Source organism: Pungitius pungitius, chromosome 5 (assembly GCF_949316345.1).
Source record: "Pungitius pungitius chromosome 5, fPunPun2.1, whole genome shotgun sequence".
Classification (NCBI taxonomy): domain Eukaryota; kingdom Metazoa; phylum Chordata; class Actinopteri; order Perciformes; family Gasterosteidae; genus Pungitius; species Pungitius pungitius.
Window position 1 is genome coordinate 4,906,503 of NC_084904.1, and position 101,589 is coordinate 5,008,091.

General features: G+C 44.2%; 3 protein-coding genes across 7 annotated transcripts; all 3 read right to left on the reverse strand.

The window, feature by feature from the left end:
• Positions 1–20,236: 20,236 nt before the first annotated feature.
• On the reverse strand, positions 20,237–40,790 carry zgc:162952 (PKc_LIMK_like_unk domain-containing protein). 3 transcript variants are annotated; one of them, XM_037483542.2, is made up of 10 exons: positions 37,293–37,904; positions 36,456–36,528; positions 29,065–29,258; positions 28,574–28,695; positions 27,446–27,494; positions 27,055–27,204; positions 23,209–23,382; positions 22,768–22,851; positions 21,901–21,987; positions 20,237–21,639 (listed from the first exon to the last, which is right to left on the reverse strand). In XM_037483542.2, exons 2-10 carry the CDS (start codon positions 36,484–36,486, stop codon positions 21,535–21,537), a joined length of 996 nt encoding a protein of 331 aa, XP_037339439.1. In that variant the 5' UTR covers positions 36,487–36,528; positions 37,293–37,904; the 3' UTR covers positions 20,237–21,534. The 3 variants fall into 3 exon arrangements, with proteins under 3 accessions (XP_037339439.1, XP_037339441.1, XP_037339440.1); XM_037483544.2 differs by lacking the exons at positions 36,456–36,528; positions 37,293–37,904 and adding an exon at positions 40,696–40,790; XM_037483543.2 differs by lacking the exon at positions 36,456–36,528.
• Positions 38,183–41,694, reverse strand: b3galt8 (beta-1,3-galactosyltransferase 8). Its single transcript, XM_037483541.2, has one exon. The coding sequence runs from the start codon at positions 41,568–41,570 to the stop codon at positions 40,599–40,601; it is 972 nt and encodes a 323-aa protein (XP_037339438.2). The 5' UTR covers positions 41,571–41,694; the 3' UTR covers positions 38,183–40,598.
• A 3,594-nt stretch (positions 41,695–45,288) lies between these two features.
• tncb (tenascin Cb) lies at positions 45,289–83,960 on the reverse strand. Of its 3 annotated transcripts, XM_037483540.2 has the most exons (23): positions 83,581–83,960; positions 72,378–72,916; positions 70,508–71,728; positions 69,684–69,947; positions 69,478–69,593; positions 68,813–68,966; positions 65,545–65,814; positions 65,078–65,263; positions 63,240–63,329; positions 62,381–62,644; positions 58,301–58,576; positions 54,879–55,151; positions 53,752–53,874; positions 52,699–52,842; positions 52,346–52,465; positions 51,942–52,085; positions 50,648–50,778; positions 50,420–50,552; positions 49,279–49,430; positions 49,002–49,098; positions 48,268–48,429; positions 47,642–47,805; positions 45,289–46,683 (listed from the first exon to the last, which is right to left on the reverse strand). In XM_037483540.2, the coding sequence occupies exons 2-23, from the start codon at positions 72,862–72,864 to the stop codon at positions 46,573–46,575; spliced, it is 5,082 nt and encodes a 1,693-aa protein (XP_037339437.2). In that variant the 5' UTR covers positions 72,865–72,916; positions 83,581–83,960; the 3' UTR covers positions 45,289–46,572. The 3 variants fall into 3 exon arrangements, with proteins under 3 accessions (XP_037339437.2, XP_037339435.2, XP_037339436.2); XM_037483538.2 differs by lacking the exon at positions 54,879–55,151 and having other exon boundaries at positions 83,581–83,958; XM_037483539.2 differs by lacking the exons at positions 54,879–55,151; positions 58,301–58,576 and having other exon boundaries at positions 83,581–83,956.
• Positions 83,961–101,589: the final 17,629 nt, after the last annotated feature.

Here is a 101,589-nt window from a genome sequence, read left to right on the forward strand (position 1 = left end):
AACCAAAAGCAGGTTTTAAAGAGTTAAATGACACCTCAAAATTACAAGTGGTCCTCGGTGATGGACACAAATCCGATGTTGCTGTGATATGTTTTAACCCCAAATAGAGGGGAGGTGACTGATCGAAACACACCCACTGAACACACACACACACACACACACAATTGTTTTTATAAATATAGTTTCTAGTGTTCATCTATATTCCTAATTATTATGTACTATAAATAGCCATTATAAATTGAACTGACAAAACTAAATAAGTGGTATTATTGTCAGTGGCATATCTGCACAATGTCACATCCCTGCATGTTTCAGGATTATTTTCCTCAAATAAGTTGACGGTTCATAATAACTGGTTTGGCGGTGGGAACTTACCACGTACGTACTGTAGCTTTTATCTCTGCTCCATAATCACATCTAAATATAGTCATCATAATGAAGGCCTGTCGCCAGGAGGATACGGCATTGTACGATTCCTGCAAACCAACAGAGAACGTTGCATAACAGCAAATTACACATCAAGGGAATGTTTTTTGAAAGTGGCGAGTCCAAATTTGGTTCAAATTTGGCCAAAAATGTTACGTCATACAACGTTTCGACACCATGTTCTATCAGAACTTGGGAGAACTGGTTTGGCTTTGCTCTTCACAAATGCTGTCACACAGAATTTAGATATTATAATAATATTAATTATAGTATAATAATATAATAATATATTAATTATATATAATTATAGTCAGGCACTTTGAAACATAATTAACCTGGAAACTTATCTTCAATAGTAATGTTTTTCTGTGGCCAGAAATTGATGTTATTGAATAACATAACTCATTTTGCCCTCAGTTTCATGAAGATGATCCTCAAACTTCTTCAGGTGGAATCACAAAATGGGTCATCAGCATCGTGTGATACACTCTGGTTACATATGAGTTATATATATGCAAGATATCTATAGATGTTATTAACTATAATCATGCAGCGTCTATCTGCCTGCATGAGCTTTAGAATTTCCTCTTCTTTCCTTTTTCCTTGAAAGGGAGTTCTGTCCCTTGGAGGTCGAGGCGAGACAGCATGTTGTCTTGATCAATTTTATTATTAATAGGGTGTCATTTTCTGTCCGCAGTAGGATCTTTAAATATCTCACTTCTGTATCATAATCTGCTGCGACCTGCCCTGACTTCTCCCACTGTCACACCACCAGGTGTGAACAGATCTGTCATAGAAATGACTCACCTGTATCTGAGCAGTTTGACAGGAAGGTTTCACAGGGCCATTGACACGTTTTTCTTTGACAGCTTTTTATAATTTCCTGCAGAGAGTTGACCTCAACTCCACAAGCTGGTACCACAGGTGCCTCATGTTGTAGCTCCCGCTTCCTTTGATATACAGGCTTTTAGTGTTAGCCAGGCAAGCTTTTTAATCAATCCACAGAAATAATATCAATGTGCACGTCATTGTTGTGCATGTATTTTATAAATGAATAGTTTCAGTGCTGCACATGGATGAGACATTGGACTCAGTAACAGGAAACGGACTAGGAGACGTTCCATCAATATATTTTGTGACCTGTAAAGTTCCTTTTTGTCTGACAGGATAACCTGCTTTGGTAACCACGGTAACCGCAGAAACCACTAGTTTATAGTTTCTGAGCTCCCTGCATATATGTATATATATCAAGACTAGAGCATTTGACCTTTAACCAAACAAACAATGAATCATCTTGGAGTCTCCACTCCGCTCTCTGAGGCTAATATGCGTCTTGTTGGCTCAATGGGGATCGCAATATACCAATTATCACGGAATATATAAAACTTTATACAATTAGCGTTTTTTCCTGTAGTAGTTCAAGTTTTATTTGTGTTGCTGGTGAGAACATTCCAAGTCTCAATCTATCTTCAACAGGAGCACAGTTCAAAGTTTGGGCACAGGTTTGGTTATAGGTACAGTAATAAGCAATATTTTGTAATGGCAAAATATAATGATGCCATGTTTTATTAGATCAATGTCTAAATCCAATCATGACTTTAATTCTGAGGTACATCCAAGACACCAGCTGTGTGGGAACTATCCGAGCAGAAGAATCCTCTCCTCTATGATCCCATTTGTCTTTGCATAACACCGCAGGAAGGAGAAGGTGTGAATTTCTTCGGATCTAGTCCTAAATCTGTTGTAAACACCGATAGTTTTCTATAGTTCTGTGACCTCCTTGCCTGTTGTAAACTCTTTAGCATCGATGGATGATCATCGATGTATACATTTATCCGTGTTCCTTTCAAACATTAAGAAGAATCCTGCCACTGCCTGTCCATGTATAGCTGTTGCAGACCTCTTCTTCCTTGCAAGAAATAAACGGTAAATGCAACTTTGATTCACAAGAGACTTTACAACTGATTCCCGATTGCATGAAAAAATCTTCCACAACATCTTCTCTTCCTGCAGCGGAGACCAAGATTGGCTTCTTCCTCTATTAATTGTTTTGAGAGCAGTCCTTTCATTGGTCAGTACAAAGGTGGTTACAAGTCAGGAGGTCAGGTCATGTCACATCTGATATTATAGGGATTGGTTGGTGATGATGGTTTGAATCAACTACATGCATTTCCAAGCAAATTTCAAGGGTTTGGACATTTTGATGAGGATTGACATTTTATCACTGTGAAGCAGCTTTAAATTGAGCTTTTGAAGAGAAGATTGGACTAACTTCATTAGTTGTCCTGAAAATGTCCCTGTGTCCCTGGAGTTGTCCTGTGATCACATGGTGATGGATCCGCTCCAGGGGATTGGTCATTGAATGACTTAATAATCACAGTACAGAGACAGTTGACCCTTCAACCTGCTCCTCCCGCTCTCCATCCTCGACTTCCTAATTCACAACATCATGGACAAAATAAAGAAGCTTCTATTTGACATCTACAAATGTTCTCGTGTAGTAGAAAACTTCTGCTATGACAACTGGATGAGTCCAGCCTGAAAAACACACTCGAAAGTGACGTCCCACCTTGTTAACACCTAAAAGTGGGACCTTGCAGGGTGCTTGTACGTGCAGTATGTGAGCATCCACAGGCCCCAGCCACAGCTGATTGACAAGCTTCCAGTCACCCCCCCCCCCCCCCCCCCCACCGTCCTCTTCCTGCTGGAGCCACTTTATCATCCCACCCTGCCTGCACTTCATCACTGTTCGCTCACATTTCTGCTGCTGGGGTCCCCGCGCTGGAATCGAGCCATCCTCAGCGAGCGGTCAGCCGATGACAAACGGCTCTGTCGCGAGGCCCCGGCAACAATCTCTGATCCATCTTCAGCAGTCGGCTGTTGGCGTGCCAGTAAGTCCTCAGTTTCGCGGGCGCACTCCAGTGACAGAAAAACAAAACTTAATGTACGACCCCTGTTGCAACTACAGAGAGCGGAAAGAGAGCTTTCCCAGAATGCAGATGAGGCACCTGGGGGAGGTGGGGGGGCCATCCGAAGAGTGCAACCTCCAGGATTGGCCGTGCCTCGGTCCTTCCCCCTCCGGGACACAAGCGAACAGCTCAACAAGCGAACAGCTCGGGCCCTGCTGCCTTCAGTCAATGCTGCACTCACTCTGCAGCTTCCCTCATCTCTTTGTGTCGGCGCGTGCCGTGCAGTGGGTCTTTGGTTCGCTGCCTTCACATCTGACGTACATGCAGGATGTTTTTGAGACGTCTTAATGAAGCTTCATGAGACACTTTAACCCGAGGGGACTGCTGAAAATGCCCCCTCACCTGACACAGATGTCCTTCCAAACACATCTCTCCTCCCAAATCAATTTGTGCCTCATTCTTTGATCCGAGGTCACCTTTGATGATCTCCTCTCTGATGACTACAGAGTCTCACAGATGTCACACACACACACACAACCTCCTTTTTTTACCCTCATGCTTGAGTTGAGGAGAAGGACACAAACACAAAAGTACCCATCCGATCTAACGTCACAGCACATCCCAAGCAGCCACTGACGGCACAAATCACAATATGTTGTCTTTACCTCTGGCTATTGATCAAAAACGCTCTGTCTCCCTGCTCCTTCATGCTCTATTTCACACGCAGCCTTTGCGACCAAAGCGCGCGGCCCTTCGTTGTGAATCTGGGGAGACGCCACGCCCGATCCCGCCGCATCCCTCTGGCCTGCTTTTTCATATTCTGCTTATCCGTCACAGTGTCAGTGTTGCTAATGTGTTAAAAGAGAGCGAGCACACGGGCAGAGGTGCAGAGGTGCAAACGCCACCGTACGTGGAGATTAAAGTGTAATCTGCGTTAAAAACAACCATTATTGTGTTTTTGTGCTGATAGTTTTTCGGTAGGTTTGGTTTTTTGGATTCATAGTGGAGGACATGAGGCGTCTGTGCCAACAACAATGCATCTTGGCACATTCATTTTCTTTAAAGAAGGAGTGATTTATACAGTATATAAATGCAAGTATACCCAGGGTTTGAAAATATGTTACTGTTCATGAATTAAATAAGTTACATTTTCCCTGTGTTAACAGAAAAAGAGTTAATTTTGACCTTATTATTCAATCTTTGTTATTGCATGCAAAGATCTGTCTCTTAATAGACGATCTTTGTTTTTTTTCCGTCGACTGTGTTTCGGTAAAGTGGGAGTGAGCTTAAAAGATGTGATAATAATAATAAGTAATCGTAATAAAAGTTTAAATTTAATGTTGGAGTATGATCCATTGAACACCTGTATTTTCGTGAAAGAAGATAGGAACTTTGAGCATTTGATTTCCTGGTGAGTTGAGTGAAGTTCAATGCTTTTACCGTTGCACCTTTGTTGGCAAGAATGTTGTACTATGTGTTGTACTAAAACCAGTCACGAAGGGAATCTGAAAGGGTTACAAAAGTACATTTATGAATATGTAATGATTATAATTGAATGCCCATAGTTGCTTATTGTTGTTAATGACTTGTTATATTGTGTGTGATGTTTAAGCCATCTGGGTTGCAGGCCTAGTTTGATTCTATTGAATTTTGGATAGCTTCATCACCAGAACCGGAAGTGCCGTCCATCCACCGTTCTGTCTGCCAACGGCTCACTCCATCCTCATCCATCTACCTTCAACAAGAGAAGCTCCATATCAAACGTCACAGTTCACCTGGAGTCCATTCCACTGGACATTGGTTGCGCACAGAGGGGTGGTGGGACATTTTAGTAATCAATAATCCTTAATTATCCTTCTTTTATACATTTTTTCCAATTAAACTCGTTCCTGAGATCTCATACGTTTTTTTATTTTTCATATTTCCTGCTTGGGCACGTTTTGATGTGTGGAATCATCCATTTGCTGCAGTATTGCCTGTCTAGCTGTGGTCTAAAGAAACCTGTTGTGATAAGCAAAATCCGGGATGGACATTTCTTCTCTGTGCTGAGGTCAGACAATTGAAATATTTATATTTATTTATCTCCTCATCGAACCTGAATTGAATTTGAAAATTCCCCTATAATGAAGTACATTCTGCACTGTCTCTAAGCGACAGCTGCAGGGAGCACAAGCAACCTGTGTGTCCATCAAAAGCTCATCTTAAATCACCATTCTATTGTTTGATCAAAAGTAAGAATTCTTCTCATTTAATTGTCTAATATAAGACTTAGATATAGAAGACCCGTTTTAAAACACAGCACTGTGATGGAAACATTGAAGGCAAATGACTTCTTTTAAAACGTCTGGTTGTTACTCAGAAACCCAGCAGGATACGTGCTGGCTGTAATTATTTGGTAACTGCTCCGTCTCCATAAAAGCAACTGTGTATGAACTGGCCTGTAGAGGAGGGTCGGCATAGAAACAGAGGAGGAGAGACTACAGTCACAACTCCATCTCCTCCCCTCATGCCCGACATACTGTGAGAGGTGGACATTTCGCAGGGTAATGAAGATGCATCCTAAATTTAGAAACAACAAAAATTATCAATATCAACAATATATATATATATATATATATAAATGCAAATCAACATCTTGCACATAATTTAACCAATAAATATCCATCCATACATCGATTCAAATACTATTTTAAGAAATGGTACTATTTGTCTGTGTGGTTCCCTTCAAAAGTGAGCAACACGAGTCAATAGAATAGTTCACTTATTTTCCAAATAAACTTATGTCTTCGCAGGAAACTTCTCATTGAGTTTTGGGCAACAAGACTATTTGGTCGAGGAAAATACAGTGGTTTGGGTTAAAACGAGCACTGAAGTGCATCAACTACATTCATGCAAGTTATGTGAGAAATAAATCAGCTTTTAAGTTCTATATACTTCCTCGGATGACATACAAACTCGTTTCTTGGGGTATTTATGAATCGTGTATGGCCGTGAATGCTGGATGAGACCGGCCTGATGTCACACAGCTGGGCTCAGAAGAGAGATTCTTTTTTTGTCCCGGAACTCATTATGTGACCAGTGGACTCGTCACATGTAAATCCAAATGTCAAGGAGGCAGTGCAACATCAACATACACACCTACACACACGCGCACACATGGAAACACAAAAAAAGAATTATTTGCTTTGCAAACCCGTGAAAACACCCAACTGGGACAAGGACTTGACCTTCTTGCTGCTAACTGGGACAGACGTCATGAATACTAAATCTGTCCGTATGTCTTACAATCAAAGAGGAGAGAAATGCACATACACACACACACAAACCAAACATGGACAGTTATCAACTAGTGAAGGAAACTGTTGTATTATAATTAGGGCCACATTAACTCTCTATAACGTTACATTTACCGGGGGCCTCACTGCTCAGAAGCACTATCTAATACCAAGACCATTGGCTTTATTTGTCACCGCAGTGTGACAGTGATTTTAATCTGCATCAGGAACCATTAAACCAGGCAGGTGTGTGACGCTTCTGTCCCAGAAGCCACAGCTGGACAGATTGTTGGTTGGGTAAACACTTCCACACTGTGGACAGTCTGGGTAACTTCTCAGTGTCTAACGGGTGTTGTTGTACTGGCTTTCAGAGTAATTATATCCGTAGGCCTAACGGTTGTTAAAATCATTTTTATTCCACTGTATTGATGGCGGGATGGCTGTAGGATGTACATGTTAAACACATTATGCACAACCAGCTCCTTTGAAACGGTCCATTCTTCTGGCCCTGGCTGACCTGTGATCCTGCTCACTGGACCAAAGAACAGAGTGTCCATGTAACTCATCCTCATCGAGCCTGTTCTTTGTATTCGGCTCTTCGTGGAGACAAAAGGAGATTAAGGAGTGTGTTGGGCAAAAGACTCAAAAGAGCCTAATCTTTCAGGATCTTTTGATGTGCCTTCGTGTCAGGTAGTGGCTTTGAAACAGACGTGAAGGCTGAGGAAACCTCAAGGTGTTTCAAAGCGGCTCAAAGGAACGCCTCACTTGTGTTGGTGTTTTCTTTATGTTTGAACGCTGGTTATGCTGGAAAAGCCTGCGTTCAAGTAGTATAGTATAGTATAGTTCGTCAAAAAATTTACTATGGCGTAAAGTACTAATTTCTTCAAATTACAGAACGTCATGAATATGTTACAGAAAGTAAAAAAGGTAGACAAAAGGGTAATTAGGGTAAGTAAAATGTCATGAAACAATGAAAATGTATTAATGTATAATGTTTGCATTTAAATGTAATGTATAAGTTATAGTATATTAAAATTAACCATGCTACTGCATGCCAAGGAAATCACAGTAAAGCATGTCATAAAAATGTTGCAGTACAATATATGATAGATTCATACTAGGGCCGGGACTCGATTAAAAATATTAATCTAATTAATTAGAGGCTTTGTAATTAATTAATCGAAATGAATTGCATTTTAATCGCATAAATATTTGACCTGAGAACAGTGAGAAGTAATTTTTTTCACATGGATTTTTATTTTTGTTCAACCAATTCCAGCAGACAAGTGTAGAAATAGCATATTTAGAAATATAGTACTTTCAGAAATTCAGGTAGCCTATAGGTAAGTAGACCTTCAGTAAACTATGTTTTTTTAAGTAGACCAATACTTTCAAGTACATTCAGAGCATTGGTTATTTTTTCAGACGTGGACTTAGTTACCCTGGTCCTTAAACCAGTCATCTGGTTTAATCGCAATTAACGCGCTAAAGTCCCGGCCCTAATTATAAATTAAACAAACAGTGACACTGTGAATCATTGTGAGTTCTGGTGTCTCTAGTGGAATCAAAGCTGACCTTCCTGATCCACATTTGGGATTTGATTCTCTCTCCTCAAGGTGCCTGTGTCAAACGTGTTTATTTCTTCCGGGATTTATTCTCCACTCAGCTGAGGAGGACCCTCAGACTGGTTTAGCTCTATAGGGGAGTCGGTATGGATCCTCTCAATTCACACGCGGGCATCAGCACACATGTATAAAAAAAAGTGAAATAAGGATCACAGCATAAAAGTAGTGAAATCAACTAGGGCTTTATTAGAAATGCCATTATATGACTTTACTTGACCTGCAATTCTATTATAACGGTATGGAACGGTTGTGGATTCCAGCCTGAGAATCTATGAGAATTGAGGTTGGATTCAAAAGCATCAACAGGTGTGTGGTGGAACAGTGCAGGGAGATAGCAGGAAGGCTGAAGTGTGGAGGATCCTCAGTTCAAACCTGCTCTCTCAGAAGGAGGGTTTGGTTGCAGTCAGGGCTTCAAACTGTCAAACAGTTTTGAGGTTTAGTAAACAATCCCAAGGTCTAATATGAGAAATGGCAGAGGTGTGGACTCGAGTCATGTGACTTGGACTCGAGTCAGACTCGATCATGAATTTGATGACTTGAGACTCGACTCGACAAAACGTACAAAGACTTGCAACTCGACTTGGACTTGAACACCGATGACTCGTGACTTGACTTGGACTCGAGCCTTTTGACTCGAGAAGACTTGCTACTTCCCATGAAAACTGGGGGAAAACATTTTCACACGGCCGCGCCGCTCTGTTTATCTGCATCTGTCGAAAAAATGTGCGCCACCTGTATGCAGAGAGCGCGCTGCCTGCACGACATCCAATCACTGCAGTCCATTTGACCGTATCAACGAGACAGCTCGTTCATGGTTACAAAAATCGGGATTTTTTAACCCGGATTCAGACTCCGATGGAAATCCTCGCCAACATTATGTCAACGTCCGTTTTAAAGTAGTGTAATGAGCTGAGTTAAAGTTATTAGTTAATCAGTTATGCAGATGTTGCATGTGTTCACGTTATGCTCTGTTACCAGCTGTAGTTACGCGAGACAACCCGAGTTTTGGGGGGCTGTGTATGCGGAAGTGTTCGTTCGGCGTGGTGACGGCCAACAGTGACCGAAGTTGAGTTGTTTTATATAAATAAATGCAGCGGAGTTGCAAGCCAGTCACCGCCTCCTTATTTACGCTGCAGCATTGGGGTGAGCGTTACAGCACTATAACACAGTCACAATCGATCCACCATTACCCTTCCCTTCGTAGTCTAGGTCTGTGAGGCAGCGCACCATCACCCAGGGTTCCCCGTCCCCACTATAATAAAATGACTCGAAATGACTCGATACTAAAATGGTACGACTTGTGACTTGACTTGAGACTTGTTGGCTTTGACTTGTGACTCGACTTGGGACTTGCTTCGTCTCTGACTCGACTTGACTCGTGACTCGAGGGCAATGACTTGAGACTTGCTTGTGACTTGCCTAACAGTGACTTGTTCCCACCTCTGAGAAATGGACACGATAAGGCATGTGCTTAAATAGCACAAGGGAACAACTGCAGGGCTGCACGCTCCAACCTGCTGTCTGAGGTTGTGGGTTCATGCCCCTTCATGCAGACATCACTTCTACTTTGAAAGAGGTTTGAGTAGCAGTCTCAAGGTTAAATACGAGAAACAAAAATGTAATTTGTGCATGGTGAGGTAGTGCAGCACAAGAGCTGAGGAGCTACTCTCCTGGCCTTACCTTGTAGGTTGTGGGTTCAAGCCCAGTCTTGGGTTTGAGCCTTTGGCTTTACTTCAGGTTTGAGTAGCAATCTCAAGGTTAAATACAAGAAACAAAGGGTTGGTTAGTGTGTGGTGAAGTAGCACAGTGGAAGAGCTCCTGCCACAAGCCTGCACTGCACTTGAAGGTTGTGGGTTCAAGCCCAGATGTGGAAATAGTATTTATAAGAGTTTTAAAGTTTACCTCACATGCTCAAGGTTAAATAGGAGAATCAAAGTTGCCAAAATGTGACCAGGACTGGTAGTGTAGGGGTGAGTGCAGGGTGCCAAAAGCCTCTGTGCGCACCGCCAGTGGGTTCAAATCCCACCCGCCAAGTCTTGAGTGCACTACCTTGGAGGTAGTAGTGGGGGCATTGTCCCCACTGTTTGTTTCAGAGAAGTGAACCATAGAGGTTATGCAGAAACACAAGGCGTGTTCACTTGGGTTATGATGGCATTGTCAAGAATGATGAAGAATCTTTTGAATAATAATGAATTGACTAAAGTTGATGTTAATTGCTAATTAAGCTTTTATCACTTATTAGCCATGCTACATAGGGTTCCACCTTTTTGACGGGAGAGAAGGCCGGATGAGTCAGTAAAGATGAGCAGATGTGTCTCATTCAGTGGTCACACTGACATGAAACTTATTACAGCCTCTGAGGGCATTTTTCAAGACAATCACATGTTTGTCTACTTCAGGGCATCCTGTGGACAACCTTAAACTGACAGTCTGGCACAGGGTGTAGATTTGTTTACCCTTTTTAGTGCATCCACCCTCCAATTCTCTGTTACATTCAAATTCAACTCACTTGTGCCTTTACCAATGCAGGAAGGATGAATAGCATGGTTGATCCTCCAAGATGCACCAATCCGTCTCTGGGGCAATATCCCATTATGATTTTTTATAAATGTCAGTTACCCAAAACTAAAAAAGGATTTAGGAAGAGCCACCATGTCCCTTGAGGGTTGAACCCAGATAAAGTTTAAAGTACAGAAATTTGTGGCATCTGGCATTAGTGACAGGGGCGTGTAGGTTGCTCCATCTAAGATCATTCCAGTCATGTCATGTCAAAAGTCAAAATATGTAAGGTCAATATATATATATATAATATAATATATATATTATTAGGGCCAGGACTCGATTAAAAATATTCTAATTCTAATATATCTAATTAATTAGAGGCTTTGTAATTAATTAATCAAAATTAATTGCATAAATATTTGACCTGAGAACAGTGAGAAGTAATTTTTTTCACATGGATTTTTATTTTTGTTCAACCAATTCCACCAGACAAGTGTAGAAATAGCATATTTAGAAATATAGTAGGCTACTTTCAGAAATTCAGGTAGCCTATAGGTAAGTAGACCTTCTGTAAACTGTTTTTTTAAGTAGACCAATACTTTCAAGTACATCGGTTATTTTTTCAGACGTGGACTTAGTTACCCTGGTCCTTGTACTCTGGTCGGGCTAGCCACGCTAGCTGCTAATTGTTTTGCGTTGAGGTGATACTTGAGGTTCGATGCGAATTCCTTGTTGCACAGCTTGCACACAACCATGCTCTGATCGACGCTTCCATCCGTGTGTTTATTATAATAAGATTTCCCATTCACGGGGTCAACCGACACGGTCTCGTCAGCTTCTTCGTTCATGTTACGCCCTCCTCTAAAGTGAGGATAACGTAACACGCCGTCACACGTGAGCTGGTCACAGGGAGGGTGAGGTGAAATAAAACAGTGGCCGCACAAGCAGGAGAAACAAAACACCGTACCGTTCAAACCAGGTTTATTTGACCTATAATACGGTAGTGGGGCAAAGGGGCTGAGCGAAACCAAAGCAACGGAATTAACCACTGAAAAAGACCCCTAATCTAGTCTAAACACAAAATGCTAAACTCTGAAAAATACAGGGGGTGGTCCGCCTAGATCTTACCTAGTGTGTATAGACAGTGGTTTATCTACGGGTAGTATGTAAACCCCAGGGTCTCTTAACTACACACTCCCATTGTGCGGTCCCCTTTTCCTTGGGACAACTGAAGAAACAAAAAACTGAATAGTACAAACAATGGGATAAACACAGACAGAATAACAAAAATAACTTAACCTTGACCAGAACACCACTCTGCTCAAAACACAAGTTTGGGCTTTCGTTCCCAAAAGTTCTGTTTAACGACAGTCCTTCTGCTCTCTCTCTCCAACAGCTCTGCCTCTTGTCTCTCCCTCGCGACCTCCTTTTAGGCCACGGCATCCTGCAGTTGATTGGCCGAGGGTGAGGGTCATTAGTGGCTGCAGGTGGGAGCTGGCAGTGGAGATTATTGCCTGGTGGGTGTGTCAGAACACCTGTGGGAACACAAAATCAAAACATACACACACACCCCCTCCCACAAGCAGGCCGAGGCACGTAACAGTTCATGTTCACTGTGGTTTGTTGTTGTCTGAAGTCATGAACGCTAGTTGGTGCTCCAGTATAATCGGTCCTCCGAAACTCATCCAGTGAGAAACGTTCCGTGGTGCAAAAACTAAGTGTAAAAATGCGTAAAAAATGTTTAATGTGTTATTTTTTGTGTAATTAATTAATCTTAATTCCCATTGTAATTAATTAATCGTAATTAACGCGCTAAAGTCCCGGCCCTAATTCATACTAAAGGAAAACATGTCATAGTATGTGTCACAAAGAACACAAAGTCATAATATAGTATGGCTGAAAAATATAGTGTGGCATGTCCGCAAGTTTCACAGTATATTACTTTCTAGAGGTCAGAGTAAAGTTTTAACTGAGTGAAATTGATGGCACGGTATGTAAAAGAGGTTATGTAAGGAAAATTAGATGTAGGTGATAAAGATTCATACTAAAGTAAGCTGTAAAGATCGATAGTATTACTCAAATAAGAAACCAATGTACTATGTTAAAAAAGTCATGTCATACAAAGTCAACAAAATATAGCATGACATGAAAAAATGGTATAATGTGTAAACAAAACATCTTTATTATGACAAATAAAATGTATCATAGTACAATATATGAAAGTTAACATCATTGTATAGTCAGTCATGGTATAGTGATTCATAGTACAGTGAGTCATGGTATAGTGATTCATGGTATAGTGAGTCATGGTAAAGTGAGTCATGGTATAGTGAGTCATTGTATAGTGAGTTATGGTATAGTGAGTCATTGTATAGTGAGTTATAGTATAGTGAGTAATGGTATAGTAATTAATAGTATAGTGAGTTATTGTATAGTAAGTCATGGTAGAGTGAGTTGTTGTAGTGATTCATGCTATAGTGAGTCATTGTATAGTGAGTTACACTCACCGGCCACTTTATTAGGTACCCCATGCTAGTAACGGGTTGGACCCCCTTTTGCCTTCAGAACTGCCTCAATTCTTCGTGGCATAGATTCAACAAGGTGCTGGAAGCATTCCTCAGGGAGTTTGGTCCATATTGACATGATGGCATCACACAGTTGCCGCAGATTTGTCGGCTGCACATCCATGATGCGAATCTCCCGTTCCACCACATCCCAAAGATGCTCTATTGGATTGAGATCTGGTGATTGTGGAGGCCATTTGAGTACAGCGAACTCATTGTCATGTTCAAGAAACCAGTCTGAGATGATTCCAGCTTTATGACATGGCGCATTATCCTGCTGAAAGTAGCCATCAGAAGTTGGGTACATTGTGGTCATAAAGGGATGGACATGGTCAGCAACAATACTCAGGTAGGCTGTGGCGTTGCAACGATGCTCAATTGGTACCAAGGGGCCCAAAGAGTGCCAAGAAAATATTCCCCACACCATGACACCACCACCACCAGCCTGAACCGTTGATACAAGGCAGGATGGATCCATGCTTTCATGTTGTAGACGCCAAATTCTGACCCTACCATCCGAATGTCGCAGCAGAAATCGAGACTCATCAGACCAGGCAACGTTTTTCCAATTTCGATGAGCTTGTGCAAATTGTAGCCTCAGTTTCCTGTTCTTAGCTGAAAGGAGTGGCACCCGGTGTGGTCTTCTGCTGCTGTAGCCCATCTGCCTCAAAGTTGGACGTACTGTGCGTTCAGAGATGCTCTTATGCCCACCTTGGTTGTAACGGGTGGTTATTTGAGTCACTGTTGCCCTTCTATCAGCTCGAACCAGTCTGGCCATTCTCCTCTGACCTCTGGCATCAACAAGGCATTTCCGCCCACAGAACTGCCGCTCACTGGATGTTTTTTCTTTTTCGGACCATTCTCTGTAAACCCTAGAGATGGTTGTGCGTGAAAATCCCAGTAGATGAGCAGTTTCTGAAATACTCAGACCAGCCCTTCTGGCACCAACAATCATGCCACGTTCAAAGTCACTCAAATCACCTTTCTTCCCCATACTGATGCTCGGTTTGAACTGCAGGAGATTGTCTTGACAATGTCTACATGCCTAAATGCACTGAGTTGCCGCCATGTGATTGGCTGCTTAGAAATTAAGTGTTAACGAGCAGTTGGACAGGTGTACCTAATAAAGTGGCCGGTGAGTGTATAGTATAGTGAGTCATGGTATAGAGATTCATAGTATAGTGAGTCATGGCATAGTCATTCATGGTATAGTAATGCATGGTATGGTGAGTCATGGTACAGTGAGTCACAGTAGAGGGAGTCGTGGTTTAGTGATTCATTGTATAGTGATGCATGGTATGGTGAGTCATGGTAAAGTGATGCATGGTATAGTGTCACGACTACCTGGCTCGCAGTAGCAGTGACATAGGGGAGACCACACAGTTGTTTAGTTCAATCAAATTATAGTTTATTCAAAACGTCATTTCCTATGACGAAATCATAACTTTCATTAATAAAGGTGTGTAATCAGTAAATGAGAAACCAAAAGGTGTAGTGCGAATCTGCAAAGTGTAACCTAGGCGTCCTGAAAGGAAAAGCAAAGAAGAGCAAAAAGTGCTGCTGCCGTCCTGGACGACCGAGCAGCGACGCACAGCCCAGAGCCGAGTAGAGTCGAGTCGGGAGGGGTCCAGAGAGAGAGAGCCAGCGGCACTGGCAGGCGATCCTCTTAAACAGTCCCGCCCATCAGCTGCTGTCAGATGGGCCAGGATTCCACAGCTCCCCCTTCAGATTGGGAGGGGAGAGACGGCCCAACCATATTCTCTACATGAAGGGAGTGAGCACACCCAGCACGGCATAGCAGTGGCGTATCCAGAACAATTTTATAGGGGTGGCCAAGATGGGACACAAAGCTAGTGTGGGGTGGCCATGGTAGACGGCGCTGTCCCCATTTAAGCAGCAATTTAACAGAACCTATATACAATCCGTTACATATATATAAACAATTGTAACAAAACCCAAACAAAGTATATTCTATGAAGTAATGTCATGTAAACCTTTAAACTCTCATGAACAATCGATAAACAGTTGTAACATAAACCAAGCAAACCTTAACAACACAAAAACAAGACCATTAGACAATGGTTACATCAGATGAATTCTCCTGTTTTGGTGATTAGTAGCAAAGATTTTAATAAATTTGTCCATGTCAAGGGACTTTGCTCTTCTAGCCTCAATGCTGAGAACACCCAGGTTGCTCAGTCTGTCATCTGCCATTGTTGTGCGCAAATGGGTTTTGATCAGTTTAAGAGCTGAGAAGCTGCGCTCACATGCAGCACTGCTTACTGGGAGGGCTATGGCTATCTTGCAAAGACGGAAAAGCTCGTGAAAAACATCCTTATGAGGTTCAAGGAACACTGCAAGGTCAACAATACCGGACAAGTTTGGCATTCCACTTTGCTGTTTCCTTTGCAAAAGCCTCCTTGTCTGGTGGAGTTCATGACTGAGATCTTCAGAGTCACTTTCATAAATTTCTCCCAGGCGAAAGACTGCTTCCTCTTGAAGGAAACATCTGCTTTTGGGATCCAAAGCTTGTATTCCTCTCATTATATCACAATTGTCTTTGGAGAAGCGCCTGTCTAACTCTCCAAGTATGGTGTCCACAATGGGGTAGAAGATCGTCCTCCTAAAGGAATCCTTGTCACCATCGTTCCATTTGCGCCGACCCAATGTAGAGGTTATGACAGACCCACCAAGTCTGGAATTCACGTTTTGAGACCTCTTTTTATCTGCATTTTCAATGGCTATATTGCACTTTGTGGCAGTGTCCAAAATACTTTTCCACAAATTGTCAACAAATGTTTCACTTCTGTACTCCTGAAATGAGTCTTTGAGTGCACTTACTAAATCCACTGCCATGGCAAGGTCAAGTGAAGGAGATTGGAGGGTGTCAGACAGCACCTTTGCATCCCCAAGGAGCCTTCGAAAGGTTTCCAGAAGACTGACAAAGCTTAGGTCTAGCTGAGTCAGCAAACCTCGAGCATCTACAGATCTTTCCCCACTATTTTCTATGGCAATGTCATGCAGAACACGAAGTACAGCAGGTAATCGGTCCATTAGATTCCTGCAGGCCAAGTATCTACATGCCCATCTCGTGTCACTGAGCTTCTGCAACTCCCTCGGCTGACTTTCATACATTTCATTTTGCACATCCAGCCATTTCTGGTGAACATAGGATCCAGACATATACACATAAAGCTTCTGCAGTAGTGCAAAAAAGCAATCAGCCTCTGGGACTGCCTTCACGGTATCAATGAGTACCAAGTTCAGGCAATGTGCGTTACAGTGTACATAAACTGCATGTTTTGCGTCAGTCTTTATTCTGGCTGCCACTCCAGAGTGTTTCCCGCTCATTACTGATGCTCCGTCATAACCTTGTCCAACAAGATTGGATCTGTACTCAAGTCCATATCTTTCCAAACAGTGGATGATTTTGTCCTTGAGTCCTTCCGCATCTTATCGTGTGGCTTGTTGAAAGTCAAGAAAACTTTCGTGCACTGCCCCATTGTAGTAGTACCTAAGTACCAGTGAGAGCTGCTCCTTCTTTTTCAGGTCTTTGGTTTCATCAGCAATCACAGAGAACACTTCACTTTCCTTCACTTCCTGAATTATCTCCTCACGGACCATATTTGCCAAGCATTCTAGGATTTCATTTTGAATTACACTGCTTGTGTACGTGGCATTCTGCTTTCCCTTCATTTTTTTCTGTACCACTGGGTCATGCTTTGCAATCATTTCCAAGATTTCTAAAAAGTTTCCTCTGTTATCTGCCTCTTCTGTCTCACGGTGACCTCGTTGTGCAATGTTTTGTGTTGCCGTCAAAAGAAGTACTTCAGCCACTGTTTTAATATATTTTCGATTCTCTTGGACTTTCTTGTTGTATGCTTCATTAAGGGCATCACGTATGGAAGAATCTGTTAGTATTGCCTTCTTGTGCTCACCCCATGCAAACATGGCATTGACATGACCCTCTGACTTTTCATGTACTTTAAATCCACCATCTTTGTACATTGCTTTTTTCCAATGATTAAATCCCAGTTGTGATGTGAATACAGACGCTGGGGTGTTTGGTAAAGAGAAGTGTCGACATGCAAAGCAGTAAGCAGAGTTTTGGCTTTGGGAGTACTCAAGCCATGGGTGCTGTTTATACCACTCGCTGTTGAAGGACCTCTTCCTGTTGCCTTGCATGGTTCGTGGAAATACTTTAAGTTGAGGCTGTGTAGGACCTACTGCTCTGGACTGTGAAACATCTGTAAATTATAAAAAATCATGATCAGTTCTTACTTCAGTTTTTATGAAGTTTCATTCAAATTCTTAATTACAAAGTTAATTTGTGGTCAGTTTTACAACTTCCATGATATTTAAATGGAAGGCACTCATAATGTCATGTAAAGTGAAAGATAAAATGTCACAACATACCGTGAGGTCCAGGTGGGGCAGCACATACTTGTGCAACATGAGGAGCCTCTCTGTCATCGATGTCACCATCACCTACTGACATGCCCTCTGAATCACCTTGCTCCCTAGATGAAGTACCTGAAGCAGTAAAAACAATAACCATTACACCCATAGACTGTATGTGGACAGATTAGTGTCAGTGTTAAATTAAAGTAAAGTATGAGAGTACACGACAACTTCAGGTAACTGTTCATGAATGACATATCTGGACATAACAGAACTTGACATACCATGGTTAGCAGGTGGAGCTCCAGACACTGCTGGATCATCCTCTGGGTGTGGCTGGTCAGCTGTGGGGATACACAGATATCTGAGAAATTTGAGACATCAATAGGCTGGAGGTTCTGGATTATATTTATTTTTTTACACTCACACAATCATACATTAGAGGATTATGTGTGTATGTATGTATGTATTATGCACATTTTATTATTGTTCTTCTGTCTTTTAAAACTGTTTTAACTATTGTTCTCGTGTAGTGATGTTTCAGACAGTTGTAAGTGTATAACTGGAGTGACAAACAACTTGAATGTGAAGACATGGTAAATTCAAACTATCCAAGCATGACTTACCATCCTGTGAAGGAGGAACTGACTGCTCTTCATCTGACTGCTCTTCATCACTACTGTACCTAGGCTGCTGACTTGACGGAGCCTTTTCACTGCTGCTGGTAGAAGCTGTGGCTGGCTCTGACTCTTTTCTTTTTTTTTTGAAGAAGCTCTGAATATCTCTGCTTCTCTTCATAACTATTCTCTTAACCCTAACCATGGGGGGAATGTAATTCAATCACTCAATCAGTCAGTCAATTCACTTTGAAGTAATAGCAATAACTAGCAAGCGGATCATTGTCAAATTGGGTTAGAATCAGTGTGCAAAATACAGGTGTTTGTGGGGCTCTGGATCTCCTTAAATAACAGCTTTGACTCAATTAAAATGTCAAAAATAAAGGAGGTGTCAACAATGTGCCTAATTATGTGTATTTATAGGATCTACAAAAGGTTTCTTTTTACACAACTACCACTGACTTTTAATAACAAATAACATATTGCATCTCAAGCATTTGTGGCATTTGAATGCAATTTGCTCTGCCTCTGCTTATTTAAACGTCTAAAAATATGTGAACTGTGAAGATGAGCTAATTGATACAAACAAAAAGTCCTTTATCTCCAAGAGCAAAAAGTCTTTAAACCATTAAATCACAGAGCAAATAAATAAGTTACAGCTTGTTCTTGTGTTATAGCAACTTTATTCTAGACTGTCACACTATATTTCAGACACTGTTAGCTCTATTGAACACACATCTACAAACAAACACCCTCAGTTTTCAGTCCAGAAAACAGCGTTTCATATTTCATGGCGGTATCCTAATAATTAAAAAAAAATAAAATGCTAACGTTCATTAACTTGGTGTGCAGGCTGTTAAGCTAGCCAGCTAGTGCAGTGTAGTTTGACTTTTAGCTGCTACTTAGTGCTAGATAAAGTTTTCCTACACATTCAGAGGGAACAACGATATAACTAAACATTAAATTACCATACCTCTCAATCTACAGATTCCGGCGTTTTTATCGTTGTTGTGTCGTCGCTGTAGTAAACGGTGACCGTCCTCCTGTTCACGGACCAGCGGCAGATGCAGCGCGCTCATCTCGTGGGTCACGTGACCTGCGTGGCCAAACGTCCGCTGAACTGAAATCAGCTCTCACAGCCTCAGTACGACCATTACTGTGTTAGTTAAAAATGTAAAACTGGCCCTAAATCAGTTGTTCGGCTGTCATCATTGATTGACAGAATTTCTCTTGTTTCTTGTGTTGACGAACTTGACTAACTACCTATCAGATCTGGGGTGGCCACAGGGGTGGCCAATGAGCTTTCAGGGGTGGCCACGGCCACCCCAGGCCACCCCCCAGAATCGCCACTGCGGCATAGCCGGGCGTGACAATAGTGAGTCATGGTATAGTGATTCATGGTATAGTGATGCATGGTATGGTGAGTCATGGTATAGTGATTAATGGTATAGTAATTAATAGTATAGTGAGTTATTGTATAGTAAGTCATGGTAGAGTTAGTCGTTGTAGTGATTCATGGTATAGTGAGTCATAGTAGAGTGAGTCATGGTATAGGGATTCATGGTATAGTGAGTCATAGTATAGTGATTCATGGTATTCATGTGAGCTCATTTTATTGGCTTGTGTGTTTTACAATCAACTGTCACTCTAGGTTACTTATTTGTATATTTGCATAAGGTACAGAAAAAGAGATTGGTGACAAATAGAAGGGAAACGTGTGGAAGTGCTCACTCTGTATGATGCTGATTACGTGAGTCATGTTGTTAGACAGTGCTCTTTCTGCCAAATGAAATATTTTACATGAATGTAATCCATCCCTAGTAGTAGTAGTGATCAGTAACAATTTTTACATTACAGAATTTACTGTGAAAGATGCTAAAAAGGCATTTGGATGAGAAACAACAAAATACACACAGGTACTTCTATGAAACTTTAATTTTATTTAATGAGATTAGAAATTAAGAGATTAGTTAAAAACGGTTCCTTTAATGTCCAGTGATAAAATGTGAAAAGTAGAATAGAGACTTCTAAATGCAGACGAATATGTATACACTGAGAACATGAAGATCCTTAAACAATGTTCTTATTGATTGGGGAGTTATAGTTCTGTATGTAAACGCCTGCTGGGACGTATTTCAGGGTTGCCGTTTTATTTAATGTTTATGTTTTAATATTCATTTATGTGCATTATGACATTAAAACTATATCAGATTCAAGTTGTGAAATCACTTCGATAAATGTGGCTTTTGAGAAAGTTTGCATTGCAGCTGCCTGAAAACATCCCAGGCACGACAGAAACTATGAAATAGTAAATACTGGCAAACCCAAAAGAATATGGACCCTGTAAATCCTAAATTAAGTAGCAGAAAAAGCATGACGCTAGAAGTAATTATCTTAAAATACTTAACAAGGAGCTTAGAGTAACATTAGAAAAACATGTAAAAATTAGAAAGAGATGAGAGCATTAATGTCTGCATTTCACTGTTGAAAGCAACCACCTTTTTTATGATTTCATTGTCGAGACGCATATATTATCTTTAATAACCCAAAGATCCATCGTCATAACTCAGAAATAAAAGTAAATATATTCCTGAAGAACTGACTTTTCAGTGTAATTTCAGAAAAATAAAACTGTACTTACACATAATAATATTATAATGACATATAATGAATACCTTTCGGTGAGACCATGAACTCCACCTGTGATTATAAAAGGTGAACCTAAATTTATGTTTCTGAACTCTTGAAATGTCTTTGTGTATTTAACGCGTCGCATCTTTTATGAAACAATGTCCACCGTTTTAAGAGCAAATAGAAGAGGCGGGAAAGACCACGTGTGCCGTTGGTCACAAACAAACGCTCACACACACGGAGCAGAAGGACGAGAGGAGAAGACGCTTTAGGTCGAGTAGGACAAACAGACGCACCACGCCGTACATTCGGACCCTGCGACTCACACCACGAATTATCTAAACAGCAAATGTCAGAGCAAAGGACCCACGAGAGGCCATCGGACCTTCTACTGCCCCCAAGAAGACACGCCCGACGCAGTGCCTGGAGGAAGACCAGTTCAGCCGTGGTCGCGGTGTGTGCGGGGAGAGGGGGGGGGGGGGGGGGCCTCGGGACCCGGTCGGAGACCAAACACTCCCCGGGACGCTCGCCGGCCGGCCCGCCTTCGGATGGGTGCGATGGTTTTTCAGACGAGGCGGACGGGATCAGCTCGGAGTCGCTTCGGATTTGGTCGGCGGCTCGAGGCTCTCGCCGACTTCTCCCAGGTCGTCCAGCAGCTCGGTGAACGCCGGGCGCCGGAAGGACTCCACCTGGAGGAGAGGACGGTGCTCTGCTTCACATTCACAGGAAGAACCTTTCCCAAAGATAGCATTTCAGTTTTGGCATTTTTTGTGCTAGTTTTACTGATTTGATTAATAGACATTTTTTGAAATAATGAAAAGCACGTTATATGAATACATGTACAAACATTTAAATAGTTACATATACATTCCAGGCTTTATCCTTTTGTTTTCTTAGCTTTAATGTCATATGATTATTATTATTATGTGCTGGCTCTTTCATCTTCCTACCATACAGCAGCTGGCCGCTAACTCCAGGAGACGCTGCGGACAGTCATTCACCAGCTGCCTGAACTCCTCCACATCCAGCCCGTAGTCCTGAGAGACAACAAAGACGTGTCAGCGTAGCACCCCCAGGTGCTGGACCTGGACCAATGAACTTGATATTGTTTCCATGGGTTTCAATAAAATGGACTTTGTGGGGAAAAACATTGATTCATCGTCCTGCTGAGCTGAGAAGATGATCGCGATCATGTGTTCACAATGGAGCTGGAACGGGGCCTTGCAATGACTCTTAAGCTCAATTATTAACACAATAAATGCTGCTGGTTTAGCATTTCACAAACAGAAATAAAGACAACAAGGGATGTGTTGAGCATATTTATACATTTTGGAGAGAGCCATAAGCTGTTGGTCCTGGTTTCCAGTTGTTATGATGAGCTAAGCTCACTGCCTCATGGCAGCAGCTTCTTTTGAATGGACAGATGGGGCAGAGGACCCAAGGACCCCAAGATACCAAATAACTTGGATTGGCTCCGCAACAAACACCGATCAATAGCAATATCATCTGCTGCTGAAATGATTAATTAATTAATTAATGATTAAGCAGAGAGTTCAAAACTCCAGCTTCACTTAGAAGTTCTTTGATCCGGAGCTTTCCTCCAAAACTTTTGAGAATGTGCTCCACATATTCAGTCACTAGTTTTTATCATGTGACCAAAGTCCTGTACTCAGTGAGAAAGTTCCATTCATTGTGGGTTTTTTTTAAAGTTGAGGTCATTTTTTTAGGTTTAGGTTTCATTAGCGACCATTAAGATGATTTCTAATAAGCCGCTGTGAGGTCTCTTCTGTCACGAAGGGTTTCTGATGCATCTCTACCTGTGTTCTGGGTAGTATCTCGGGGTCGGCAGAGACCCGGGCCAGGATCTCACAGAGCACGATCCCGAAGGAGAAAACATCCACCTGGAAGGAGTAAGATAAGTGGGGTTGATGAACAAATTGGTTACTTTAATGAGTTGGTAACTTATTTAAAGAATAATACCCTAATAATCCTAATCCTAATACCTGTAGAAAACAATCATTCATTTCTTATTGAATTCAATGAAATCCCCAAGGCTGTTGGACATGTTGTCTATTCTTAGACTCAATACCTGTTCACATGACTATATGGGGACAAATGCTTGCACTTGTGTACATCTAACTGACTTTCCGTCAATCAATGTGACGTCCATGTCTCGAAAGTTTGCAACAAACAACGTTGACCCAACATGTATGTGTATCCAGCTAAAGTGATTGTGTGTGTGTGTGTGTGTCTGCTACCTTGCGGTCATACAGTTCTCCTCGGAGCATCTCAGGGGCCATCCAGAAGGCCGAGCCCACCAGTGACAACTTCCTGCCGGGGTCTTTGACTGGCAGCTCCACCACTTCCCTGGCCAGGCCGAAGTCAGTGACCAGGGCCTCCCGACCCCGAGACGTCACCCGGATCAGACAGTTCTTGGACGAGGACGGACAGGGGAGAAGAAAAAAAGGAAAGTCAAACAACCGCAGTGTTATGTCTTACCACCAGAGGGCGGTGTTGGGTGTGATTTATGCCGAAAGCAGTCGGCATCAGCAGCTCATTGCCTGTAATTGTCCTGATCTTTGAATTTGAACGACTGCATTGTTAGCAGGGGTTTTCCCCGGAGAGTGAACATCCCGCTGCTCTCCGGGTCTCTCCTCTCATCGGCCCGGCCCGTTCAATAGTCCTGTTCCCAGGACACTAAATAATTCACCCAGACCACATGTGGAGGAATCAGTGTGGCTGTGGCTGTGTCCCCCTGCAAAGGGCAACCTCCATCACACCGACTGGCCGGCTGTATTCAGATTTATATAATCATATCTTCCCATAGTATATATATATAATCATTATCATTATTAATAATACACAATCCTGTCGTATTCTTGTCTCGCAGTGCTTCAAAGAACAGAAGAAAATGAAAAGATTTTAATGAGAAGTTCTGAATGTCTGTGGGGGAAGATGAAGCGTGGGTCACAGACTCCACAGGCCCAGAGCTGGAGGTGTGATGAGAGACGGAGAGTGGGAGCGCTGAGGTTGCGCAACAAAAGGTGGGTGGCCCCCAAGTGTGTGTCTGAGTGTATAATGTATGTGTGGGTTGTTAATGCGTGCGTGTCATTACCATAGAAAGGGGCGCAAAATGAATGTCTTTGACTGAAAATGTTTGTGTGTCTGCAAGTATCTGTAAATCTTAGAAGGTTGTGTGCGTGTGTGTGTGTGTGTGTGTGTGTGTGTGTGTGTGTGTGTGTGTGGAAGCGGTGGTCTCTCCATCTGGCTCCCATTGCACCAGAAGCCTTTTTCCATCCAGTAGCCTGTCATTACGAGGCTCTCCTGGGAAGGCAGAACGTCCCAGTCCCACACTTCCACTCTAAATTTAGCCCCCCGCCCTCTCTGGCAGGGAAAGCAACAGTTTGGGGGGGGAACAGAAACGGGGCGCGTTAGCAGATATAGAGGGATAGGTGCTAATTAAAAAGGGGGCCCCTAGTTTTCCAGGAGCTGATCTGAGTTAACTTGCAGGGTTACTGAGGCACATGCACAATGGCTGCACTGTTTTGGGAGGCTTTTTATTGTAATTTGCCTTTGGGCGTCCGTTTGTGTATGCCAGAGGCTTTACATGTCCAGCTACTTCAGAGTGAGGGACTTAAACCTTTTCTCCCCAAAAAGTGTTTGGGAGGAATGTGACATGGTCTTTAAAGAAATTCTGTTCCTGCAGGTTCCCATTGTTGTGTTTAATGTTAAATGTTGAAGCACATGTTGATGGACTAAAACAAAGGATCATGAGAAAAGAGTCAATTTCATTACAAGCTTTCACTCACACTGCAGCTTAATCTAATATGGGATGGTTCAAATTCAAGGTTGGAAATAGCTAACAGTCACAGTGGTTCAAGTGGTTCAAGGATCAGCTTATTTTCAGCCCCAGTCCTTATTTCCCATTTCTTTGTGTGACTTTTTGAGATTGGTCTGGTATTGCAGGGGCAATGCAATGAAAGATGGACGTTTTACGCTCTCCTCCAGACTGAATTCATCAACAGAGGGTTCACCTCCACGTAGCTTTTGAAAGGGCCTTCCCTTTTAACAAAAGTGTCCAATGTTCTGAGTAAATAACCATCCGTTGGGCCAAGTTGAAAATAACAGACCTTTAAAACTTAATCAATCGATGTCCGTCAACATCATTAATTCAATTATCACCATTCACCAGGGGCCGACATCATCTGCAGCTAGAGTGTGACGTAAATCAACAAAGCCAGATGAGCAGCGTTGGAGTGACGAGCATGATGAATGATGAACCCCCGCCCCCCCCCCCCCCGCCCCGCCACAGTTCTCCCAGCAATCCACGCAGTTATGTGTGCAGAAGCAGCGGTTTAGTTAGCAACCATCCATCAACATGACAATAGAGCAACGGTCACAAAGCCTCGGGTCGCTGCGTCGCTGTCTGTCTCCTCCGGTGATGCCTGGCAACCGGAGGAGACAGACAGCGCCTACGCACACGCACACGCCTACGCACACGCACACGCCTAGGCACACGCACGCACGCAGGCGTGAGATTCAGAAATCACTGCACGATTGTTTCCGATTCTTACATCATTTTTTTCCTCGCGTCTTTTTAAGAGAAGAAAGTAAAAACAGAGGACTTCTGGAAATTGCAATACAACCCATTTTTTTTTTTTTATTTAAGTATCGGGGGATGGAAATCTGTTCATTCTTTGTGCAAGCTGCTTACTTGACAGTCAGGTGAGGTGCTCCTTACTTTAGTCATTATATTATTTTACTGTCTTTGTATAAACTCTGGCGCTCATTTGGTTTTCTTTTGGGAACAAATCCAAAGAATTTGGTAGTCAAAGAGACCACAAACAAACCAGAAAACAACATTCGTTGGGAAGAAAATGTTTCCCGGGAGGGTCGGGGTTCGCTCAAACTATGTTCTTTCAGCTTTGCTTCGGTCTTCATCGTCATGGCTCATCAACAGCCCTTCATGCTCGGCTACTGTTTTTGTGTAGCCTCCTTCAAAGTCAGAAAGACAGAATGCATGATATCCTAAAGTTCACCGTACTTGTAGGAGGGGGGGGGGGGGGGGGGCCTCGAACCAGCAAAGAACAGGCCCAGGCATGCGTCATGTAATAGCAGGAACTAATAGCCTGTGTTACCACTGACGTTAATGATGGCTCCATTCCATGCCAGTGACCCTGATACCGAAGCGGCTAAAAGGAATCCTGCCATCACCGATTCAATCAGTTACACCAGTGCTTTTTCCCACTGGGACGAAGAAATGCAGGAGAAGTGCAGGATCTCCATCGGTGCGGGACGCTGGTTTGCAATGAATTTTAGTCTAACTGTTACTTCTCTAGGTGATTTTTACGAGTGTTGGCACGGTGCTGTGGTGCTTGGTACTGTCACTGGGTTCAACCTGCCCAGCACCAGTTCACAAGGTCTCCCACAGTCCAAAGACGTGTAGGGTGGGTTGATTGGTGTTTCTAAAATTGCCTCCTTGTGAAAAGGTCTTCCACTGACTTGAAGCATTGAACTTCATTTAAGTTTTTAAATCAGCGCATAGTTTGTATTTATTCACAGGTTTGTCTCTTTTGTCAAAATGTGGTGCCCACATCACCCAAAATGCAACTAAATTGTCGGCAGTTTGGTTGGAAAATGACTGGTGGCTGAGTTGGGACGGCTGTGGTCAGAGCGGGTCACCTTTTAGCCACAGATATGTTCAAACCAAAACTGAGTCAAGTGACATAACTGAAGAACATTGATCAGACCTCCCTCTGGAGACAATTATGTCCCCCCCCCCCCCCCATGAGTGCCCTCTGATTCTCATGTCACGGCCTTGCCAGAAGACACTCGACACAACTTTGTTATGTCTTCATGAGATGAGAAAGACACAAAGAATTAAATGTCTGCCCCTTCTCTTCTCCAACCCACGGGTTCATTTTTCAGGTTTCAGAAACCAAACTTGTTCAAGTGATGCATCTTTGGGGAATTCTAGAAGTGAGAAGTTCTCTCCGTCTCTCACCAGTGGGCTCATATTGTGTCTGTTGAGCCACGAGGAGGTGAAACGTTTAATGTTCCCTGTGGGGATACTGGACCTGCGGGACAGGGACACAGGTTCTTACCTTGGAGTTAAGGTCTCTGTGGTAAATGTTCTTGTAGTGCAGGTAGATCATTCCTCTGCTTATATCACAGGCCAGGTCAACCTTCTCTCTCCAGCACAGGGGAACATCTTTCTTAGCCAGAAGCTCCTCCAGACAGCCACCATTTACGTACTGCCAAGAGCAACATATACCAGGTTATACACTCCGTCCCACAACACATGGTCAAATTATTATTATGTCAGATTATGTCAATGTGTAATTGACACACCACTTTGAAGCAATGAAACCTGGTATCACTATCAACTCCTATCAGTGTAATCAGTTGGGGTTTTTTCTAAGAACAAATCCGGCCTGTGAATCATGCCCACTCACATGACTCACTAGGGAAAGTAAAATATGGTACAGGACTCACCTCTAAGATTGGATATAGTTTGTCCTCTTTGACACAGATTCCCAGATATCTAGAAAGAGAGAAGATGTGTTTATTTCTATCTTAATTCTCTTAAAAATGCCTGAAGGCAGCAGGTTGTTTAATCAAACATTACTCAAACAAGGTGAAACCATGCATAGTTTGTATTGGAATTTTCTGAGGATCAAAAAATAAAGCAAATCCTCAGGAATATCCTTTAAGAAAATCAAATTTGATCCCTTCTATTGCCGACAATTCTTAAGTCTTCACAAATATGATTCACTACACACATGGGGCAGATGTCTTACATCCATCTGCATATTTAAAACCGAATTACTAACATCTATCCAGATGTGTGAGCTATATTTGACCAAGAAACTAAAACATTTAGCTCAGTTACAAAGCGTTGAGTGTGCGTGACTCTGTAGATTTTCAAACCTATTAATTTCATTGAGACGGGTCAACACCTGATCGCAGTTCATTATGAAAGCTGATAGTCAGAAGAACAATAAAGCTTAGGGCCCAAAGAACAATGCACACACACACGCACACACACACACACACATCTAGTGTTTGCTTTCAGCCCACGCAGCGAGAGGAGGTGTGTGTGTGTGTGTGTGTGTGTGTGTGTGTGTGTGGGCACTGAGGGCCCTGCCTGGACCACAGTCCTGTGAGCAGATACGGTTCACTCTGATAACCTTACCGTTGTGACCTTGCTAAATGCCCAAAATACGATTGCCTGAGCAAACATGACGTCGCCCCCCTGGTTTCACTCCTTATGTAACTGCTGTAGCTGACGGGCCCAACGTGGAATAGCACCAAGGTCTCATTAAGAGAGGTCTCAATACTGGCCGGGGGCACAGCACTCCCCAGCTACAACAACCAACCAGGTTGGCTTTTTAGTCTAATTCAGTATACTAACGTTAAGCAATCACACTCAAAATGTATTGACACGACGCTCTGGAACTGTATCGCTAACCAGCTAAATGCTGTGGAGCAGCAAAAAAGGCTGTGTTATGTGTGGAGAGGGTTGAGCCGGTAAGAGAGGCCAGTTTTTGCTTTAGTAGAATTGAAGCCAATGGACAGAAGACAAACGCTGCAGGAAGAAGAGGGACATGGATGGTGTGCTACCTGACAATGTTGGGGTGGGAGAGTTTCTGCAGCAGGCTGATCTCACGTACGATACTGTCTTGGTCCACGTCGTTTTTGTAAATCTTCACCACAGTCACCTTGCGACTGGTGTTGTGCATCACCTGAAGGACATTGGTGTCCATTAGCGACAGCGGACGTGCAAGAGGCAACAGCAATATACGGCGGTGAGACAGAAGTAAGATTCTAAAAGTGTGTATTGGAAATGAAGAAATAATTCAATTGGAACATTGGTCCATAATCCAAAAGCAAAATCGGTCTTCATCAGTCTCATTTGATCCCATCTTTAGGCCGTCCCGTGGCCTCTTTCTAGCTCATTTCATCATTTCACTCCAGGAGTGGAGGCACAGGGAGTTATATAAGGTCTCATCTGAGGATGAGCATCGCGCCCCCACAGTCCCCAAAGCTGGCGGGCAAATAACGGAATGGCGAGCAAGCTTCGATGGCAGCTCACACGTAGGACGGCAACGCACCTTGTAGACTTTGGAGAAGAAGCCACTCCCGATCAGCTCGGCGCTGAAGTTCTCCCAGAACTCCAGCTTGCGCACGGCAGTGCGGAGCTTCTGCCAGCGGTCCACGTGGTAATACTGGTCTGAGGACTCACCGTAGAGGGTGGGACTGGTGGGCTCCGGCGAAAGGTTGACATCACACATCCTGGAGATGTCCGCTGGGACGGGAGAAGAAAAATGGACACAGGTTAGGCTGAAGAAGCCAAAGGGGTCACATTTGTTAGGACATTTGTCTTTCAATGCTTTGAATACCAAACAAATGTTCAGATGCTCAGAGATTTGGGGCCAGAAACTGCCATTGCAAATTCAAAACTGCAGTTGCAACGTAGGAAAATAAATACATGGTCAACTGTAATTATTAGTTAGAAAATTGAATAAAAAGCGGAATTGGAAAAACGATGAGCCCTTTGGAAAAGCTCATCACAAAAGCACCACATACTCTTATACCTTGTTATGGTTTATATGAACTCACTCATATCTACGATTATTTAATGCCACACTGCTGCTAAACTGATGCCGCCAACACAGATGACTGTGTGACAACCGAAAGAGCAATTTATGCGTTTAAGAGCATGAAAGCGGATGGATGAGAGAGGGGCTCACAAAAGGTCTATTTCCACTCTCCCACTCATTGGCTGCATGGATGAAGGAAAGTGCCTACACTTTACAGAGTGAAACAAAGGTGGTGAATAATGAGCGGCTCAAAACAAGGGCACAACTGACGGATAACAAGGCTGCAGAATGAACTCAGACGTGTCCACAGCGGTCCAGAGAGCCGCCTGTCCCCAAGAGAAGGGGCCGTCTCATTTCTGACGAGGGCTCACTTAAAAGCACAGATCAGATAAAGGAGATCGATATTCAAGTCAATGGGTTGGAGGAGGTTGCATTCAATTTTCTACAGTACATGTACAAAAGATTGTGGCTTGGGTCGGGCTGGTCTCATCCAGCGTCCCTAGCGATTGAAATATTGAATAATACCAACGCATCCTTTTGAAGGAGGACTTACGAAGGCCGTAAAGCCGGGACACCTCTGTTACATCCCCAAACGAGGAGTCAATGTTGATTGACAGCTAACCCAGAGCTAATTCAGTGACGGCACATGTGTGGTTACTTCAACCCAAACGACAATCAATTCATTAACCAATTCATCTGGGTGAGATCACGACTCTTTGCTGTCCTGTCATCCTCCCAGATGGTGGAATGAGGTCTCTGATGACATCAGGACCACAGAGAGCCTCTACATCTTCCGCCGAAAACTAAAGACACACCTCTTCAGACTCTACCTCGACTAAAACACTAACAAACCGTAGCACTAACAAATCGTAGCACTTCAATTTGGACTTATAATGCCACTTTTCTGTAACATGTTTTGAAACTGCTTATTTGATGAAAATTGTACTTTCTTGTTACTTGTTCTCTTGAGTTTGATTGAATTGCACTTAAATAGATAAAAGCGTCAGCTAAATGACATGTAATGTAATGAAGAAAAGTAAGGTGAAATGAGTGACTGTTGACTTGGGACACAACCTTTCTTCCTCCCGAGTGTTTGACCCAAACATCCACTCTGACCTCCTACTAGAAGCAGATACCCGTACTTCCTCTGACTGGCTAATATTTCCCCTGATGGGTTTTAAGTGGAGCTACTTGGAAGCACGCTGTGTCTCATTACAGATGATATCGGGCGCGTAGTTGACCAGGGCGAGACCGGGTTGTGCAGGGATTCCCCAAATCACCGGAGCATCCCATAAAGGTCCATTCCAACAGGAAGACCGCGTCACTGCTCTCGGTTCCACGCAACAAGGGGTGTTCCTCACCACAATTCCAGCCACTGCTGCCACAACCTTGAGGGCCAGAGTTTGTTTTGCCACGACAGCGGTCCTCTCTTGCCACTACAGTGACGCTGGTGGAAAGCACACACTGACACGGCAACACAATAGGCATGTTTTTTTTTTTTTTGTCAATCAAGCCCGGGCGGAATCAGACCCGTCTATTCAATGAGCTCTTTTGTTCATTCAGCTTTGGACTAAAGAGTCGTCGAACGAGAGAGAGAGAAACGCTTAGAGTGCAGCTGTCACTCTCTCTGTCTGTTTGTTGTCTCAATCCTTTGTCCTTCTCTTTATCAATAGTACTTTAAAAGCTGCAGTTCCCAAAGGGGTTTTAGTCACCACTTTGGAAGCTGAAACATCATGTCGTTGTGCACATCTAGCCTTTTATGTAACGCGCTCGCAAAGAATCTGCACATCTAGAAGAAGAGCATCGTTAGCATTAATTAGAGAACCGTGTCTGCAAAAGTCCAATCTCGTTGGACCTCTGTTCATGGACTCCACTTATTCCTGAGAAATATCTTTATATGAAACTGATGCCTGAGCATTGTCAGGCAGGCTGGTGCGGGTCGAGGCAGGGAGGACTCAGACGCAGAGTGTTCCACAAAAAAAAGGTGTTCTTTAATCAATCTACTGAAAAAAGCGAGGACGGACATGCACCAACGACGGTGACACTCAACAATGACGCGACAAGGGACAACAGGCACACAGGGCTTAAATACACTAGGGAGGTGCAGGTGATTGGACACAGGTGGAAACAATCAGGCAATCACAGGACAAGGCAGGAAGTGAAGTTACCCAGGAACACAAGAGACATGAAAATTACAAAATAAGACAAGAAGCAGACCCAAACCGTGACAATCATGAAACCAAAATGCAGGTGAATGGTGCTAAAATGACTAAATAACTGGCAAGTTTACTTTGTTTACATTGGGTCAGCTGTCGCAGAGAAAGACCAAACCGAAACAGAAATTTTCAAAAAGATGAACGGTTATGTAAGAAAGAAGGTACCCGGTGAGAAAAAGCACAAAGCACACTGTAGAATTTGGTAGAACATCCCATGAACTGTTGTATGAGGATACGTGGAATTGGGAGTTCTTCTACTTCTATTCAAGATCAGATTAATGTATTTCACATCTTATGAAAGAATTATGCTGTTTTCACTGTTAGTTTCACACGTTCTGCAGTTTTTGGCACTTTCGTTGTTTCCTCCATTTCTCGAATTCACATTCCCCCCCCCCCCCCTCCTGTCTGCTTCAGCCGTTCCCTCATTCCCAGTTAGCTGCGTGCGTCCGAACCAGCACACAGGCCCCATAATGACATAATGAATGAAGATGAAGATGTAGAAACGACATGGATATCCCATCTGTCATGTCGTTCTGTGCCCTGGGAACATTCTGACTGCCTGCAGTTTGGGTTTACCGCTTGTCAGGATCTTCCTTCAGACAACATAATACAAATCTGGCGGCACACATACCGGCAGCTCCATACCATCGGGACTTAAAGCCGTGTGTGTGCCATCGACAGCGATCCCTCCGGCTGCGGCGTTGACAGCTCTGACTCAGATTTCTGGCGCGTGAGCCAAGTCGTGATTCTTCAACAGCTTTTTTGTCCCCCCCCCCCCCCTACATGGGAAGGTTACAAGCAGCACGCAGGAAATATGTCCGTTCTGCGGCAAAAAGGCCGTTATCACAACCCGCTGTGGGTTTGACCCGCGTCTGACCACAGGCCCCGCCAAGGGGATATCAGGGCCAGCCATCGCCACGCTGACGTCCTCCCAGCTGATAAGGAAGGCTGCTCATGAAGGTCTCACAGTGAAAACCGTGTCGCACCGGAGCAGGACTTTCCCTCACAAAGCTCCACTTCGATCCACAAGGATCACCTCGAAGATCCGACTTGCACGTGAGGTCAAAGGTGTTTGTACCCCTGACTGGGTCACATCCCCAAAGTGACGCCGCTAACGGCGAGTCTATCTGCTCTTCTGAGTCTTTTATAAAGAGTCAGTGACTTCAGGCCTAAAGTATGTAGGATGTGGGCAACTAGGCCTCAGCTGAGCATTTATACGCCTTAACAGCCCTCTAGTCATGGCTGAGGTTGAGCACTTAAACTGGCCAGAGCAAAAGTTGCGGTATCGCTTTATGGATTTTCCAGAGCGAGGTGAAGCGGGCCCCGCAGCACCGGCTCCTCAAGGCTTCTGATGGCAGAGAATGGAGCAGATCGCTCGACTTTACGCACCACTGGGGCTGTGCCACTTGCGTCCACAGTAAAGATGATTTGCAGGACATTAGCGGGGTGTTTACACATCATTAATATAAAGCTTTAAAGGTCTTTTAAAGTTAAGCTAAGCAGGCTGCTCATAGTTTTGATTACAATGTGTCGCCTCAATGGAAAATCAGTTCCATTTGAAATCTTTTCAACACAGAAATATTTCAACGGTACTTGATGTTCACAGCAGTGATTCACTTTTTAAAAAGGTGTTATTTTCCCATAGGGCTGCATGTAAAAAAGCCGGTGACAGAAAGTGTGAACACGCCCTAACACATCGGATGGTGAGCGCCATGAGGATGGAAACAGAAAGCTGTGTTGTGTGGTCGTGGCTGTAATGTGCTCAGCACTGGGGTACACCGCCTCATACCACGATGGACTGGTAATGGGCTTTACTGCTGCCTCTCAGACCCAGAGCTTCAAGGAAGAACACGGCACATGTGTTAAGGGACTATACAACAAATATTAGATGGGGGAGGGCGGTGCGGCATAAGTAGAGGAGGAGGGTTGTGTATTTTTCCTCTTGGCTGTAAGGAAGGCAGCGTAGGTTTAATCACCATCCTTTGACCAGCTCTTGGTTTACAGTAATAGCAGTCGATGGCTACGCTACGCTAGCGGTGCAATTAGAAAAATGTCATACCCAATTATTGTATCAGATTTCGGTGACTTGATAAATTGATGCTTTTTTAAAATGCAAGTGTGATGTGGCCTTCAGTGCTTTAAACAGGTGGCTATAAATAAACCTTTATCCTCATTATGATTGCTGTTAGATCACCAAACATCTAAAGCCTTCAACAAATTGAATTATTATGCAAGTCAAAAGGCATTTGTTTGGCACTGTCTCAAGCGTATATGTCAGAAATATGTCAGGTATTCTTCCCTCTGTTCCCCTCCATTTCTTCTGTGAAGAGAAACACTGTTTGAGAACAACGTGTCGCTTGTAGAGATGGTCGAGTGGGCTGGAAAACAGTGTTGGAGGTCGTGCAGCACAATGTATCACTGTCCCTTTTTTTTTTTTTTTTTTTTTTTTTTTTTAACAGCTTACTAACGCCACCACAAAGACTGCAACCCCGAAGGCAGCTAGTGTTTGAGGCTGGCTGTTTGCTCAAGTTCATGCTACGCAGGAAACATGTAGCCGAGACCCAAAAAGACAAGCGGCATACATTCCTGAATGCGGCATTTCAAGCACGTCAAAGTCAACATCCAATGGCAGGCACAACAGTAGCTGTAATACTGGTGGGGGCCCGAAGCCAGGTTTCAACATCCTATCTTCCATGAAGACAAATTCAAGAAGTTAACAAACCATCCACAGACGATGCCGTCAAAGTCTAGGCTAATTCACCAAATTGCCGACCTATTCCTTTAAAGATCCAATACAAGTGTGTTTGATGATAAAATGACAGGGCACAGCCCCATGGAGCTCACTGTCAGCCACCCCACCATTAAAGTGGGGGTGGTAGCGAGTTACTCCCAAACTCTCCATAGAAAAAAATAACACAAACGAAACAGCTGCACGGTGAGACATCACAAAGATGCAGATGTGACGTTTGGTGAGATTATTGTCAGCGGCCCGGGGCTGCCCGGGGCTGAAGGCTGAGAGGGCGCCGCGCTGGCTGGCGAGGACAGGGGGCGATCCCCGTCGTATCCTGCCCCGGGACATCCCGGGAGGGGGTTTGTTAGGATTCCCTCTCTGCCCCTCCATTTGTATAAATGATTAATCCAGTGCTCAATACAACAAAAACATTTGACACTCACATCAATTCATTCATTTCATATAATTTAGTATTGTATATACTATTTGTAGACGTTAGAGACAAGCCTGAGGTTTTTTTCCCATTATATGTGCATTCCCCCAGGGTTTCCATTCATTTCATATCGCGCGTGGCTCTCCGTATCAATTCGTGAGACGCAGGTGTTTGCTCTGGCCCGGGATCAGAACGGTCTCCCACCTTTTTGTGCGGCTAAAATCAAACATTTGGACAAAGTGCGAGCTGCACCTCGTGATGTTAGTCATACTGACTCCTTAGCGCCATGCTATTTAGTGAGCCCGTAGTGCGTCGAATGCAATGTGACAAATTATTCTTGTATGCTCTGCTGCTGCCGTCGAGCAAAATGCAAATGAGCATGTTTGTCTGGCTATCCTGACCCACAATCCTTTGCACAGAAGATGTATAATCAAGAAAGGGAATAGTTTCAGGTACGTTACATATGCAACGGTACATGCTTTGTACGAGGCAGCTGCAGTAAAAGTGTGCGATGTGGAATAGAGTTTAATGTCCGGATGTCCCTGCTGAGGCCTCACATCTCACTGCCTGCGTCCTCAGTGTGTTTTAGTTTGGCTGCTTATAAAAACATACTCCTGGGCTATTTACCCTGTTGGTAGTGCATCGCACCACGTAGAAGCTCTGTAGGCATCGCTGTTTGCTAGCAGTGACAAAGAGGCCCCTTCACACAAAACAAAATCCGCAGAGAACGATGAATCGCGTTCCCCTCCTGAGTGGGCGGGATTTAATTGTGCTCCGTCGCTATAGAAACACTATGAAATAGTGTTATTATAAAATAAAATTTGACTTGATATGAAAGTGTTGTTTTACATATGGTGTTAAATAAAATAAAAAAATACTTTATTCAAAATAAATGTCTCCAATTGTAGATTACATGCAAAAAAAACTAATTTAAAAATATATGATGAAATAGTATTTCAAGATCATCACTTGAGTTTTAACCTTTGACTTTGTCTCAAGCACCATTAAGTTATTCAAATATTTGATTGATTTCCAGGGTTCTACGTGCCCACCGATGCTGAATGCTGACCTCTGAACCTTTGGGAGAGGGAAAGAGACCTTCGCACTGTGCCGGATGTGTTAGACACGGTGGGCAGGTAACAGGAGCCTTCTGCTGAGGGGGGCGCTTTCTATTTCAGTACAATGACACACAGAGACAGGAGACACGACAACACCAAGGAGGGGAAAGTTGACACTCATTGCCGCCATGGATGTGAGACGCCGACAGGAAGCGAACGCAGCCGTGCAACAGATCGAGCCGGTGGTGGTGGTGGGGCGAAGGGGGGGGGGGGGGGGGGTGACAAAGTTGTGGTTTTCTCAGTTCGCTGTCAGATAACTTGAGCTCGTCACCTACTTACTTCTGAGTGAGACCCCCGTCATATACGACGCGTGGATATAAGTCATCAATATGCCCTCCTCACAATCCTTGAAATGTATGCATTCAATGTAGAAAAAGGACATTTATAAAACTCTCAATACTTACTCCATTGATTTATTAAGCTATTCATATGCATCTTGTGGACGCTGGGACAAACGCAGACGTCTGTGTGCAGAAACTGAGGAGGAACCACATACATGCGACAGGAGATGAGCAGAAGCACAGACACGGGACTTTCGACACAAACAACAACGCATACACTTAAAAACACATACCACACAGTAAAACAATCCCACTGCAGTGATCCCAAAACAGAGGGACGATCCTTCTCAGGTCAAAGTTATTTTATAAATAAAATAGTGATAGACTGTTGATTGAAAGAAACATCTTCAACATTTTGTCATCTGACCCACTGTTGATATAGTAAAAACGTTGATTAGTGCAGCTACATGTGACAGCAAATAAAATATTATTATACATACAAATAAATATTAAAATACCAATAGCAAAAGGTTTCTACTACTAAACTGACACAGAAAGTTCTTTTACAAACACAAACACAGGACTTTGACCCCATAGGCCGGTGTCGGTGTCCCGTGTGCGATGGAATGTTCATGAAGACTTATTTCAACTCACAATTTTTTTGTTTTCGCCATTTTGGGTTTAAATTTAAACATAAATAATCCCGCATGCAATGTATGGGGGGGGGATGCTTCTAGTCCCTAAATGAAGAACCACTGCTAGACGTCACATATTTCACATCGAAGTTAATAATGATCTCAATCAAGACGTTGTTTTGTTGTTGTTGTTTTACCGGGAATCTTTCCCGTCATTTCGCCTTCTGTGGACTAACATCGCTGATCAACAATTTAGTTTTTACCGGTCGTCATTTGCAAAAACTTTTAACCAACAAAGAAGAGAGGAAGCAAACAGCGTACTCACGTGAACTCAGTCCGAGCGTGGAGGTCTCCCGAATCACAACAACAACAACGAGCACGCAAAGTAGTCTTCACAGGTGTCGTCTACACTGTCGCTCAACTTCTCTGCATCATATGTCCCTTCCTCCTCGCGTGCTGTCTCTGCAGAGGTCCCCCCCCCCCCCACACACACACACTCAAAGCCATGACACGCAGCCCCCCTTCCGGCGCTTTCCACTCCGTCCTCACAGCGAGCGCGTCCCCGGCGGGCGGCGCGTCCCGTTCCCCCGCGGTGCTGGAGGTGCGCGGTGACCAAACGGGCTCCGTCAATGCAAATGCACGTGTTACGGGTTGCCTTAGGAACCGCAGCCTCTCCCCCGTGGGTGCGGAGGAACAGGCGGCCACGCGGAGGGGAGCGCGCTGGGGATGTGCGCGCCTTTGATTCCCGGGTTTATGGCTGAGGGTTTGTGCCGTCGGGTCAACAAACAAAACGTCTCACAACAATAGTGATGGTGGATGGCGCACAGAGGTGGAGGTGTGGAGAATAACGCTGTGGTCAAGAGCGGAAACTCCCACTCAGGGACCGGGTGGGAATGAATAGACTGGAGCAGAAGGCGCGCGCACAGCGGAGGAGGCGCAGTTAGTCTGAGTTCACTCTTATGTTCCCCTCATAAAGTACTCGTTTCATTTGAGGTGTGTTGCTATGAGACGGAAAGGGCCCAGTATTTCACAGAGGATTTGAATGGATGTGTATTATTTTAACCACCATCCCACCAACGTCGCCCCCCCCCCCCCCCCCCACTTCGGTAGGACCAGGTTATAAACCTAAGGGATACACTGCATATAATATAGTTGGTTTCACCACATAAACAGAATACACAGTGTTCACGTTAACCTCAAAATTGATGAGAAATAACGATAATCTTTATATATGGCTTCTACTTGGTATAAAAGCTGCAATTTGCCATAAATAAAGGTAGACATTATCAGTTTACGTTTTTTCCTGATGTTATCAACAACATAAAGAATAATGTTTTGATAGAAACAAGTCAGCCTTTTTGCTCTGATGGCCCCGCGTGTCGCTGTGAACATGCAGTCAGCGGCTTGCTGGTGTCTTCTGACGGGGTTCCATGTGCTTTTTGGATAAATACGCATGAGTGTTGTGTTCTCCTCCCTGCGATGAAGACTCACTGGTGCTGTAGCACCACGGGGAGGTGTGTTGGTGTGCGTTGTTGTTGGGGGATTGTTGCAGGCTGCCATCTGCCGGCGGTCGCACACTCAGGTGAGTCATGCTGCGGAGGCATTACTCAGCACCACTCAGGACTTATTGTGCAGTGTTTTCAGGTATTTTCAACCTTTTGTATTGATGGGAACTATACTTTTTCAACATTTAGAAGAGTTAGTTAGTATTCGGTTTGTATTTTTCATACACTATATTGTCAACTTCTAAAAAAGGATGTCATATTAAAGGTCAAAAGGCCCAGCAGTCCCACAGAGCTGACCTGCTCAGGTCATACCCCCATTCTGTGTGTGCATATAAGTGTCTGCAACTCTACAGATAATGACATAGAGTGAAGTTATAAACAAGCAAACAGGTAGGTTTTATCCCCAGGGATAACAGCACAATATTTTAAGAAGGCATTATAGTCAGTAACTGCACTATTGTTTCGTTAGTCAATTTAATTATTCTTTGTGTATATATTGTGGATTTCCTTACTGTTATTCCTTTGTGAACATAGAAATGCTGCTGTAGCAAAATGATTTCCCCTTTAATTAAATTAATAAATAATCTATCTTGTGTTGACTATTACTGCTGCACAAAATATACAATCAACTATTAACAATCTTATTCAGAAAGATTACGTTCTACCTAAGGCAGTCTTTAAAGACAGGTTACCACTTCCTATTATGATAGTTTAAATCGCAGATAACATCTATTCTCAATTCCCAATATGAATATAATATGGATTTATTAACCCGCCCAAGTACACAAAAAAAGAATTAACTTTCAAATTGTCATTCAAGCACACACGGTACTCAGAAAAGGTCTGATCAGTGAGAAACACCTGAGAACTACACATGAGCGGGGTCTACATTACAGATGCATCAATAATACTAATCCACTAATGGAAAGTGTAGCTTTGCATCAGAGCTCATGTGTCATCAGCGGGTTCACTACGGCGTGTGATGGAGACGTCTTTTATATTTAAATATGGGATGATAAATTATTATAAACATTTATCCAAGACTTTTATTTTGTCCGGATGGAAACAGCATTTATTCCAGCATGGCGAACTAAAAGCGATACCCAAAGCTTCAGCAGCAATAATAATAATAATTAGAACAGCACATCAATAGCAGCACAAAGTGAATTCAATATATATGAATGCATTGGCTTAAAGAACAATTATTAGGCAGTAAAAAGGGCAAATAACACATCAGCATTAGGCACTAAATTGATGTCCATCATCTGCTATCTCATGCTGCCACCAGCTGGTCGGCATGTGAAACAACAACAACAACAACATTAAAAAGGCCCCGAGTTATAAGACTCAGCATTTCAAAAGGCACAGCGGTCACCTAACCAACAGGTGACACTATAAAGGCTCCTCTCTGTGAAGCTCGCAGTAGCAGCGTGATGCATTCAACAGGGCTTCCAATGCGTGTATGGCTCCAAGTCATTTGAGGTGACAACCGGTAACAGCAATGTGGATTATTCACTTTATAGTCTTTGGTGTAAAGAGCAAGTCCCTGGATAAACTTTGGATAAAACATTTGAATGTAACCAGGACAGAAAAAGAACAGCTTCACTTTTGCTATCCCATAGAGTCAAAACAATTAATCAATTTGTAAAAACAGGAAAATATAAACATTTTAAGGATTATTGTGATTATAGGAACAATTCCCAGAGCTTCCGCCTCATCAGGATCTGGCTGCAGGAAGTTGGAGGTCTTTATTAATACGGATTCATTCGTGGCAGTTCTCCTTTTAGTTCATCTTTAGTTTTTTTGTATTGCTATTGCTAACTTCGGATTTCCCTTTCAAGTGGCTGTCTAGGATTCTGTCCCTTGACTATTTGAGAAGTGCATTATTTAAATGCTCCGCAAAGTGGCTTCATTAGTCATCTGATCAACAGGGAGTGTACTTAAAAGTCTGCTTTTTTTTAGCCTGAGGAGAACAATCTGAAGTGACTCACAGCCCCCCCCCCCCCTTCAAGGATTAACTAATACATTCCTTTGCTTACTGACTAATCAAAACATCTTTGCACATCTCATGGCTTACTCTTCCGCGTGTGTGTGTGTGTGTGTGTGTGTGTGTTGGGACTTTGCAGTCAGCAGCCGCTCGGGTCTCGGGTGAAGTCCCGCCACATGTGCAGCAGCTGGGACGGCTTAAACCCGTTGGCGAGCACTAGTCGCGCGAACGCGCACCTGTCGTACTGCAGCCGCCGGACTTCGAACAGGCTCCTGAAGGTCGGCAGGCCGAGGGAGTACACGGGACGCACGGCCAGCACGCGCAGACACAGCCCCACGTACACGTCCTCCAGGGGGATCGGCCTCACGAACCGGGACGCCCAGGAGATCCTGGGGGCCAGGTCGGCAGAGAAGACGTAACCTGCCCCGGACACGTACGGCGGGAAGCTGTCCTCCGGGTACACCTCCTCCGACAAGTGCCACTTGCTGTCGCGGCTCCTCCGCGGTCTGCCGTCGCTGATCACCGACCCCGTGATGAAGTCCCGCCCGGGGGAGCCCCTCAGTCTTCTAAGGAGGTAGAAGACGTTCACGAAGACGTCGGTGTCCACCTTCATGGCGTAGGAGGCGTTCGGGCAGTGCGTGGCCAGCCAGCTCATCATCATCATGGTCTTGACGGTCAGGTTCTGGTAACTGTCCTGGAAGTTCATCTGGATGATGTCAGCGCGCGCGCTGCTCTCCTCCTCTAGCAGGGCCTGAACGCGCGAGCCCCGCCCCCCCTCGGGGAGCCCCACGAAGAACAGGGTGAGGGTGTCTTCACTCGGAGCCCCCCACGTTTTTCTGACTGCTTCCCTGGCAGCGGCCTCCGCAGGGGCAACCGGGACCATTAGTACCAGGAAGGGGGGTCCGGTTCGGTCCGCGCACGCCGCCGGCCGTTTGAGAACATACTCGTATGTTTCAGGAGAAATGAGCCGATATTCCTCCGCTGGAAGGAGACTCGGCTTCGGCGGATGTTTTCCATACGTCAGACCGCTGAGTAAAATGTGCGCGGACAGGACGAGCGCGAGCGCAGCGGCGACCAGCTTCACTAACCTCCACAGAGAACGTCTCCTCATTGCCTCGAGGTCCCCTGGTAACTCCGGGCCGCTGCTAAAACGACACAAGACCAAGAAAAAAAGAAAACCCGAGGGTCCAGGAAGTCCCGCCGGGTTTGTGTAGGAAACTACCCGCGCCCCGCCCACGCGCGGATCCAGGAAATGGATATTAGGGCGGCCAATATCCATAGGAGGGTGTGTGACTGAGCCTAACCCGGCGGAGCGACAGGTCACGCGGTGTGCCAGCTGCTACGAGCCCGTCTTCTTATTGGTGGGGTTGGAGCTGTTCATTTGCAGTTATTTATTCTTAAGTAGTAGTGTTATTTAGGTTCGATTGAGTCATTTATTGAGATGATATATTCATTTAGTTTAATCATTTCTGTTTTTATATAAGATTAAATCGTTTTGGTTAACTAGCTGGCTAAAAAGTTGGCCAATGCCTTGGGCACCTGGTGGTTATTTAACCCTGTAAAGCCCAAACCATTAAATAATTGACAGAAAATTCCAATTCTTTGAAACTGGAGCCTTTATTGGTCCTTCTGAACAAATAAAAAAAAAATTCAAATATCAATTTCCATATAGGAGTTTTAATTTGTATCATATTCGATACAACGGGTCACAATGCTCAAGATTCTTGAACAAACAATACACAAACAAATCCAACAAAAACAATGCAGCAATGGAACTGGCAGGGTGGAAGTCTGGAAGACATAACATTTCAGTTATTTTTACTCATTTTGCGGTTCACAACCTTTTTATTTTGAGTTATGGTAGGCTTGAAAACAGTTTCTGTCCTTGTTCAGACAAAAAGTGGCCTACGCAGTGCTTGCATCTCTGTCGGGTTTCCCATGTTGGGAAATGATAAAGGCCATCCTTTCTCACATCAGGGGGCAGCTCTGGGGTTTTCCTCTTCCGGGGAGGGGTTGGCGTTGCTTCTGGAGAGGAGAGTGGTCTGCCACACTTTTTGACCTTTCCTGCGCTTGTGAGGGCGGAGCCAACAGAAGCCTGAAATCTTCGAAGGGGCAGGGCTTTCTGCCTGGGCTGCAGTTTCTCCATGTCTCTTCTGTAGCGGTTCCATGCATTGATTACTGCCACTGTAACGGTGTGCCACCAAATGTAGATGTACCATCTTCGTGATCTAAAGTTGAACTTGTACAGTGCAGATAGCATATCAAGAAGGTCAACCCCTCCCATGAACCTGTTGTATGTGTCAACAATGGCTGGTCTGGGAACCATTATGTAGGTTTTGGCTTTCCGATCCCAACGTTTCACATTGCCCAGTGGTTCAACACCAACAAAAGAAGAGAGCAGGTTCACAGCTTAGTTGTCATACCATCTCACAATGATGTTGTCTTCCTGATTTACTCTGAAATCCAGAGACCCCCTTCCCTTTGTCTTCAGTTCTTTTTCATCTATCAGTCTGCAGTTCTTCACCCTGTTCATTCGGACTGTCCCTATGTAGTAGTCCTTATCAGTACCACCAATGGTACTGATGTAAAGAAATTGTCAGCAAAAACTTTGTGATTTTTTCCTGCTGGAAGGGTTGAAGTCATTTTCAGGACAACATCTCCTGTAGCACCAACATCAGATTTCTCTTTGTCTGGATTTTCTCTCCCTTGGCACACGTCAAAGTCATAGAGATAGCCACTTTGGCCGGCACGTCCCCACATCTTGAACCCCCACTTGTGAGGTTTTCCTGGCATGTAGCATCGTAGATTTGATTTTCCTTTGAAAGGCACCATGATTTCATCAACAGCGTGACATTCTTCAGGAGGTACGCAAAGAAATCGTTGCCGTAGTTTCTCTAACCATGGCCTTAGTTTCCACACTTTATCCTTTTTTGTATCCTCATCCACATTGAGGTTGTCCTGAAAGTGAATCAGCGTCAGCAAATTCAGGAATCGACCCCGTGACATCACATCACACACTGGGGGGTACCTTGTCTCCATCTCCCAGTAAGCTCGTACGTTGGGCATCTGTACTAACCCCATGTGCATGTACATACCCAGAATTTTCTCAATTTCTTGGGCATTTGTGTTCACTGATTTTCCATTTTTCTGAACACTGTACAAGTTTGTTTCTTCTGCAATTTCCTGTAGCATTTCCTCAGTCACAAAATCTTTGAAATACATATATGGTGTCCAGTCAAGCCTCTCTTCAGAGTCTTCCTCAACACATTCCACAAACTCAACAGATGGAGGTTCAAACTGTGGTCTTCTCCACTGATACTCCTTCTTTTTCACTTTGCCCCTTGCAAATTGCTTTTGTGTTGTGTCTTCTTCTGGAACTTCTGGGACTTCTGGGACTTCATCATCATTTTCCTCTTCCTCATCATCACTACTATCTGGGTTTTCCCCAGTCCCTGCAGTAGGAGTCCATTCCTCATCCTCATCCTCATCTTCCCCGAGCTGCTCCATGTCACTTGAATTCCCATCCATAATCATCTTTAGAACATCTTCAACACTGAATTTTTTTGCCATCTAAAACACACATGCACACAAAAAACTGATTATTGTGTATTTTTTCTTTGAATTGGTCAGTTTTTAGTGAAAATCAGTAAGCAAAACGAGGTTGCTATCAATCATACCATTGCAACACCAAACTAGTCATCAATCATCATGATACAACAAGTTGCATATCTGATTTTTTGCTCTGAATGTACCAAATAATGTAATTTAAACATTTAATTAGTTTACTTGAAATATAAAAAGACAGTATGTTGCTTGATATTATTTATAATGCATGAAATACAATAAAATTACAATTGACTGATTTAGAGTTACATGTCCTTATACTGTACACCCGCTGTATCAAATTTGATACGTCATTTTTAACACGGTTTTACCAAAACATAGATTATGAAATATTAAGTAATTTCACATTGCACCAACCCAGTAACTGTTCCTATTGACGTTTCACACACACAAAAAAAAAATTCTTACCTTAACTTTTCCAAAATTGGCAAAGTTCTTCTTGAAAAATCACACCTGTCCACTTCCTGATTAATAGCAGTCTTGTAGAATGGCGGGAAAGGCCTCTAGTGAGCAGATTACTGCCCTCTGGTGGATTATCGTTGTAATGCATGTATATAATTGTATACATCGGGTTTTTCAAGAAAAAAATTGTCACAATGCTCATGTAGAGGGCTCAAAAACTCGTGTATCATATATGATACGTTTGGCGTTATAGGGTTAAAGGGGTAACTAGGAATGGGACCAGCATGGGCCAGAGTTTTTTAGGAGTTTAGGGATGGGATATGTTTATGGGTTTGTTTGCTTCTTGTGAGCCAAATAAACTTTAAACAAAAGAGAAAGCCTGCTTGGACAATCCGCTCTCTTGCTGCATAAAAAAAGGGAGAACCAGTGGTCCTTATTGGTCCCAAGGACAAATGGACCCTACAGGTGGATTTCATCAATATTTACTGCAGAAGGCAACATATCATTTTGGAGTTTATACGGGTTTTGTTTTTCCACACAGCTCCATGGCCAAATCGAACACGGGTACTTGCTCTTGTTTATAATAGTTTGTTTTTTACAATATCATTAAGGATGTTGTATTAAGTTTATATATATATATATTTACACAGTTATATCAATAATTAAAATGTTTGTTAATAATTGAGGGGCAAAAACCTGTTAACTAATAGAATTTCAGGACTGTCTGCAGGACAACTGAGCTTTTTTTAAGCCAGAAGGTGCACCTTGAGTCAAGACCTGAGATACTAAAACGCTGCATCATGTTCCTTTTAAACAAACTGTTTTATTGTAATACAGCTTACAGAGAAACACCTGTTGTTCACCCAGTTATAAACAAACAAAACAATAAAAACAAACTTAATTTACACAGGCATTCTTTAGAAGGTCAGTGGTTTAGTATGCCGCTGTGGACGGGGCAGGGGAGAGGGAGGCGGCTCTGGAGGCCAGAAACAGAAACTAGTTCCCTAGTTTTGACCTGTTCACACACTATTCTCATCATGTCCAATATAAATTCAATTGAAATTGGCTGGGTCATCAACACAGAACGGTCTCTTGTTCCACATCTATGTACTGTATTCACATTTTGCACACAAAAACCAAAAGTTATCACCTTGTTTCATTTTATACTAAATAACAGGTCCTGCCTCAGTTCACAAGAGAAACAAAACAAATGGAAAAAACATCAGCTGTTCTTTTCTCTATTCTTTAACACCGTGGCTGTATCATGATGACTTTATGGGCTTACATGATGAATTGAAACATTGCCATTCGCGTGGACATGGGATGGGGCGGGTAAAACACTTTTTTTTTCACTTTTCATTTCCATCTCTAATGCGTCAGATGTTGGGAGATAAGGGAACATGGGGAGGATAAAGTGACACTGAGACAAGTTAACCGCAAAGACAATAAAATGGCAAGTTAGACGGAGGTATCAGACATCTGAATAATGCCATCTGAGGGGCAACCCTTTTAAAATGTTTAAATCTGACGCGTACGTGTACAGTGCTGTACAAGGAATAGAATTTATATGATAATCCAGTTGAATTATCACCGTATTATCGGCCCTGAACCTAAACAAGACCACATTGTACTATAAACAGACTGTCCTTTCTGTAGAATCCCAAATGTGAAATAGGGAACTGTATTAATCTGTACACAACATAATGCCCAAGCTGCCCAGACGCCTCCCCGCAAATACTGCAACACAAGAGACGGGATCGGGAGGAGGGGCGATGGAGTTGTTCTCGCTCTCTTCGGTGCGCGTGGTCTTGATTTAAGTCCAGTTCGTGACATGCCCATCTGTTTTCGCACCGGCCGCACTTCCACAACCGTATTACATGGAGGGGGGGGGGTATTATGCAGTCGAGGCTGGTCTGAGGGCAATCAGGGGGCCGGGGGTTGTGTTGGTGTTTCATTTGCCTGGAGGCAGCCGGGCCCTTGGCAGAGGCTTTGGTCGCTGCAGGGTGTGTTTGGTGAGGGAGCCGAGGTGGGTCATGGGGAGTCCAGACGAAGCAGTAGCAGTGTTGTTGGTGGTGTCGGTGGATCGTCTATGACCGTTTCCTCCTCCCCTCCAGGTTTCTGAAGTTGGACGGCCTGATCTTCATCTCAGCAAACTCGATTGAGTGCTCATGGCCTTTCCAGTGGAACCAGTTCACACCCTAAAGGGGAATGGAGGGACAAAGAGTTGTGTTCCTGTCAGAACTTGACCCACACTACAGTCAAAGAAACCCAATCGTCAGCGATATTGGACACTCCTGGAAACAGCAGACCAAACACTGTCCAAACACTTTCACATTAATGTAACCACTATGGTATGGAAAAATGTTGGTATGGCAATTGAATTTGTTTTACGTGTGGTTTAACCGGATAAATACATCAACCCATGATTGGGAAATTGACCGGATTCTCTCACATGTCCCTTTCAACATATTTCCCAATTTACAAGTGCCCACTACTTGCTGCGCTTGGCAGTTGTCTGACATGAAAATGCTCCGTGAGGCAAAAAAGGATCGGAAACCATGTTACAGAGGGCAAGAAAATTAATTTCGGCCACATTGCAATCATACAAAGCTAGTGGAAAATTGGAAAGTTTTCCCTCGAATTTTATTAGCATCGTTAGCTTGGATTTTGTAGAAGGTTAAGCTCCTTTCTATCTTGCTGTAAATGCCTTTAGCAAAACAATTAACACAAAAGGTCATTGAGCAAACAGTCAGTAACTGAGCGCATAATATAAGGCTGATATGGGAGATAAACCATGGACAGACAAACGCATGATCTGTCTACATCACGGCTGGCGAAGTTAGTGAAATGAAACCAGTGGAACTTACTCAGCAATCGGTAGAACCCCATGAACGATCATCAGAATCTTCTCAAGGACTAATCCAACTAACATCAAAGAACCTGCTAAAGGATGGTGGGAGCCTGTCTAAAGACCATTAAAACGAACTCCTAAGGACGCCTGGAAAACCTTTAAATTAGCTGAACCGTCCTCAGGAGTCCTGGAACACTCATTTCAAAGACCCCCTCAGTGACCCCAGGAGGCCCATTAGGGACCCTAGTTCTTGAATCAATTTACAGTTAAGGCCATGCAGTAACTGCACTAGAGACATACTGTACCTTGCTGTGACTGTTATCTCCATATCGTCCCATGAGGTTGACACGGTGGCAGTTCTTGTACCAGAAGGCTCCCTTATAGGACTGGGCACAGTTAGTGACAGCGATGTCGTTATCATGGTCGTAAGTGGAGAAGGGGCGGCCGTGGTGGTAAGTCATAGAGTCACCTGCAAGGAGACACAACAGAAGGGGGCGGGGGAGGTGGCGGAATAAGCTTGCTTTTAATGATTAGCAATAATGAACATGATTGTATAGACTCAATCTCTAGCTTCAAGTCTTCTTCAATACAGCATGTTGTTTATTTAGTATATTATCCATTTGCAGTCATATCTTAAGGCGGGACTAAACTTTTGTGCTTAATATTTTATGATAGTAACTATATTTTAATTATCGATTAAGTACACACTTTGGCTTCAGTTTTTCTGGATCATTTTGTCATACTTAGACGCAAAAGCAAATAGTCTTTTGCTCTATTGCATGTAATTGTACATATTGTAAGCAGCCACTCAAGAGCAAACAACTAAACAAACATACCTAGCTTGCATACAAACAACAAAAGTAATTTACTGACAGTGGGAATTAGAAGAAAAGGAACACGTTTGGCTGCGGGCCACACCGGTCCACTCTACCTGCTGTTCCACTGTATCCTCCTACGTGGACCTTGTAGCGGGTCCGAGGTTCAGAAACAGAGAACTTGTCGTATTGAGCGTAGGCTGTTTCTCCCTTATCTCTCAGGTCCACTCTCAGCTCATACTGACCTCCGGTTGTGATCTTATGCATGTTGGAAAGACCTGAGGGAAAGCGATAGAAGATAGATGACAATGATAAGTCAGTGAAGGCTCTCTAGTCTCTCTATATCTAATTCTTGCAATATGTTTAATTTAAGAAGTGATGTGAAGTAAGAAGTGCCCTCGGTAGGGTTCAGATCTCCATCCGGCTTGTCTCCCTTGCCCCTGTCCAACAAAGAAGACTTGAATCCCAATAATTTCTCCCCACTGGCTCACTTTGAGTCAAGAGATAACAAAAACAGGGCTTTCTCCATCTTGGATCGTGGCTTACTTTAGCTGATCATTAACCATTCAGTATGGAATAAGGCTTAGTCTATACGGTGATCAGAATTGCTGTTTGGTACCCAAGCCGTTTTTGATCACATGTGGGCCCTCCAGGTGGGTTACTGTTACTGAGGAGTCAGCATTAAATTGATCAATTCAGGATTAATTAAGACTATGGATGCTACTGAAACACTGGATACAAAACCTGTTTATAAATCATCTTAATCACAAACAGGAAGATTAATTAATTACGTCACAATACACTTGTGTTGTGGAACACTGTATTGTGCTCTGATTTCTTTTTTAATTACCCAGCCAGAATTCGTCATTCATGTCACCGAAGCCTCCTGTGTAATTCTTCCAGTTGCGGAAAAACTCCAATTTACCACTCTGCCGTCTGAGGAAAACCTGATGAAGACAAAAGGTCACCAGTTAAAGTTGTGCGTGAAATATCTGACCGTAAACACTTTTATGAGGGTTTTCAAAACAAACACGACTCTTAGTTCAGTGTTTAAGCAACATTGATTGGCATTGCTTTTAATATCTACACATATTGGGTGTATGAGGGCCATATGACCGGAGACCTACAATCCATCCGCCTCCATCAGTGCTCATGTCGCAGTAGACCTGGATCGGCTGGCTCTCATCTCCACCCAGATAGATGGTGTACAGGTCGGATGTGGTGTCGCCGTTCAGCAGGGCCTGGGAGCAGTCCTTCGGGAATCGGTACAGCACACCGGCTAGGAACACAAACGCACAAAACACAGGATACGATTGGTAAAACCCAGACAGTGGACTAGACACAACCTGTAACCCGGTGTGGTGGTGAATGGGTTCTCCTGCTGCTTGAAGAGGCTGCAGCGCGGCCCGTTTTGAAGCCAGAGAATAAAACCTTTTGGTAGCGTGTCATGCTTGCTCGTCGTGCAGTTTTTTTCCCGACAATTCCAGAAATAGTACATTTGAATATATTGAGTATTGGAAACAGAATTACTAAAGGATTTACACGTATACAATTCTATTGATTTGTTATATTGTATACCCATAGTAGTCCTTTCCTACAGGGATAGTTTTTTTCAATTATAAACTTCACTTCATAAAAATGTCCTATTGTGACCACAAGGATAATCACAGCCTCATTGGCACCCTGAGCTTTTCTGGCCTCTGCTTCCAAAATGGCACATCCATGATAAAAAGTGTAATTATCTGTGAACTACTTTGTCTATCTGGAAAAATTCTGTAGAATTAAAGGGGAACCCCTTATGAGTGTTGTGATGTGTAAAAATACGTTTATATGTTTCTGGTGAAGAAATCAATGCATCAGGCACACAAAAAAAAACTGTTGGATTTTGAGTATCGGAGTATCCAGCCCTATAAAACACTTTTTTGTCTGATTCCATTGGATCCAACTAAACCCACACAGAAAAGATTGACAGCTCCCATAACCAGTAAAAAGCCAAAACAGGTAGAACGTAGATGGCGCTCAAGAATGAAATCTGCAATTGAAATGTAATCCTCTAACTGCCTTATCTAAACGTATTGTAGTGCAGAAACAGTGGATTAGTTTTGTATATTTCTGAGATAAATGATAAATTACTGGATTTTGTTACTTTTAAGTGATTAAATGATAAACCTAGCAACAAAGCAGGGTAATGAATGGTATCTCCCAAGAAGAAGAGATGAATTGTGAGGCACACAGCTGAAATCTGTCCGTGTGTATGAGTCCACTCACTGGTGGTGAAGACCGTAGTGACGACTCGGCTTCTCTTTGGACCAGCAATGGCCTGCAGCTTTACGGTGTACTCTGTTGAGGCGCTGAGCGGAGCCATGTTATAGGAGACAGCGGTGGGACTCAGTACCACCTCCTGCAAGACAAGCACGTTGAGTCCTTTTATTCCTAAATGCGTTTCACAGACCGACTGTCCTCCTGAGTCAGTAGGACCTCGGAGTCTTTACTCACACGGATGGTGCCGTCTGCAGCCTCGAAGCTGAGGATGTACCCCGTGATGTCGGCGCGAGGCGGCTTCCAGCTCAGCATGGCGTTCTCTGTCTGGATGTTACTGGCTGCCAGATCCTGGGGGGCGTCCACATCTAAAAACACAAAAAAACCATTAAAATCATGTCATGTTTTTTAAGTCAATCACATCTTCATTATTGAAGTCAGGTAGGTCCAGGTTTGACACTACTGTAGGTCAAAGCAGACAATGTTCCCGAGGTTGAAGAAGGCCGTATTGGCGATGTGTGAAATCCTGAGTAAGTGTCAGGAAGTCTCTCCGTGTCTTTGTTTTTAAAGAACAAGTTAGGGATCCATCATGTTTGAATTATTATTACCTCCAGTAGACAGAGGTTGGCCTCAGTTTAAAGAAGCAGTACGGTAATATACTGCTTTGAACAAGGAGATCAGCCAAACGCATTTTAGCTAATAAGACAAAGGCTGACTTTAAAGATGAACATCAGTTTTCAATTATACTTTATCTAAAGTATTTAATCTCCATTGAAGTAGGTATTTTGTGACGATGAACAGAGCGGTATGTTTGCTTGTGTGGAAACCAAACCAAAAAAGGATAATGGAGGTCATTGGTGTCCCAGTGGGTTTTAATCTGATTGGCAAAGACTCTCCAGGTGTTTGGACAGGATGGGGCAGGTTGGAAACATCATGTAGTTATCGGGGGAATCGGCTTCAATTGGGTCAAAGTTTTGGTGATCACTTAACAAAGTGTAAAGAGATCAAAGTATCCTGGTACAACCATCCGAGAAAGAGTCACTCGTGACTTAGTTAATCCGCGATATGTGTCAATAAAACAACCGTCTTCACAGGAAACATCTTCAGTTTAGGAACCAAAACTACTGAATTAGATTGTAAAATACATAGTTGAATCCTGTTTTTATAAGTTCATAAAATGATTTGTTTGGGTTCAGGCAAGAAAATCTTTAGCTAGGTTAACAAATAGATTGTGACATACTTAATTTAGGCAACACAACTTCTTAGTGGTCTGGTTTGGAAAAAGATAAATCCTTAAATAAAGACCATCTGTAAATGAAGTACACATCTCATATGTCAAAAACATCGACCTTTGGCGTCAGCATGAAATAATTTGTCCTTTTGGTTATCTCACATCCTCCTCATCATGCACATTGGTTTCACTTTGAAATATAGTTTGTAGCCACTCATTGCTTTGACTGCACTTGTCCGTTTGCAATTTAGTTAGAATCATGAAAGCTCCAGTGAACTTTGAGGAGGCAGCGATGCTCACCAGTGGTAAAGTCCGTGGTAGTGGCAGCACTCTTGGCCAAGTCCCTCACCGCGTACACCTTCACCGTGTAGTGGGTCGCCGGCGTCAGAGAGCTCATGTCAAAGTCCACCACATTTCCTGACACGCGCTCCATCACAGGAGCCACTAGTAGGACACAAGGACACAGGCCTTACAGCAGCACATCACCAGGTTACAAGGGAACAGTATGAGGCAGGATGTAAAACAGAAAGCATGTTTCTTACGTCTCTGATTAATATGACTCTTTTACTTCAAACTGAATATTCGTTCGTTATATATCATTAGTTCAGCCCCTCAATCATGCAACAACCTGTGTCAAGTTAAACCCTTTTTCTTTTTGTACAGCATGTGTGGTTATTCCTGCTGTGCATCTGTATACTGGGTACCTGAGTCTGCGCTGTAGGTGATGACGTAGCCGTCTACGGTGGCGATGGCGGGCTGCCACAGCAGCAGAGCTTCAGTGTCTGTGATGTTTATTGCATTCAGACCACGGGGCTTATCCAGAGCTGTAAACACACACACACACACACACACACACACACACACGGACGGAGCTTCTTGAGGAAGTGTGCTGGATAAAAAACTAGGCAATATGTCACGATATTGCAGATGAATTTTAGATGACTATAGACATTTATTCATTTGACCGCCTTTGACTGAAGAATAATTGTCTTAATGTGAGTACTGGGGTTTCAAGGGCGTTATTGAGCGTTAGAGGCATGTTCCATATAAGTCTTACCTGTGGTGACGCTGTCTGATCCAGGCTTACTCTCCCTTTGACCCTTGACAGCGACCACGGTGACCTCATAGGTGACCCCGGGGGTCAGGTTTGGCAGCACAGTCTGAGCCTGCGAGCCGTCCACGGTCAGCGTCTTAGCATTACCTGCACGAGGAAACACAAGGTGTTCTGGGTGAATTAGTGGAGACTTTGGAAGCTGGGCTGAGCGAGTTTTTTTTTAGAATTTAGATAATTTTACAATATGATCAGGTTTTATTTCTCCTTCCAAAAAATGGAATAGTCGTTTATAGTAAAATTAGAAATTCTGAAATGTGAACACCATAATAATTTGTGTAATGGATATTTTTTAAAGCATTTTCAGAAAATAATGTTATTGCTAATGCTATTACTGAAAATGCTGAAAAGCAGTTTTGTCTTGCAGATATGTTGGTCTTATTATTTCAGAAGTTAAGGGACTTCATCAGGAGGCTCCCAAATGCAGAACCCATGGGTGTAAATGCCTGATAGAAAGGGCAATTCAACTTTATATTCTGAAAGTGAAAGTCAAGAAATTAACTTTAAAATGGACATGATTTAATCTTTCATGATTACTGGTTGAAGGGGCATTACGTGCAGGAATAAAATAATAATGTCAACTTTAATTTTGGGCTTTCAAATTGATTTTTTTTTCTGACAATAATTTCAATTGGCTGAGGACCCCCCCCTCCTCTTTCAGTAGAAGTATCTATAACTACTCACCAGGGGGCAGAAGTAGTCCAGCATTGGAGAGAGGACTTCTCCAAGCAGATGATGAAGGATTAAACTGATTGATAGGTCACAAGTGAAAATGTCCATACAGGCCACAAAGCCACTGATGACCTGGAATATGATTCTCTTTTCTCTGCGGTCAGACCAATAGCCCCCCAGGCTAAATCTTCATGTGGCAAAGGAAATCTTCCTTCACTTATCTTTACAGTTTAGTTCTAAACCTCTCGTTCCTTGAAAGTCTTGCAACGAGTGGCCAGCTTGTCTCAGTACCAAATGAGCAGTGATTCAAACGCGAAGCCCACTGACCTCCATGAGCGGGCACGTAAGTGACCCTGTTGCTGTCCACCCGCGCCTTCGGAAGCACCCAGTGGACCGTGGCCGACGTGTCGGTGACATCGGAGAAGCGGATGGCCTTGGGCGAGCCCAGGTCTGGCACAAACGGGACAGAAGGCAGCAGGCGGGGGCAAACAGAGACACAATACAGGTTTAGTTCATATGTGCACCCCGTCCTTAGACTATTGAGGACTGGAAGTGTACCATTTACATATATTTTCTGCTTCACAGTTAACACGAAACACGAAAAGACACATATTATTTACATGTTATTGTAGCCAAGGCAGATCCAACCACAGATTAAAAGATAAAGAATAAGGCAAAAGAGAGTGTGCTTAGAATAGAGCAAGGTGGAAGAGACAAAGGGGGGGGGCCTGGGGAGGCCCGTGCTCGCAGAGTGAGACCCCTCCTGGCTAACCAGCGAGCCACAGTATCTTGCGTGACAGACCCGAGGAGATTAACTTGCCCCCATTTGATAGCAGCACAAAAGTGAAACATGTGCCACGCAACCCAAGAGTAAAGCCTCACCCCCAGGGAGGACGGAGACACAGCCATAGACACCCGCTCTATGTGACAGAGACTACTGCTCCCCCTCCCACACACACACACTTCACAAAGAGCGACTCCGACACATGGGACCAGGCAGTCAAAGACAACATTCGGGAGGACGACCGGACAGAGACGACACAATGAAAGCAGCAGAGTAAAGAGCAGAGTAAGTGTCTTGGGCATTTTCAAGGCATTTTCTTCGATGCCTTTAATGCTTTTAATACCTGCAGAGCTTGGGCAGCTTCAAATCTGATAGTCTTTAATACCCACAATCATTAAATGATGCAAAGTATTAAGTACACCACAGAATCCTCAATTCCCCACTAGAACCTTGGAAATACTACAATGATACATCAAATCCCACCAGGCCCAGACCCGGATTGGTTGGTGGTATAGGTAGAAGACAAAGAGACACTTATTAATTACCATGTTTTCATGCTGTCACCAGAAAGAGACGAGCCGAGAGGCGACGCAAACGCACATTGACCACGCTGACAAGTTTCCCTGATTTCCCTTTTTTTTTCTCCCCCCCTCACCCGTTCACCTTGTACCTGTTCTCACCCCCTCCTCTAAAGACTTGGAGCGTCTCCCCATAACCAGCCCAAAGATTTGGACTCTGTACTCGGTGTCGGCGGTGAGGCCTGTGATGGCCGCGCCGCGCTCCTCGCCGCCCAGCACCAGCTCGCTCGGCTCGCCCGAGCCCCCGGCGTCGCTGACCATCACGACAAAGGTGTCGAAGGCGTCCTCTTCAGCCGTCCAGGCCAGCCTAAAGCTCTCAGGGGTGACGTCGGAGGCCAGGAGAGCCTGCACCTCTGGTTCGGCCTCTGAGTGACAGGGGAAAGTCAGTTTCGCTGATGTGCGGAACTTGAGAGTGCTTTGACATTTGAAGGAAGACGGCGGCGAAAGTGTGTGTGCTTAGGTCTTTGTGTAAATGCCAGGTTGTGTTACGTATGTGGAAGCTCAGCAGGAGTGAAGAAAAATAAAGTACGGAAAGAGTTTCCCTGTGTATCCGGAAAAGATAACAGGAAGCCGGCCCATCCGAGCCACTGTGGCTAGTAGGCCCAAGATGAATAAACAATATATTTGTCTGAACTTGGCTCCTAAAGCATAGCACTAGCATTTGAATATGGAGGGGGTCACCGGAAGGCAGGGCATGCTCCACGAGGAATAGTAACAACTTTACAGTAAATGCCTGGTCAGACCAGAAAGGGAAACAATAACTAAATTGAATGATACAGCTTCTAGCTGAGCTAACTGCTAACCAGTCAAGCTAGCGCTATTAAGTCACAATAACTTAAGTTTCTCTTTCACTTCTTTATGTAGGGTGGTTTACTCCTTCTGGGCCTTTTGTACATATCATTTAAGTTTGATTTTTGTCACGAATGAGAAGTTTTGTGTTCGAGTTACAAGCCATCTACCGTTTTTAACTGACAGGTGGAAAACGTGTGAGCTTCATGGTTAACAGCGTCGTGAGTTATTAGGTTCATTCAAAACCATCTATTATAACAATCGACTCCTGTTTCATAGCTGTCTGCAAACCATTCCTATTGGTTGTAGCAGTTTATAAGATACAGTATATTTTTTTAGCTACCTACAAGCAAATCCATTTAACGAGTACCGTGCAATGAATTTCCTTTGGCATGTGTTGGTGTGTCCTATTTCTGCAATACATTTATGATTAGGCTTGCACTTAAAATAAATTCTGATTGTGAAATTCTTTGTGATTACTAGACAGTCATTAGCAGCATCTGATAATAGAAGTCATAGGAGAAGAGACCGAGAGACAGCAAGAGTCTACAGCTGCTGGAGAAAAAAAGCTCAGTTTCTTCGGAGAGTCCGCTGAAGCTAATTAGCTGGAGAAACTTCCGGTAGCAGCAGGGATATATACACCGACTGGACAGAGCCTTTAAAGCGGCCAGGATAGAAGCAGATATAAGTGGGCTCAGAAAAGCTTCAATTAAGCCCACAGCCACTGCTCATTAAAACACTGCGGCAAATGTGAATGTCTCAGGGGTCCTTGAACTAGCCTGAATCCCCTTCTTTTCATATTGTGAGTGAAAAACGCATGAGGCACTTGTTGTGAGACGCGGTGGAAATGAGAAGCAGAGCAGACAAATCCCCGGGAGCTGTCACTCTTTATTAGCCGCCGGGCGGCTTTAGCTGGTCAGTGGAAGAGAGGGAGGGCCGCATCCATCCGCTAACGTGCGCTAGCTTGCTACTGATGGTAACCTCCCACCAACCCTCCTACCCCCACATCCCCCCAAGACCTGAGGGAACACAATCCCAGCTCACAAAAGGGAGCCTGTTAGTGGAGGAGGTGCGCGCCGGCGCCAGCAAACCTGCGGAAAAGGCACTTCTGCGAGAAGAAGCCCACGGATCCAGTCTCGCCCGGCAACTTTAGGGGAGCAGCTGCTGCTAATATGAATCACAACTGAGTCAAGCTTTGTTTTGGGGTGCTGTTCACGTCCAATCACTCCTTTGAGTGAAGAAAACTCAAACGTCTCCTCATTCAGAGGAGGACTTTATCCCCCCCTCAGCGCTTTCCTCCAGCGGGCCGACGACCGACCGGCGTGCATGGCATAATCAAATTAGTCGCCACACGTGTTCACAAGTTGCAATGTTTTATGGATTAAGTGATGCTAATGAAAAAATGTTGAGATGGTTTCCCCAGCCAGCCATTAGCATGCAGACAATGGGCCGTGTTGAGTGCATGCCATATTCTGCGTGGCCCCAGAAGCCCCTGGCACCCTCAGCACCAGAGCCCAGGGGCAGTGGCAGCATGAGAATGAAGAGCGGTCCAGGCCCGGGGAAACTGGGGATGCATACAGAAGAGAGGCCTCACACAAAGTGACAAAAGCGCCTCAGGGTGTTTTTTTTTTTGTTCTCCGTCAGTCCTCCCATCTTTCTTACAGCTGACTGCTCCTCATCAGCGAAATGCTGAATGATGATGTCGCAATACATTCTGACAAAGAGAAAATAGTCAGCCATGTGTTTTTTGACACTGTAGTCTGGTCTGTTAGTTTTTTATAGGCGACAGTGTTAATCCTCAGAAGGTATTTTATGGAATATGTGAGAAGCTGACATTAAAAGGAGAAGGTTTCGGTTTCGCTGTTAATGACCCACTTATATGGCACACACTGTAACTCTCGGCATTGTAATCCCGGGTAATGACTGTGTTTTGTGTAGTGGGTGGGGAACCCAGCGCACCTGTTGTGCCTCAGTTAAACAGCACACTTTTATGTGTTTCTGCCGGTTCCTACGACAGACCAGGTGCTGCTCCAGACTGGACTCGTACCAACAGGCAGACGGACAGCTCAAACATGGATCAAACGCATATCAGCGCCTCGGCTAACACTGATTGAATAGGTTTTGTGTGGTTGCCGTGGGGTGTTAAGGGTGTTAGTCCATTTCACAATCCCTGCATCAAAGGCAGGCATACGTGCATGAGAGATGGCTGATAAAGGGGTTTTGTTTGGGGATCAGGATTGAGCACTCCGTTGAATGGATGGGATATTTTATTTACCCCGTGTAGAATAACTTTCAGCTCATGGGATTGTCTTCGCACACCTCTTTGTAATGTCCTTCCAATGCTGGAGGTAAAACGGTCCTGTTTATCAGAGGGGAGCTAAGTGGCCCATGTGAATGGACAAAACAACCCTCCATCCCTACAAGTGCAGGATCACCTTATTAGTCACAATGATTGGTCAAAATCCCAGTCTTTTAACAATTAAACTTCTTGTTCAGCCAATAAAAGTGTCATATTTCAATTTGAAGATTGAAGTACAAACAGAAAAGAACACCTTTCAGAGTTAATTTAACAAAACAGGGGTGAATCCTCAAACACCATTTGACAATTCGAATAAGAGCTACCCTGAAAGTCCAGTTGGAAAAACATTGGTTGATTTACTGTCTGCAGCAGAAGAAGAAGGAAGCAAAGAAGAGAGAGAAGCTCCAGTGTTGACAGCGTCGATACCTGTGATGGTGTCTGCAAAGACAGGGTCTAAGACCGCCCCCCTGTACACCCCGTACAGATTGGCCCTGTACCAAGTGGTGGAGGACAGGCCAGAGATGGGGAGGCTGCGTGCATCGCCGGGCGCCGTGTGGTTTTGCCACTCGGCCCCCGTCTCTGCATCGGTAACCTCGATCAGAAAGGCCTCGAACGCCCCATCCTCAGCCGACCAGGACAGGAGGAAGCTGTCCCACGACACGTCGCTGACAGTGACGTTGGTCACCTCAGGCTTCTCCTCCTCTGGGTGATGACAAACACATCAACACGGAGGGTTAGGACTGACACACAGAATGGAGACCAAAGGTTAGAGCGATACAGATCTTAAAGGAATCTTTTTGACTGATTGTCGGGTAACAAGGAGCAAAAAATTGTCTCCACATATCGTTCTAACCTTACACGAGACAAACACATATGGGTGTATGGGTGTAACCTGTGTGTACATTTGAACCGTTCTTGTTGACAACCATGAACATTGTGAAAGATATAAAACAAACAAGATTGAGCTTCTGCGGAACATTCAAAGAGTCGTCCTTGGCAATATCAGCTGCGGAAAGAATGGTGATGTCTCATTTGTATTTCAATCAATCCATCTGGCTGTCAGGAGAAAAAAGAGAATAGGTCTTCAAGTTGTCTGAGGTGGAAATATTACCTTATTTATATTGTGAAATATTACCTTATTTCCACCACAAAAAGCCTCATTATCAACGACCGCCTATGGCCATCTCCTCTATATTACCATACAAGTGGGAAGACTTAAGGATAGAAAGCAGCAGACGGACATGCTGAGGCAGCGTGTGTGCATTAATGGCTGTGAATAAGCCATTAACATTTGAAGGTGCAGCGTAGCCCAACCGCTATGGCAAGAGTACGCCGTCCACTTCAAAGCCCATGGGGAGGCCATGCAGAGCCACGCGGCAGCCTATAATTGGAGTCCATTCAGTGTGCAAGCATTCGGGGAATAGATTAGAAAGAGAGGTAGATAGATGCTGCAGGTAAACATCAAGGCTCCCATTATCCTCTTTTCACAGCGTGGCAGAATGGAGCGTAAATGGGGGTGCTAGACAATGGGAGTGCGATTGGGGGTGGGTGGCTCTGCTAGAATCAGCTGAGCTCATATGGCCATGGAAAATGCATTTGCTGTATGATTTTTCTGATGAGTTTCTGTGGTGCGGAGAGGATCTGAGTCAGCGTCGTGTTCACTGCTGCAAACTTTTCCCCCGAAGTTGCAACAAAGTTGCAGGAAATGGTATTTACTGCAGTTTATTTTAAGTTCCCCTTTATAGCAACCTTAAGCACATTTAATTAATGCCTTGTTACATACTATAATACTGTATTTTAATTTAGTCAAGTCACGGACAAAGTCATTAAATGTAAGGGTTGAGAAAGACACAAATAACAAGGATTTTGAAGACATATATTTCATCTTTAAGAAAACAAAAGATATTTTTGGTGAAGAAGCTTGCTGAAATAATTCTTAACTAGTAAAAATGTCGCGTAGTTGACTCTTGAAATATATTAGGACAACATCCCTTTAGTATTAGAATAAATACATTTCACCTTACTTTTACATCCACAATTCAAACCTTTACTTTAAACGGTCAGTTAACCCAAATTAGGAAATGATCTTTTTCCTCTTACATAGAGGTTTCTAGGTATTTTCAAACGTGCTGTTTCAACAATATAAGAACCACAAACAAAATTTGATCCACCTATTTGATATACTATTATTGAAACAGCTCTGGATAGAAACCACTATGGCTAAGTAGAATTTTGTAATTTTACTATTTACATTTTGGGTGAACCAACCTGAAGCCCAGCTAGAGTTTTGGTTGTCCCATGCAGTTGAGGTGGTGTGTCATGACTAAATCAAATGGTCTTCTCGTGCTGATATGAGCCATTTGATCCACACTCCTTCAGCTAAGATGAGGATCGATCCGTCCGTGCATGCAGGACAATGATCTTGTTTCATGCTTCCTTTTCTCAATTTTCTTCACTTTTGTATTTCATGTGAGATCCCACAACATGACGTCCAAAATAATGGCATCGTAAGGGAATATTGAAAAGTAAAGCATACACATATAGATCCTTTGATAATTTGTAGACAATGATAACGTTCACAGTTCTACAACAACAGTGCAATACCTTGTTGAGCTAAACAGGAACATTTATATTATATGTTTAAAATAAAGTAATTTATTTTCCAGATCCATGTACTTACTAATAAATACAAATACATGTTTAAAGCTCATGTGGATGACTGAGGCTTCCATTGTCAACAGGCAGGAGCCTCACATCTCACTAGTGTTTCACTTTTATTTTTTCAAACAGGTTTGTTAAATTGCTTTATCTGTACTAATATGGGCACTGAATGTGAAAATAAATGGTTATCATTTCCACATGTCTGTGCTCATTGTTCCTGTTGGAGAGCTCTTCCAGTCATCTGATTAATATAAATTATGATAATGCGTTTTTCCAGATTGCCGTGTTTAAACGCCACACATTCGTCCCCGTTCCTTCATTCGGTATATTCATTTTCGAGAAGCACATTTTGGCTTCAGTATTGGTATCTGAACTTCTCTTCTGAATCTAAAATGCGGATTAGAAGGCTGCCGAGACAATGTTTTAACAGGAGTCCCAGCATGTGGCCTTTTATCTGACAGACCCACAGTTCATCGTGGTCAAATAGCACAAAAACCGGAGGGGAGCAGGGCTCACGCCAACAATTATCACATGAATGAACATTGTGATGGCAGTGCATATGTCCAACCCCCCCCCCGCCCCCCCGTACCCCCAACCCACCCCACAAACACAAACACAGACACACAGTCATTTTAGCCACTCAGTCTCATGAGCCACACATGAGCACACCGACAAGTGGATGGAAAGAGTGGGCATATGCATGTGCCCAATCCCCCCCCCCCCCCCCCCCCACACACACACACACACACAAGCAGTCTGTACTCTTCTTCTTGGCAGCGTGCAATCAAAAAACAAATGCAACAAAAAGACTGTTATTCCAAAGCTCACCAACTCCTCCCTCATGGCGGATCAATTTTTGCCCGGTGCCGTGCGGTTTAATGGGCTCTCGTTGCATAACTGCAAGAAAAGTTTGGCTTGGAGGCGGCTCGACTGCCATATGAGGATTATGCCACAATCACCTCGTTTGTCTTTAAAAAAACAGGGGAAAAAAGAAAAATAATCCCACATGCTATAAATGAGCCTTAGCGGGAGGGGGAGGGGGGTGTGAGACACAGGGACTTACACTGGGAAGCCAACAAGGAATTGTATTCATTGCTTTGGTTTGGCTTCTGTGCTGATGGACAAAAAAGCGAACTTATGGTTATTCTCTAAGCCTGAGCCGTCAGCTAGAAACCTCACGCTAACAGTGGGCTACATTCAGAGGATCAGATGTATTTGTATCTGCTTCGATTTTTATTTTTATTTCCGTGAGATCTGGAATCCAGGACCTCAGAGGCGATAGTTAGTCCTGAGTTAAGTTAAAGTTTTGACTTAACTCAAGTTGTAACGTATTAGCCGACCGATCCAACAGACACAGAGCAGCATTACAACAAATTCTGAAAACATGACCAAGGTCAGTATTTATTTTCCTTCTAGGACTATTTGGTCAACCACATGGCTGAGCTGCTAAATTCTCCACTTTGCTTGCCATCTGGTGCCTGGTCCGTAGGTTACATTTGAGTTCTGCTGTGGCTGCAAACGAGACGTACCAGTGAGATTCGACCAAAAACAGCCAAGTATTCTGGGTGAAAGCTATAAAAAGACTTTGCAGTACCCAGTCGGCAGAAATAAATCTTGGCATTGTCCGTTTGTATTACAATGTATTACATTTAATGTCTAAGTCTCTGAACCCAACAACCCCTAACCCAAATTGCTCCTTAAGGCTGTACCATCGGTGTACAAATGGGTGTGAATGATTCATTATTTATGATGAGCAGGTAACACCTTGACACCAAGTCATGTCAAACACTAACTACACCCAGCTAGCTCTCAGTCAGGGGCCTGTTACTTTTTTCGGATGCTGACCTGTGGCGGCTGAAATGGTGGAGGGTGCGCTGGTCCTGTGGCCCCTCTCGGCGGTGATGCTGACGGTGTACAGCATGCCGGGAGCGAGGCCCCTCAGGATGTGGGACTCGGAGCCGCTGGGGACCACGTCGTCACCCCTGTGGCCCTCAGCGGACACATAAACCAGTCTGAAGAAGTCCAGTTTGGCCAGCGGGCGTTTCCACTCCAGCATCATGGTGGTCTCCGTCACTTCTGCAACGGTCAGGTCCTTGGGGGCGTCCAGGGCTTTTTAGGTGGACGAGTGGTTGTGATTAGAGGGTTTACCATCTGATAGATACTACAAATGTTTTTGAATCAATACATTAATAACAAAAATTATTCAACCAATGGCCACCTTGGTGCCTCTTTTCCCACAGTAGTTTGTTTTAAGTGTATGTCAAAGACTAAAAGAACTGGGCAAGTCTGCAGCTGGAGCAGCAAAGTAGTATTACTTTACATTACATGTCAATTAGCTTTTATCCAAAGCGACTTATAATAAGTGCATTTCAACCATAAGGATACAAACTCAAGTGCAATGTCATCAAATCTTCATCATTACTGTACTTTTCATAATGATTAACTAAAGATAAGGCAGAATAATAGTGGAAAAAAACGCTTTGACACAAATTTCTGATGAAATCAAAAACTGTGGAAAGAAAAGCACGGATCGGGATACGTTCCGGTAGAAAGGGTGGCCTTGTGACACTTTGGGTCCTTGTTTGATTGTTTCGTTACTGCTTTTTTTCAGGCGTTTTCTCCAAGCAGCTTGACTGCCGTCAATGGAAAGACGCCACTGAGTGGTTGAAGAAAAGGAAAAAAGGAAAATGGCATTATATCTCACCGGTCTCTGCGTTGGTGGTTGCCGGCAGACTCTCACGCTCGTCTGTCACCGCGGTGACACCCATCCCGTACTCTGTACCGGGTCTCAGGCCTACACACCGTTGGCAAAAGGAAAGATAGATAACGCTGTTATAGAAATAGAAAGCAACGTCATGTGCTCGTTTGTTTAAATCCACCGAGGTATCACCCAGTGGGCGACAGGGAGGCTCTGCAGTCAAGTGACCGGCTGTTTTGGCTAATGGCTCCAGGGCCTATGGCAAACACACCCTAAAAAATAAAAAATAAACACTCTCACGTTGCTTGGCTGCACAATGGATTGCAGACTAATTGCGTTTCACGGAGAGCCTGGGCTCGCTGCGGAACATCAGCGTTGTATTTGCATTGATGGATCTATAGGGCCCTTGTGGTGGAGCAAGAACACTACTTGCTATGATACAGGAGGCCCTTTGGTCTCCACAATTAAGCCCTCCCTCGGCCCGATCGCCTCTAATTCCTTTATTAACTCCCACAGAGGTCATCACACGCACATACTTGCAGCATGAAATTACACCTAATGCCCAGGAAACTCATTATCAATAAAATCACGAGCGTGAAGGCAATTACAGATAATAACTGTGTGAAAGAAGTGCTGATGTGTGAGTGTGTGGGACGTCGGCTGAATGGACACAGTGCTTTTATTTCCACGGGACGGGCCTCCCAAGGACAAAGAATTGGGCCAGACAAAGACACTATTAGCCCGTTTTTTGGAAGCTTTTTTTTTTGTTTTTCCGTTTCTCATGGTGTCTAATCCTGCCATGCTGCAGCACACCGCGTAGAAACAAACAGGGGAAAGAAAAAAACACACGCACACATCCGCCTCAAAGCATGCCTTTATAATGTCAGCGGTGCAGATAGATGAAAACGTCTGGGAGTAGATCTCACAGTGAAACAAGCGGCAGTGTTATTCCATTTAAAGCCTGAATGCCAGACCCCCCCTGCGGGGGTTTTCTCATAAAGTGAGCCTTTTGTAGACGGGCAAACATTTCACGACACAAAACAAAGGCAGCCCATTGTGGAAATGAGCAGGCTGGATATAACGCTGACCGTTTAACGGGGTGCACCTCAAACACTTGGCCTGAAACAATTAGGAGAATAAACACTGTATGAACTGTTTTTTCTCCCACAGACACTTTTCAGCTTTCATTTGGATACAAAGTGGTTAAGGGCTAACAGACAAAATAATTACAACACTGCAAATGTACCAAATTCTATGGCAAAATCCGGGCGACAGCGGCATGACGTCATTAGTCCACCAACGTGTGCTTTTCAGGGTTAAACCGGTCGTCGGTGTATTTGAATTGAGTCGTTACAGGGACAGAGGTTTGTGAGGCGCCGGAGGCAGGCCCACTTGGCTCTTAAAGGGGATGGAAGATAACTCTGATCGGTTTGATTCATGGTACGACTACACACACACACACACACACACCTATGATTGATCAAGAGACTAAATAAAACCCAAGGGTCACTTGCGCCCTTCCCTATGCCCAGATTATACGCCTTCTGACAAGCAGCGGGGGAGTTGGAGACGCCCTAAATGCCCCTGCACTATAGATTATTTAATTAGGGGCCCACATTGAAGATTATTCTATGATTAATGGATGACTTACTTTACATTCGCAGCCACCCCCCGTAAAGAGGGCCAAATAAAGCAGAATGTGTAAACAGATATTTAACGAAAGGCCACAATAACAAGACGTGGGAAAGCTGGTGCACCAAGGTTAAAAACAAGTGTGTGTAACTTAGAAGTAGTCATATTAACCGAGTGGTTGTTACAGTGTGTGTGGCTCTGGGATGCGGTACCGGTGATCTTGGCCTGGGTGGTGTCCTTGGGTCCGGGGGGGAAGAGCAGCTCTCCGTGCTCGCCTCCAGACAGGGGGCCGTACTTGATGCGGTAGTTTTCCACCGGCGCCCGGCTGTTCTTCCACTCCAGAGTGATGCTCTCGTCGGTCAGCTCCACGGTCTGTAGGTCCCTGGGGGCGTCCAGGTCTGCAACACAGAGACGGGCCGACCCGTAAGACGGTCGCTACGGTGGATTTTCCTCTTCCCGCTATAATTGGCTCATTGGGTCAACATTTGGTCCCTTGAGGAACACAAACCAGCAGGATATCGTCCCTCATTAACTTACAGCCATAGGTAAAGTATGCAAGGTCTGCCCCCCCCCCCCTCCCCGGTCCCTGACTTATTAAACCTATCTACATATAAACAGCTGATGTCTGCCTGCTTCTACAGATCTATTCACAAATTGAAACTGTTGATTTGAGTCTCACCCGTGAGGAAGGACTCGTACACAGGAATGCTGGTCCGCTCCCCCCTCCGAGCCAACAGGGACACCTCGTACTGGGTGTCGGGGGTGAGGCCCCCCAGGTGGTACTGGGTCTCGGTGGAGGACAGCTTAACCACGGTGCGGTCAGCAGGGTTGGAGCTGGGCCCGTAGGAGACACTGACCCCGTCCACCTCGGCCACGGGCTGGAACCAGGTCGCCAGGGCCGTGGTGTCCGTCACGTCACGCACGTCCACCTGGCTGGGGGCATCGATCACTGGGGAGGGCGGGGGGGGGAGCACGGAGACGGCTGTTAAATCCAATGCCTCCTAATACACGTCGCGTCATGTGTTTGATGAAAGATTGTTCAAATTGGAATTGGGATTTGTATATTTGCACAAAAGAGATGGTATCATTGGCCCTTCATCATTTGTATCGGAGTTCCTTTGACCGTGAAGCTCAAGGTTTCAATAAAGCAACGTTTTATACCTACAGTATATGACAACATATTATTATTGAATTTCATTATTGAACAGTGAGTAAAAAAGTTTTTTGCCGTAGTGTCTCACCTTAAACTAAGTATTACTATTATTACTATTACTAAGTATTAGCATTAAATGAGAACTACTCTCCTCTTCATTGCTCTCACTGCTTCGGCTTATTGCTCCGCATGAACATGCCGTGTAAACGTGTTAAACACTTCACACTCAGTCCTACTTTCAGCAGAGTCAAGACAATGCTGTAGTGCTACAGAAGGGTGTAGTTAAAACTGCAGATGTTACTGCCAGACCTGCATTTATTAAGTAGAAATGTTTGGGATGAAATGTTGCCATCTTACCTGTCTGCAAACCATTGGTATGCTGAAGGTTGTTTCCTTACGTTACGTTGCGTTATTGCATTACGTTGTTGGGTTATGTTGTTGAGTTAAATTGGGCTGTTGTGTTACAGTGTCACATTGCTATTTTACGTTATACTAAATTGTTTTTTGAACAACATGACTTGATTGATTGGTGGATGATGAAGGTAGGGAGAACATGGAGGGCTGGTGTGGGGAGGAGTGTTACATGCATGAATGCAGACATTTTAGCAGTGCAGGTGTGAAAGCCCATTGCACTTATGAAGCCTATTTACAGTTCAAATCCCAGTGCATTGAAGGGCGCCTTTTCATCGGCGCTGAAATTGATTTGTCACACGTAAGCAACTTTAGGAAAGTCAACCTTCTGCGTGGGGCTGATAAGGTAAAGAATCTGCATTTGAGCTTAACGCAGCTTTGTGTTCTGAGGATGCTGCGAGGGTGTCGTTCGGGTGTCACGATACCATTCTCCAGGGAGGCCACCAACCCCCCCCCCCCCCTTCCCCCCCCCGAGCCTGACGGCTCGACTGACTGGTGCCTCCCACACATGGTGGGTTGGTGGGAGGGGGAGGAGAGAGGGGAGATCGCTGCGTACAATTAGCCCCTCAGCATGCAAATCCCACAGTACGAGCTCACAAGCCGGTGTAATGGGAGACATTTAGAGAGCCTGAGTGACACAGAGAACTCTGAACCTCATAATCCAAGTAGTGCACACACGTGGGCATACACATGTGTGTGCATGAGTGCATGGTTGAACCGTGGACATAACAAAAGGGCATCCGTTTTAATATTTCTAACTCAGATAACTTCATCAGTTAATGTCGAAGTGCATAATAGCTCATTTCTTCGCCACCAAGACAATGTGCACCAATGTGGCAAAACGTAGTTGATGAATCAGAAATTCAGATTTTTAATGTCATAGAGACGGTGATCTTGTTGTTACTGCATTCAGACATGATTTTAGTTATACCACCATCTCCCTTCATCTTTTTCTGACAAGAAGTTCCCACAAATAAAAAAACAATAACTTACAACAATTTTGTATGTAAATACAAAAGTACTTACTTTTATATGATGACAAATTTGGATCACGTCATCATCTCAACTAATTTGGGGGTGCAGGTAGATTTTTTCCCACAACGAGGATCTCTCCATTTAAATGATGATGATTATCAGCAGCCTCTTTGTCATTAACATCAATCTTCATCTGCAGTACTGACCCTAATAGCCTTACATTCAACATGTTGGGATTCAGTTGATACTATTTCATTGCTATCACTTTGGCAGCATTATGCAGCTGTACAATTGTACCTTCAATATCAAATCAATTTCACCGTCAATCAGACTGTTCTTCTAAGGAAGAATTACCACAATATACCGAGGATTTAGAGTGTGGAACAGTGTGTCCTTCTGATAGAAATAAGGGATCCATCCAACTGGCACAAGCATTGCACTTCCGTATCTATGGTTCACTGTAGATGGCACAGTAGAAAATTGAACAGAAAAAACGGCTTCAGCTACAATTTCCCAGCTCTTCTCGTACTGCTGAGTGTACAAGCAATGATCACAAAAGGCCTCTGATGGCCCTTCCATACATGCCTCAGTATACCTTCCAAAAAGAAGACTTTTCTTGCAGCATAAATAAGCAATGACGTGGCCTTGCCCACTGCAAGTTGAAGCCGCCATGTAAACTTTAAACAATTGTTGCGTTTTGCAATCTGCTCTGTTGAAACAGACGTCTGCCGGTAATTCCAGACACCAAGATACTTATCTAGAAAACACATTCAGGTTGTTGTTGGTCTGGCAGGTGAAGCCACGAATCGAACCCTCTTTATATTTATCCCCAGCTCTAAGTCCCTTAGAGTGTTACACGCCATTGGGCTTTATAGCCCCAATGCAGAGATGGAACCATCCCACAGCTTGCCAACAGTGGGGAAAATCCATATCTGTTTTTACTACCTTGGCTAAATCAAAACAATGCAATGAAATCTAATGAGCTAATCACTCAGGGTTGACATGTAGGCCTGGTTTCATAACACCGTTGGGACTTTCAAGATGGATAACACAGACATATTCAAACCAATGAACACAGGTATGAAGGTGACTACCCGTTTTAGAATTTTATTTTGATGGCCCAGACCTTGATCTCTGGGAAATATGATTTGAATAGGGGATTAACAACACATTTATTCTTTAATATTGTACTACATTTGTATCTGCCTTTCTAGAATCCATCACTTCATAGTATGAAAACTTTCAGTATGACATGAGGGACAAAGCTTGCATCAACACTAATACGCTAAGGCAGACGAGCAGGAGAATTCATCAAGAAAGATGTACATCCAGCTGAAGTGGAACCCTTCCAGTAAGTCTAAAACAAAAGGACGATAAGCTGGTTAGCAGTGTGAATGAGTACACTCACTTGTGACGACATTCTGGGAGGCTGGCGGTCCACGCTTGTTGTTCTTCACCACCTCCAGCTTGACCTCGTACTCCTGGCCAGGGCCCAGGCCCGACTGCTCAAAGGTGGTCTCTGGACGGCCGAGGGAGTTAAGAATCTCACCATCTTCCTCTTTCTGCCAGCACCGAGAAAAACCATCAACCACTACAAAGACTAGTACTGGCATGATGTGTGGAGTGGGAGGGCTGTAAAACTGCTAAATCATACATAATGGCGCTCTGGGTGGCGTTTGGACTTAAACATTGACAAGGGACTCAGTTTAATAGAGTGTGGCTTTGAGTACATCCCAGTACCACTACTAGGAAACGTTTCCATGAGCACTCCAATGGGAAAATAAAGCGGTACAGAGAGAAAATGTGTGGCAATTGAGAGCTGTCAAGACATGCTAACTACTCCGTATTGGCATGCTGGATTGGCGGAACTATTTTCCACAGGAAACCCACCATCATACTTATGTATGCACATTAGGCAATTACTGAATTTGAAGTAGGGGGTTTGCCATGGGTTGTGTAGGGTTTCTATCATAAGGGAAATGTGCATAATGGTGGAGTCTGGGGTAGGCTCTCGAGTTCAACCACCTCCTGGAATACAGATTGGCCATTAACATATTGGGAAGCAGGACTCACTGTGTTTCTGAAGATGAGGTTCCACCCATCAAATTTAATGTCCAACGGGTCCCACTGCACCTGCACCGACGTCTCCCGCACTGACTTGAACTTGAGCCCTTCAGGCTCAGGCAGATCTGAGATGCATAGAACAACATTTTCACCCAACTACATTTCAACCTAATTTTTACTCTTTGTTCTGAGTGCAATTACGAAGATTGGCATACGTGTAGCCACCCGAGCGCTGACAGGAAGACTCTTCTTGTTGTTGAGCAGAGCATAGACACTGATTAGGTACTCCACCCCAGGCTCGAGCTCCCGAATAGTGGTCATCTTCTGGTCCCCGGGCACCCGGGCGTCAAGCTCAAGACCTCCAGGGGCCGTTGGGACGTAGGTTATCAGGTACTCTGTCACACGCATCTCATTCTCCCAGGTCAGGTCCACCGCCTCTGGGGTGACCTCCACTACTGACAGATCCTTGGGTGGCGAGACTGTGGAGAGACACCCAAATTCAGATTGCTTGAGATGCGCATACAATGGCCGATGCGCGTATCTCTTAAAAAAAACAGATTAATTTCCTATTTGTGTTGTGCTAGGACGATAAAGGTAAGTGGCATTTATTGTTCATATGCTTGGATGCATGGTGGTTATTTTGCTATGGTTTCGGCAAGGTTTGTCGTAAAGAAATGATACAATTCGTCTGCCGCACCGTCTCGGCTAGCGTCTTGGTACCTCGTTTTCTTTGTTAGCTTCTAGCTTCGATGAGAAATATGTACATAAAGCACCGCCATGTGCAAATTTCCATAAAATATTGACTAACTTGCTGGAGTTGTGTTACAGTACCGATGAGTGTAGCCAAGACTCTAATGTTTCAAACCGTGTGAACCTTTTATATATTTGAGCACACAATATTCCTGTTGGAACTTGGTTCTGGTTCTGGCTTCTCATTGGTCCTGACCAAATTTGGAGACGCTCGGGAAGAAAGGGTTGGTCTAAGGACTTTTTTTTAAATGTTGAAAGCAGGACAGCATATTTGCATGGTCTCACTTACCTCCAGAGCAGTCCTCTCCGATGAAGCCCTCGTTGCAAACACATACACCGTTCTCGCAGTGTCCTTGGTTGTGGCAGTCATTAGGGCAGGTCATTATTGAGCAGTCCGGCCCGGTGAAACCTTCGTAACACACACAGTCGCCATCGACACAGTAACCTCTATCAAGACAGTTCTTGGGACACGTCTTCTCACTGCAGTCCTCACCAGTGAAACCCTTGTGACAGACACATTGTCCGTTCACACAGTCACCGCGGTCCAGGCAGTTATTGGGGCAGGTCAGCTCGCCGCAGTCTTCACCGGTGAAGCCAACAAAGCACACGCAGTTTCCGTCAACGCACTCTCCGTGACCCATGCAGGCCTTTGGACAGGTCTTGAAGCTGCAGTCCTCCCCGGCATAGCCTTTATCACACATGCACTCTCCGTTGACGCAGCGGCCGCGGTCTTGGCAATTGTTGGGGCAAGAGAGCTCGCTACAGTCCTCGCCTTGGTATCCTACATCACACACACATTCTCCATCAATGCACTGGCCCCTGTTGCTGCAGTTGTCAGGGCATGACAGGATGGAGCAATCTTCACCCTCAAATCCTGGATCACAGATGCACTTCCCGTTAAAGCAATGGCCTCTCTCGTTGCAGTTCTTCGGACAGGTGAGCTTTGAGCAATCCTCCCCACTGTAGCCGGTCTGGCAAACACACTGGCCATTCACACACATGCCACGGTTGTTGCAGTTGCCAGGGCAGGTGAGCTCACCGCAGTCTTCTCCGGCGTAACCCTCGTCACAGTAGCAGGTGCCATTGACGCAGCGTCCGCGGTCATAACAGTCGTTCGGACAGATGAGTTCGGAGCAGTCGAAGCCGGTCCACGGCTCGTCACAAACGCACTCATCGTCTACGCACCGTCCCCGTCCCAGGCAGTTGTTGAGGCAGTTGGTCTGGTCGCAGGCTTCACCGATGAAGCCGTCCTCGCAGAGGCAGGACCCTTCGACGCAGTGGCCATAGTCACCGCAGTCCAGGAGACAGAGCTCAAGGCTGCAGTCGTCGCCACCAAAGCCCTCGAAGCACTCACATTTTCCGTCCACACAGCGGCCCTGGTCCTGGCAGTCATTGGGGCATTCTGGTTCAGTGCAGTTGAACCCTTTCCATCCAGGTTCACATGCGCAGCTGCAGGTGTCAGTGCTCCAATTCCCATGGCCATTACAGAATGGCTTTGTGGACACTTCACCTGGGGGAGAAAAAAAAGGATTGCAAATCTACGTGATCACAAATTGTGACTTCAAACAACATGTTTAACTTAGATAACTTCTCCAATAGAGTGTTGCAGAAGTGAGTTCTGAAAAAAAGAACAAAATGACTTGGGAGCACCAGTTCCATTGTCTGAAAATAAATGTTTTTTTTAATGGGTTTTCGGTTTAATGCCTGGTAGAAGATTTGCATCATAGATTTGTATGCTTTAAAATATGAAATGCGTCTGGAAATAATCCCCTTGGGCATTTTCAAGCTTTTGAAAAAAGGATAAATAGTGGCTTAATGATACTGAAAAACGATATCATGCCAACTAGTACCCCTTTATCGCCTGGTTGTGTGTGCTCAAGCGTCTATGGTGTAGTTTGTTTTTATGGTGATTCTCACTTCTGCTGATTGCATCCCACCTTCAAAAATCATAAAGGTGCTTCATTCATTTGTGAAGATTAACCTGCTGAGTAAAACTAAAATATCATAATCCTCTGTTGGCCACAGACATTGCCAATATTCATACAACTATAACAACGTTCATGTAAGTTGACCCGATGTAGTTTAAACTAGCTACAAACTGCCTTCACATCATTTGCATTAGGGTAAAACAGAAGATAGCGTGAAAGGTAGAGACCTACCTGTAACCTGAGCTCCACAGCAGACCGTCCCGCTGCTGCACTGCTCTCTCAGACTAGAAAGCTCCGACTCCAGCATCTCCAGCCTGTTCAGGATATCCTTGATGTCCGGCAGCTGGTTGTCGCAACCACACGCCTGCTTGGGGATATTGATGCGGTGGGTGAAGACAATCTGATTGTCCCCGTCCACCGTATGCTCCATGTGCTCGGTGTTCTGCATTTCCAGCGGGGCACTCTTGTGTTTGAGGTCGCCGTCGCCGGGAGAGTCGAGGTCCACGGAGCAGAGGGACGTGGTGGGGACGTTAATGTTGTAGACGTGGTTGAACACCACCGGCTGGTCCGGGTGAGGCAGGGTGAGGTTCTCCTGGGTTTTCGTAGGTGCTAGGGCATCCCTACGGTGGCGGATGACCTTCTTGACGAGGCCGGCGGTGGAAGGCTCGAGGAGCAGGGCCACCGTCACGCAGCCAAAGAGCAAGCCTTTCATCCCCATGACAAGAGCAGCTCAGTGCAGACTATTCAGGGTTCCAATAGGTGTGGTTGTCCTAGAGTAAAAGAAAGTACAGACAGAAGGGAAACATGAAGATAAGCACTGTTTTTTTCACCTCTATCCAAATCTTACATCTCGCATTGTCCTCATGTCTTTTACACGTCAATCACGTAGCAGAATTTCTGGTGAATATTAACTTTGCCAGTTTGTCCGGATGCTTTCGTTCACTGGCCCGAAACATTAAAGTATCCCACTGAAAAGCAATTAGTGTTCTTCTGTTGCCCCCAACAAAAGAACACCTCCAATCCATGCTCTTAGAGGAGGAGACAGACACTTAGCAGATGACGTTGTTCTCACCATTCTTTTGAGGACCAGGGAGCAGTAGCCACCCCTTGTGGTGTGTGACCGTGACAATCTAAGACTTTCCTTTTTCCGGCCACGTTGAGACAGGTTGTCACGAACCGCCCTGGCAAAACCTGAATGGTGGGGGGAGTCCATCTTTTTTATCTACAGTCAAAGCCAAAATCCAAGCTGACAAACTAAATCCCGGTGTATGGCTAGACCATCTGTGGACCTCCTGGGAAACATAAAGGTCTGCACAAGCTTCCCTGCTACCTGCAAACAGCCAGGTCAGCATTCCCAGACCACCCTCTTAACAGCCACTGGGTTTTTTCTTTAATGGTCAGTTTGAAAAAAATAGGTTGTGGTATGAAAAGCCAACCTTAGGACTTTTTTCTTTTTCTTTGATAAATCAAATATACGGGTTAGCTACAGGTTTGTTGTTTTTACTTAAGGTGTTATTCATGAAAAAGAGGACTGAATCTTAAAGCATATTGTTCCCTTTAGTAATCCAGGTTATATTTGTCCTGTGAGATATAAAAACTTTAAACTCTCAGCCTTTCAGTAAGTATCACCAAAGATTTTATTCATGCAAAGGGTCTGGCTTTGAGTCAATGACCTTTTTTGTCCACCTTGTCAGTGGTGCTGATGTCAATCATATCCTGCCAATAATAAAATAAATGTGGGCTTTGGCTGCTCTAAAGTTTAATAACAGCTGCAAGCAGCCAACATCGACAACTCTGCGCAGGAATATGTATGAAGGGGCTTTATTTTCCCTTTGCTACACCTTTCTAAGTGGAGCTGATGTGGGTGCAGTGAAAGAAAACACTTTGCTGGCCGTCTTCATGTGTGTGGGAACATGAAGGCTGACAGTCAGCAGGTAATATTCGGTCTCCTCATTCCGACCTGACGTGTGATTAGGCAAGCTGACAGAGGAGCTCAGCTTGGAGGGATCCCACCGCTTCAACGCACACACATATGCACCCCGCACCAACACCCCCCAGGCCCTCTTATTAGACAGGCAGGGATGAGTGCCTCCATGATGGGGAGACTGTAAATGTGCTAATGTGGCTTGCTGATGGAGGCGCTGAGGATCCAGGACCTCAGGGGTCCATCCCACCCCCGCCACCCTGTGTCTCATGTCACACATAAACATCCACGCGCGCACCCAAACAGCCACACCACCGTGCCCAAGCGTCACAAACTAGGGATTAAATCAACAAAATAGCCAGAAAATTGCTTTGAGTTGCTGCTAAGGTTTTAGTTCTGGGCGGATGGTTGGCTTTCTCACTTTGAAGGCTGGCTGCTCTCCACATGGACGTCTGAGCGAGGCAACCCTGAGAGACCAAAGCGCGCTTTGTTTGAGTATGTGTGGCTGGCGAAACTCTGCTTTATTCACAAATGGATGGAGACGAGAGAGCTCCACGGACTAGGACACGAAATCTGATTTGACTTTTTCTCTCCTTGGATGCATTTTACCACTGTTTAATATGAATCAGTACAATGACAAAAAGGGAATCTGAGTGTGACGCTGAGAAACACAGAGCTGATCCCCCTGTTTGGACTTCCTTCATGAGCACCATGTGGCCCTGGCACTTTGCGAATGCTGCTGGTTGTTGGCAGTGCAGACACAGACTTGATACAATCTGACTGCTGCTGCTTTGTTATTCCCTCATTTGGTTTTGCTGTATAGCTTCTCAAAAAGCAACAACAGTTGTTGCCCGTCTTCTGCTGGCGCACACACACACGCACACACACACACACACACAAAATTGGTGCAACTGATCTAAATGACAATGTTGTGAATCAGCAAAGTTTTCCACCTCACACAGTGGAGAGCTGGAAAGATCCACTTGGCATTAATTTCAAAAGTGATTAGGTCTCTTGCTGTCAAGAATGTTAAATTGATTTTATGGTGTTGTTGTCTTGGGAATAAACCTGTCAATCAAAAAGCCAAACTGGTACCGAAACCTGACTCTAAATGTAACTGTAAAATTTAACCCATCCCAACCTAAAAAACAATACATTGTGGTGCTCATAGCCAAATTCACAAAAAAAGAAATATTTGCAAAAACGATTATTATATTATGAAATACTGTCTTTGTATTAGTAAAACTACTCTGAAAGTTCCAACAAAAGTTGATACTCTTTCATGTGTGTCGGCCAAAGGAAACAGTCCCATCCAGAGTTCAGGGTTGACATCCACAGAGAGTTGCCTCTTTACACAAAGTCTTCTCATACATCCGGATTTTCCATTGATGTAATGTAAAAAACAGTAGCAGTAACTCACTCCTTCCTTAAAATAATAAGTGTTATCCTGCATGCTGTGCAAGTAAAGAACCTTAAGCCTTGGGTATATCAAGTGAACACAGTCATTCCACACAAAGACAGACCGAGGGTATCAACGTAAAAGTAAAATATGCACAGTCCAGTCAGCACAAATCCTCATTAGTTGCTAAGTATCACCGGCCTTGCATGGGTTGCATCGTCTCTCACAGCATTGATTGTGACCTTGACCAGCTCCCTTTCAATGGAGATAAATCAATCCCTGTTGGATGATTACTTTAGCAGCAGGATCCTTTCTTTTCATCCTAAGGTTTTACGTTCAGTTGGTTGAGAGATTGATGGTCAGACGTTGTGTCTGGGGATGGTTTTAGACATGAATCTTTCCAACTCAGCCATGGCCCCCTGCTGCTTAAACGCAGTCGTTACTGCGGTTCACCTTTACTGAGATTACTAATTGGCAGCCCTCCCATTGCTGGGTGATCTGTGTCTATCCGTCCAGCCGTTCTGAGAAGAAAATGTAGTTTGTTTTGGCACCAAAGAAAGGCGAGTCTTATCCCTAGCAATGTGGGGCCTGTCGTTTAACAGAAAACCTATTTGGGCTGTCAGTGCTTTTTAATGAACGGAAATGAAAGCACGGATGGACTAACAATCTGGCGGGCCGAGCATTTTCCTCGTAGACTGACATAACTGTGTTTTCATTGTCTCATCGTAAAACACCTCCTTTTCTTTGTTGTTCTTCATCACATCTTTAAATCCTCTTGGTTTCAGTGCCCTCATTCAGCAGGGCGTCACAAAAAAAATAGCATACGAAAAAAAAAAATACACAAGGGATGCACGGAAGAGAAGTGTGCCTACATAAAGACAGCCCAGAATGTTAATAGCTACGGACTTTTCAGGCTATTTAAAGGGAATGGCTGCTCCCTGAGTTCAGATCAGCAGTCAGTCAACAGCTTCTCTGGCAGCATTTATCATCTCCGCTTTTGCTGTGGTGAAAAAAAACATATCATGTCATATCATTATAATATAAAACAACTGTTATTATAATAATATATTTCTTGCAAAAAACACTTATTTTAAATGCTGTGTATCATGTGTATCATTATGGTTGTAAAGGGCTATGGATGTGGATATAAACATAGTGCTCAAAGCGAATTAGAGTACTATGTTTATAAGTACGCTTAAAATACAAGGCAGAAAAGAGTGTTCCAAAAGCAATTTGATGTGGGCTATTTCAAAACTAAAAACCAAGTCAATTAAAAGAAAGATTTGCCAACCATCACTGGATAATGGCGGCCATAAGTGTGAACAAACGCAGCAGTCGACTCACAGCTCAAAAACAAACAATCTGGATAATGAAGCAGCATGTCCCCGTTGCTGTGCACAAAGCTGTAAATATTCATCGACTTCAACTACAACTCAAGTCCCAGGACTGTATGCTAAACAGGTCTGATAGGATGCGCACGCTTTCTTTTGATTTCTGAAGAATTTATCAAGCTTGCCTAGTTTTATGGGTCACCCATGACAAAAACTCAGCGTGCCTTATTTGGTACAGTATCCAAATTTGGGTCGCTGGTAAAAGGGCTGAATGAATTATTGTCTGGAGCTCTTTTTTACCTTGAGACACTGTGACACAGTAGGGGAAAGTGACCCGTAAATGGGCCTCTGTCAATGACACTTACTGCCATGTCAGGAATCACGGAAGCCCACTTTAGAGTTGCCATGTGTAACAGGAAGCCACGCACTCCAAGCCGGGGCAGCTTCCTTTACAATAATTAGTTTAAAAAAGGAAGACTTAACTCCAATTTACCAGCAGGTGAAGAATATATTTCCAGGCAAGTGTACGTTAGACATCTCTGTGTTTATTGTTACAGAGATATACATTTGTTTATTTGTTGTCCTCCCAGCTGTTGCAGCTCTACAAAGACAGTGCAGACCTCAATCCCAGCAGGGACAGTTCGCTGGGTCTGACCTGTGTAACGGGACCAGCAGAAGGTTTGCTGATAAGGAAGGGAGGATTGGAATCCAACTGCTATCCGAAGGTTGGTCTTTCAGAACATCTGCTCCTGGCACAGAGGCCTTCTGGTACCAAACTCTCAAACTATGAAAACATACACAGACCCTGCAGCTTCAACAAGAGGATGGACAGGAGCCTACGATGACTCACTCCTACCTCGGGGTATGGGGGGTGTTTAAAGACCAGACGGGCCGGTTAGCATGCTTATAAAGATCTCTGAAAAACATAAGCATTGACATGTTCTCAGCACTGTGACCTCTTCACATTCTTTACATTGCACATTTAAAGAGCTCATTTTCCAAAATATCCACATATACCACAGATGTTCATCTGCTGATGAACACGTTTATCAAAATCAACTTGCCCTGCATGGTAAAGGAAACCTCCCACATAAGACTAGAGCCGTTGAATATTGATTTAGCTGCTGTGTCTCTACCAAGGTCATAGCCAGAGAGATAGGTAGTTGCTGAGGACAGCACTAGGATGGTGAGTTATCATCATCAAACACAGAAATGTATTTCCAGGAAGAGGCATGGCCTGAGCTGACTGCCCGACGCGCAATCGATGGTGCCGTTGTAGCGTAGCAGAAAAGGTTTTTCACATTTTTATCACCTCATGCTCTGCGAGACCCACACTCTCTTTCTTCTTCTGCACTCTATGACAAATGCGGCTGTCGCTGTTGAGCTGAACTACACTCAACCCCATAAGGCAGAGTGAGGAAGCCGACTCCTGATCACAGTCTGGAGAGATGCAGCAGGGTTTGGTCCCAATGTGGCCGTGATGTGGTCAGGCCAGGACATCAGCACACAGCTAATTGGGTAAAGACAAGCCTCCTTTCGGTCTGCTGGGAATGGTTTTTTTTATGTCTTTTTGATTGATGCATATTTCAAAAGAAAGTTAGGTGCAGCAAATCCCAGACCAATACGGTTATTAAAAATACAATCTGATCTGAAAAACATCTGTCATTTCGAAAGCACAAAGCTCCTTGTCTTTAATTATTACAATTGAGCTATTTTCTATTTATAGAAACATTTACGATCAAATTACTAAACCTAATATGAAAGTGGTCAATAATAGTAACAAACCCAACTCTCTTTAACTCATTGCCATGGTTCAGTGTTTGTGGTCCGCTGGTTTAAGACATTTAAGACCATTGAAGCGGCTTCAATCAATGCTTTTTTCCCATCCGCAATTGGATGAAAACTATATGCAAAGTTTCAAAAACATTTTCTAGAAATGGGGAGTAAATTCCTTTGATGATTTTAAATGTACTATTGTTTCTTTAGTGTAGTTACAAAAATCTATGATAAATTTAGAGGATTACATGTCATTCCGCTGACGGTTTTATCCAAAGCGATTATTTTTACTGATGTCCATATGACAAAAATGTTCTGCTCAATGTTGTCGCACAGTTAAATGTAAATGTAAATGTATATATAATTAACAAACTCTATTTAACTTCTCACAAAGGTCCTTTTCCTTTGAAGTATAACACATTTCCTTACTCTCACACGCCTAACACAGGAATAAAAAAACGATCTAAATATTTCCAAGACATCCCTATTTACAGATGATAAACAATTTGATTTGACTTGCTAAACACATATGTAATGGGGAATTTTTTTGATGCATGTAAGGAAGGTTGGTTTCATCAACCCAAAGGCTGTGCTCATTGGCTCTATACGCTGTGACCCCATTGGATTTGATGACACAGATAGCGGGGGACTGGTGGGGGTTAGTGTGTTCACGCCTGATAAGGCAGACGGGGAGGCTGGGTCTGTGATACAGGCAGAAAACACTTATCTGGGTACTCAAAGAGAGCGCTGTGCCAAGGCTGAGCCCTATCGTGCTCACAGAACAACCAGAGTGCTTTGGAGCCAGAGCACACATGTCTGCTCATCAGTCTGACTGATACTACCCCCCAAAAAGTCTATTTCCTTCAACCAAAACCAATTTCCAACTTTGACACTGAGTTACTGAGAGAAAGGACACTGAACGAGAGAGTGCCCTCACTGGGTGAATTGCGCAGCAGACAGTCAAATCTCAATTGACTTTTTACTGCATTCTGATTTTACCCGCGTCTCGCCCTCAGGCCCATCGATATTCTTTATGGCTCCTTCCCCCCGCGGCGCCTCCTTCTTGCGCTGCTGGTCTCCTTGGGTCCAGATGGAGAGGTCGGAGGCTTGTTCATTGTTCGTGAGCTTTTTAACATGCCGTGGTGCTGGCGACCTACTGTTTATTAGCCTAACCCCCTTATGGTGTGCAGACTTGGCAGCCTCGAGTGCAGCCTTACAGAACATCCACCTGCTGTTTATTCCATACAATCGAGTAGCCCATCCGTTCTACCTACTTCACCCCTCACTATGAAAATCTGGCTTGTGTCTTGTGTCCGGCTGCTGCCTGTGTGGAGGTATTGATGTCGACTTCTGGGACTCGTCTAAACTTACCATGTAACTAATATCTTCCCTCTCAGGTAAACAGCTGCATGGCGAAAGCCTGAATGTGCGATCTCAAGAGAGTGTTTGGCTTGTCACTACTTGGAATTGTTATAAGTGTATATTCTCAAGGGGCCCCAACAGGACAGGCGGTGTAGATAAGTGCGGAAATTGGTCAGATGGCGTGAATCACAAGACTAAACTAATAGATTCTACCAACCAACGTTGTTTGCAAGAAATACTATTTTGATTCCAGGAAACAGACAATTAACCGTTTCTATGTCTATATCTTTGACATTCAGGCACTGAACTTTTTTTTTTATAAACTCCAAAGATCGCTGAGTAAACAGGCTTTTCAAAGACTGCATATTTCAGCACTTTACACTGGGTGTTTATTGGTTTCTTCCATTTACACAGGATGGAAGTTTTTCTTTCTCTCTACTCTAAATGGAAGTGAGCGTGTTGGCTGTGATACCCGGACATCTGTTTGTCCTTGTCTGTGATGAAAGCCTGAAGCGTGTTGCGTGTCCAAATTGGGAGTCCCTTCCATTCAGCCACTTGCATGAGCCTAATGACCCCGGTCCCCCGGGTCGGCTCTTCATTGGCTTCCATGCTTTTTAACCATTTTCCCCAATTTAAATTGTCTGCCCCTCTCTAAAGGACCCCCATCTTGTTCCAAGAACATTATGGACTCATGCATTCCAATGTGTGATGTCACTGGTGGAGGCGAAATGTCAGTGCGAAGTGTCTACCACATTTGATTGTCTATTGGATGCCTCCAATGGAGGGTATGGCCAAAACAAAGGCATCCTGGCTCCCTCAGCTCGAAGACTGTCACTCTATTCCCGTCTCATATTAGCATCCAAGGAACATCAAAAACCATCTGTAATGCTTTAAATTCTTTGAGGGGTTTCTTTGTATTTTGGCGATGACTAATCGTAATTGGCAGCAGTGGCGTACAGGCAAACTGTTGTGACTTTTGTGGCGATCATTGGTGCCTTACAAATATTTAATTGTACAACAAAGCTACCCTTTCATGCATTCTTTCAAGTTCAAGGATTCTTCCGTGACAGAATTTTTAAGGCGTCGATGTTAGAGTTGAAGCCTGAGGTTCGACCCAATGCCCGAATCTCTGCAAACTTTATTTGTTCATACTTGAAGCAGTGATTTCTGTTTTACTGCCTGCATGTATTTAAAGTCATCTGGACCACAGGTGGTCATAGAAACCAGGCAGCATAGCGCAGGTTAAAACATCCAAAGATGTACTCATAAATGATGTGAAATCTTGGAAAATTTCATCTAACACGGTATATGGTAGACAGCATGACATTTCAGCAGAAACCAGGAACAATGTAGAAGAAAAGAAAGGGAGACAAAGGGAAGGGAAAGATAGGAGGCGACACTGACAGTCTGGATCATCCTGAATTAAAGATGTTCATTTAATCCAACCCTAAACTATGCAGCATCTCTCCTGAGCCTCGGCGAGCGTGGGTCATCTGAAAAAGTCCCGATTACTATTTGCTTTCAATCACCAGTGAAGGAGCTAAGTGGGGTTAAAGACAGTCACCCTCTCTGAGCTTTGTGGGGAATGGAGCATCGGGAAGCGAACAGCTGTCCAAACAAAGGCCCGTTTCACACTCATCGTTATGCAGACCGTCACTGTCAGTGGCAGATCATATGGCTAGCCAAAGCACCATGAAACATTAATGCAGTGGAGCCTTCGCTGCTGCCGACAATCGGCCAGAAGATGTGAGAAAAAGGTCAGTGTGTGATATCTAGAATAAATCGAAATGAGGCAAAAGAAAAAGTATGAAAGATGGACAGCGCTGAATCGGCGAACCTTAAGCCACAGCTGCTTCATTGTGTCCGCATCTCCTCATCATACGCAATTACCATCCGGCAGACGCTGCCCTGGTATCCTGTGGGTCTCCTCCATCCCAGCCCACCTTATATCTCAGCACACGCCCACTTCTTGCTCTCCTCCTCCTCCTCCTCACCCGTTTACCGCTCTCCCTGCTCTCTAACCGTCTCTCGCTAAGACTTCCACCCCATTTCGGGCACCGTGAACATATGATTTTCTGCATACAGCTTCAGGGGTTTTCAGTGTGAATCGTTGAGCCCTGCAATGAATCCTTCCTTCAAGAACCTCTAACCTACCAAAGGAACTTCAGGAAGACTGGGAGGCTTGCTCACTCAGGCAAGGAAAAACGTGACGCTAAAACTCCTAATTGAGAACATTTAATGCATTAAGAGCACTTTTGTCTACAGATCTGTAAAAAATAATCATATAACGCACCCTTTTTCAATTGAATATACTTACCTGTTTGGGTACAACCACCTCATGGAGGGTGATGTTAGGAGACAGAGCTGTGTGTCAGGTTGCTGCCTCAGTAGCACAAATCTTCTCCTTTACTTGTGCTACTGTTGCAATGTATTACATATAGTTCACCACTAACCCGTTATGGACATTTGTGACGACAGAGGCTTCCGTCCAGTGAGAGTCACACCACCTCGCTTTTAATTCTTACAATATGACAAATTCGATGATTAGAAGGAATATTTCTGCTGTCAAACCCCCAAATCAGGAAATACCATCTCATTTACTGAGCCATCAAACGTTCTCTCTCTCTGTGTGGGACGCAAGCAACAAACAAATGTAGATGACCTTAAGATAGAAGACTGGGGAGCACATGGAGAGGGACAGGCACTGCCAGCGTATGTGTGTGTGTGTGTGTGTCAGTAAGGCTGCCAGTTTACAGCCGGCAGTGTGAATGCTGGAGATCTGGGAGAGGAACCAACCAGCAGCATCTAATACATAGCAGCTGTCTGTCTCCAGGGTTACACAAGCCTACTGTCTGCTGGCAACTATAAAGTGTACAGCTGGAGCTATTCCGGCAAGCAGCACATACGGACACAGACGCACACGCACACACGCACACACGCACACACTGACCATACCCATCTTTCTGATCAGCAGCAGCCCCACTGCGAGCAGAACCATTCAGTAGATCAACACTGAAGGAACGAAAGTTACCTGCTTCAGTAATAAATGGGAAATAGCAGGGCAGGGAGAATACAAACTTTTACAGCAAAACATAATTGGCACTCATAATTATCATAATTGAAATTCAGCCAGTCTCTTAAGTCCTCCCTAGTAAAGCATCAGGAGGATTTTCAGGAACTGCCAATGTTCACAAAAGGTGGGGCTCCATAATAAAAACACATGATTTTTTACTTCAAATTAAATTTATTTGGCTAATTTCAAATGGAAGAATTTTTAAATTCTTTGTATAAAAGAAACCATATATTTGATGCTGTTTGAGAAAATAAGTGATTTTACGCAATTCGCTGTGAATAGCATTTTTCTTTTTGTTAAATAAACAATTATAATCAACAGAAAATGCTATTGTACTGCTTTGAAGCCCAACAATTAATTAAATATAAACAGAAATAATTCCTCCCGAAAGTTTAGATATCAACTTACATAAAAGAGGAAACAAGCTGAATGAACATGGTTGAAGTTCTGAAGATGTTCAGCTTTGCATTTGCTTTTTCCTCAATGACCTTAATTAAAGCCCATTCATCCCATTCATTCTGTTCCCATTCAAGCACACCGGCTCCGCGCAGGTAAAGGACGTGACCTACCTCACGAGCACAATGCTCAACGCTCCTTCGCTGATTAGAAAATGTAAGCAGAAGCAGGCGTTGAAGACTGCCTTATCTGCCAGCCGGGACAAACGCTCTCACCGGTGTGTATCTCTCAGAGCGCTGACAGCTCTGTCATCTTCGCTCTGTCCTCCTAGAGTGTTTACTCGAGTCTACCTAGAGAGCCGGCTGATGTTGTGCAGCCAGTGAGAAGAGAGAGATGGAGAGCGGCAGAGTGAGAGTGAGAGAGAGAGAGAGTGAGTTCCCTTTCTCTTAAACAGCAGACCCTCTGCGGTCACACTCCACTCCCACCTACTGCTCTCTTAAATGCCCCCCACCCATTCACCCTCTCCACAGCATTGTGACTGAAAGCGAAGGAGCTGAAACGGGACGCCTCAAGGCTGGAAGGGGAGAGAGTGACTGAGAGAAAGAGAGTTGGTAAAGGAAAGGGGGGTTGGGAGGGGTGCCGTGGGGGGGTTAGACCATTAGCAGCAAATTGAGGCAGGCAAGCCAATAGCAGGCCAGATATGACTGAAAGCAGGGCCGGCATTAACATAGCGTTTAAGAACTTGAAAGCAGCGAGTGGAGGGGGAGCTCCATTCGTGAGACTGATGGGGATGCAGACGGACACTGAACGTAGAAGAAAATGATCAATGCTGCCATTTGTTGTTGTTCTGTATGGAAGACGAGCTCACACCAAGTCTCACTGTTAAACCAAGTCTACACCAAATATTCGTCCTAAAACCTTTAAGGTTTATTGACCCCAGTCAAACAATACCTGCAACCACGCTATGTGTTACTAAAAGTAGGGGAACATCTTTATTTGTATGGTTTTGCGAAACAACAAACATCCAGAAGTTACTGCCTGCCTGTTCGCGGCTCTCAAGAGTGTGGCTGAGGTATAACGATTGAACTGGGATACCGGTATAAGATTTCCGTACGGTATGAACTTCTCACGTAGAGTTCATTCCGGTGTTACGCTATAACAACGGACGTTGCTCTTCGGCAGGCACCAGAATTTATTTTTACACCTCAGCGTGAAGAGCTCAGCTGTCGGAGCTACTTGTCTTATGTGTGTTGAGATTGAGTCTTGGTTAAAACTTTATAACAACAAGGAATAACCCACAACAAATACTATTTAACAGGGTAAAACGCCACGACACAAAAGCTTGTGACATAATTTGTAACACTAATAATTGTACATTTATAAAAATTACCCGAACTTTAGCCAAACTACAGGCTGAGTACGGCTCACAACAAGAAGTAACTCTGTTGCTTGATGAAAACACGGAAAAGATCGATACAGGTGGAACAACAAGAGACCAGAGATGCACCAACACAACTGGTGGCCAAGAGAGGAGCTGTGTCTGTTTAGAGAGGGTTTTTTTTGTCAGTGCTGGTATTGCCTCTGGTGGCAACACTAGGACCCACAACAAGATAACCCGCTAACGAGCTAGCTAACAAGCTAACTCGCCGGCCAGTTGAATGAATGAATTCATGTGTTTTCTTGAAAAAGCAGTACGTCACATACCGGAATACAGTCAGAATATTTCCAAATTCCGTGATATGGACTTTTGGCGTTTACAACGTGCCATAGGGCTGGCTGTACTCTCACACAAAGTCCTGTTGGGCATTATGCCTCCACGCCGGCTGCTGTGTGAGGGAATGCTCTGTAGCATAATGGCTGCAGATTTGCTGGGCATATGGGGATTGAAAGAAGAAAAAAGATATTGAGTGAAATGCTCTATTGGTAGTATCCTTCTATTGTTAATTGTATTGTCAATAGTAATTTTTCAAGGAGCCTATTTGGTGAACTATGGCAGGCCAGCTGATAATATGCTAAATACCTCATTGGACAATAAATACAGATTTATTTCAAAAATATGTTTTGAGTTCTCCATTCCCTAAAAAATTAGCACTATATGGATGTGGATTTGCATGTTAGCATGCACCTTTTCGTAGATATACATTTATTTTTGCATGAAATGTTGAATAGCATTCAGTTCTGGTTGATTTGCTGATTATTCTTATTACCGACGGTAATGAGGAGAGACCATAAAGTGAGCCTGATCCCATTAGGAAAAAAATGTGGTTTGCCCCACAGTACGTCATTACTGTGAACTGGATGCACTTCTTAAAACCTCCAGGACACCAACAATTTTGTCCCTAATGGTATGACTACCAAACGTGGGAAAGACAACTGAAGAAAAATCTTCAAGTGCTGGCGAATATCCCAAGACTGTCAAGCTTGTGTATTTCCAAAATCTTGCCTTCACTTGGCCAAGAGACATGAAAGGACAGGCCAAAAAACGTTTCTTTGATTAAGAGGACATCCACCAATATGACCAACTAAAAAAAGCCATTTTAGTTATCGTTGTTGGCTCCCATCTTGTCTCTTTGTCTAACATGGGGCACTAGCCAAGAGTCCCTTGTGCATGTGTACGCAATGTAAGGGAAGGTGCAATATACCAGTTACGATGGCAAGTACTGCACTGAAAAACAATTACAGAAATCAACTGCATGTAAAGGGGGGAACTGACAAAATGTCGACAATCAATGCAATTTAAAAATGTTTGCTGAGTTTGCTATCATGGAAAGCTTCTGGATTGGCATCAGAGTATGAGACTGTGGAAATTACATTCTTATTTGTCTGTCACTGGTGGCGTCTTCACCACCAACTCATCCATTCATCTGCTCAGGCGGCGACCACCAACCTGAGACACGGGATCAAATAGCCGTGTCAGCAACCGTCTCTTGATTGGACTCCGCTCGGGGTACCGACTGTTAGCTGGTTGTAATTACCAGCCGTTCTGCGCTCGAGATTGTGATGTAAACAGTCAGAACCGCCTTGAATAAACACCAGAACAAAGAGCTTCGGCAGATCCTGTGCCACACAGGTCCTATCGACCGCTTGTTCAAAGGAGAAAAAAAAACGTGGACTTCAAAGAGCTGAGAAATGCGCATCAAAAGATCTTCCATGACACTCATTAAGTCAGAATATGACCCCACGGACTGATCGCACTGGGCCTTGCTGCTGGCGCTGATGATGGTGTTGAATCATAAAGACCTCCACAAATTGTTTTTTGCTTCATGTATCATTTCCTGAGAAAACTTTCTAAAAATGCTAATGATGTGGATCCAAGGGAAACCGGTCATTTGGAGGCTTAATAAATGTATGTTTTTTAACGTATGAAAAATAATTTCAGGAAATATCCTTTATCAAAGCTCAAACGCCCCACGTGTTGATAAAGATTGGCGTTCTGTGAGGAGAAGATTGATCCGATCCGAATGGCGGTGGCGTGAGTGGAGCTTTTTTCCCAGCAGGGGAAATGATCCTCGTCTTGTTGCTGAGAGCCAGTAGCCAGTCAGGCAGAAAAGATCCTCTCTAATCCCATATACAGCACAATGGCACATATGTAGCATGGCTATCGGGTGATAAAAAGAAAATTCAATGACTCGAGGGGCCCTAAATTCATTTTCATCTCCCGCTCCCAAGAGGGAGGGAGGAAATCTATAAGTCTGGGGGCATTTAATGACTTCTGGCTGTAATGATCATCATTTAGATGAGATGATAAACGGAAAGCTCGGCTATGTATAGCACCTGTTTTAAATGACAGTTCGTGTAGATTCCCCGCGTCTCTCCATCTGTTCCTGTTCTCACCTTCCTGTTGCTCCCTCTCCCTCTTTCTCTCTCTCTCTCGTTTCCTTCCTCCTTCACAGCCTTGCCAGGCTTTTCGCAGAGAATTGCTGTGGGAGTTATCCGCCTCCCTGTTTGCGAAGGCGTACCTGTTCACCGACTTTCAGAGCAAGTGAACTGAGCAGGGGTTTGATTTCCCTAGATGACGCCTCGTACGTGCATCCTCGCCTGTCATGCAATTTCTGCCGCTCTTGAAAGCCCAGGCGTCTGCATAAAGGAGCCAGTTTTACCTCCATCAGAGCACAACAATGTTTGTTTCATCAGCTATCATTTCACACACCCGCGCGCAGGCAAAATACTACGACAGCGTGGCGAGCAGAGCGAAAGCGGCTGCAGGTCACAGTGTGGATATTGCTAGTGGACTACAAAAGGACAGGGTATTTTCCTCCGTAACCCATTTCAAATTCAATTCATGAGCTGCAGGGTGCAATGGAATCAATTATAACAGAATATATTTAAACTTTATTATGGCGCCGTATATCTCACTGCCTGGAAACACAATCTAGTGGCAGCAATAAGAAAAGATAAGTAAAGGTTGCCTGGAGCACTTATATAAGGTCTTCTTGCCGTCTTATAATTGGTGGCATCAAGGAGACGGATTCTGTGGAAAGTGAGACACGTTCTGTCAATGACAGTGAGACCTAATTATGCTACAGAGCTATGGAGGATGTCAAGGCGGGCAGCAATAAGGCGGCGGCGTTGAGGACACACCACCTGCCAATGGGTGTGTGTGAGCTCGCAGGTGACCTGGAAAGACCTGTTTACCTCATTAAAAATGAATCACAAGGTAATAAGGGCCCCTGCTCCCACTCCTTCCCCCGCCCGCCCAATGTCTGTCCTTCATCCATTATGCAGCAGCGAGGTGGGACGGTGCGGGTTAAGTCCTCGGGGAGGGTCACTCGGACCAGGACCCGGTCCGCCTCCTCGTCCCCGAGCTGCCGAGGCCCTTGCCTGAGTATTAATGAGACAATAACACCGGGGTGGGAGGCGTAATGTAGGTGATGAGCACCGAGGTGGGGAGTCCAAGTGGAGGCTGCCATCAGCGGCAGGCCTGTGGCTACAATAAGTTAAGCAAGGGAAAAACGGCCTATTAGCAGTTATCCATAATTCATAACACGGGCGAGGAAGATGGACCCCTTGGATGGCTTTCAAGATACAGGCAGACACGGGGAAAACAAGTGCTTTTGCTTTTCTGCGACTGTTTGCATAGCCATTTCCATTGTATTTGTCAATAAAAGGTCACCAGTTAGAATCTCAGAATGCAGAATCCTACCATTAAATGTGCATGCTAGTAATTTAAGATACAAATCAAATTGAGATTAGAAGAAGTCTGCACATAGCAGGAGTCAGGTTTACCTAAGAACTGGACGAAGGGGAGCAAGACCAGCCCTGCCTAGCATGTTGAGGCAGAGACGATTGGTTGAGGCGAGGCATTGACCTTCAGTGGTTATAGGTCAGGATGAACATTAGGACATGATCAAGTCAGGTTAGCGATACATTTAGTGGGCATGCACACCTCACCAAGAGCACACCGGCGTGTGGCACTGAATGAGCAGTGAGCAACATGCAGCTATGGTATGCCCTGAGGGGAGACCCTGTGTCAGCCAGTGACCATCTGGACTGACTAAAACAAGCTAATCCGTGAGTTGGGGTTGAAATGCTTGCAGTTTGATTGCTGGCGGGAGGAGCAAGATATTACAACTTATAGATGGCTGTGGTTTAATTACTTTTAGTTGGGTACCGTCCTTTAAGAAATGAAAACATCAAATGATTTATAAATATAATAACTAAGTGGTTTTGTTGCTATAAAAAGACCAACTAAAATGTAATATTAAACCCTACTATGGGTTTTTCATTGCATTCTCCAGGTTAACTTTGTGTTTACTAGAAGGGCATGCCAAAAAAGTGACGCAACCGAGAGTCATTATTGACGAGCTGGGATGGAAGCACTTTCGACTTTCTGTCCCTTGTAACTCACGCCAAAGCCCAAGATGCTGCAGAGACAGGCTATGGATGGATTGACTGGTTCAACATCAAACTAGGTGTATTAACCCCCGGCCTCCAGTCTTTGTGATAAGCTTCACCAAAGACTTCATCTCCAAAAGAGAGCAAATCACCGTACCATTCCTTAAAGGTTTAACAATGTCTGACATAAAGGGTGTAAGGTGTGAGATCCCCCGCACGCTGTAGCGCACTCGTTTCTTTGACCAAATCCAAAGCCAAAGTAATGGAGTCATTGTTAGACCACACACAGTCACAATTGCTTCACCGGTTGTAAAAATGGCCAATAAATGTCCTCAACACGGCGTCTGGACTATCTGTGGTGTGGTCCCTAACCTTTGACCTTAAGGCAATGTGTTGCTACAGTTGGCTCCTGTTCCCCTCTGACTGCTGCCTGCATTGGACAACTGCTGGAGTCCTCCACGCTGACCGCGCGCACATACTTTCACTCTCTGCGTTTGTTTGACTCACAAGAAATGCGATGCAACAAGATGACAGAGAATATAAGCAAGCGTCTGATGAACATGCCATAAACACCAACCTTCCGCTCTCGCACAATTATGTATATTTGTATTTTTTGTAATAAATGGACCCTTTTAACCACTGAACACCAACATCATTCTATAAACAAACAAAGGTCTGACAGATTGTGTCAAGTCAGCAGTTCCCTCCACACTGGCTGTCCACAAAAAATGGAGTTGTAGCTTCAATGAGAATTACCAGGGATCTGATTTCACTGATTTTAAATAATCCAAACACTGAAGATGCACGTCTTGTTGAGTTTGAACAGTTAACTACCAATAAAAAATGAAATTACACTCAATAGCTGATTTGTAAGTGAGATGATCCATGATCGGTTTGGAAAGTGGCATTTGGTGTCCTGTTCATTCCCAGGCAGCCCAGAGCAGAATGTTTAGTGAGGCCTGGGGACCTCCTGGGTGAATTGGCCCTCTGAGACCTGACCTCACCCAGGAGTGGCAGGGAGCAAGCCACACAGGGACACAGGGACACCCAAGTGAGCCCAGGTTACAAGACTATCATCTTTCAACTCCTCCCTCCTCCTGTCGGTGCTGACTGGTCTTCTAAAGCCCCCAAAACAACGAAAATGTATCATCAACTCAGTTTCTATAGAAAATGTACTTGTTCCAGGATCGTATATGTTTTGACGCATTGCAAATACGTCACTTGACGTCCTCATGGGGAGTAATGGGCGGATGGGTCGGTCGGCAACAATAAAACTTGCTGCCTGAGTCCTGTTATTAGACAACATGGACCGTAGCAAACGTACTTTCAAACCAAACCAAATTTTACAAAACACAACCAAGAGGTTCTGTTCCTGAAAACATTACATTGTGGTATATTTTATTTTATGTCAAATATCGCTGTTAACAGGGATGGCACAGTGGTGGTTAGCACTGTCGCCTCACAGCAAGAAAGTCCTGGTTCGTCTCCGCCCAGTGGCCTTTCTGTGTTGGCGTCTGCATGTTCTCCTGTGTAGTCTCTCTGGCTACTCCGGCTTCCTCCCTCAGTCCTAAGACCTGCTCGGGGCATTAGGTTGATTGGTAACTGTAAAATTGCCTATAGGTTTTTGGTCTCTGTGTTAGCCCAGCGATTGGCTGGCGACCAACCCAAAAGTGTCCCTGGTCTCTCTCCCGCCCCCCTCTTCCCCCCCGAAACCCTGTATGAATGACAAGCGATTTGAAGATGGATGGAACATTGTTAAAACTTCAACAGAAATCGAGCATTTCCTTTGAAATTAATGCAGAATAGTTGGATGGGAAAGTAATTTCGCCGTAGACTAGGAATAGATAGGTACATGCACTACACCATGGATGTATTTTAAACTGCTCTTGCGGACCGTAAGACTGAGTTGACTGCATTTTTTCCATTCTAATGCAAACGACCCAACCGGTTCCCACATTATGCAGTGGTTGGCCTTTCAATGACTTCGAGTGTCGCTGTTCAATATGCCCATAAACACTTTTGCCTTCAGACAACTGTCAACAGTTCGTCAAACTAATTCCTTTCAAGAGTATGCTGGCCTTAGAAAGGAGGCCAGTCTGCAATGGAGGTCCCAACCTTCAGAGCTTCAACCTCCAGAGCTCCGACTGCAGACAGAGACGTGGATGTAACAATGTGACAGTTCTGTAAACAGCAAAATACTCCTCACAGTTACTTTGAATAGAAGAGCGAGTAGTATTCGACTTATTCAACGCACGTCACATACCGTAGGCCGGTTGAAAAACTCCCATCGGCAATCCCTGTAAGGAACATTGATGGAATTTTCTGCTGTGGATACCTTCAGTTGAAATGTAGGCGCTAAGTCAGCACAAGCAGCGAGTCCGCCAATGTAAAGAGATCTCTTTGGAAAAAGGCACCGAATGCAGTCAGCTGATGAAGTGAGACTGGCGATGAGTAAAGTGAGCTAACTGTAGTTTATGAACCAGCTTTCTGTCCCACTCTCGATGCGGCTATCATCACCCCATCATGGCTGACTCCACTGGGAGTTCACTTCACACACTGCTAATCGGTACGTTCTCTTTCACATTCTCTTCTTGTGAAATCGGAAATTGTGTATCATGAAAGGGCCACAGCGGGATCTTGTTTACCTGTTGTTGGTTTTCGATGCCAACATAATAAATGTTGCATTTTTTGTACGCCTCATTTCTACGTGTAGCACATATCAGCAAACAGCACATTTTTTATTGTAATTGTATGTAAGAGAACGGATGCCTCCGGAGACTCGGTACTTATCTCTTCTATTTTAAGCCGTGCAGCCCCTATAGAACAGTATGGCACATCCCACCCGCCGCTTCCTGGCTGAACCCAACCTCATATTTAACATCACACAGGTGGAGACAGACGCGCAGCTACAGCATATGTCAGACTTTATTGCTTTGCAGATTAGCATGTTGCGGAGCTCAGACTATTCCTACAAGCCTATAAAGCCTGAGCCGCAGTAACACAGCGTATGGTTTAAATATGATGCGATTTGTGCCGCAAACCACAACAGAAGCGTAAGCTGCAGGATTCAATCTGACAAGAAGGATCCAGAGCTGATATTTTACTATCGGAGGAATGCTGTGCTGTGTCAAGAAGAGTTTAAATTCCCGTACTGTGTCCTGCTTCCTCAGCATACAGCTTACAGCTGGGTGGTTTCAATGTAGATAAATGTAGACAAATTATAGGTAAAATAAACAACATAATTTAAATATGACACAAGGCAATAAAATACAACATACACAACCAAACAAAGAAAGTACGACTAAATGCAGGAAGCACAACCAAAGACAGACAACCAAATACTGACAAAACAGTGGATTATGGGGAAAAATGCAAATACAGGGTGAAAGATAATACAACCAAATACTGACTACAAAAGCTAACACAGGAAACACAACCAATTAATGAAAATACGGCCAAATACACATAATTCAACACAGAACAGGCAAAACAACCGAATAGAGTCGATACATCTAAGTATAGACGGCACAACCAAATACAAACACAAAACAGAAACTGCTCAATGCCGACTGCTGTTATTTCAGTTTTTACATTCTGATAAATATAAACAATAAGGTGTGGTAACATATGGCGCTGCATTTACTCCTATCGAAGTTGCTTGTTGTGCAGATATGCAGAAAAAACTCAGCCTTAATGTTTTAGGACTCATGGAGCATGCTCAGTACACTGCTGTGCTCCTATACATGAAGGAATATAAAGCTAACTGAAGACACGGACTCGGGACATCCTCACAGACACAGCCCATAGTTAAAGCAGCGCAGCGCCATTCAAGCCCAGCATCTCTTTATGGTCGCTTTACCACAGCCCGTCTGGGCAAAGGGTTCAGTCCTGTGTCTTTTACCCCCTTTGTCTGCTCTCCTGGGGGACATGAATGGGAGGTTGGGGCCCGAACAAAAGACAGATCATGGGTCTATGGGGGGGACAAATGAGCTTAGTTTGGGTAATGGCAGCCAAAAGGAAAGGGAGGTCTGGGGAAGTATTGTGGCTCACCTCGGACCGGAACGGGAGGGGAGATGAGTTCTCCACGACCCAAAGATCCTACTTCCCACAATGCACATGCCCCGTCACTATTGGATGACAACAACAACAACAACAACAGGGCCCGTCTACGGCTGGTGAAAGGGGGGCAGGGTCACCAGCTGATTGCGTGTTTCTCCATGGTAACTGTTGGCTGTGATCGGTGATGTTGTCCAATTAAAAAGAAGGGTGAACTATATGACATTAAACTCCCCAATCATTGCCATGTGATCATTAGAAGATCACATGGCAATGATCATTAGAAGATCATATGGCAAACTAAAAAAGTGATAGTTTCCTACTTTATTACAGTATAAAGGCCGTACCATTCATTTTTCTGAAATCACTTCTTTTGCCATTAATATATGAATATCTATATCCATATAGATGTAATATAAATATATATCACTTCAGGGCAACAACGTGTGAGCAGCAGCAAGGCCTTTTATTCTGGGATTAAGATAAAACCTTTAGTTTTAATAGAGATGGAGTTGAGATCTCTCTAAATGTCACCTTATCATAAATGCCATTTGAATTCCACTCGCCTGCGCTGCTTCACGCTTCTTTTTTTTTTGCAATAGAAAAAATCTTTTTCACCTCTATACTTCTCCCGTATACACACACACACACACAAAATACACCCCCCCCCCCCCACATGAACTCCCTTGTGGTTTCCCTCGTATGCTGCTGTTGCTTCACTGACCCTGCAGACAGCGGGCAGGTTATTCTGCAGACCACAGTTCGTAGGAGCAGCACGTTGCTTGTGTACAGGAGTACAAGGGGTACTTTACTGCGTCTGCACACCCGATACATCGCTGTATTCAGCTATTGGGAAGTTAATGTGGTCCATGATGAAGTGACGGCGTCGTGGTTTGATTGATCACACATCTGTGGCTGAATTGATCGACATGACACAGCCGTCTCAAGAGGCGACCTTTGACCTGCACAGATGTTAAATGGGCATTCGTGCAAGCACAATTTGATATATGCAGTAAAGTAAAGGCTGAAATCAGGGTGTTGAGATATTGGCCATCGGTTAAATTGCTTTAAATAACTTCACGCAACAAAAAATGACTATTTGTTGATAAAGTGCAGTGAAAGCTCCGGTTTTCACTCCCACTTTCATTTTACACACACATCAGTTTCCCCCCCTCAATATTTGGAACCAATAGATTTGTATGATGCTATTCATTACACCTGTAACTTGAAGCGGTCGACACTACTATTTATATAAATGATTTACTATTTAAAACGTATCTTCTTTCCTCTCATATTTGTCATTCATTTTTTTCACATCATTAAATTAACGTTTTTTTTTTAATCCCAATACTCCAACTTTATTCTCAACATCTATAGGGCACAGATACAGTACGTGAGGAATGTTTTGAATGTGCAGAGCCTTTTGAACATGCAGCAGAAATCTTGATGAAACATATTTGAAGCTATTCCATTAAAGAGTCTTTAAGCCCTTTAAAAGTCTCCCGTGTTGATTGATTCTCTCTTACTGTCCTGCACTCCTGACTGACATCCAGCAGCACCTTGTTAAGCGGATGAACACAGAATCCGAGAGCTGGTCGCTGATGTGACTGATGACCGGTGGCGACCCCTGGGTACGAGGCCGGGCCGAAGGGCTGACAGCTGACGTGCGAAGCGGCAGGAGATGAGCTGATGAATAATGGGCCCTTGTCAAAATCCTTTTTTTTTCCACCCGGCTTTGGAAGAGTCAGCGCACAAGGCAGCACAGCTATTCCCGTGATTGATACCGACCTGAGGACTGCGCTCCCATTGGCTGTTGGTGGTCCCCGAATGGGAACAAAATGGATCTCTTGTTCCAGTCGTGTCACGGCGCCCCCTATACCTTCATTTGCTGTCGTTTGCCAAACCATTCGAAAAAAGGAATGCCATGTTTTATAAATCTATTTGAGCTGTGCGGGGATGTCTGTCAGCGAGAGCGTGGCGCCATGAATTTTAATGAGAACTATTCTTTTAGAAACACGGGGAAAGAGATGTTTCAATTACAAACTGAGACACATGGATGTTAGCTTTTATAGCTCATCGCCAAGGTTCGTATCACCTAATAAAGCTGGGGGCATAATAATCTTTTCTCTCTTCGCTCTCGTCAACCTATCGAAAACCCATTACAACTTTTGGGCGTTTCAAAGCCCTGTTATTTATCACTATTGATCTCAGAAGAATTACCTGCGAGCATTAGGGAGGCAGCCCGCACCTCCGGAGAGATGAACACCCGTCCGCCAAAGTGGGGCAGCAGCTGTGATGCGTGGGAGGTGAGAGGTGAGGGCAGGCGGGTCAGCCAAGAGCAGAAGGTCCGGCCGACAATAGAGCGGGGAGGCTCGCCCTGGAGGAGCCAGCTTTCCACGTATCACGTTTAGCAGCTGTGGAGAGGTTGGAGTGGAGTGGAGCTCCCCGGCTTCCATTATACGCGTTCTCAATCGGCTTAGAGGACGAGCCATTTAGGGCGCCGTTTCACGCGTCACTATTGTGCTCCTCGGGAGGAACATGGCGGTAATTGGCCTGTCAAGAGCCTCTAAATGACAAGTTCTGCCATCTTTGTCACTCAGAACATGTTGGTATCCAAGTCACCGTAGAACTGATGTATTTAATGTACATTACTTATACTTTTTGTCACCTACACCTACTGTCAATAACACATTTAAAGTGATTTATTGTTTTGATAATGCGTTTTTAGTTTGTAAAGACTCAACCAATGTATTGAATGTACATGAAGACACAATCAGCATGGCTCCTATTGTTCAATGCGTCAAACAAATGATTTCTTGCATTATAGAAGTGTATAGCTTCTCGCTTTCTCCCTCAGCTTTAACGCCTGTGCAAAAACAAACAAATGCTGTTAATGATTTATCTTCTCCTGTGCAGGATGGAGAGACGGAGGTACGGAGGCGGGGAGGGAAGGATGGAGGGAAATGGGAACTACTAAGTGTTTATTAATGATAAACTAGCTGCTGAGACTCCAGAGGGCTCGGTGATCTCCTGAGGCGCAGAGTCTGCTCTATTTATCCTACTTAAACAAAGGGAAAATATATCTGGAGCCCTACTGCGCTCAGTTACGGAGCCTTGCAAGTGTCTCGCGCACATGAATTACATCCAAATTCACCCCACAGCTATTCCTTAATGTTGTCAAGTCTGTTTGAATTCTAATGGATTCCAATTATGGCTGTAAACACAGAGAAAGGGAGAGGAAGAAGATGCAGGCTCTCTCGTTCTAATAGTGGGCTCGGCGGTAGCAGCAATACACCATATTCCTGGGAAAGAAGCCGGTGAGGTGAATATCTACAGTCACTCAGGTGTTCTCATCATCCACAGACGCCCGGCTCTTCGGAACGTCTGATTTTCTGTCCCACCAGGTTATTAATTACATCCCAAGCACGAATCAACCCTTGATTGCATGCATCTAATGAAGCAGCAGGAGACTGAAGCTAACTGATCCTGAGTAATGACGCTGACCTTTTAGAGCAGTGGTCCCCAACACCGCAACCACCGGGCCACTCGGTACCGGGCCGGACCAGATTCTCTCCCAATACTATCACAGGTTTTGGAGAATGCTTTGTCATTTTGCCATATTAACTCACTATAGTGTTGCTCCAGATCCAGTGGACTTATTATTAATTTGGAGTTTTAATTTGGCATCAGTGTGCAAAACATCTCAATAAAGCTTGAATAAGGCAGCCTACTTATGACCTATGATTAAACGTTTTCACTGGCGACAACAGGGACAATTGAATAGCCAACTAAAAAACGTAGCATTCCCTTCATTAAAGATTCTTCCATCTGTTGGAATCTACTTCATGTGCTTCGTGTAGTTCACGTTTTACTTGTCCATACTCTCCAATCGGCTGTGTGCTCTCACAGCTCACCCCTGTCTGACCTACATGTCAGCACATCTGTATGCCCGGAACACGGAGACGGAGCAGAGTGAAGGTTTCAGTGGTGCGCGCTGACTGTTGAGGTGCGCTCTTTGCAACAGTAAGCGGGGAATGTAACGGCTTCCATGATGGTGTTTAACATGTGCCTGCGCCTTTGATGCTGCCTGAAGACACTAAGCACTCTTGAGCATGTTTTCCTCCTCTTTTATGTTCACACTTTTCCTTCACATTCCTCAGCTGTGTGTGTGTGTGTGTGTGTGTGTGTGTGTGTGTGTGTGTGTGCATCCGTCCATGTTGTTCACACAAATGTGGTCTGTTGCGAGGGGCGAAGCTGCAGCCACGGTACCGGCAGCCTATAATTACAGCGGCAGCTCCAGTGTGAGTTGAGAGAAGCCCGCTGGGTAATTGCCACTAAGAGCACCGGGGGAAGTAGGGCTCCTTTACATCCAGCACTTATTGGAATGGATCAAACAGAGCCACAGCAAATTGAGAAGGGCTGGGAAAAGAGTATAAATAAAAAATGACACATTGGAGACTGATTGCGTTGAAGAAAGTCAGCAGCAGTTATCTTTTTTAAGAACACGACTGAATACTTAATAAACTACAGCGGGATGTTCAGGCATGATGCTCAAGTAAGATGTATAATAATAATAATAATAATCATAATTAGTCCAGTGAACCTGCTTTTCTGTCAAATTTGAGGAAACAAAGATACTTCCAGAAACTGAAATGGCAAAAAGTTCAAATGGAACATGAACACGGACGGATGAAAAGTGAAGTCAAACTATTGATTGACACCCTTTGGCTTCTCTGAGCAATTCAAATCCGTCTGGTGTGGCCTCCCTCCTCGAAGCCTCCAGGGAAGCTAATTACAGCACTCGACCAATGAGCGTAGAGACACACACACACACACACACACAAGTACATGCTTGCGGCGCGGCGAGCCGGTAAAAGACACATCCCCAAGGGCCCATTGTCTCGGGGAGCTGACAATTTACTGCAAGCACTGCTCGCTCAAATGTACAACTATCTCAAAGAGACGACGGCACGCTGCAACACTTCTGAGGATCTATCAGAGCAGAGCGGGTCGTAAGGCAGAAACGCCGCCATCTGTACTCTGTTAGCTGGGGTATTTTTTATAAGGGAAGATGGATCCTCTTCAACTGATATCGAGCATCCAGCTGAAATAGGTCATGTTGGCTCTGCCTCCTCTGATATCCATCTTTGCTCTCAGGAACACTTCTGTACAACTCAAAGTACTCCTATAGAATAACTAAGTGTGGAAATGAATAAATGATGTACTATTTGCTGGGAATATACTGTGTGTATAAGCTATATTTCACCCCCCAACTTATCAACTCAGCATAACCTCATGCACGTCATTATTAAATATCCGCACCGACCAAACAATTCAGGTTATGGAAGAGGTTAAAGGGATTGTTGTGTCAGACAAATGAAACAAGGAAACAACTGGAAACAACTATCCGTGGCCTCAGTGAAACCAAGTCAAGGTGAGATTTTACAGTAGTTTTGTGAGGTTGCATCCGTACTTTAGTAACACAAGTTATATAACAGCGCTATGCAAGTGAATCTGGTTGTTAGTATACCATATCATTGAATCAACGCTGGACGTTTTCTATTAAAAAACAGACTATTCATCCCTTACACCCAAAGAAAGGGCCGACCCAAAGTGCCAAAAGGGGCTTGGAAAACTGCTTGTTGGCTGAAAAGACTTGCTGAACATGTAGTCTTATTGGTAAGAAATTGCTAATCTGATGTGTGTACGACGTACTGTTTTGACAAATTCTGAAAGACGTAGGGGACTTGAATACTTCCTCCAACACAGAGTCTTCCTGCCTGGTGAACAGCCAGGTCTTTCAAACCCTCCGTTTGTAACAGAGGCCTCTTGTTAAAACATTGTGGTCTCCAGGACCAATGACATCATCAGGGTTATTTCCTCCGACTCGGCAGACACCATTAATGAACTTCATTTACACCGCTTTTTATCCATTTAGCACTTTACATTGTGCCTCTCATTTACACACACACACACACACACACACACAGAAATACACACACTTCCACAACAGAAAGCTAACATGCAAGGAGCTGGCAGGACTATTGTGAGGTAGTTACTTAAATGTCTTCAAAATGTGGAAATTGGTGGAGTGCTGTGTAATACTATTTTTTTAAATTGCTCATAAAATCAAATGATTGAGGCAATACATATATATTCAATAGTTCAATATATGAATAAATAGGACCAATTGTAACATAAATATACAAATAAAGTAAAGCACAAACCAGTTAATTCAATAAACAAGTAAACCATTTTTTATTTCATTTAAATTTTGTTTTTTAGACAATTTTTATTTAATAATTCCACATATATTTTTATCTTCAGGGAACTGTATCTATTCATTAAATCACATAAAGTAATTTCAACACTTACATATATTACATATATATTACTTCAATTAATCAATAATATAATCATATTTGGCCTTTTATTTAATAATGAATAATAATGTCATTCTACTGTGTATGTATATATATATATATATATATATATATATATATATATATATATATATACACACACAGTCTTTAATTGAAGTTAATGCTTGATCATGTTTCCTAAACCTTCTAATAACTTCAGCTGGAAAAAAATTAAATTGAAACACCATGTACTATGGGAGCCGTGTATGGGACACGTCTCCTAAAACAAGTCAAGAACGCATGTGAACACGCACAAACACACACACACACACACACACATCCATACCACGCGTTCAAAAAAACAAACAGTGACCTCCGTCCTTTCCGCTTCGCACTATTCCCCCCCAACCCAGCACCAAACTGCTTGTACATCAGGATCGTTCAGTGGGTACCACAGTAAATCGGGCCTAATTGCTGTGCAACCCCCACCCCATCAAAACAAAAAGAAAAAAAAGCGAGAGCCCTTTAACCCCAGGTTAAAGCCTGCAGGAGGAGGAGGGCGCTTGTATAAGGGATTTACGGGAGACACCGATGTGATTGTAAAACGCCGTCTCAGCTTTCAGCTGCATTTTTATTTGTTCAGGGCTCGAGCTCACCTACACACCCATTCCCTGACTCACCCACTTCCTGTTTCAGGAAAAGAAGGGCACCTATTAGGACCTTTATGATAGATTTGGTTTTCCTCCTCTTCGGTGAATCACCATGAATTTCGCCAGCGACTATGGACGCGGCTTGAAAACCACAACATTGCAGCATAAATTGGAGCTAGCGTGCAACCAGCAAGGGGTTTGTTGACATTCAAACATTTTTCGGGGAGTTCCGTTCAGGGAAGCGGCGTGGCCGGGCTTTTGGAGGCCTGCAGCGTGATCCCGGCCCGCAAAACAACAGCTGAAAGCTGAAAGGCTAATCAACCCTGCAGAGAGGCACAACTCAACCTCGGAGCAGTGCAGTGCATGGACGTCGATCTCAAATAATATTCACACCATTCTACACCAATGAGCTTGTGTGTGTGTGTGTGTGTTCCGTCATACACACTTTGACAAGTCCGCGTATTTCATTGGTAGGCGGGGAAATGGGGTGTTTTTGGGCCTTTTCAATCGCCGTGAGCCCAAGGGGGTTGGGCATCACGGCGGCTCCTGTTGCGTGATTGACAAGCCTCGCCGGCTGTGTAATCTCATTGCACGGCCGAGTGGGGCGATCGCTGGAGTCAAACAGAACGAGGCCTTCGCATTGACGCGCGGATGGGGGGGGGGGGAGACTGCGGTTTTCCTCGCCGTGATTTCCTTCCCCCTGTGCAGCCTGTCCAAAGACGTCAGTGTGTGATGGTCTCGGTGGCGAGGAGAGGGATAGGAATGATTCCTGTGTACGCATAGACCGAGACGCTCTAAGCGCGAGGACACTGGACAGGTGGGGAAGAGACGTAGCAGTCCTATACACCCTCCAGCCACTCGCATGATTTCTCTTTCTTTTTTTCCAGAGAGAACGATTTTGAGATTTTTTGGGTGGTGTTGCAGGACACACATGCACACGCTCCAGATGATTAGTTACATTTGAGGATTACATGACTATCTGCGTTCTGACCCGTGCAACCTTCAAATCTCTTCACACTCAATCAACCCAAAACAAACCGATTTCAGTCTGCCACCGGCTTGCGCTGCAGATAGAGATAGCAGGACAACTTGTGAGACAAACCAACGTTTTTGAACTAAATGCATGGTCTCAGATGGATTAGGAAGGAAGGGATTAGGAGACCTGAATCTTAGCACACGTGTTGCTATGGTTACAGATCTGAAACAAGCACAGCGGCTATATAGCTCTGACCCACTAACTGTGACCCACTCCCAACCCGTCTCATAGGGCAGCGAACTG

Coding starts and splice junctions, on each gene's coding strand:
- b3galt8 (XM_037483541.2), bottom strand. CDS start 41,570: ATGAGGAGACGTTCTCTGTGGAGGTTAGTGAAGCTGGTCGCCGCTGCG.
- tncb (XM_037483540.2), bottom strand. CDS start 72,864: ATGGGGATGAAAGGCTTGCTCTTTGGCTGCGTGACGGTGGCCCTGCTC. Junction 65,815..68,812: donor CTCCCAGAATGTCGTCACAA/GTGAGTGTACTC, acceptor CGCCCTCCCCAG/TGATCGATGCCCCCAGCCAG. Junction 52,086..52,345: donor CACCTACAGCGCAGACTCAG/GTACCCAGTATA, acceptor GTGTCCTACTAG/TGGCTCCTGTGATGGAGCGC.
- zgc:162952 (XM_037483542.2), bottom strand. CDS start 36,486: ATGCATATGAATAGCTTAATAAATCAATGGA. Junction 29,259..36,455: donor TAGCTTAATAAATCAATGGA/GTAAGTATTGAG, acceptor CTCCCGTCCCAG/CGGACATCTCCAGGATGTGT. Junction 22,852..23,208: donor GAGAACTGTATGACCGCAAG/GTAGCAGACACA, acceptor TACTCCTTCCAG/GTGGATGTTTTCTCCTTCGG.